This window comes from Anser brachyrhynchus, assembly GCF_964034855.1.
Source record: "Anser brachyrhynchus genome assembly, chromosome: 2".
NCBI lineage: Eukaryota > Metazoa > Chordata > Aves > Anseriformes > Anatidae > Anser > Anser brachyrhynchus.
Window position 1 is genome coordinate 82,672,675 of NC_137695.1, and position 124,649 is coordinate 82,797,323.

The 124,649-nt window shown below is 44.9% G+C and overlaps 1 protein-coding gene across 3 annotated transcripts; it reads right to left on the reverse strand.

Annotated features, from left to right (window-relative positions):
- Positions 1–228: 228 nt before the first annotated feature.
- Positions 229–98,347, reverse strand: SLC22A23 (solute carrier family 22 member 23). 3 transcript variants are annotated; one of them, XM_080582755.1, is made up of 11 exons: positions 97,165–98,336; positions 81,973–82,076; positions 76,849–77,003; positions 28,760–28,928; positions 26,403–26,530; positions 21,065–21,154; positions 15,500–15,602; positions 13,268–13,500; positions 10,721–10,753; positions 9,072–9,195; positions 229–4,530 (listed from the first exon to the last, which is right to left on the reverse strand). In XM_080582755.1, exons 1-11 carry the CDS (start codon positions 97,684–97,686, stop codon positions 4,173–4,175), a joined length of 2,019 nt encoding a protein of 672 aa, XP_080438881.1. In that variant the 5' UTR covers positions 97,687–98,336; the 3' UTR covers positions 229–4,172. The 3 variants fall into 3 exon arrangements, with proteins under 3 accessions (XP_080438881.1, XP_080438882.1, XP_080438883.1); XM_080582756.1 differs by lacking the exon at positions 21,065–21,154 and having other exon boundaries at positions 97,165–98,333; XM_080582757.1 differs by lacking the exons at positions 229–4,530; positions 9,072–9,195; positions 10,721–10,753; positions 13,268–13,500; positions 15,500–15,602 and adding an exon at positions 18,178–18,254 and having other exon boundaries at positions 97,165–98,347.
- Between the last annotated feature and the right edge of the window lie 26,302 nt (positions 98,348–124,649).

Genomic DNA, 124,649 nt, shown 5'->3' on the forward strand with positions numbered 1-124,649 from the left:
TGCAAGTAGTAAAAAGCAGCTGGTGGAGGAGATCTGAATTTATACAGCCCAGGAAGTAGAGTCAACTGTTCTTCCGTAACTGAATGTAAAGGATAATTAGTTGCAAATCAGTGTGTTGATTTAATTAGCCTGATTAAAAATCAGTTCATTCTGTTTTAGAGGAGCGTAGGACTCTGTTGAGGGCTCACCAAAAATCACGGTGAGGGAGACAGACCAAGGAAAACAAACTGATGGGACAACATCCTTTTATTCTGTACATTTACATACAAAGTTTTTCAGTAGGTACAACAGATGTAACATCATGCAGACATTTAGCTTGTAAGACTGTTTTCAGTACTCAATTTAAGCTTGTGCTATGAGGAAGCACCACCAGACTATTCATGTTCAAAACATACAGTAATACGATTCTTTAAAACTTCATCAGAAACCAAAATGGGGAGGGAACTCTCACCCACTAGACATTACACACTGTTACCCCTTTCCCAAAACGTTTTACACAATACATTTAAAATGAGGTTTGTCATTTTTCTTTAAAAAAAACTTACAGTGGGGGAGATCATCCCACACTTAATAGCGTTGTCTTATGTGCCAGCTACAGGCGCAACTTGACTTGACATTCACAGAGTTCATTTAATGGCACTTCTGCTTCCAATTTGGTGACCTTTAGTGTTTGGCTCCAGGAAGTGGCAACAGTTAAGCAAAATACTTCCATGAAAAAAAAAAACAACAAACAAACAAAAAACACAAAACAAACAAACAAAAAGAAACAGAAAAAAAAGCAGGCTCACCAAAACTGCAAGGTAAATCAGACAGAACCCTTTCAGAGTTGCCACAAAACACCCCCAAACAGATGACAGCTTTCCCCACTGTCGTTATCTGTTTGCAGTATGTCTGGCAACAAAAGCATCGCAGAAATCTTAAAAGGAAAGAAAACCAGATCAAGCATAATGTCACTTTCACACTTTTGTTTGAAGCAACAAAGAAGGAAGAAAGCCCTTAAATGCTAAACCAAAAGAGAGAAGAAAAATCCACAGATGGACTTAAGAGGTTACCGAAGGTTCACAGAAAAAGACCGACATGGACAGGACCGCTCTGAGGGCTTCCTCTGCTGTGGTGGCCAGAAACGGCCGTCAGAGGAAAGCAGTTCCCGGTGATGGCTACAGAGGAGAGACGATGGAGGAGCCGACGGCCTGGCTGGCGTGCAGAGCACTGTCCTGACGCAGAGCTCGGTGAACAGCCAGGCATTTAATTTCTGCCCTGCTGCCACACTGAGCCGCCTGTCCCCTCCTCAGAGAGCTCTCCCACACTTAAAAGCTTTTCAGCTGTGCGTGTGTGTGTAGAAACAAAAGAACAAAAACCAAACAGAAGGAAACAGTTGTTCAACTTTTCAGCAAGATAAGCTACCGATTTTGTGTTTTATTGTCATGACAGAGGCGGAGGGCCAGACCAGCACAAGAAGTTGGAGCTCCCCACATTGCAGGAGATCAGTACCTGGTTTCAGACCAAAAAAAAAAAAAAAGCAGCAAATTGAGTCAATTTCATAAGAAATTATTAAAAAAAAAAAAAAGAAAAAAAGCCAAGTGTTCCTGTCACCTAGTGTGTTTATTATATAAACGTTGATATGTTTAAACAACCATTCTCTTCCCTGGGCCCGCCTGTCGTCAGAGAGCAAACACCAGAATAGGAAACGATAAAGCGCTGTGGACAACAGCACACCGGGACCGCTAGCCGTGCTGGAAGCGGCCAGTTCAGTAGGCTTGTGAATGGGTCACTAGAGCCGTACTGCAGCTTGAGTGCACACGCACAGAGACCTTTTCCTCCTCCGTTAAGACCTGTTCTGCTCCGCCGGTTTTCCTTGTGAACCCTCCTTTTTTCCCCCCAATGTGTGTGGCTTGCCACAAGCATCTGATATCGAAGGCAAAAGGTATTGCACGAATTTGGCACGTGGATACTGCGTGGACTTGAAAGGCCTTGTTTGTTTGTTTTTTTAGGTGAGCACGGATCACGGAAGTCTCAGCACAGAACAGAAAGAGGGAAATGGCCGCTCTCAAGCTGGGCAATAAAACCGAAGTGTAACAAGCAAGCCTAGCAAAGGTGAAAAAACAGTAGGGTAACTTTGGGCAAAATTACCATCAACTGGTCCAGTGTTTCTTACCGGGCTCAGGAAGAACCCAAATGTCCACATCCTCTGTACAAAAATTAGCAGCTTTAGGACAACATCGCTATTCCGAACACGACAGTCTCTGTCGCTTCTGCAGGTCTGCCTGTCCTCCTGTGCTTGGCACCGTCTGAGACGTGCTACGTACCTCAGCACCCGCCCAGGAGCATCTCTCTGATTTACTGGGGACTGTAAGAGGACATTGGCAGCCTAACGGAGGATGGAAATTGTTAGGTACAGTAGTTAGTAGACAATATATATATACAGCAAAGGAGCAAGGGGCAGGGCGGGTAGAGGAGGAAAGTGCAAATGAGCGCTTCCCATGCTTGTGAACGAAAGTTTTACATCAAACATAGTGGCAATCATATGGACACGCAATACAACATCGACATCCTGCTGCTCTGTTTGTTCAAATGTCCGCACTACTGAGCAATCACAAATGGATGGCCTGAGTGAAAAAGGAAAAGAGGGAGGGAGAGGAGGGAGGTTAACTACAGTGCAAGAAAGCTGTTCGTTCACAAAGTCCTTGCACTGAACAAGATCCTCACAGTCATCACACGGTGAGAACCGAAAGCCAATGGCCAAAGCAAAGAGTTGGTTTGGGGACTGGAGGAGAGAAGTCAAGTGGCCATTATCAAAGTACCATCTGTACAATACACGAAAAATCGTGTGTTCGTTTTGCTTATCATAGAGTGGGATCGATCCAATTTTACTTTTTTTTTTTTTTAGCTGAAAAAAAATATCCTACAAGAGCAGTTGGGGAAGGAGGGAAATACAGGTGAGTTCACCATGTATTCTTGGGTCAGAACCAGAAACCATCTCTAAAAGACCCAAGACGGCCAACAACAAACCTTAAATCGTTATTCACAGGTTATCAATTCATTCCTTTCTGACAGTCACTTAAAAGTTTTGTCCACTTAAATAGGTAACAAAAACTCTGGTTCTAAAAACAGGCAGGGCAATACCAGGTTGCTCATTTCCCAGGAGAGGGAATCCTAGCTGTGCTGCCTTTGGAAATAAAAAGTACAGACCATAGCCAATGCTCCTTATTTTTTGTCCCTGCTGGTTTATGCTCTTCTCCTGGAGCTGTCAATCACAGATTCTAGACCTCCTGGTAATTAAAGCCACTCTTGACAAAACTAATTTTTGCATCATTGGTCAAATCATTTACATCATCTACATTAGTATTAAACACCAGCAGGAACAGTCTAAAATGTATTAATGGAATCTTAAAATGCATAAGGCTGATTCTCATTGAAAAATCAGCTTGTTTGGGTAGGATTTTCTTCACTGCATTCGATGAGGAAAAGAAAATTAACTTTTAAATGCACATGGGCTATAAAAAGAAACACAACCTGCCTAAAATGCAGTCAGAGTTTGAGTCACAACAGGTTTTGCTTTGATTCTTTTTTTTTTTTTGGTGTATACAAACACAGCAGGCAACCTGGGCGCTTGGACTTTCTAGACAGGCAGAACAACATTGCACAAGTCTAAATATCAGTCAATTCAACTTTGCAGTGATACCTCCTTCCTTTAAAGAAACACAAAAAGGAAACAAAAAAACAACCCCCCCCATGGTTTCTTTCTTGGAATGGCTGCACCTCTTATTATAAGATGGCTTCGTTTTTGTGATCTATGAAAGGAAAAGGAAATAAAGTGCTTCTTGAGAACAAATCAAAATAAATATATGTATTTAATGGCAGGAAAAAAAGAGTTCTGAAGGGCTACCTCCAGCCAGGTCTTTTCTCAGATGAGTTATTTTCCCCCATAATTTTTTTCAAGAGCAATCTGCACAACGGTTGACAATTCCTACAAGTCGCTTTAGCAGCAGAGTTGAATCCTCCCAAGAGTGCGTCTGCTCCGTCACTGGTTTGTAAAACCTGTGCAAAACACCTTTGCCCAAAGGTCTGCTCTTCCTGCACAACAGCATCAAATAAAATACAAAAGAAAGAGGAGAAGGTAAAACAAAAGGGGAAAAGAAAAAAAAAAAAGGAGAAAATCCACCCAGTTACAGTTACATAGACTTCATCCCGTTGGCAGTGGTGTTCTCAGAGATGCCATCGCTCACAGCCGCCGAGTCATGGAGGCCCGAGTAGTCCTTGAGTTCAGAGTTTGTCAGGAGCAGGGGCTGCTCCCCCTTCTTGTGCGGCAGGAGGGGCTGCCGGGTGTAGTGCTCCCCGTCCGGGATGTTCTCGGGCAGGTTCTGGTTCTTGCTCTCCGGCAGCAGCAGGATGCAGATGATGCAGATGAGCGTACAGCAGGCGAAGATGACGTGGTGGAGGAAGTAGCCTTTCTGGTTGTGCAGCTCCATGATGGGGGCGGTCAGGCGGCCGAAGCCCGCGCTGGCCAGCACCAGCCCCAGCCCGCCTCCCCTGCAAACACAACGGAGGTGAGAGCCCGGCCCTGCGCTGGAAAAACACCCAAATGCCTTGGGACCCCAGACTATCCTGTTTGGCAAGTGACTTTGGCACCTGGGCTCTGAAATCTCTGAGGCAAACCTGCTTTGCTCACGGCTTTCATGCTGCGCGATTGCCCCCGGAGGGAGTTGCTTTGCTGTTGTAGATCATCACTGCCCGTGTGCTGCTGTGTGTGTGGAAAATAGCTGCACTCACCCAAGTATCTTTTCACACCCATGTAACTGCACCCACTTAAGGAGAAGTGTCAGGTGTGAATACGTAGACAGCCCTCTAAAATATTCCCATTTCCACGTGTTCTCACATTCAGCAAGGGAAAACCGGATTTTGCTTAGCATCCAGCTTAGACAAGACGCACCAAGAAGCAGTAAGTGCGGAAGTCAATTCTGGCTGCCTGTGAAGTACCTGGCACCAACTGCCAGCAGAGGCATGAGATCAGACTTCACAGACCACTGCCTTGATCTGCTATACCAAACACTGAGCGCTGAAACACTTTCCCTGTAAGACATGTTGAGGCTGGAACCTCCCAACACACTGATGCTGTACCAGCATGCATCATTTTCAGAAAAAAAAGATAACGTAGCTAGTGCTCAGAACAGGAGAACAAGTCAAGAGTTTGAGATTCACTTCTGAGACCTCCTCTTGACTAACTGTAGGAGCTCAGGTAGGTCCCACACTTTGCTCTTGCTTTTCTTGTGTATTTGCATACCACACCAAGGGGCAACTAAAAGGTTAACCCTGGTAAAATGCTTAAGTTGTAAATAGGGAGCTTTATAAAAATATTCTTTATGGTGCAAATTCATTAAATGTAACATTCATTAAATGTAACATGCCAGTATATTGGCATCATAAATACAAGCACACCAAAAAAAGAGAGTGAACACACATTAAAGCTTAAAGAAAAAACCAAGTGTGAGTGACCTCTTCCCCCATCCCATCACAGGAATGGAAATGCTTGCACAAGCTGGATCCTGTGCTCTTTCTTGGCAGTGGGTTACGCAAGCAGCCCCCCTCGCAGTGCCTTCCCTTCTCCTCTGATGCCTTTCCAAGCCCTGAGCATGCAGGACTGTCCCACCCGATGACCCCGCAAACAGTGACAGAGATGTGATTTTGTTAACGATAACCGGGCCTCGCAGAAGACAGCTGCAGAAAGCAAACTGCTTTAAACGAACTGCCTGAGAAACTTTCACCGACTGCTGAGCATACAAGAAATCACCGCACTATGAGCCTGTGACTGACTGATTCTCTCAGCTACCCATCATGTTAAAGCTGATCTTCACTCAATCCTTTTCAAAATACACCATTTCCTACTTGATAAAGTGCAGCAAGTATAATTTTCAAAAAAAAAAAAACCCACATGCTCTTAGGACACTGAGTGGATCAAAAAATCATTTTTGTACCTTTTAATTCCCTGGACTTGGTAAAGCACCTCTCACAGATAACAGCGATTTCCCCCAATATTGCAAACGCCCTCATTAAAACCTTGCCAGCTTTCCGATGGCAATTTGGAAGCCCAGCTGAATGCACCCCTTGTGCGACTGGCCTCCTTGCAGCTTCATTAATATGCTCACACGAGTGATCAGCAGGACTCGCCCCTTAAGCACAGAAGACTGGCTCATTCACATCAGCGCTTGCTACGGCTAAACTGCATCTCAACAACCGAGGGGGACCCGAGGTGAGTTTTAAAAGCAGCTGTGGAAGGATATCAAAGGAACTGGAAGGAAGCAGGGAAAAGGCAACAACAAAGTCAGCTCTGTCATTATGGGGCAAGCAGCTTCACTTTCAGAGGAGAAAAAGAGTTTTTCCACATCATGTCAGTAATTAGAGCAGGCGTTACTTTATCCACTGCCCTCAGAACCTGGCAGGAGAAGGACTGAAAATATATGATGGTGTGCCTCCTAGAAGAGTGTTTTTTTTTTTTTTTTTTTAGTATAATGTTTGACTATACTGCAAATACTAGGAGAAAAAAAAAGCTGGAAACACCCAGAAGAGGGAAGCAGTGCTGCCACTAGGGAGCAGACGGAGCTCACGCTGCCTTCGCAGCAGCCACCAGGCAGCTCGGCAGCCGATGCTCTGTCCTGACGAGGCCTGTGTCCAAAATGCTGTCCTCAGAAAGGCCACCCTGAGCTCCGGGGAAGGCTTCCTCTTGCCGACTGCTGCAGTGTCTTTCACAATAGTGACATCCTCTCTGATGTCCTTCACTTGAGCCAGGCTGAACCTACGAGGAGGGACTCACCCTTCTCAGTGCTGCTTGGAGCAGAGCAATTTTAATGCTATTTTGGGCTGGCCATTTGTCCACCTTGAGCACACAGGTTGGCACGTGGCATGGCTGAGAGTACCACTGAGCCTGAGAACCGCTCGGGTTGGAGGCGGCTTTGGGAGAGGACCTGGTCCATCCCCCTGCACAGAACAGGGTCAATGCTGACCTCAGGACCGGCTGCTTATTGGGGCTTTGTCCTCTCAGCTCGGCCACTTCTTAAAGTCAGTCCCTGAAACCTCCCCACAGTTTTTCCCTGCCTTTTCCTGTGGGAACTTGTGGACCAGATCTCTTTTCCACTTGTCAGTAACCCAGCACGCAGAGGACAGGGAGGACACCATGCTCTCCTCAGCCCGTTCCTACGTTAGCAGCCGTGCAACCCGCAGTGGCGTTCTCATCAAGATTATTAGAGAAGGATTACTAGAGCCATTTGGAGCTCAAATTCCACGTTTGGAAGACCCTGGTCAGGGAAACCTCAGAGGCAGCCCCAGTTTTCTCTACCTGTCTTTTCCTTTTGGCTCCTCAAGATTCAGCCAAAAGCACAGTAGAGCAGTCTGCAACACCAAGAGGCACCAGAGGTGGTATTTTGGAAAAAAGGTGATGAGGTAGTGGCCACAGCCCACCAGAATGAGAGACACAGACAGCTTAGCCACACCTCAGCCCGAGATGTGTTTATGAACTGTCCTGAGAGCCACCTCCTAATTACAGCCCTGAGGGGATGTTACCAAGAGGTTTTGCAGCGGCAGGACAGACCACAAAACGCTGCAGTGTCATCATCCCTATTTATAAATGGGGACCCTGAGGCACACCCAGCTATTGTCACTTGCCTGGTGTCACCCAGCAGACTTGGGGGAAGCAGAACTTCAGTTCCCAGCCAGGATTTTGTCCCCTTCCCTGTAACAACATCAGCGATTTAAGGAAAAAGCCTGCTAAGTTCACACTGCACATCTGACCCTGCTCAGCAGATTCTCTTCTGGTTGACTCTGCCAACTCCTTATCTCTACGCCTTTCAGAGACAAGCAGAAAATTAAAGAGGCATAAAAAGACCAAACTGACTGACACGCATGTAAGTAAATAGCTGTTAGTGTTTTGGGCTGCTGTACAATCTCCACAACGCTCACACTTTCCCTTCCCTGTAGAAATAACGTTATCTGCAAAACACATTCACTAAGTCAGATAACTTTGAAGAAAAGGCCATAGATCAAGGAGTCTGGCTGTTCATCTGACACTTCTGCTGTAATAGCTTTGCAAAGTTATTGAAAAAACATGTAATTGGGGGCGGGGAGCAAAAAATATCCTCTTCCCTCTGCTGTCTCTCCCTCCCACCCCTATGGCCTACATTCCTACGAAATTCAATGGGAGTTAGGGTGGACTCCTGAATCGCTGTGGCATTGCTGAAAGCATAATCCAGAACACACAAGCACAGCCCTCGTGCTGTGAAAGATAACAGTGAATAAATAAAATGGTACAAAAACCAGACAACACAGTTTGTGGAAAGCTCTCCAGAGAAGATCAGCCGCCTGGCTTCTGCTGTTGCCCAGCATGTAAGCGCTGCTCTTCACAAAAACTTTGAGCCTCTGGGTGCAAACAGAAAAATGACGAAGAGGTAGAGTGCAAGTCTGTAGTAAAGGCAAAACACACCGGTGCTGTAAGAGATGTGATCGCAGGTCCTCAGAGCACCTATACACACCAGCAGCATTTAAGACTGCATGTTGCAACACCTCCTGTCCACTGAGGCACTCCTATAGCTGCATTAGCTTACCCTGTGGAGGCAGAGAGCAGACTGCAGCCATGTCCTTCTCTGCACACTGATGTTAATTTATCTTCTAATACCAAGCTGTAGGCTCGCAGGTACAGCTTGTACAAATCCAACAGGGCAAGCGAATTAACAAAATGGTTCAACTACATGATCTGGTTCAGATGAGTACTTTAGACCGTACCTCACTGTGAACAAATGCAATTCACAAGATGACTGGCCTGCCGAAAATCACCATGATGGGATACGAGGTGGCGCCATCTGAAACAAAGCCCCTCTGTCCTCAGCTAGGCACTTACTTATGCAGACTGTCTGCAGTGACACCAGATTAAGAAGTGGCCCAGAAATTGCCGTGTGGTCTCTAATTATGGGAGATCCCCCACCCCACCCCACCCCACCCAATGCATTAAGTTACACAGCCAGTTACCAAGAAAACGAGTTCAATTTATTCTCTGCCCTTTACAAAGGGGAACTCTGATGTCTCACCTTATTACTGTCGGTGTGATTTCAGCACAGAAGAATACGCTGAGACTTCCAACAGCATGCGAAGAAAACATACCCACAATGGAAAATGCAGTAGAGAATTTGTCTTTGACGCTGTCACTCATACCTGTCAAGACAAGCATGTGCACGAAAAGTGAGAATGAGGCAAAATCGACAAGAAAGAAAAGAAGAAAACAGGTCTATGTTACTCATTCTACCTAAACAAGAAAATTTGAGTCACTTTTGTAATACTAATTTAAAACTGGTATTTATAAAATTCTTTCCCAAGCACCCAAGACACAAACATACATGAAAAAAATCATAATGTCATGCCCCAAAATGGCAGCGATCTCTGAATTATTTGTGCCCAGCCACAGCAAAAAAGGTAAAACACAAGGAAAAAAAAAAGAAACTGCACATCTTTGGGCAGCCTTTTAGGCACCAGACACTTCCCTCCCACATTTGACAGACAAGCGGAGGCAGGCGGCGTTCGTCGAGTTGCCAAACGTCTGGTACAGCTTGGTGGCTTGGGCACTGGCGAGGCTTACAGGACAAGCGGGGAGAGAAATAGAAGTGCTCCCATCTCCCTGATAATTTCCTGCAAACGGTGGGTCTGCAAACTCAGCTGCAAGCTTGGCAGCCTTCACCCAACAGCTCTGTGTGAGCAACGGTGGTGCCAAGGAGGGCGAAGCACCCCGTCAGTCCCTGCCTCCAACAAAAGGCTGCTTGCTCAGTAGTTGCACGGCTGAATGGCAGCAAGGCTTCCGTGAGAGAACGGCATCAATCATGCACGGGGAGAAAACCCAGCATGTCTAAACACAGGTAAAGAAAATAGTCTCCTGGCCGTGACAAGGTGATACCCCTCACTCGACTTCTGCTCGCCGTCTTTTGCAGGCCGGGGAGGGAAATCCTATCCAAGCTCATGTGGTCCCTCCTGGCCACATGAAGACCACATAGCTCTGCTTGCAGAGACCACTGGGCCCCAGGAGGGGAGCACATCGTGCTGTGGGCAAGCCCTGGAGCTCAACAGCCAGCACCCACCACCATTCCATCGCAGACAGGGATGTGATCGCAGTGCCTTGCGAACCAGGGGTCTGCGAGGCTCCCTGGTGCTTCTTGCAGCGCTGACCCCACGGGGACTGGGGACTGCTGGGCAGAACAGGCCTCAGAAAAGCCAGGCAAGGACGGTCTGTTCAGTCAGGTACAGAAGGGTAGCACTGTTCCCCTGCAGCCTGTCACTGCATTGCTATGACAGTACTTCAGGCTGGGATGTGGTGCCGGGGGAAATACCTTCTAAAACGCCTAAGTCCCCTTCTCACAAGTGACTTTGGTACCTCAGACTGTTATTGAAAACATCACACTGGGGATGTTTCATCTGAGATATGGGCTTTCTGAGAAAGCACTGCCCCACGTCTAATAACCACCCCTGGGGGACCTCTGCACCCTCTCCTCACATGCTGACACAGCCAGGTTCATGCTGTGTGGAGAGGACGCTACATCGAGAGACTGCATACACAAATACACCTCCTTATGAGTGCGGTCCCGAGGCTCAGCATGGAAGTGAGCTTTCTCCCTGCACCCCTCTGTGGCAGCAGCTACACGCTGGGGCCTTTGGCCACGGTTTCGGATCTACCCGCGTTTGCAAACCATACCTGAGTCTGGAAGCTGACTGTATTTTCCAATCACTGTGTCCAAGACCACGGAAGTTAGAGTAAGACAAAAATAAGAAAGAAAGGGAGAGAAAACAAGAACACACTGTCGTTATTTACCCAAAGGAAAAAGGAAAAGGTAATCCCCACATGCCTCCCCCAGCCCCCATGCACTCCTCCTTTCCATGGCATGACTGGCCCGATGCAACGTGCTGTTTGCAGCCAGAGGACTGAATGCTAATGAGACTGTGATAATAAACGCGAAGGCACGGCATTTTTAAGGGACCCAGAATTACCGCTGGGCTTAACACAAAGGCCTCTTTGTTGTTAATGAAGGGGGAGAAGAGAAACTGCCCTCGTCCCGCAGCCCCAAGGGGATGGCCAACAGAGGCTGCGGTCTGAGAGCAAAACTCTCGGCATCGGCATCGTGGTGGCGGTGGGAGACCTCCGCTGCTCCGTGCTGGAGCACTCCTCTCTCTCTCTCTCTCTCTCTCCCCCTCCTTCTCCAATTCTGATTTCATTAGCATAATTTGGGTGTAATTAGCAAAAGTGAAACACGTACGAGGCTGTAACAGACTTCGTACTCAGCAGGGTCACTGCTTCTCTCCAAACATTGTCTAGCTCTTTTGGGGAAGAAGGGGGGGGTATGGTCTAGAGTAGGAGGAGACAAGCTGCTCTGAATCTAAAGGCTGCCTTTTCCCCTGCTCTTTTCACGCAGGAATGGGGAAAGGAGAGCAGGGACAGCCCACAGGAACAGGGCATTTGGGGATGTCTATGTGCCAAAATAGCAGAAAACACCTAGGGCCATAGCTGTTTTCAGACTGAGCACCTTTGCTCACAAAACCATCTACATCCACCATGGAAAATGTAGCGATTCTTACCTCCTCACCATTTTGTTGTTGAAAAACTGAAAACGAATTTTAGTGGCTCTGGTGTACTCTCTCTCCACTAACCAACTAGATGTTTATTACCTCAGCAACCTCAAACAAACATCTGATGTCCTCAAAAAACCAGGATGAATTTATTATAGAGACCCTGATGGACACCACCACCAGAACCTGGAGTTTTGGGACAACGTGCACACGCAGTGTGCACCTGCATGTGAATTGTTACAGACTTTCAAGGGACTAGGCATGAGATGGGGACAGGGGCACTTCTCCCCTTTCAGCTGGCACTGTTGTACATGGTAAACGTGTTCAAAGGAAATGTAAACATCTGTGCCAAGCTGGGAGCAAACACATGCAACTTTGGAGCTTCTTCAGTGTCATGAAAGAGATTCCCTGTTCCCGCCTCCCACTTCCGCAAGCAGTGCGTACACTAAAGGTTAACTTCGCAAATACGTTCAGGAAACATGGTCTGTAAATATAGGCAACATTTGCTGGCTCAGGGCTACCCCCTCAGCATGCGGGAATGTAAAATTTTTTCCATCCTCAATGCAAAAGGCCTCTCTCATTAAAGCTCTGAAATCATTTCTAAACTTAGAAATGGAAAACAGCAACAACCAGTGTTCTGGTGTTTGTCTCGTATCCAGTTTGTCCAGAAGCACGTCTCTCAATCCCCTTCCCCTTCCCTGGGGTGAGGTTTCACAGGACAGGGATCCGCTGGCTGGCAGCTGCAAGCGTGGCAGGCACATCTCACCTTCCCTCTGCTTCCACGCCTCTCTGACCCATCACACCCCGTTTGCTCCATCAACAGAAAGTTAACTCTTGGAAATACGATTTTAAAAAAAATGGAGAGGGAACATTTCTGTAACAGTTTTAATAGCTGAAGCAGCTCCACGTGCCAGAGAAATGCCACAACCCCTGAAGGAGGGGGTGGGACACTCTTGCTTTTGGCAGGAACAACCTCTCCGAGAAGTTGCGTCACCTCATGAAATCACATCTATACGTGAACATGGACCTTACATACATGCCACAGTAAAAGCAGGGTCTCCCAGCTGTGCGTTTCCCTGCTACCTGCATATTTATTCTAAGTATTGAGATGCTCAGGGCAGGCAGGGGACACATATCCATTGCTTTAACTTCTGCTTGTTTTAGAAGCAATTTGGGAAGCAGACTCAAATGGGAAGGTTTTTCCTTCCCAACCCCTACTCATCTCTTTCCCCAGAGGGTATTTCACTGAAATAAGAGTAGTTTGTTTGTTTGTTTTTACGTGACAGAACTAGAAGCAGCACCAACACTCAGCAAGCTTCGCCACTGGGACTCATCCAGAACACGATGCTTCTTCTTAATGAATCTAAGGCAACAAGTGTTTGGGGAATCCTTCAAATGAATTCAGCTGCTTAAACTACGCAGGTGTACTTGTACTGCATGTCAAACCTGAGAAAGGGAGAGGAATAATATTCCCTGGACCCTTGTCTTCGGTTTTCTTTGTGACCCCTGGAATCAACTGAAGCTGCACATTTTCCATGAATTTCCATGAACATTTTCCGTGAATTCTCCAAACATGTTAAAATCAATTCTCCCCTCCCGTAAGAAAAAAAAAAAAGGGGGAGTGGCAACAAATTTTCTTCCAAAACTTGACTCTCTTTTGACAGTGAATCTCACTTACAGTTGAGAAGGCCCAGCTGCAGAAGCGACGCCAGAGCTGTAAGGATCATGAAGAGCAGGAGTCCTCCTCTCCTCCCCAGAAACCCAACCACGGGGCACATGGCCAGGCAGGATGCCAAGGCGATCCCAGCCATGGTATAGTAGTCCGCATAGAAGTTGTGGGTGATCGTCATCTTTGCCTCGTGCCCCATCATGCTTTTTGCGAAACAGTGGTGTATGCCGTAACCAGTCAGCCTAGGGAAAGAGGAAAGGGAAAGAGGAAACTGCTGAAAAGGTAGCCACATACTGCAACGTCGTTCAAGGTAGAAACAAGTTAATGTGGGAAGCATTTCTGCTGTAGGAATATAACACTTCATGCAAAAAGACACTCATCTCAAATTAGACTTCTAGGTGCTACGGTAAAGATAAGCAATGAATAAAAGAAAAAAAACCAAACTATTCAACCAGAGATTTGCAGTCTAGTGACTTAATTTGCACAGCTTTTGCTCAGGATATGAGCAGCGTTATAAGGACTCCCAGTGTGAGACTGGTTTTCCCAATGCATTTTGGAACTCCTCTTTCTCAACAAGGGCATCGTGCTGCTCCCAATACATCCACTGACGGCAACAACTGACCTGTGTGCTTGGACAGCAAAACACAGCACAATACAAATGCCTCTTCCTGGAAGACCCTCCTGACCATGGCATTTGGTCATACTGAGAATTGAATCTCACTGCCCAAATTAGGCTGTTACAACTGAAAGCCCCTCAGAAATGTGTATTTGAAGCCACATGTCATGCTGCAATGATTAGTACTACTATGAAACAAGAAACCCTAATTCAATCTACATATTTATACCTCACTTCAGAGCAACATCTCCCCTTCTTTTAAATGTTTCTTCATGATGCCTAGCATTTAGACCATACAAACCTGCTACAAGCTCACATCAAGCTAACTGTACCTCACAAAGCTGCAGCTGCAGACTCAGGTCCCCAAAAACGAATGGCAGGTGCATTACACCAATACATCCCCATCCTCCTGAACATCAGGAATTTGAAGCACTTGTCAGTTTAAGCTGGATATTAATGTAAGCACAGGAACAGTTGGGGAATACACAGTCACTGAGTGTATGTATGGCAGCACAGTGCCTGGGGAATTTCTCTGGCAATCTTGTGAATCAATGCCATAGTTCTAGAATATCCTCCCCAATATCAAACACTTCCCCTTGACAAAAAATAGGAGAAAAAAAAAGCAATAGCACAAGTACTTGCTGTTACACGAAAATGTCATTTGCTTTGGATACCTGGATTATAACTGACTCCTCCTCCAAGTAAGAGGAGGACTGAGTGACCAGAGTGCATCTTCTCTTTTGTACATGAAAATAGCTTTGCTGAAGTTATTTAGGCCGTGACCAACAAGCCAAATTAACGTATCATCTGTGCTTGCTCCCCTGCCTGCTTGCCTTTGAACCAGTCAATTATCTTGGTTTTCCTAGCAGGTCAGAACATTTGCTTTTAAAACTAAATACATTTATCTCCCTCCATGCCTCATCACTCCCTGCGAAATGTTCCTTCTCCATGCTCCACAGTGCAAAAATTCAGCACAGCCCCATGCTAGAGGAACAACAAAATTAAATAGTTTTTTTTCCACCCCATAAAGACAAACCCGAAAGCTATTTTCTTCAACACATATCTGCTTCGCACTGTTTGGATGGCAAACAGCCTCCACATGCTATTGCCAGAAGCCACTCCGTGGGCTGCCTAGTGCTGGGTTATGGAATTTCCAAATACGCGTTATTAGAAAGGGTAAGGGAGAAGGGGAGAATTCCCCCATATTTCACAAATAGAGTTAATGCTGGCTGCTAAAGCTGCCAGCTCAGCCCAAGACAAAAACACTGTTTCAGAACAAAGCCGCACACTGCCAGGCCTAGAAGAGGTGTGCCAGCAGCAGGTGTTTGCAAAGGTAAGCACGTAGCAGCACGTGGCCGTGTGAGGCCTGCCAGAGCACCGGTGGTAGCACTGCACTTGCAGCGTGATGCTTGGAAAGACACACGGCGCTGCTGCCTGAAACAGCCAACCATTTCCTCCACGTTCACCGTACGAAACAGCTCCCTGCAACAGCTGGTGCTTTTCCAGTGTCATTTATCAGACACCCTGGAAAATTTATAGTTTTAAGGGTCTCATATTGGGAAAAAGAGGTGGCCCCCATCACTTCCCGTTGTTGCTCTCAGTTCAGAACCCCCCCAGATACTTACGAGTTCACACACAGTACCACAATGTTTTTCCACAGGTTCCTGGTCCCCACCACCTTGACAATGCAGACTTTCTTCGGTCTCCTGGCGATCTCCTTTTCCAGTTCTGAAACAAACCAAAATTAGTCTTTCAGAGGGGACAAGGAGAAGGAACAGCTTAGCCTGTGAACTACAGATATTCTCAGGGATGTTGTGGAGAGCAGGACACTTCTGATTACACTAACACAAGCTATTAAAGGAGCTAAACAACCTGCCTGAAGTCCACTCCAGGTTTCCCTCTTCTTCCAAGCTTCCCGCAGCAACCACCTCCTGAGGGCTGAAGAGCTGCCCAGGAGTTCCCTCAGATATCACACCTTCCTCCAAGCCAAAACATTTATGTAAGGAGGAGGCAGCGGGGAATTTGGTCCCAACAAATGTGATGCAAACGTCCTGAAGAGCTTCAGGGCTCTGCTGGCTTCCAAACCCTCACAGGCAGCACCCTGCTGGTGCAGGACCACTCTCAAGGAGGGTCCCTGAGGTCTGCTCCAAGACCTGTCACATTTCTGCAAATCTGAAAAACCATTGGAAAGGACTGGAAGTCAAACCCAGTGTGTGGGGGAATCATCTGAGGTGTTTTTTTTCCTGAAACCTGGATTTAAACAAGGAGGCTAGAGCCTACTTCCCAAATATCACCAGCTCAGAGGCCAAGCGTGAAGGCACGCTGACTGAACCCCTGTCCCCAAGCTGCAGGATCAGTGGGACAGCCGCAGGGGCATGAAGCCCGCTGCAAGCAGAAGAAGCTGGAGCTATAAAGCAGTACCACAAAACCGATGCCTTCCAGAAGCGCAAACTAGGGCTGTTTTTTAGAGCAAAGACTTCTACTGCTGCTTTCTGGACTGTTCCGAGGTGGCAGCAGGGCTCTGTTTTGCACCCTGCATCCGTTCCCTCTGTGTGCAGGCAATTAGCCCAGTGTCCTCAGTTGCCTGCCCTGGCCTCTGCTTTACTCCACTGATCAGTGATCCCTTTAACAGATGCAAGATGGGAAAAAAAAACAACAAATAAAAGCAAGCCGTTGGGGAAAATTAGATAAATCAGCCCTAATTTACAAACAAAACAAAAACCACATTTGCTGTTATTGGAAAGCAGTATCATAAAAATAATAAACCAAAGAAATACTATTTAGATGCAAATAGTTGTCCTACACTACTCACAGGTCACTCCTGGTCGCCTATCTGGAGTAACTACAGGGAATGTTTTTGAGAAAAGGAATGAAGGGTATTTTATATTAATGATTGTATTTAAGCAGCATGTTACCCAACTAGTCTCCTTGCTACCTAGTAATATCCATTCTCCCTACCATCTGTGCAGCGTGAAGCCCACAAAATCATAAAAGCAGAGCCGCAGCAAAAGAGGAAATTGGTCAAATTAATGTTTGCACTACAGGAGCACTCAGCAGGCTCAGCAACGGATCATGGCTATATTAAAGAAAAAAAGGCAATAAAAATGATGGAACCTAATCTCAAAGAGCAAGGTCAAAATGATTTTTGTAGCAAGATTTTGGAAAGGATTAAGTGGGAACAAACTAATTCAGAAAAACAACAGCAGACAGATAAAACAGAGTTGTAAAGTCTATAATTGAGCCCAAGCCAAGCCTTCTGCAGTGAAAAAGTCACACAAAGCAGTAGGAAAAGCACAAGGTTTTGAAAAGCTTTCCAGAGGATGACTGCTTATTAATTCAGCTCAAGGGAAACAATGAAAATCACTGCCCAAACAACCCACGTTTTATAGACTTCACGTGGACATAAGGTTTCACTCTCAAACTGTTTAAACATGACCAGATCTGGACTTCCATAGGAAAGCACCTCATCAGAAGGCTGTAGCTGATGCCATGTTCTTAGAACTTAGAACTGATGCCAGTTCTTAGAACTTCCTCATTTGCGGCGTTTGTATTTCTCAGAATAATTTTTATTTATTTATTTAGGAGAGGAAAAAGTGGATTTTATTGTCAACGTGCTTTTTTGAGCCACAACTTAGTTAAATGAAATTAAGTGAAGCAACACTTTACTTAGCTACACTTCTTTTAGGAACCGAATGGTACTTTACCCTCCAGTCCTGCTTTGTTCACACATCAGCAGTTGCTACGATCCCTATCTATGGTATTTACCATCACATAACCTTCTGACGTGCACTCAGGCCCCCTTTAAACACTTCTTATAGATCAGTCCTTCCAAACTAATTCCTGTTACTGTTTTTCACCAGCTGCTGTTCTGCCCTCACACAACAGACAGCCCGTGCATCACATGAACCAGCAAACGTGTCCCCTGGTTCAGCAGGATCCTACAGGAGGGAATTGTACCCCTTCCTTCTCCACCCTTCCTCAGGCAGCAGCAGACCCTTGCCTCCAATCTGTCAGGGGTTATACTCTACGAGTACATAGTGTTACGATATAAAGTGTCCCAAAAAAGATTCCAGATGTAGTTGCATTACAAGGATTTATATATATACATATATATAATGTTTTCTATGTATAATATGTATATAAAACATATATATTATACAGCTTCCAACTTTACACCAAAGAAAGGAAATAACACCTGCCTTTACTGAGCGCCTTCTGGCTCTACCAGTTATCTTTCCCCCCTTCTTTAATTTGTTAAAACTCCAAATCTAGGCACAGGTCACTTGCTTCAGATGAAGCACTCCCTAAGTCTCCAAATTCATAAATCTTCCTGATGACCTTCTCCATCCTTTATTTCTATATACACAGCAGTCAGATGTTCTGAAAACAAACAAACAAACCCACACCAAAATCAATCATCTACAGTCAATCATTTACAGTAATCAAAATATTCAGATTGCAACAAATACGGTATGTGACTTGGAAAAAAAAAAAACACCACCTCATCAGCTACAGCCCTGGCTCTTATTTCAGCCGCCTGCTGTCTTTGGGGTAGCTGGCTTTTTGTGTAAGGACCTGCACTGCCTGACTGCAAGGGGCCGTCAGAGCAGCAGCCAAGCCTCGGCAGTTCCTCTGCTATCTGAATGCCACAGGTCAATGTTAAGATCTTAAAAGAGAAGTCAAGCCAATGCCCATCAGAAAATCACGTGGTAGCAAACTCTGTCAGTTACTGGAATAACACCAGGAAAATTCCCCTTCCCCAAACCTATTTGAATTTGCACTGAAGTCACCAGTTCAGAGGGAATTTGCATTAAACATTTCGGTTCTGACTGATTTACCAGAAGGGTGAGTGTGGAAAATAAAAATAAAAATAAAAAAACGCCATTTTTACCCATGTACTCAGAGGCCCATTACGAGTTTTCCCATACTCCAGAGCCCACACACACTCTAGGCTTCCTATTCAGGGACTCAGTAGGAGAACTGTCAACAAGCTAACTCTTCATGTCTCAGTGGAAATTAAAGCTATTCTCTGGGATATTGTGAACGTCTCACAGGGAGGGAAACCCCATCAGCTTCCAGTTCCCAGTGCTGCTGGATTCTCGTGGGATCCTCTCCATTTCAGAACCACGGCTTTCAAAATCATAAAGTACGTCTAAAGTCTTCAGATGAAGCCACCCACCCCTGCATCACTTGGCAAAATAGACAAAGCTCAAATCAAGCCTCCGAAAAAGGATGTCCAAAGTGACAAGTGTCCTGTGGTGATGGACTTCTGCTGGATTTTTCCGGCTGCTGAGCATTACTGCCAGTAGCTCTTTGAACATGAAAAGAGGCACTGTCAGTCCCCAGAGCACAACAGCTCTGCAGCAGGAGACGGACAGGGCTGAAATGCTGAGCTGAAGCAACCTGCTCACAGCCACGCTGAGCTACAGATGCACAGCTCTATTGATAACTTCCAGGATTTCTGTCTCCGTGAATTCCCTTTGTGCTCACTTTTTTTTTTTTATCATCGAGGGCAAATAGCCTTGTATATATACATATATATTTTTTTGAAAAGCTTAATGTTGAAGGAATATTGAAGGCTATCAGCTCACATACAGAAATTGTTGGTAGCTAAAGAGCTGACTGATGGGCAGACAGCAGTAAGAGGTAGAAGAATGGAAATCACAGCAGGATGGCAGGAGGTTCTGGTAGGGTGACTTGTCTAGTTCTCAAAAAGTAAATAAATCTGGTTTAATAACCTCACTAGGGAGTTTGGCACAAAGCTCAGGAATGTGTCAGTGAAGTTTGCTAGTGACACTGAGGCACTACCAGCAGGACAGCACGGAAATGGGACAACAGAGAGAACTGGATGAGCCTGAGATCATATGTGGCAAAAGCAAGTTGAAAATGAAAAACACAACTCAGCAAATCAAGAGAAATGCTTCTGCTGGAAAAAAAAAGCTTTTAACAAAAACTGGGGTGCAGCTGGCCATATGCTACTTGATCACTAACAACTACACGGCACCAGTCTGTTGTGTTCATGAACTATTTTCAGTTCAGACAATGAAATACAGGGGATTTTTTTTTTTTTTTTTTTACAGTTCTGCTCATCACTATTTGAGAAACTAAAGGTATTGAACTAGAGAGATGGAGGAGAACTTCAGTACAGTGAAGAAACAGGGCTGCTACCTGCTAACACAGTATGGGAAAAGAGAATTAAGAGAAAGACAGTTGCAGAACAGGAGCAAGTGGGAAGGAAAAAAAAGACAGAACCTGGACAGCTACAGTACATTTGACCTGAATGGTAAAATGTACCCTAGCACAAGAGTGATTTGGATTAGGTAGTGGCTTTCCAACAAAAACATGGGACAAAAACGCTAACAACACGTAAGATGAAGGTCAGTTCATCAGAACAACTAGGTAACTCAGTGAATACAATCTCAAAGGGCTGATTGCAATAATTTGTTTCAATCCTGTATTTCTAATTACATTCAAAAACAGACGGCAAAAATCCGGTTTGGATTTTTGGAACATACGGTTGCCATTGCAATCGTCAGTTGCTCACATACATTATGATACAGCACGTCATTAGATGATCACGTAAGTTTTCCCTCCCAGAATGCTTGCTGCAGTCAGCAAATGGGCAGCTATTAATGATGTCTCTACCTTTCTCATTCAACATGTGCCCCTCTGCCTTATTACCCAAACCTCACAGTGAATGCAAAAATCATAGGTTTCCTCAGAGACTTTCCTACAGTGCTGTCAGAGTATTCACGTGCTTCATAAATATCAGTGAAATCATCTCCACTGCTTTCTCGCATGATTATTCCTACTTTGCAAGGCAGGGAGATAAAGTAGAGAGGAATTGTGTCCAGAATGAGAAAAAACGTGCAGTGATTTTAGGAGCATAGCCTGAGGAATGTGAGCTCTGGGTTGCCCAGAATCCTCTGCATGTAACGCTCACTGTAGGTGTTGATATAAAAGCTCCACTTTTCTGCAAAGCAAGCCCCAGAATTACATGCTAGAGACAGACACTGAAGAAGCTGTGATTGGTGACAACACTGGAAGAGCCTGATTGCAGGGAATTTTCCATCGTTGTACAAAAACATCCCTGGTGGACACAGGGTACAGCTCTTCTGGAGGTATTCAGCTTCATTTCCCCAAGACTGTCCTCTTTCCTTCTGCAACCCCTTGCCTCATTCACTACACACCTTCCAAATTCTGCAACAAATGAGGAACAGACAACAGCTTCATTTCCACAGCATCGTCCATCCTATGCACTGATTCGTCCATCCTATGCCCTGTGGAAAAAATAGGTTGTAATCATGCTATTAAAGGCTCTACAATCATGCCTTCACACTAGGAGGCCAAGCAAGGGTTCCCCAGGCAACCCGACTTTTTGCATCTCTGAGAGCATTACTTGTCAACATTTATATTTCTCTAACATTACCAACATTCAAAAAAAACCACCAAAGAATACCTCAAATGTCATCGTGTGTTACTGTATCTGGGCCATCACGTTTTAGATACCTACACACGCATTACTGCTATCTGCTGCTATCTAGCTGAAGCCAAAGAGGAAATCTCAGCAGAGAGCAAGCAAGCTGGGCAGCACAGAGAGTCGAGGCACACGTTTTAGAGGTGGATATCACAGGAGAAGGATGCCAAGATTGAATCCTTGGGCGTGACGGCTTGTTCTGAAGGAAGGAGGAAGCAAATGGTCACAGTGCCTTTGGTCTCCATGCTCTACCTCTCCCCTTTCCTTTCTCTACAGCCATTAATCTACCCCGGTCCTTGTTGCCTCTGCCCAAACTATTTTTATGCTTTGTCCCCACAACTCTCTTCATTCTCCTTATTTTGTCTGCTCTCCACCACCAGTCCCTCTTCTTGCTCTCCTCTTCCGCTTGGTTCCCGAGGTCTCCTCTCCTTGCCCCTCACATCCACACCAGGCTCACCCATCCTCGCCCTTCTCTGTGCACGTGGGCTGTGAGAGTGCCAGAAGCACCAGGGTTTCCTCCAGCCCTCCATGTCCAGCTCCTGCTCAAAGTCAGTCAAGCTTAAATAGAAGCTGACCACCACTACTACTTCATTTTTTATTTTATAGTATATTTGGCTTTTCCCAGTGGCACCAAAATGCACATCCTTGGTAGAGTGCTGCTTTCTTTCCCTGTCCCCTCCAAACCCTGCAGCTGTCAGAGGTCACTGCTGTCCTCGCCAGGGATATAGCCAGTGCATGCATGAGCTCCTCTTCCATTTCCGTACATCTAGCCAGCAGAAGAGGACTTACCCTGGCCAGTCTTAGTCTTGATGCTCACTATTAAATGATCAAGAAACGGGATCCTATAAAGGAACACATCCAGCAGGTTTGCACAAAGTAGCATCCCATGGTGCTACTTGTGTTATGGGGCCAGGGAACTTGCTTTCTTTCTTTAGCTAGTACACCTGGCTCTTCACCCATCCCAATCTTTGTTTTGACACAGCAGCATAGTTATAGCTGTGACGATCTAAGGGCATGATCAAAGGTTTGTAGGGAGAGTTAATCTCTCCCATTATGGAAAGAGACTGACTCAGACATAAAGCCTTTTCACCCTTCCTTTTGTTATTTACTTAATGAAAAAAACAGCATGCAAGTGTGTAGATCCAAGCCTCACAATTAGGAAAAATAAAAATATGCAGCAAAACAAAATAGAAAACTAACTTATGTACAAAAATAAAAGTGATGGCAGCACGTTGCTCAGAAGCAAGAAAGGTGAACAATCATATTTTAAAAATTCAAATAAAATCCCCTGAAAACCACAGCTTTCCTAACTGCAACTAAGACATATGCACACACGCAATATTTGTCTCCACAGTACTCCTTCTTTCTCTCCACAAAGGGTTCTGCTCTTTAAAATATTGGCATACATTTGGATGCTTGATCTTTGCTAGCCACTTTTGTAATTATGTCAATATTATTCCTCTGTGCTGTAAAACTATTTTTGTGCCTGCTTCCACTGTCTGGTTCTACCTTGGAAAGCAACGTCTATATATCCTCTGTGTCCACAGGAGTGTTCTGGTTTGTGTTTTCACCTAGAGCTGAGCAAAGAAGCGATTTTGTTATTCTGCCCAGTCAAGCAGTCATTTTTTCTGCCAAGGAACAGCTGAAACATCACTGACCAAAGGTGAAGATGGGGAAAACCACACCAGGATGGGCTTCTATGGAAGCATCAAGGCTGACACCCAGATAATTGCTGCTACGGCTTCCCAAGCTGTGCATTCCCAAACGCAGTGATGGGCTAGATATGGGTACAGCAGAGACCAGCTTGCAGCAGGTGATCTGTCCCAGCCAACAAACCAACCCTGAAAAAGGTGAAGAAAAAACACGCACCCTACCAAAATAACAAAAACCAGCTAATGTACGACACAGCTTTAAAAAGGTGTTGGGACAGTTGGTGCTTGGGGATTTCCAATTCCCCTAAATACTCTGAAGAGTAAACTCTCTGCTTCCTTAGCATTTACTTCACTCAGCTAAAAACAACTGTCCCATAGCTACACGGGAACATGTGTTTGTTCCTTGTTTCACAGGAGAACAGGGAAGAGATGGGGAGGTTTTAGAAGAACCTGGTAGTGAAAAACCTCTACTAAATTAATATTATCAAAATATTTAATTTGCTCATGACTGAAGCTGACTTTTTTGGACAATGGGAATTGAATGTGTTTGACATAATTTGTCAACAAAGCTCACCAAGCCTGTTTTATAAGTGACATTTCAATATGCAGTTGGATAACAATATTTATTTTGTTGTAAAAATGAATTTAAACTTCTGTCGCTAAAGGAGGGCAAAGCGTTGAGCCAGCTAGTAAAATTTTGAGACTTAAGAGTGTTTATAGATGCTTTAACCAGGTCAAATTAGTACACCTACTTTTCTTAAGTGTTAAAGAAGAAAGTGCAACCGCATAAAACCAAAAATCTCACAATGGCAAACTGTTCCTACCAAAAATCAGAAGATCTACCAATTGCCTCAAATGTGTGCATACATCTCCCGTAACGATCTGTTACGTAGCATACACTGATTTGACTGATACACGTGAGTAGAGGTTTCCAGCTGGAAGGGACTCTATCGGAACAGCGTACCGTTCACAGCTTAACACACTGAGTACCTCAGCCACGCAAGGCTGTTATGACTAATATTAGATGGCAACACAATGGGCCTCAACTAAAGCGAAACAGTTTCCAGCCTTCTGAGATGGAAAGCACAGAACAAAACAAATCACAAACAAACAAAACCAAACAACCCTTCACTCGGATAGGAAAGCTCCACAATGGATTCAAGCGGAAATAGGGGATATCTGCATCAGGCTGAATAGCATCCTTTCTCACACAAGAACACCAGCTTTTTGCCCATTCCCCGCTACAGCAATTATGTATATGCAATTATGACACACAAAAGCAGAAATATGTTTTCTTCTGCTTACAGACCCACTGAGACACATACGTCCTGTAGTTTGATCATATTTTTCATTCAGGATTTCTGCTTTTTTCCTGTCCTCACTCAAACAATCAATGCTCCCATGCACCCAGAAGAAGAATGCCCTTCCAAAATCTTTAGTTAAGCTCATTTCATCCATTTGATACTGCTTCATTTTTCTCTCCCTACAAAAATAAAGCAATGCTCCAGAGCTGGGTTAGAAAAGCCTTACCATGTAGGGCTGCAGAGAGAGTTTAAAAAAGACAAAGCCAAAAAGGAAAAAAAAAATACAAAACCAACCCTACCTCACACCACAAAACAAATCCAGCATCAGCAAGGAGGCAGAACTGAGCATGTTCTGTATCATATGTAGAAAGGTTGCAAAAGGTAACGTACAACTGCTATGTCTAAATATATTTGCAGGCAGATAGTCCATAGCATCAAGACGTGTAATAACACTGTTTTCCACATGAAAGGGAGTCCGTCCTTAAACAGGAGTGTGCCCCTTCCACGAAACTACTGGAAAAAGTAATCAGTCACAAGTAATAGTCATAAAACCATTTTGATACTTAGCATTCCTCCATGGACAATATAATTATAAATGGCTTAAGTAAATCCCTCTAGCACCGAGTTACATCTTCACAATTTCCCTTAAAGGAAACTCAGGTAATTATTTTTTTCCCTTAAAAATAAATTTTATTTTGTCTGTAAATTCAATAAACTGACTAGCTAAGAAAGGCCAAATTTAGAGCTGGTTAGACAGCTTGAGCTGTCTCCAAATCCAATGGTGAGACATTTCATTGCCTCAGAAACAAGTTTTTTCCAAGATTGTTCATTTACTCTGGGAAAGATCTGCAAAAAGGAGACAGTGATGGAGATCACTGAATTAACGGCTGCTCCGTACCCTTGAGCTTTTCAGAGCTTTACCAGAAAAAATGTCATTTACATTGCAGAGCCATGCTACGTTAGATGCAGATCCAGGAAACCCCTGACATAAAATTCACATGCAAACATGATAATTAACACAAGTCTGCCAGCTGTACCAGAAATACCATACCATTGGCCTTGGTATCAATACCAAGATGAAACACAGACACAAACTGGACTTTTCCCTAGTCCCATCAGTTTTTAAGCATGTTATTGATAAAGACTGCTTCATTCACGATGAACTGATTTTAACAGTTAAGGTTTTTCCATTCTGGATGCAGTCTACCCCAGGGCTGATTGATACCTTTAGCAAGGACTGACCTGAGCTACTTCAGAGAACCTTTACAGCAAATAACAGCCAAGTTCAGAGAGAGCACAGGTGTGGGGGTGATGTACCCCTCCAGCCCCCAGAATCATGGTAGGTAGGGTATGAAAAACTGCAAAAAACACCCTAAAACATTTCCACTCTTTCCTGACTAGTAGGTAGCCTGATACAGACTGCAGGGGACACTGTAAAAATGGTATCTGTGGGCACTGTCAAGCCTGTGAGGAAGAGGAGGAAGAGGAGGAGGAGGAGGAGGAGGAGGAGGAGGAGGAGCTCTGAACCCAAAACTGCCCTCTACTGCTGTCACCAGCAGGACCCCGAGCCCCCAGGACAGCATCGTTCAGATGCTACAGGAGCAAAAAGCAAAATGCCTCCTGCAGTAAGGGTTTAAAGAGAAACTGGGATGTGATTTAGGTCTGCCACGGGAGTGGTGTTTTAGAAATTGTGGCTTGAGCGCTGTCACTTCTCCCAACCAACAAAACAAGCGCTGCGTGATGGGCAGGATCCCAACCAGAAGCTTCCTGCAAAAAGTTTCCAGAGGCGTGCTGAGCTGATGGCGCGCTCTGCAGCCATCGTAAAATTATTCAAGAGATGTCCCTAAAAGCACACGGCACTGCCAGGTGAGACGGTAATTGCTAAGACTGTTCAACAGGCTGAGCAATGTTAAACACGGTGCTGGAGTTTGGAGCAGTTTTTTGAGAAAAAAAATGAATGAGCGAATGAATAGGATGGTTTTGCAGGCGGTAAATAGATGATTTAATTCTGGACAGCAACGCCATGCGCAGCCTTTAGAGAAGAGCAAGCGATTTCATCCGAGCAGCCAGACTCATGGTTGCCTGTCCTACTCACCGGGCACCACTCCTTTGATGTCGCTTTCCGTGTTCATCCTGTTCTTGCGAGTGAGCTGAAAGATAAGTTCCTTGGACGCCTCAAACTGCTGCGTAGCCATCAGCCACCGGAGGGACTCTGGGAAAATACTTCAGAGATGGAAAACACGTTAGGGTCACTTTCTTTTTAGAAAGCATCTCCCAGTTTGTTGAATTAACAAGGATGACGTTTCTCCTCAGTGCAAAAGATATTGCTTTATTTCATCATCTGGAATCTGACAAATTTGTGCAATTTCTAGGAAGTTTCTAGAAATTTTTTCAAGTTCTGGCAGAGAAAAAAGTGATAGCGATTAGCTGCTCATTTAAATATGTATGAGCAATATTACTATTTTCAAAAAGCAGAAAAAAGACTTGTAAAATTAATAAAAAAAGGCTCAGAATATGGAAACCAGTGACATTCACTTTTACACTGATTGACAAATGATACAGGAACCATCCTATCACCTTGAAATAGGACGTATTAGAATTTTATAACATATTAGAGGAGTTCTGCCTACTAATACCATTGTGAACGAGCAGGGAGAAGGAGGAAGCACTGCATGCAATAGACATTTGCTGCCAGGCAGGGAATAAATGAGTCGTGCAGTTAACGCAGGATAATTCAGGCCACAGTAGGAAAATTTCTGACAGAAGTGATTTGAATTCTCTTGTAAAGATGGAGAGAGGAAAGAATTACTTTCTAGGATTATAATGGAACAGCTTTTTTTTTTTTAAATGTTTAAACATCCAGAATATCTCCCTCATACACAGATTTTAAGGCATTCTTTTATACAGGTCAGTATCGTGTATGCGCCAGACATCATGCGGTTGCTACTACAAAAGTTTCCCCTAGTGAAGACAACATTATGCTAATTGAGTTGCCTTAAAAGCATACACATAAAGAATGTTATAAAATAAAGAAGTTTACTTTTCATCTGCTTGTTTTCTTCCAATGCTGACGTTCACCTGATTCTTCAGTGTAATTAACCATTATTCACTGTTTTTTTCCAGGTAAGTTCATTTTATTTTCATACAAAACCAAAATAAATACGTAGATGTTAAACAAAAAAGCCCCACACTTGCATCAATACAGATACTTTCAGACTTGACTATAAGCATATTTTCTTTGTTATTTAGGCCTCGTTTTCACTCATCTTCTAAGAGACCTTCCTAAGAACAAATTTTAAAACTAACTTTTAACTTCAAATATACAATAAACCGCAATTTTCCTTCACAAAGTGCCAATCCTCGCTGCGGATGCTGCCTCAGTTCTTGTACTTTTAAGCAGTGGTGCAGTCAATTGCACTATTAGGGTGCTACCTTTAAGGGCTGATGCAATTTGGACTTCATCCTTAGCAAGAAATTCATCCTTGACAGAGAAAAAAATATATATACAGTGTGTGTGCACACATATATATTTATACATGCACATATTTATACATGCACACACATATATACATGTAAACAATTATATTAAAAAAGAAGGAAGTCAGGCAGCCTGCAATCCAAATGCTATTTGTCCTGTTATCCAAACTCTGCTCTGGGTATGTGGTGGGTAAGTAGCAAGCAGTGAATTTTTCCAGCTTCTTTGTTCCTTTGCTTATAGCAAGTAAATATTTTAATCTAGCCAGCATTACATTTAAAATTAATTACCTAGCCTGTTCTCAGTCTTACAGTTTTGTACTATCCTGCCCTCGCAAGCCTCTGCTGTGTTGTGCCACCACTGTGTGTCACTATTAAGACAAAAGCGCAAAGAAAGATTTTTGAGAGGTTTATAAAGTTCTGGTGAAGACAGACCCGGCACCACCAAAGTGGGAGCCTCCCGTTTCCCTAGGGTAGGCAGCATTAGGCCTGGAGCCCCATGCTGACAGAAGACCAGAAGAAACCAGGATGGGAGAAGTAACCTGTGGGAACAGTGCCGTCGGCCCAACACACGCTAATTTGGGAGAAACCTAGCGGGGAGGCTCAGGGCTGGCCACCTCACACACATGCGGCGCCCAAGGGTGCTGCTCACGAGCGGATGCGTGTTATATTTAGTATGGCTCAGCCAGGCCAAAGGAACCAACAGTGACAGCCCAGAACCACAGGGCAGGTTTACGGGGAAAATATAGCTGTGCAGCCACAACAGCTAGACTGAGACGCGTCCTTTCAGGAGGCTTTTTCATCTTTAAAGGGGACACAACAGCCAGAAAAATTACAAAATGCAACTTTCAGCTCAATAGTTGAGCCATCTCCCGCATCCCCATCAGGCCTCAGCAGATAAAACCTATGCGAGCACCTCCAAATCCAGTATTAGGGGCTTGTGTCACCTTGGACGTGATGGGAGGAAGCAATACTTACACCCAGTAGAGCAGCATCAGCAGGAAGGGGCAGATGATGACCGCCTGGAGGACCTGCCAGTCCCTGCAGAGGGCAGCCAGCCCCGGCATGAGGAACTGCCCCGCCATTTCGATGAAGCTCGCCACCATGGTGATCATGAACCGGTGCGCGGGAGGACAGAGCTCTATCCCTGAAACACAGAGCACATGAAGCCACGTCAGGCCCACACCAGCAAAGGTGCCCACAGGATTACCTCCCCCGGCCAGGTGCCTAGCTTCACAAAGCTTTCAGGGTCTTAACATCCTTCAAGACCTTCAGCCAGCGTCATGCATGATCATATAAATCTTGCATCCTCATGCACTTAGGCTTCGAATACCCTGTCAGCAATGGAGAAGCTCATTAGCAGCTGGCTGTGGTGCTAATGTTGTGACATCCTGGCACCTACTGCATCTCCTGCAGCCCCACTGCATCCCGATTATCAACTTTCCTTCAGCCTGTGCCCAGGGGAGCATTTTAATAAAACAAATACATACATAACATGCATAGATAGATAGATTTTAAAGGAAAACGGAGGGAAAAAGATAATCCATAGATATGGGGTTGAAACTTTTCATAATACCCAGAGACACTACATGCCTTTCCAATCAATCTGCTGGGAGACAGAGCACCACCGCTGTCAGCAGGATACAGCCTCCTAACTCATATGGGATGCCACCTGTCCACAGCTGAATACGCTATGACTCAGCCAGTTTTAAGCTGGTTTTTGCTGAGTGGGTTGTTCCTGGGATCACTTTTTGCTTTTGCAATACCTAATCTTGATCAACTTTCAAACAAGACAGCCTTCTATCTGTCTTCTCCTGTCCTCCATCCTTTCTTCTGCTGTAGGGCAATTTACCACCATGACTGCTATCAGCAGTTGTCTCAGCTGCTTTGTGACAAGTGAGTTCAGCAGACAAAAACTTCCTTAAACCACGAGTTCCGTCTACCTTTATTCAGTCTTCAGAAAATAAAATGAATTTATCAGAAAGGCAGCTTTTTTTTTTTAATCTCCAGAAGAAATAGCAGTAAAATTGGACTGCCTTCTGCAAATACATTCCAACATAAATAATGTTTTTGCCAGTAGGAATACAATAGAACCCACTATTTCAAATTTCCCACTTGCCCACACTCACTTCTACAGATTAATAATCAAGCACATAAACCTGCCACAAATGTTGTGCAGAACTTATCAGCATGCTGATACAGAAATGCAGGCTCATAAACGCTCATGATATGTTGCTGACAGCACTGGTGTTTTTCCTCGGGATGTTTCCTATGGTTGTTTTAAATTAAAATTTAATGGTTGTTAAAATTGTAATTGAAAAGCCATCAGACAATAGGAAGAGATGACAGCTGCTCATTCATTCACTCTCTCATCTGTAGGTTGTTCAGCATTTATCACTGTAACACAGATTTATATTAGCTGACCAGGAACTAGCTTGCAGATCAAATGTAGGATTAGACACCACACTTCTTTTTTTTCTCCTTTTATTTTGGCCAGTGATAAAAACCACTGATGGATTCTTGCCAATACAAAAAGAAAATGTGTCTGTTGTGAGCAGCCCAAATTTTCATTAGCTTGACCACAAACAGAGCAGCTTTGTTAAACGAAGGGGGGAAAAATCCTCAAAGACTCTCACTTGGTATAAAACGCTTTTACGTTTTAATTAGGAAAATGAGATTAAAACACAGAGCTTCTTATGACATGAATATGGCTTCGTTCTTACTAATGAAGTATCCCAAGCCTAGCAAGGCGATTTTTTAAATTCTATGCAAAGAGGTCACTTCCGTTTTATTTTCTAATCTGCAACTATGAAGCGTTTCTGTTTGTTTTGCTAAACCTTAAAGTTGCAGATACTCATGCTCCAGTGTGCCTTCGTTAAGTACAAGGACCAGTTTTGTTGCCATAGAAACAGGAAGCCTGCATTAGGCAGGTAGGACTGTGGCATTTCAACTGCACTGCTTGGGTTAGTATGAGGTTAAAAAAAATAAAATAACCGAGACAAGAACAACTTCTGGATGAAGTCAGAAAGAGGCATCAAAATAATAGAAGTATGTGGTCTTGAGTCACTGGTGCGTAATACGTATCACTCCATATGCAGCAGTCGTTCATTGTATAGAAAGGAAGTCACTTTGGAGGCAGTTCCGCATCTGTTTTCTTTTCCAGATTATCACAGGCATATAATCACTTTTTGCCCTTTCTTCTAGAAAAGCTGGAGAATGAAAAAAAACAAAACAAAAAACCAACAAACCCTGCCATAGCTGGGTGAGCACAACTTTCAACTGACATCAGCGGGCACTTCATGTATTTGAAATATCACCCCTCTGTGGAAATGTTCTACATATGAGGACAGTCTACTGACTTTCCAAAACCTCTGGCTTCAATTTGATATGATAAAATATTCAGCTCTGCAGTTTTTAGCAAGCATTTAGCAGTCAGGCTTGTTCCACCTCCGCCCCAGGACTAGCAAAGGCTTCCTGCACCCTGCTGATGTTCTCACTGGTGCCTCGATGTGCTTGGCCACCAGACCTCTGTGTCCACACCAGTTTTCACCGAGTTCACACGATCCATTACTGGCTCACGTACAATTGCTGCAAGACAGAAATCAACTTCATCCCTCTGTGGCTAAGCTGGCAAGAAAGCTTCATTTCTTTCTTTCAGCAGAAACGTTTTCACCTCAATTACTTTGCTGAGCAGAGAGAGTCAAGTAAACCCTTGCCATACACACAAATCATGGAAACAACCGTCAGTATCACAAACTCCTGGATATATCCATCTGCTCCACTTGGAAAAATTTGTGTGGGCAAGGAGACAGGCATGGAAAAGACCTTGCTTACTTAGCCAGTGCTTCTCTTCCTGAAGACAATTGCCTAACCCTATGCGTGGTGCAGACGTGATCCTCACGTGCCCCATGGACACGAGACACACACCACAAGTCTCATTGCACAACACGCAATCTGGCTAGGAAATGCAGAAGCTTAAAGTGTAGAAATCCTTGAAATCTATGAGAGAACGAGTGTGGAAATCTTCCCACTCAAAGACTTGGGAAAAAAAATCACTTTGTCCTGAAAGGTCTCTCACTGAGTTATTCAGAAATCCCATAGGAAATCATTTCAAATATCAGCCAAGGGAATAAGAACCACAGCAGCAACACTGGCTGCTCCAATGACAAAGGCCAAGCTCAAGAAAAAGATGTTCAAAACAACATTTTTTTGTATAAGGACAGACTTCAGAGCACTCGGAGCTCCTCTGCCACTTCATACACTGTCCTTTTCCAGCACTGCAGCAATGGCCCTGCCTGGCCCCTAGCAGAGCCACATGCACCCCTGGGGTGTGTTAGACCTTCTGTATAGGGGGGGCTTTTTCCTCAGCACCTGAGAGGGTTCCCACTCGATGCTCCCCACACTTCCCGATGGGAACAACCTTGGAAACGTCCTGGTCTGGCTCCCCTGGCCGGTGCAGAGCCAGCCCTCGGGTCACAGAGGAGCCGAGTTTCACAGAGGATGCCAGTGCGAGAAAGGCACCGATGGACCAACAGGGCAGAGCTTGGTCAGGCTTTCTGACCACCCAGCTTTAACCAGCAGGTTGTCAGGGCATCCTCTTGCACATTAGGTGAACGCAGAGATCAACAGAAGTTTCCAGCCTGCAGCATTTTTGAAACATGTCTAAAAAAACACAGTAAGTAGTATTTAGGACCTGGCAGACCATACACTGAGAGCAACATTGTCATGCACAAGTCCTCATCAGATCCACACTGCATATTATGTGACAACAGTGGCAAGGCTGCAATGAGATTTTCTTGACAGACCAAAATAAAGAAACAACTGGAAATGAGAGCTTTGCTACTGGAAACGAGAGCTTTGCTATTTCTCAGCAGCCACAGCATGCCACTGGAGACAGGCAGATAGGACCTACCAACCAGGTTTTGTAATACCAAAATTACTTTTCTTTAAATGGGATTCATTTTCTCCCTCTCACACACAAAACCCACTGTATTTCACCTGCTATGCAGCCCTTTGGGATCTTTGTTAAAAAGAAGGGAAAAGCAGATTCATTGCACAGACCAAATGAAGTGCTGAGAGGCCCTTCTGCAAATGCATCTGCGGTTTTACCAAGAAGAAGTTCCGTATAAACATCCATGAATTAATTCCCTACAATTGTCCAGTACTTGAACCAATGCATGCTGTTTAAGTCATTTAATCTGGAGACCAGTGCATCTGGAAGAGCTCTGGGAGCGGAGCAGACACTAAGATGTTTCTGGAGTGATGCTGTAGGCAGATGAGGTATGGCACATCTCAGACCTGCCTTTTTCAGAGCGTCTGCAGAGAGCCATTAGTCCTGAAAGCTCTCACTTCTTTTTTCTTTTTAATAGTTTTTGGAAACCTGGAGATAGCTTGCAAAAGGAGCCAGGGCTCTAGCTTGTTCCACACCAAAATTAATTGCCCCCTCCAACAGCTCACCAAAAAGCCTCAGTTTTTTGGAAGAGGACAGTGCTCCACCACACACCCCTGTGTGGCTGATAAGGTTTTACAAAGCTGAGGGGCTGGCAGCTCAGGTTGGGGTGCTGGTGAGAGGAGGGAGCTAACGGGGAGCGTCTGCAGAGGAGACGGACACACGGACGAGTGACTGGGGAGGAAGGACTGTCACCAGGCTGACATCATCTTGTGCTGCCACAAGGCATGGCTCAAAGCCTGCTTAGCCCAGCTCCCTCAGACCCCAATGGGTGGGCTGTCGTTGCTGTGAAGGGATTAAGGGCCAGATCCTGTCCTTTCTTACTTGGTCTTACCCTTATGCGCTGGTAACAGACCGTTTGCCTCAGATTTCAGAAGTCTTCTCATTTGTCCTCAGAGGCTGACATTTATTCTCATAGGATATTTGCACAATGAAGAATAGCAAAGACTTATTTAAAAAAAAAAGTCATTTGCAAATAATATATCGAGAGGGAAAAGAGGTTAAATCCCACTGCCTGAACAACTCTCTAGCATTCACTCACTCATCTCCAGTCCCAAAACACAAAGCAATTCTTGCAATGTGGTCCAAGCACTAGCTACACCAGAAACCACAAGCTAGCTGCTTTCTGTGCCTTTGCAGTTTTCTCTCCCCCCCCCCAGTTTCAGACTATGAGCTGCCAAGACTGTAATTATATAGGATTATCCCCTGGAGAAAACAGCCAGGGCAAAGCACCTGAAGTCTGGGCTGCAGCCTTCCCACTGAGGGGGGGAGGAGACGAACTGACTCTAGATTCATTTTCATGGTTATAGTTTTTAAAATGCTACCAGAAAGAGGAAAAAAAATCACAATTTTTGGCAGTTTCTACCATGTTACTATATACCCAACACTCCCTCCAAGGGCTCTCAGGTTGCAAGTCCTACCCCAAAAAGGGAGGAAAACAATCGCAGTTGCACAAAGCCCTTGCTATCAGCCAGGCAGAGGAAAGCACAGGTAATATGGTATTAGGTGTAAAACGCAGGACACCAGAAATCACTAATGATGGCAGCATCCTAACACACCAGAGCTGCATGTGTCTCTCAGAGCCAGGAGCTGCCCAGCTCGGTCAGGAGTAAAGATGAGGTTTTGCGTTTGGAGCACAAAGCTAGGGCTCTGTGTATCAACAGAGCACAGAAGGAAAGGAAAAAAACACCCCAGAGCACTTAGTTTCCGAGCTGCTCAGCACTTCCAGCACATCCCACCACAGCTCTACTCCCTGAGTAGTTCTTGGTGATCCTAAGAACTACTTGGGGGTGACCCCGTCCTGCTGTTCCTGATTTCCTAATTCCCACCAAGCTCTCTCAAACCTCAGAGACCTCATCCTCCTCCAAGACTCTCCGTGGGGTTTGCCCTCGGCCATAAGCAGATCATCCTGCTGGATATTGCTACAGGGGCACAGTCCCCACGCCCGCGGGAGGCTCAACCACCAGACAGGACTGAGCAGCAGCTGTTAATAACTCCCAGACAAGCCTTTCAGTTTGCAGCTGGCTGCTAGGGGGGAAATAAATAAAATACATAAAATCCAGCAAATACCTGCCTATATATCCAAATTTCCAGGGGGTTACTAGACTCAAACTTGCAAGCTCTGCCAGCCTCAGCCAGGGGCTAAGGCCACTCCTTGCCTCGATCAGCGTGCTCCGAATCCAGCACGGGCTGAAGCGGCACAGGTTAAGCCTGCGTGTGCTCCCGGCTCCGCATAGACACTGCTCTTTTTCTTGATCGTTTCTGCTGTCACCAGAAGCAGCTAAGGAAGCGCTGTGTGTAAATACAGTTTATTAAGGAACAGCAAATAGAGCAGCGCGGGGAAGGAAAGGTTATCACACACCCCGCAATCAGCCAATTCATGTAAACAAATGACAGAGATGGACTGAAAGGAAAGGAAAAATCTAATTTCCTCTCTGGAGAAATCCAATCTGTTGTCAAGCAAGGACAGCAGTAATAGACTAAACCTCCAATGACCAAATAAGAAAAAACGGGGTTATTTTCCCCCAACAGCACGGTAGGACAAAATTTATTCTAAAATACATCTATGAAAGGACATGGGTGCTCCTTCAAAGGTACTTTTCTACACATCATAGGTTTTAGGAGGGTTTCTTTTAAACACACAGTAGCCCACCATTTACACCTAATTAACGTTTTTAATGTGTGTCAAACCAGTCACCCGTGTGCTGACACAGCCCGAGGTGACAGACGCCCCAGTGACACCTCGGCGGGCACACGGCGGCAATCCCTGATCCTGACCAGCACGGGTGCCTGCTGCCTACCAGACCGAGCTATGAGGTAAGTCAATATCTCATCTGAATAGGCGCCTTTTCTCACAAAAACTATACCGTGTGTTCAGCTGGCACATGAGCACCAGGCCTGTGCTACAAGTGCGGGCTCACTGCCAGGCCTCGGCCAGTGCGAGCGCTGCAATGCGCACAGAGATGTGCAGCACCAAACGAGTAAGCACGGCAACACCTCTTGTCCAAAAACCAGCCAAAACCACAAGGCACATTACCCTGCTTTTCCTGACTCTCCCCTGTAAGAGACACAAGGCAACCTGATTTCAGGATGAGCCCCCCTGCCAGCTGCAGCCCACCTTTGGCTGCCCACAGCAGCAGTGATGTTGCTTGCAAGACAAGCTCCCAAAGCAGGCCGCTGGCTGCTAAGGATACCTTCAACACGCCATGCTGCCTTTTACTACACCATGTCATAAAAATCAAAGAAATGTTAAATCACGTTTTTGGCACTGCCAAAACCGTTGCCATCTATCCTGCTTCCAGAGGAATGCAACCCTGCAGCAGCACGCAGCCAACAGCAATTTTTGGTGACAGTTGCTGTGTGTGAACAATGGCATTATGGAATAAAATCCAGAGGATGGTTCCGGAAACCACAACAGCAGTATCATACATATAATATATACAGTATACAATATATAACACAGTAATTTCAGAATACAGGTGACCTAATTTAAATGTGATTGCAACAGTGATGAAAAAAGCTTGGATAGGAGATAGGCCTTCATATACACTAACTACCTATAAAACCAATTGTTTTCCACCTCCAGTCTGTAACTTCCTGTTCTCCCCACCCCAGACTCTCCAAAACCACGTCAATATTGTGTTTTTATTTGTGTGCCAGACTAAGACTGCATGGAAATACGTTGCTTTCTTCCTTGTTCCAAAAAGGTGTCTTGCTCTAAAGGAAACACACAGCTGATCACACGAATATTTTGCAAACCTAACACCTCTGCTGTTCACAACAGCTGGCCCCTTTTCTCTTGGCAGGATCTAAATCACAATTGGCGTCTTTTTGACAGGAATGAATGAGAGCAGCTGAAACAAAAACCACAGTGCAAGAAGCATCAGAGGAGCTCATTTTCTTTTATGCTTCAGATGAAAGGATTCTGCATCTGTATTTGTCAGAAAATTTCAACAATATTGTAGCCACTTAAAGTAAGAAAAGAGAAGAAATTCAATAGATGCAAATCTGCATGGCAATCTCTTAATTAACCAAGTGGCAAATAAGTTGCCAACAGCAGCTATTTCTAAACCTCAGTTCTCAACCTCCAGGCAGATGACAGTCCCCAAAAAGGTGAGCAGGATAAAGTAAACCCAAAACAAAGTGTTAGGCATTTATTAAACGTTTCTGAGCTCACCGAGGCAGTAGGGAAGCAAGGGGCAGTGCCCAGCAGCCCCGCTCGGGAGATGATTCCTGCAGCCCCTCTAGGGGCTAGGCAGCCAATTCAGCCAAAAGCATTTAGTAAGCACGTTTGTGAGAGGCTGTCACACACTGGGCCCCTGGGGCATCCTTGTTTTTAAAGATTTATGCCACCAGGCACTCTGCTCAGTTGTCTCGTAAACACTGAGAAGGAGGAACTCCGGAGATTCAGAGCCGATAAGCCGTTGTATTTCGGGAGCTTTCATCAAGGTGTCCATCTGCTGGAGAGGGAAGTGCTGTTCGGACTAGCAGGTGACTTTCGCATTAGATAGTGCTCTGTCTCTGAGATTTAGCGTGAAAACTGACACAGACCTGGGAAATGCGGAGACGGTTACAGAATGAAAACGCCCATGCGGCGAGCGAGGAACATGGTGAACAATACACAAACCATAGCACCAGGAATCAGTGCAAGCAGGTTGGCCTGTGGTCACACCTCCTCTAATTTCAACCCCATGACAATACAAAAAGCGAAGCAATGAACCTTTGATAGTATAGGTGGCTAGCAAATCCATGTTGATACAGAATTGGCCAATGCATGGTTGGAAGATGTGTGGGTCTTGGTTTTCGTCTTCCATTTTCCAGCTAGCTTCTATCTTCCAAATAACATACCCAAGAGGGAGTAAAACAAACAAAAAAAACAAACATCCCCCCAAAAAAACAAGCCAACAACAACAAAAAAGGAAATGAAACCAAAAAGCCTTTGTAAGGGAAAAAGAAGTTCCTGCATTATATTCTTAGCAGCAGCCTTGAGAGGCCATTTAGTGGACCTTGCCATGGCACAAGCAGACAAACTGCAGCATATTGAGAGCTCTTCCACAGTTGTTTCTAGGATTCCTCTTGAAAGAGGCAAGAGGACAAATTCACATTTTCTTGCATGGCTTCAGCAGAGGGCCACCGGGTTAACTTGGGAGGGCAGCATCTCTTGTTGCACACACAGAGTGTAGTACAGTGGAACATCTCTCACATTCCTACTGTCATGTATAGCATTAAAGACTTCAGATTCTCATCTCAGATTTAGATTCAAATTTCTTCCTTGCTAAATTTACAAACACCACCTGTGAACAGCTTTTTTTCCTGAAGAACCAGAATCCTTCAAAGTGGTAAAATCTGACTTGAGGGTGAAGAACAATGAAAGACCTACTAGCGTTACAATTGCTATGCTAGGTATGCCCACGCAATACCAAAACAGACCATCCAAAACCATCTGCTGGGATTTGAAGTCTTCCCAGGTTGGGATCCCTGAAAAATACGTGAGTTTTTCCAACACTCCAAGCAGACCAATAACCCAAGCAGACTTGCTCTAGAAGGGTAAAATACCAACATAACCTGATAAAACTCTGGTAAGAGCTAAATATTTCTGCTCAACAGATGGCAAAACCCCTCCATTTCCTATTGATTTGCAATAACTTTGAAAATGAGAAAGCTCACATTCCGCAATATCCTCCTTTCATGGAGGTTGGCAAGTATGCTGGGGAAAAAAGCGACCTTCCTGCAGAGGATGCTCGTCCTCACCAGTGAAAGACCTCTTTCAGCAAGAACCTGCCACTTACAGAAGAGTTTGAAAGATGGCAACACTTGCTGATTTGTTCCGAATAAAACCAGAACGAATTGCTTAAGCAATTAATAACACAACATTTATAAGAAACTGAACTCCCTGGGAAGAATCCAACTGCATTTCATAGAAGCGGGTTTCACTTGCTCTGATAACATTACTCAACTTTGTACACATCACAACTGTGGCTAAAACTATGAAGATGCATACCCGCACTGCCTCCGCCCCATGGAGATCAATATTTAACCTCTTCCTTACCGATTCCCAAGCATTTCTCTATGTGACTCGTAGGTTTCAAAGGGCAGGTACAACTGAGTGGTGCTTCTCTACCTGTGCCAGTGCAAAGTCAAAGGCAAAGCAAGACCTGTGGGTAGAGGCATAGAGTCGCCTCCTATGCAGGCAAGGCCAGCAACGCACAGCATGTGGTGCTGGACATCCCCTGCCGAGGGTCCAGTTTCAGGTACATCAGGAAAAACCCCCACACTTACCACCCTTCTGTAGCAACAGAGAAGAGAGGCAGGGGAGATAGAGATATGTTTACAGAAGCAGAGGAAATCTGAACTGCTCCTCCGCCTCGCTGAGCAATGTTTCTAATCAAAAGTTGAAGAAAAAAACAGAAGACATTTGGAAGTGCTGTAAACCCTTCAGCTATGAAAGACATGTGGAGAGTGCTGCCAAAGAGCAGTCGTATTTATTATACTGAACTCCGGTGCTTGCACAACGAAGGGTAAAGCTCAGAGGGCTATATAATTGGGATGCATCTTGAATTCTGAGCCAAGGGCAAAAATAAGTAAGTAAACGACGAGGAGTAACATGAGAGAGTAATAAAAATAAATAAATAAGGAGCAGAACTGTTTAGAACTACGGGTCCTAAACAATAATAAAAAAAATAAATTCTAAGTTGCAAACCAAAAGCTTCTATCAGGTACCTAAGAGGGATAGGCGTGCTATGCTATTTATGAACTAAAGGAAGAAAAACAGCTTTATTGTTTTTCATTTTAGTTCTCACTACTTGAAGCGCAGTCTTAAAAGGAAGAGCTTTTTGCCTGCTTCAGGTCTGACTGAGGGCTTAGAAGAACCTCTTAACCACGACGTCTAGGATCGGAACAGGCGTGGTAAAATTCAATGGCTTAGACTGTGCACACATGGGTTGAAGACTACAGCCTCGATACCTCTGAGCCTGCCACTCAGCGTGATCAAAAGAAACCACGTGCCAAAAGCGCGAGGCCTGTGGGTCCCACCGGGAGAGCAGGGATGGGGGTGACCACCAGCGTGCTGAGGTCTGCCCACCCTTCCCAGCAGGGACTGGCTGGATCCCCCCCAAAAGCCCTTGCATGAGGCTGTAGGGAAAGGTAAAAGCAAGTGAAAGTCTCTTTACACTTCCCTCCTCATTTGCACAATGCTTCCAGATGTTCTGCAGTACTGCAGGCCTCCCGGCCAGGTACTGGCCTTTTACCAGGGCAATTTTAAGCTCAGGTTTCTAAGAACAGAAGCTTCTGTTGCTGTCACCGCTTCCTTATTTTAAAGGATCTTCCTATAAGGTTAAGCCACAATAAAACACTGAAATTCTACAAAACCATCCAATAAACAACACTTCAGTCAAACTGCTTCTTCAGTCACTTCCTCGCATTTATAGTTTCACCAGATGTTCCATATGGAAAAAGGAAGGCCATTTCTACCAAGAGCAAGAATAGATGGAAATAAACAACAAGAAAAAAGTTTCTAAATAAAACTACTTCATTTTCTGCTTTTGTCCAAAGGAGAGGAAATGCCCGGTGTTCCTAAATGCTGGATGACAGAACATCCTGAGTCACAGGTGAGCACAAGGTGCCAGGCATCAGCTTTGCAGCACACAGCCTGCCAGAGCCTGAAAGGGAGCTGGCTTTCAAAGGGTTACTTGGTGCTACACTGTTCCAACAGTGTTTCAATAACCCTAAAGACCTCAAAACCCCACTCCCTACAATCTAATTTAAGGGGAAAAACTTCTGCTTGGGGTGAGTGTGTGCTGCATTCACCTAGCACACACAAAATCGTGGCACACCACGACTCTGCCATGTCCATGTGCTAGCAAAATGCATCACTAATTATTTACCCTGTAAAACAATATATATATATACATATATATATACATGTATATATATATATATATATATATATAATTTACAACCATGCCTGAATAGGCCTGTGAAAGAAACTCAGGACTCCACAGCACTCATTTCAGTGCAGAAAAAGATGTCCATCAGTCTGGGTATACAGGTAATATCTGTAAGCAAAGAACAAGCTCCACAAGCTTCTCTTGTCTTGAAATTTCATCTGGTTTAATCTGAGTTGATATCAAGTGCCCTGATGCTCACAGGCCTAAGGCTATAGAGCTATACCAAAACCCAGCAGCCTCCTACATCTGAGGAGGCTGAGCTACAGGCTAGCAACATCATCTAACTCTGGACAGTACAGATAGTTGCATCTTCCAGTATTCACTGTGTGATGGTAAATTGCCAGTAAACACCCAGGCAAACAACCTGCAAAAGTTTCGCTATCCTTAATGGATTCCCCTTACCCTCAAATACAGACAACACACTCCTGTGCCTTTACCCCTATGGAGTTAAATGGCAGGTACAGACTTCTCCGTGAGCTGGATTTTCCTTTAACCTGTCCAGAAGCTGTTGCTCAGATCATTTTGCATCTGGCATTGCGCACCTATAAATAACATGGCCACAACACAGCCATGTACTCACGTGCATTTGATCAAAATAAACTCATCTAAGAGGGAGGCCACCTTTGAAATGGAAACAAATGGACACAGGAAAGCTGAGGATTTACAAGCCTGAAAATTGCAGAGCTAGTTACCGCTGGAGTGCCACTGCCATTGCTGTGCTGCTGTCACCAGCAACTCTTTGCATAACCACAAAAATCAAAGCAGAAGCAACTGTGATGAGTTGTTTTTTTTTTTTTCTTTGGGTGGGCTGGTGGAATTGAGGGAAGGATTGAGAACCACACAAAAAGAAAATAAATAAAAATCAAACCATCACCCAGGTACGAGCCTAACCACATCAATACATTTATTATTACAGCTATGCCTGACAAAAAGCAATATGCAAGCTCCTAAAAGGAGAAGGCAAACATAGGTAGCACAGGAATTGAACAAGGCAAATTGTTCATTGAAAAAAGAAATGCCTACAGCATAGATATCAAGATAACGATGCAACTGGTTTCCAACACTACTGAGCTCCTCAGAAGCAACACAGCTTGGCGTCGAGTGACGACACAAGCCTACTGCTTTTCTCCACTGTGCTCCTGTGCTTGGGGCTGCTTCCCAATTACAGCCAATTTCTGAACTCCAGATATGAGAAAATTGGAAATGCTGATACAGACAGGCCCACAGGGTTTTCGGCAGTTTTAATATTGACCTGGCTGGCTGGTGGAGAATCATCTGCAAACAGTGGCGCAGATTAAGATCTGAAGCGTGGTAGCAACTTCATTTCACAATCCTCCTTCAGAACAGGAAAACTCCCCATGCAGTCCACCACACAAAGGAGGGGAGGCAGCAAAATATATCCAAGTTCTGTGCAAAGAAGGAAAAGTGCAGGCACACGAGCCTTGCACTGATTTATTATTGGCTTGTCAGTAGCTAGCATACAAAACCAACTGTACAAGCAACAGCTGTATTTTTCATTTCAACAATCATTGCACATCTTTCCTAAAGATACAAAGATTCAAAGCTGATTTTTCCATTTTAGCTAATGCCTGCACAAGCATAACAAAAAAGGAAACAGATGTTGAGGGGTTAAGGAAAAAAAACAAATGCTTTTTGTATCCTCTCCCTCACCAAAACATGAATAATGTAACAGAGGTCAACGTATTCAGGCACAGGTCCTAAATGCATCAACTGTAAACTTAGTTGTTTGGAAAAACAGATTAAAGTTATTTAGAGATACACACAGAATAAATAACAATGCTTGGAACTGGTACTTCTAAGAACTTCTTCATGCCTAGATACTGTATATCCACACTGAACTATTTATAACAGATTTAAAGCTCTAGATCTAACCATTAATTTTCATACATCATATCTGATTCACTTGCCTATTAAAAGGATTTTCCCTTCTCCTCAGCAGTCAGTTATTCATTAACCTCCTAGAAACATTTGTAGAAGGCACAGTTTATTTCAGGAAAGAATAGGAAATCATTATTACAATGAAATTTGAATTTATTATTTAAGACAAACAGAACAGTAGGTAATGGGACATAACAGGTCAACATCAGAAGAAATATCAGAATAACTGTTCTGGACATTCTTGACAAGGAAAATGGGTACTAAGTTGAAAGAATATGATCACAGCAGCAGAAAACCAAAATTTTCAACCAAAAAAAAAAATGTATTTCAAGAAGGAAGCCTTACACTGAAAACACTCCCATAGTCCAAGAAACAAGTTCTCTTAGATCTGATGCTTCAGTTTGGTTTCCACTTTGTGGCTGACCACCTACTTCCACTTCAACAAAACACGTTGCATTCTGAAGTGGCCCAATAGATACTTGTGCTACCAGAAACACTGCCATGTACAACAGACGAGGCTTCATCAAAACAAGAGCACAACAAGTAGCTAACCCAAAGAACATGTTTCTCTTGATTACCACCTTGCACCAACAGGTATTGCCACCAAAGAGAAAAAGAAAGTTGCTCTGTCCCAGCCTCTTCCTCCCATGGTTTCACACACAAACAACTCAGTGACTCTGGGCTGCAGCATGTACAGTTGGTTAATATTTACCCCTATTTATACCACATAGCTCTTATCGCCAAAGGATCCTAACACAAAACGTACTGCCTCTCAAAATATGCAGGAATTGTTCCACCTCTGCTCACAGGCTGATGGTTTCTGGTATAGGTTTAAACAGCTCTGTAGAAATCCATGCAATACTTTACTCCAGCTCAAGAAAGCAGCAAAACTAATTCTTGCTCTGAAATGCGATGGGGAATTTGCCTAGGTAGGAATGTGGTATCTGCACATCGGCAACGCTCTTTCACCATGAAGTGATCTGGGTTTCTCTTCCATGCCTTGGCAGAACATGGGTGGGTTGGAGGGAAAGAGTAGTTCATCTTCATCTCCTGACCTTTGTCTCAAAAGCAGGGCAACTAAAACTGGCCCTTGAATTTTGGAAATAACTTGTAATGTTTCAGAATAAAGAGAAGCTGCATTTGCTTCAGAACCTGGTATCATAACATAGTCAACATGCATTGCTGTCACTCTCCAAAAACCTGGCTAATTAAGAATATCACGTATTTGAAAGATTCATAAGCTGGGTCTTACAACACCCTCAAGCACTCTTTCTGCAGTTGGAATGGTTACGAACTGATTTAAAAAAAAAAAAAAGACTATTTGAGACATTATTTAATTCTGAACCCGACAGAATGAAAATATCATGTTGATTAAAAACACGGCTGAAAACAGCTGGCTGCAAAATTATCTGAAGCATGGTCAACACCTTGCTCTCACCAGTGCTATTTGCTGCTGGAAAACCAACACCAGTTGATCATCATGGAGGTCATTTCTTCCACTTCAATAAACTCCCCCTCATTGAGATTTTTTTTTTTCAGGGAAAATAGAAAAATAGTGTGTGGCATTTAGGATTATAAATATATTTTTTCGTTAAACAAAATAAAATCAGACGTGAAACTACAAGGTATGCCAGGTAACGAAATAAGACCAGAAGTTGGCGGTCGCTGGTTCCCAGCACGCTCCCACAGCTGGCTGTGTAGCCCCAAGGATGATGTTTGTCACCAGCAGGCATAGCAGGGGGGCAGTGGCCACTGTCAGAGGCCTCTCTGAGAGACCACAGGGCCTCCTTTGAACTGGGACAGCTGTTTGAAAGAATAAGGTCCTCCTAGGTCTCATAAGCAAACAGAGGCACGTGACAAAAGAAAGAGAGCTTGAAGAGTAATTTTTTTTTTCCTCGGGAAGCAGACAGAGCATGTCTTCTGCATGGGAAATCAGGGAACGTAAGTTGGTACCACGTGAGAATTCAGACATTTCTCTTCCTAACGAGCTTCCTCGGAGACACTAACCAACACAGACGTTTTGCCTATTTCTTTGCTGCAGCGGTACTTACTTTTAAAGGCAGGCAGCGTGCCAGGCTTCTGTACCAAGCAGCGATGCAGAGTGAGCAAAGGGAAGCATCCTCATTCAGGGACCACAGTCCTCCCTCCCAAAGGAGCTGCATCCCAAGCAGCCTGGCACCCATCTTCTCGTGGCCAAACCCACCCACCCCAGACATTTCTGGCTTTCTACTTATTCATCACCACTCTTGCAAACCATGAGGATTGTTCTTCCTTTCACTATGATAGCAATCAGCCCAGAAGTCCTCCGTGCCCAACAGCAAAATGTTGTGCCTTGGCTGCTGCCCCGTGGAAAAACCTATGTTTTTCCTACTTACAGCTACATTTAAGCTTACCTACCACCCTCTGCATCATCTTTTACAGCTATGGCTAAGTTGTTTCCAGAACTTGAGAACATTTGGGTCTCCCCTGTGTCTGCAAGGTAGCCATGCCCTCAGACGACAGAGCTGCTCTCAAACGTCAGCTAAAGCCTACTGAAGTCTTAAAACACTGAAGTAAGCTGATAGTGCTACAGTGTGCCTTGACTGCACAATTTCATTCGGATGGGGGGGGGGGGGGGGGGGGGGGAATAAATAAATAAATAAATAAATCAAGGAACTGTTAAAGAAGAAATAGGAACAACACCTGTGTCTGATGCTACCTGCTTGTTTTCATAGAAATTCAACTTGTAAAAAAAATCTTAAAAAATCCTTATTTTCAGACATACCCCCAGATACTAAGGTTTTTGGTTTTTGTTTTTTTTTTAAACCTCCAAGGCTTATCCTTGAATGATCCTCCATTATAGGATCAGTCTGCCTTCCTAGAAAGCCTATTCAGATATGTTGGTTTTCATCTGGGGATAACTCAGGTGTGCTGGTTACCCAATCTTAAAAATCAGGTTACCAGCAAAAGCAAAATCTGCTGGAGTGGGTGGTGGTTTAGGAGTGAGGAATCCTTCCACTCCAAATCACATTTTTGTGCACTTCTACAGCTGGATTTAAATCAGACCTATTTGAATTTCTCAATCAAATCTTTTTAATTACAATTAATTTTAATTACAATTAAAATCACAGTTACAATCACAATTATGCTTACCATAATTAAAACTAATTATAAAAAAATGAAACAAAATTTTACAAATTAATTCAGAATACTCTTCAAGTGAAACACGGAACTGCTGTCAAAGTGTTAAAGAAAGCCAGACACTGAACTTGCAGAAGCCATTGACTAATGTCCTGAAATGAGAGTTTGCAGAAGGTGTTGCTCAGCTTTTGACAGCTATACTTTCCCCCAGATGCGCAAAGAATATTTTGTTAATTTCAGTTTGTTTAAATTAAACTTCTACTACAGGCTTCGAACTTGACACTGAAAGATATCTATGGGAGTGGGGAAGTTTCAGGACACCAAAAGCTTGTTCTTCTCTTTCCTCCAGCATCTGCTGTGTTATCTACTATAATATCAAACTTCTTGAAGGACGTGGTGACCAGAAACAAAAAGCCACAATGCTCCCTTTGTTTTACGAGATTGGTTTGCAATAAAGGACAGAAACATGTTTTTATAAACTCCCATTTTGCTTAAGCAAAAGAGCTTGCGAACAAGCTTTTATTTCACTAATAATTAATTTATAAACAATATTTGTGCTTTTTAATTCCATTTTCCATCCAAGTGCAGCTTGGCACAAACCACAAGGAAAAAACTATCTATTAATCAGGGATCTGAGCAAGCGTGAGCTGAGTCCTACAAGTGCTTCGGTAAGCATGTCTACAGACATACAGTGTGCACCCACCCAGTTTTCCAGGAGCACTGCCAAATGAATGTGAAAACTATATTTAATTACGAGTCAACATATTTGACTTACTACCAGCCAGTGATCAGTTACTTCCTTTTTGAAAAGCATCTTAAATAATTTAGCTCTGATTTTAAGCTAGGGTTTTAGCCTGAAGGCTGGAATAGAAGATCCGTAGCCAACTCTTGGTGTTCCCCACACCACCTCTTGAAATGATTAGCAGAACCACTGCAATTTTGTGGATTGCGTTAAGCAGCATACGACCCTGCTGCAGACCCTGACCTAGCTGAATGGGGCTATTTCTGCAAGTACAAGTTGAGCAGCTTATAAACAAACCCTTATGACCTGACCCTGAACACACAAATGCTCCCGCATCCCAAAAGGTACTTTGTAATGATTTCAGTGCTTATAGGGCACAAACGTCTAAAGACATTGAATTATGGTTCTTTTATACTGATTGTGGTTGATGAGGAAGAGTGCTGAGACCAAGGTGTCCTTGCCCTAGACCTTGCAGGTGCAAAACAGCTCTGCAAAGCTCTACTTTTCTCACTTCTCCTGCCTTCCCTATACAACCCTACAAAGCCTCTGCCTCCTTCAGTTTCCATCGCTCCCCCCCTTTTCCATCAACTGAAAACAAATGCTGTCGGAAGGATGGGCTGAGCAAAGTTTCTTGTTCTTCTGGCTGACAGACAAAATGTTGAAGGCTTTTGCATTCTACAACTGCTCTGTCCATCGTGTTTTCTGGATCAAAGATGTCAACGGTTGTCACTGTCCAATACTGCCCCACATTAGCCACCATAAAGAGAAGCTTTAGACCTTGCTTCATTCAGCCAGTCTTCGTGCTATTATGGAAGGAGGAAAAAAATAAACAAACCCAGCACCAGAAAAAGCATCAGCAACCTAGGCAGGTATGTGGAAAGTCACAGTTTTCAGAGGAGCCAGTCAAGTTCAGTGCCAGTGGCAGGACAGTAATATCTGACCTGTGCAGTTATACTGGCAGACAGACAATAATCGACTGAGATCTGCTGGAAGGGGGTGGAGAAAAGCCTTCATACATACGATTTTGTGCATGCAAAGAAGAACTGTGAGGGTGAATCTATACTGAATAAACCTGTCATGCCACATGGGTGTAGAGTGCATCTGATCCCACAAAAACGATCTTAAAACCACATTTACTGCATCATAAAACCACAATCTCAATATTCTGGCACACTATAACAATGTTTTGCTGATGGCACTTTGGTTGAGACAGAGCTGTGCAGCTATGGGGTGGGGGAGACCAGATCATTGCTGTTGCTTTCCAAATTTTCTAACATTTGAGTATTTTGCAATAACAGAATTTTAGATGTTCCTTTCAATAACACTTCTTTTGGGGAAAAAAAAGAAGTAGGCAGCAGAGGTGGCTTTGATTTGAAAAGCTCTTCCTCAATTAAGCTGTGGGGAAGAACACTCTACAAACTGCTTTAACACTAAATGTTTGACACAGAAAAGGCAATGCTCAGAAACAACAACTCTATATGACACTCTTAACCCAGATTAAAGTAAAAGCATTCTTAAATGTCAGAACCAAGAATAAATAGCACACAACTAGAGGGGAAAAAAAGCAACAGGCCAGCACATAAATGCGTTTACAGAGCAAATGATACTTTGGTCTGGGAGATTAGACAAGTGAATTCAAATCCACTTAATTGAATTTGAATTCACTTTTGTGTAGGTTCACTACAGTTCCACCCTTTAAATATATTCCTATGGTTTCTTTCCATTTCCCAGAACAGTTTTACCGCCAGGCACGTAAATCCAGCTGGGTTGAATGATCACAACACATTCTTCTCATCCAAGCATTTAAGGAGCCGGTCAAAGCACTATAAGCAAGGAATGCATATCCTTATAAACAGCCTCTTTCCAGCCTTTTCCAATGAACAAATAAAAGGGAACCAATGTGTTTACATTCAAGTGGGTTTGGTTTTGACCTTCAAACAAGTGATAATTTCAGACAAACGAATACACCAAATGCGCACCAGTAAAAAACTGAAATGCAAGACAATTCTAGAAACTACCCAGCTTCCCTTCCAGAAGGAGCCGTACCCCAAAAATGTCATCAGGTGTCATAAGAAATGCAATGCATGTACAGGGATTTCCTTGTTCTGCTAGTCTGTGCATTGAGACTTAACTAAAACTTCTTGCTCTGACTGCAAATGCATCTTGGTTTGAATCAACAAACCAGAAAAGCAATAGCCCAAACTCCCCTAGTGCCTGCTGGTCTGGATATCTCCAATACAAACTGACACAATGTCTTTGTGCACACATCAAGTCCATCACTTTTCTTCGATTGTTTCTGTTCCAGATAACTTCAGAGAACTGAAGCAAGGTCAAGAAATCCTGGTCCTCCCACACAAGGCCTTTCTGTGATCGAATCTTCCCTGCTAATGACTGGATGGAAGATTTTTTTCTTATTTTTTAACAGTCTACACCATCCCCTCTCTCTGACTGCCTCTCCCTACTCCTCAGCAGGAAACGCATCTTCCACAGTACGCATCTATTTTAAACACTGATATATTACACATCATTTTGAGGACACCACAAAGACTTTGTCTACAAAACGCTGAGACTTTTGGACTACAGAAATAGGTATATAATCAGTACGAGAAAAAACACTCTTCAACAGCAGGAAACAGAAGACTCTCCTCCTCTCTTTGTAAGGAGTTATGTATTAAGTATAAAGCACCTAGCTCAAAGACCCTCATCCCCCTCAGGAAACAGGTTTGGAAACAACACTGGCACCCAAGAGGCCACTGCCTTCACTCAGAGGGTGAGGACACCCTGAGACAACTGCCCTACCACCCCTGGCTGAACTCTCCTGCCATACCAATATGTATTTTATCGTCAGGCACCAAACAACACCCAGCCAGCAAGGTACCTGCACCTGCATTGGTGACTAAACCTTAGTCAGACCTCAAACAACCCAAGTGCCACAAGCCCTGCCTGGCACAGGTTTCGGTAAAGTCTCCTGTGAACAAAGTCTGAGCAACCAGTCTCGGAGCTTCCCACCTACTTATTTAACCTAAAAGGAGAGGCCACTTCCTTTCATCTCCAGGCTGTGCTGCTTTTCCTTTTATTCAGCTGCTTTTAGGGGACAACTCTGCTCCAGGAGCTGAAAATAATTTTACACTACAGCCATTTGTCCAGGAAGCTCCACGACACACAAGCATTTCCTAGGCCTGTTAGCCATATAATGAGACTGGAAAGTTGGAGTTTAGTCGGCAGAGTCATTAGGTCAGTCATTACCACGGCTGCACAAAGGCATGCACAGGGTTTTAATGAAACTTCCACGGCCACCTACACAGGAGGAGGATGTGGGCTGAGGTCTTGTTTACAGAAGCACTTGATGTTATAAACACGTGGAAACTTGGCGATGGCTAGCAAAGCTAAAACACTGTATGAGCTTTTACCTATTTTGCTAGCTACTCCAAAACCCTTGCAGAAGAGTTCTCCTGCCCTTCCACGGAAGCTCAGCACCCTCTGAAGGTACTGAATAATGAACATTTTAACGCTGTTGGGACAACACACGCAGCAGCTGCCACGTCCCCTGCCCACCTCCCCAGCTCCAGATGCTCCTCTCCACTCTGACTCCCCTTTAACGTCACAAGCTGTCCCTACACAGAGCCACGACCACAGGGTGACACACGGCCAGCTCCTTCCTGCACATCCCCTCCGCCCAGAGGAGCAAGTTAGCACCTTCAAGGATTTCAGTGTGCTTTTGTGGGGCTGAAACTAGTCAACGGGCTCAAAAAGCTACGAGGGGGAAGAGGAAAAAGGAGTAAGAACTGGCAAGAGGAAGAGGATACACAGTGACCTAATGAGCTGAAATAGTTTATTTTCAAAGGAAAACAGGCTTAAAAGAAAAAATCAGTTAATGGAATGACAAGCATCTAGGCTCAGAGACACAGGAAATTCAAGGCAAAGTTGGGAAATGTGGAGTGCTGATTCCAAATGCGGTCCATGCTAGAGCCACTTAACAATACTTCACTTGGGTTGTTTCCTCACAAGTATGGGGACAAGCTACAGGGTTGCTTTTTCAGCTGCAAAGCCAGGGAAAGGACTTCTAAAGGAAATATTAACTGCTCTCATAGGAGCAGTTGCACCTTCAAAACTAAAAACTCTCATCTTCTTGGCAGACCAATGAGGCCTGCAAGCATGTTTAAAGTGGTTTGATTCCCCCCCCCGCACATCACACTGATTTACACTATCACTGACTTGAGTAAGCCACAAGACCTGCTTGAAAGTAACACATCCAAAAAGTTCAGTTTAGATCTGCACTCTCAAAATTAGCTACTGACCCATTAAAAAAAAAACAAACACATAATTTAGCTCTGGTGCAGCAAAGACCTCTTCTCCTGTGACATCCACCCAGTCCTTCAGCTTCTCATGAGTTGTCCCTCACACTCCCAAGTTAGCTACTTATTTTCTACCATCAGATTTGCTCTTAGCGGTGTAAGATCAGTTAAAATAGGAAATGTATGGAAAGCAGTAATAACCCAACAAGAAAAGTTTTCTTCTTTTACACCAGGTTGGTTTGTTACTCCAGAAAAAAATCTGCAGTTAGTATGTACAATATCACAAGTACTACAGAAAAGGGAGAATGTGTTGGCAGCATGGAGCGTTAAATGACACAGGCAATTTGGCTGCCAGCAGCAAAGAATGTTTGGATTAAATAAAAAGTGTTAAATGCTTGCCTGTGCCAAGAAAGCTTGACCCCTGCTTTTGAGAAAGATATATAAATTGGTTCAACAAATTAACAAAGTTTCAATTACGCGGTAGTTAGTGCCTGGAAAAAAAAAAAACACCACTTTATACTTACTCCTTATAAACTCTGCTGAAACCATACAAGAAAATTGGCTTGACACTATTAGCACTGCAAATGCAACACTGAGGTTTCCCCCCCTGCTTCTGCCAGGTTCATTCAGTATGGTCACAGACAGTAAGTTCAGTCTGGTGCAGGGCAAAATGAAAGGCAATCAAGACATTCTCCCCATTCTTGCTGAAAGCTTAGCGATAGAGATGAATTAGCAAACTAGAATTCAATTCAGCGCCTCAGAAGCTCAAAGTAAACACCTTAAAATAACACCCTAAAGAAGCTGCGCTCTTTGCAGCAACAATTCTGTGCCACAAAACCCAGAGTATGGAGAATGTATGGCATGTGGCAAATCCAGCTTGATACCTGTATTTCTGCATCAATCCTGCCAGTATCAGTCCTTCTATTTATAAAAGTGGCTATAAGCATTCATCTTGAAGAAATGAGTACTGCCTTACATAAATAATATACATTTCTGAGCCCAACCAGGGAATCAAAATTGAAAACAAGTAAAAAAGAAAAGAAAAACACAAGTGAACTAATGCGCTTTGTCATGTTGGCAGCTAATCAAGCTGTCTCCCCTACGCTCCCCCCTTACTGTCAATCATCTGATTTCATTTCAGCTGCTTTTACTTCACATATTACAATATGTCACCCCTCTGCTCACAGATACTTGATGATTACTAATAAAAGACACATGGGAAATTAAGTTAAAGAAAACAGGCTCAGGACAAAGTGGCTTGTGTAACTTGGTATGTAAGATGCCGGTTTTTCACAATGCCAACTATATGGTAACAAACATGGAGATAAATATATCCCAGCTACAAGCAAAAATCCCACAAACCCATAGCCAACCCACACGCAGCGTTTTGCTTGGGAACATTCCTCCCTCCCTCTCCCCCCCCAATCTCATTTGCAATCAAATGAACACAAAGATCACTTTGCCGATGCCTCTCAGTTATGATCCAGGGCTGCTTGTTCTCCCTATACATAAAAAATTCCCAGCACGCATGGAAACACACCCCGAACATGATGCAATTGCAGTTTTTGTGCACCTCATCTCTATCTGAAGCAATCTGCCAATTTGCATTCATTTAGCTCGGATGACTTGCGTACTTGCCAAAGAGCATACAAGCTGCTGGGAGCAATGAAGTTCATTACCTACATCAGTTTGGACCGTTGCTCTCAGGCCAGCACGTGAACTGTAGTATAGTAACACTATGTTTTCAAGTGACAAAAACGGAAATGCTAATTGTTCCCCCAGTGGACCTGCCAGCCTCAAGTTGGGCTATACCTTGGACTGAGGGGAAAAAAAAAGGTTTTATAGACTGCCATTAAGAAAAGAAGCGAAGAACACAGTTTAAGGGAAGGCTTCACGTCTGAGAGGACATGCTCTTCCTTCAGAAGCAGTTTCCAATTTTCACAAAAGGATAGTGGAGCAACCCCAAAGAGCAGGGAGAAGCGATGCAGAACTATGACAATTTGGTCAACACCTATCAGTAGATTCTTGCAGCATTGCTCAGACCTTTCAAAAGACAAGAACACTGTCCTCTTACAACAAGAGGACAACATAAATGATTTAAATCTTCACAGAAGGCACAGCTCTTCCAAATAGTTTTGCCACAGCCCTACACTCATGCTCTGAGGGCTCTGGCCCTGCTGGAAGCAGTTACTAATGTTGAGGAATGTTTTAGACACTTCTTTCATCGGTTCCTTTGGGACACATGAATAGTAATGGACCCCTACGCGGAGCTAAAAGCAACATAAGACTAGAGCCTTGCCAAATCAGCTGGAACACTAAATAAGAGCAAGAAGCCTAAAATATACCAGACGAGGAAGTGCCTGAACTCAACAGATGTTGAAGAGAGCTAAATGGAGGGTGTTACGATTCGAAAGACTACAAGCAATGAGCCAAGCTAGGTTTGTCCCATGACACAAGAACATTTGAAAACGCAGAAGGGACCAGAAAGACACCTAAATGACACAAACAAAATTATCCAGCCCAAAACTGAGCACTCCAGAGCTGCAGCAACAGGAGAGGACATGAACTGCTCAGTTCTTCACAGGGTCATGCACATACAACCAAATTTTCTCCCAGGTGAAGAAGGCAGTAACAACCCTACCCCCCTAATCATTTCAGAGAACAACAGATGTGCTTACTTTCAAAATCTCACACCTGATCTTTACAATGTCTCAAGTGCTATCCATAATAATGAGAAAGACCTGGGGTTTCCATTGTGGACCCCACATGATGGTCTCCTCTTTGCAGAAAGCCATTTCAATCTTATCTGCACACCTACTTACGTGCCTCTGTTCTCCCTCCTCTGCTGGTATTTCTCAGGCTGAGGCTCAGACTCTTGCAGTGTGGAAATGAAGATACTGCCAAGAAGCACGACTGAATATAAATGGATTCATCAAAAATGAAGGAAGCCTAAAATACTATCGGAACCTGAATGCTCCAAATATAAAGTCCTTATCCCTGAATCAGCACATTTTGCAGTTCTCTGTATAGCTTTCTTTTCCTGTTGTTGCTTCAGATGACCTCTGCATTGCATGAGATATCAGCACCAAGAACAGACAGAAAAACTTCTCAGGAAGAGACTTCTTTGCACCTCCCTCAACCTTTCTGAGGTATATCTAATAGAGATGCCTGCCTGAACTTTTCAGGTTTTCATTCAAGGCTGAAATTGATTTTGATTCTTCAATGAGAAGTTCCTCCCATCTTCTTTTTAGCTGCTGCTCAATTTTTTTTTGATCATTATTTAAAAATAGATCAAGCAACTTCTAGATTTAGAGGGTTTGCTCAGCTGATTATCCAAAAATATTCACATACCTTTTTTTTTAATCCATGTCTCCATCAAAGTTACTTGGAAAATAATTAGCAGGATCTTCTTTGTTGTGGCTGTCCAGGAGCTATACACACACATTCAGAACGGCGGAAGTTCCTGGGTCATTTCTAGTTCATTACACTTCTGGGTCTACAAATCCCCACCCACACCAAGATTATTATTAATTAATATACAAGGGAGAGAGAAAGAGAGAAGAAGGGGAGGGTTGGAAACAAGCACAGAAAATTATCTTCATCACAGGAAATGCTTAAGACCTCTTCCAAGACAGCCAGCTTCAAGCATATTAACTACCACCCTGAATGCAGACCGACTTCCATTCGTGCCCTAATGCTTTTCAGAATCAAATCCCACTGCTTAACACCTGAGCTTGTCATCACGATTAAGGCAAGACCTTCAAGTTCATGAAGAGAAAGACATTGCCTGAAGCACTGCTAGTGACAAACAGAGAAAACAGACTTAGCAGCATTAAAAAACCTGGAAGATCTGGTTCTACAATCCAGGATTTCCACAAGAGAGTTAAGACAGACCAAAAGAAGACAGAAACCTCTTAATCACTCACTTAATCTAAAGCTCTCAATGCTTTAGAGTTAGACCGCATTCTGAAATGCACAGTGGGTGTGTGCAAGTGATCATGCCCTAGCAAGAGAAGCAAGACTCTCACCTCCTTTAAAAAAAGTCAGGAAACAGACTGCTAAACCTGAGATGGTTAAAAACGATCTGTGAACTAAAGGAGGAAGCAATCAATTTTTAAAACGCTGATGGAGACATATTCAAGCACACAAGCACTCAACAACTGAGAATAGAGCTGATGCAAGAAGGGGACACAGAACAGGCAGACATCTCAAAAATGCAAGTTACAAGCATTCACAGGACAAACAGCAAGGAGAAAAAAAAAGAGAAAACCTTGGGAAGTTACAAAATAGGAGCAAAAAGCTTACAATTGCTGTTGCTTATTCACAAGATTTATAGCATTCTTTATCAACTGGCCCTGCTATAATCTATTGTTAATACACAGTAAACCCTATTTTATATAAGCCACCCAAAATTGAGTACGATGGGGACAAATGCCTGGCATCAGCCTCGTACTGATATGTGCTCTGGCAGTGCTGAGCTAATTGCAATTCTCTGATTTTTCCCTGAGACCTGTGCCTGCCTTTTAGCTCGTTACAGCCTGCAGAGGGCTGTGCTCCTTATACTTTTTTTTTTTTTTTGCATACTCTTCTTTTAATATCCCAATGAATAATTTAGTCCAGATGATAAATCCTTTTGTGTACTTCGGGCATTCTCTCCCCAAGACCGTCGATGCAGTCCCAAAGTATTGAACTGAGGGCACTTAAGCGGGGCTATCGACCGCTCCTACCTCCTCTGCTCGTATTTGGCCTGTTTCATCAAAAGTACAGTTCAGAACACGGGTCAGCCCACAACCTGCAGCGAGATGCATCTCCCAAAGAAAATTGGAAGGATGCATCAGATCACATTGGTTTCGGTCACTGTCGAGCTACAAAACAAGGGAAAGGCAAAGTGCTTTTGCCTCATTAAAAAGCACGCTTGCATTATTCAGCTTGCTGGAAACCCTGCGCACATGAGAAAGCGGGCACAAGGTACATAGGGTCATAAAGGTTGGGAAAGACCTCCAAGATCATCTGTTCCAAGCGTAGCCCAGCCACCAATATCACCCCCTAAGGTCTGAGGGGTTCAGCGCTGCAAGGAGCAGAGCAGCAGCTCTGCTGGGAGCAGCCCTGTGCCACCATTAGCCGCTGGCCAAGAGCACTGCGGGGGCTTGCCACTGGTTTCCTGCCATGTACTGTGCACAGGATCATCTCATCAGCATCTACTTTGCCATCTCTGGTGTTCAAAAAAAAAAAAAAACAAAAAAAAGCACCCTTCCTTGCTTTGCCCAGCAGCAGGACCAGGAGGAAGCTCTGCTGAGGTCCTTCAAACACAGCATGCGCGGTCTCTGCAACACAAAAACTGTGCCACGTTTCCAAATAGCATCTCAGGTTGTTTACAGAGACAAGCTGACTAAAGATATTTTTATCCTCATCTCCCAAGACCAATTTATAATTAGTACAGCCTTTGAACAACACACGCTTGCAGCATAGCGTCAACACGCTGACTCAAAAGAGGGCTTTCTGCAGTGCCAGTGGCCTCCCCAGGACAGCTTTTCTCAATGACTGCTGGTGTAGCAGAGTGCCGGGCCACTGTAACACAGACACAGGGTGGCTGCTGGGCGCGGAGCAGACTGGGAGCTACGCAGAGAAGGAAGGCACCTCGTGGGTAGAGCTAGGAAGCCTCCAAGAATCAGTATTCCTTCTCCAAGTGGATTTTGCTCTCTACAGCCTCTGTACCACTAGCCTGAAGTCAAAGTTTCTTTCCTTTTACAGCATCCCTCCTGCTGCCTGAAGCCTCCCCCCAGCTCTGCGCTCAGCTCAGGGGGTGCCGGCCACCCAGCTCACGTCTGAAGTGGCCCGAAGTGCACGGAGCCTCAGATACAGGCAGCTGCCAGTGCTTTCCACAACACACAAACACCACACTCTGCCTACAACAAAGGCTCTCTTGTGTGACAGCACAGCCCGAGAGGGGATCGCAAGAGCATGCCATGGGATACGGCTGCCAGAAGGGCAGTAAGGGGGTAGGAACGCAGGGAAGCCGAGAGCAACAGGAAGTCTGGATCCTGCTGCCTCCTCCTCCCCCTGCCTGATTACAGGGAAATGCCAGGTCACCCAAGATTCGCAGTGTTTTTCTCACCTTGACCACACTTCTGAAAAGGAGAGATGAAGGGACAGAAGGGAAATGAGCAAGGAAAGCCCCGGGGTCCCGCTGCCCCCAGGTGCTGGGGTGCTGCTCCCACGGGGTCCCCCCCACGTCCCCGGGAGCCCTCCAGCTGGCAGCAAGCACTTGAAAGGCACCATCTGGAGGACAAGGGAAGCCAAGGTCAGATGAACACCTCGTTTCTCATTCCTAGGACAGGGTAATTATAAACCCTCCATTTGCCCAGCACTGTTGATTGCCAAGGCAGGTAGCTTCACCCAGCAATTTGTCTGTCCAAATAAAACCACACAGAAGCCAGCACCAAAGCAAAAGCGCGGAGTAAAGTCCATAAACTACAGCAACATCTACCCTGAATTCTTCTCTTCTTAAAAAGGAAAGTCTGTGGGCTTAAATGCGAGCAGAAATATTTATGACAAACCAAGCAACCCTCCTGAACATAATTAGCAGTCTCATTTTGTTCAGTCATGAGGTCACCAAGACTCCTTTCCCTACTCTGCCAGCTTTCACTATTAAAAAATAAACACCAGAAACCTCATAGATGAAGCCCACACTAAATTAACTTGGCTTCCTCTCCTCCCCTGGCCTCAAATAAGCAAAGCCATTACCTCAGGAGAAACAAAATTTGCTACCTGCACCAATGGCACTCTAGGACGTTTCAATATAAATGAGAAATGTAATCAAAACAGTCACTGCAGCGAGCTGAGAAGCAAACACTGTCCACCGAGACCCGCTTAATTAGATGTGCCCGTGCTGCTCCTGACAAAATGTTGTCCCATTTGCATCAGATCCTTTGCCATTTCCAGGCTGCCTAGGCTCTTCCTCCTATGCTAGTTTTAACCCTTCCACCTGGCAAAACCTTGTTTTGCTCTGTTCTGCTGGCGGTTAACCAAAAAGAAGCAAGACCATCTCCTACAGCAGGTTCTGTTATCACAAAACAGCACTGATCTTTGCTAACGACAGCTCTCACATTTTCAAGGATGGCAAAACATTAGGTGCATATATGCAAGAGACAGCGCTTTCTAGCTCCCATACATCGGCGTGTCTCTGGGCTGTAAATCAAAGGTTTCTGAGTCTTGAATTGGCCTTTGGTGCCTAAAACCCAACGGTTTCATTGCTTGCCTAAACCATGCTGACTATAACAACTTCAGCAAAAAGAAATACTCCCATGGAAAACACTGGCCACTTTCCAAGACAAATAAATAGCTATAAGCCAAGAACAGCTCAAATTGTAATTACAGACAATAGTTGGTTGGGTGTTGCGTGTGGAGTAGCCAGGGAAAATGGATATAAATTGATCCTCTCAAATGCAAAAGAAATCAGGAGAGGCAGCTTGTTACCTGTACGGTGTGGATAGGCTACAGCTGGGATGGTACACGGAAAAAAAAGGGAAACCCGAAACAAATCGCTTGTAAATGTGTGTGCATGTCAGAGCCCTCCATACAGAACTGGCTTCCTGTGAGAAGCTGAGTCTATAATGCTGGCACTCAGCTACGCTCTTCAGTTCCTGGAAAGATGAATACTCAAATTTGTGGTATCCAACTCTCAGTTTTTCACATCACTGACAAAACTAAATGGCAAGCTACTAGGATTTTTTTGTTGTTGTTTTGTATGACTACCCCTTACAAGAAGATAAATTTTTGAAAACAGAATTAGTAATTAATTTGCTTCTAAAGTAAAATCCATACAGCTTTACAACGAACTGGCAGTACTTCTGATGACTCGAAGCACCACTGCTCTAGTAGCATTCCAAGCTAAACTGCAGACCTCAGCAATCCTAGCAGAGCGTGTGCTCAAACCCTGCTGAAGTAAAATGAAGAGCTGTGCATTTCTGTGATCACAGTGGGAAGCGCATACTTTGTTCTGATGCTACAACACTGCCTTATTGTTGGATGTCCTGCTGGAAACTGACACAAATGACCAAAAAAGCACTAAATTGGAAAATAATACTGATTTTTTTTTCCTACTAGCCATCAATTCTAGCCAGTACTCACGATTTCTGCAGTTACCCACAGCATTTCAGGAAGCCAAGGAGCACAGATTTGGCTTTAACCAATTTTCTAGGCTGATTCAGAAACATCCTCCTGTCAGAGGCACCAGGCAGCAGCCATACAGTTAAGTTGCTCTAGGAAACTTGCACAAGCTTGTTTGGAGACTGAAAAGTGCCCCAGAAGAATTAAAAACAGTTAGATGAGGAGGAAAAAAATGTTGCAATAGCCTTTTGCCTCTAGAAACCTGGGTTACAATCTGGGTTTACCCATAAAGGCAACACTGTGTCGTCACTGTGTTATCTTAACTACATGGGCTGCTACAAAAAAAAGTTATTGAAAAACAAACCCAAAACACAAACTGAGGAAGTCTTCTATTTCCATGTCATTGACTGCACTGCAGAGACCTTCAGAATTTAAGCTCTGTATACATGAAAAAATAAATATATAAACAATGCAGGGAGGGGATAGATTCAAAGGGTTTACACTGGCCATTAGCACTCAATGTACAAGCTGGAAACAAGTAGGGCTCCCCACTTTTTTCCTCCCTCTTTTTCCACTCCTTGGGCTTCAGAAACAAAGTCAGAGCCCCATTATTACTCCTTTCTTCTCAAACTTCCTTGTCCTTCCCCCTCCTCAGTGTACTTTTTCCAGCCCCATTTTCATGCCTTTCCTTTCATTTCCTCAACACTGGAGGATCCCTCCACCCGTTTAAGGAGGGCTTGCATTAACTGGCTGCCCCAAAGCCATCATCTTCGGCACGACATCTCCTCCAAGGGACGAGCTACACTTCCAGAGACAAGCATGTGCCTCTGCCAACCTCCTAGTCTCGCTTCCCTTCAATACAGGGGTCAGAAATCCACCATCAAAACGTGCCCTCAAGGATAAAAGACTCTTGCCCTTGCCTCATACTGCCCAGCATGGTGTGCAGTGGATGGATGGAGACTCTTCCTCGCCCATCACGCCTTGGTGTCTGACGGTGTGATGTGCAATCTGTGGTGGGCATTGACCGTATTTAATGGGACGTGGACGGGTGACCGGGGCAAAGCCCAGCACACAATTCCTCCTGGCAAAAGCAGGAGTGAGCTGCTCAGTCCAGAAGACAACGCCAGGAAACCAAAGGGGATCTCAGAAGCAGACGGGAGCTGGCACAGGCAGACAGCAGCAAGCACGCAGCCCTCCCGCTTCATACCACTCATGCTGTGGCAGACGTGATCTGCTAATTCGTCACCAACCCGCGCCAACAAGCCAGAACAGGGGCGGCACAACACACACACGGCAGACAGGCACGCAACAACCTTCCTCGTTCGGGGGAAGCTGCCACTTACTGCCGGTGGTTGCTAACAGACTTGTCCGCTGAGCTAACATGGGAGAGCCCTGCAGCACAGAAGTGAAGGTTTCACCTCTAAGGGGACTACAGACACTTCTGACGGAGATACAGGATCATACAGTCAAAGACTGGGACAAGCCCCCTGTAGCAGATTCTTGTGCCAACCCCTTTCAGGATGAGGTGATAGACATGGGGATGTTAAGAATACATTAACTCTAGACAAAAAGCCTGCAGCCTCCAAAGGGTGGATTAATTATTAAAGCAGCAGCAATAAAATTATTCAATAGCTCAGAGACATGCACCTATACTATACACAGATAAGTGCTCCAATAACCTTGTACTTTAATTTGTAGGTTCACTTCAGTTCTTACCCCCGTAGGCAGCATCGCAGCCATTTGAAACTCCACCATTTTCATTAACTTCCCTTTGAAAGAATGAATTGAACTACAAAATATAAGTAATAGGTACCCTGTACACAACAATAACAGCTTCCTCCCTCCTTCCACCTTTTCCCTAACTCAACACCCAAAAGACTAGAGCATGTTTGCTTCACCCACCACCAAACCAACAGAGGTGATTAAGAACTCTTAAATACATCTATTTTTCCTTTAAAATGATCAAGATGACAAACACCAGGAGATTACAGACAAGACTTGTCAGACTTTGAACAGACACTTCTTAACACCACTGCCTTTCAGAAGTCAGGTTAGTCACTAATACACCCTAAATTCAGATATCCAGAATAGGAATAAGATACATGCCCTCAAACCATCATAACTTTGGGGCAAAGGGTCCATCAAAACTTTTGGGGCTAGCAGTATCTAACTTGGTTAAATGCAAAAGTTGGTAGGGATACTGGAATCTCAGCAGTTTCTCAACAGATTAATTTTACTGTATTGTCTCTCGAGGGGAGAAGTTTTAAGCCTCTGACGTGTATATCAATGTACACAGCTAGCTTTAAGGAGGAGATGACAAACAATTGCTAAGTTGGCTGTCCTCCAGTTAATCAGCCTGCTTTGACTCTGATTCATCTGTGAACTGCTGTTGAAAACCAATTGCTTGTTTAATGGGGCAGAAAGATGAAATCAATTTCAATATGCATCTCTGAAGTGTCCCTCTTATGTAAAAGCGCTGCCTGAGGGAGCAGGGGACACGCACATTTCCTTCTGGTTGAGCTTGTTTCACTTGCAATTTGCCATCCCTACAGGTACTGGACTATAAAATTATACTATCTTTTTGGCTTACAGAATCCTCCTCACTCTTGTCTGGCCTTCAGGGAGACGACAGCCATGCACCCAAGGGAGACGGGTTCACACTGACTCATCAGGTGTTTCATTAAGAAGCTGTGCCAACAAGGAAACTAAACCCGGTAAGCAATGGGAACACCAGCTGCTCTGCCACCGACACCCACGGTGCTGCGAGGAGCGGTGGGGATGGGTCAGGTGGAGGATGTTTCAGGGACAGACCATGCTGGCCTGTCTTAGGAATTCAGCTGAAGCCTCTCTCCACAAGCCATTAAGTGCCACTGCCAGGAAATCACGGTCAATAGCAAGGCAGGCAGGCAGGGTGTTATATGCCCTCACTCAGGTGAAGACTGTTTCCCTCAGATCAAAAGTGGATGCAATGCAGTCAGCAAATCCATAACCTTTTTCCACAGCAAGACACTTAAAGGCAACAGCACCATTTTGGATTTATTCCTCTTTTCTTCCTTGAACACACGAAGCTTCCTACGTTAAGATATAAACTAATTTTACATTCTAATTTAGGAATTACAGATCTGCACTAACAAAGAAATAGGGAGTTTTGATTGCTCTGTTCTGCTTTTTATTACAATTTTATGCCAGAGTCTGCAAACACAAAATTTATATGAGCCTTTGCTAACAAACCAGAAGACCAAAACCCATACTACTTGAAGAAAGCACGAGGCAGACCACAGCTTGGACCAATGGTCAGAACACCACCTCCAAAACACACCCAAAGCCCTACGTGGTGCTTTCTAGACACGTTTCATTATTTGGTGAAATAATAACACTTCTTATTACCTGTCAGCTGTTACATGAGCTACAGCAAGAGCACGGCAACCGCACGTTCCCTCACCATGCCTTTGCATGAGATATCCACGTGTATTGCCTAAAATACTGGGAAAACAGCAGGGAAAGGGAGGCCGGAGGAGAGAGGGAAGAGTGGCAGGGAAGTCTGGGACAGTGCAGGCTGGGAGAATGAAACAGGATCACACACATATGCAGAAATGCTTTCTCCTTCTGTGTTACATGAGGACACTGCCAAAAGAGTCAAGCACACCAGCATTAAGAAGCCTGTTTTATCCCCTTGCAGACCTAGAGCCTGATCTCATACCATTTTACCATCACACAGATAACTAAATTCACAATTTGTATCTGCCAAGTTTTCATTATGCTCCTTTGACATATTATCTTTGGAGGATGAGGCACACAGACAGGCTACATGTTTCCAAGCCCCACAAAAAGAAATGAAATGAAATAAAATAAAATAGAAATAGTACTATGGAACCTATTCCCTCTGAACAGAGAGCTCCAGCAGAGCCCAGGACAGCAGGAGCAGGGCAGCCTCGCAGCTCTCACCTTTGCCTCCACCGTTCAGAGGCTTTCCAGAGGATTCCCAAGAAAGGCTCTGACTTCACATCCAAAAGCTTTGGATTACTGCCTTCAGTAATCCCCATTTAAATAAAAGGGGAAGAGAATACTCACTTGGTTATCGGGTGCAAACAAACACTGTGACACTGATGCCTGCAGGTTTGGGGAGCAACTGCCTCTCCCAACCCCATGCCCACACAGCACACAAGTACCTCCAAACATTTCAGGCCACTTGGAATTATGCTCAGTCAACATTTTCTGTAAGCCAGCCTCAGTACATTACTAAGAACTTCATGCAGAAGAAAAGAAAAAAGGTATTGCAGAGGAGACTATGCCGACAGTAGGTTATATACATTGTGTGCGTGGGATGGGGAGTTTCTATCCCACAAAGCATTTTAATATTTTGACATCTGTTTTCACCTAAGCCTGTCCTTGTTGCTTAGGGATTCCCATGATACAACAGACTAGTTCAGCGACAAAAGAGACTGCAGTGAAAATGTACTATCCAGGAATCCAGGCACGAGGAATAAAATAAACATAGCATTCAAAAGCACCGCATTATCTCTAGAGACTCCAGAAATGAAATTTGACTCAGAACAAGAAATTTACAGTTTCCCCAGCACAGGGAAATGCCACGGAAGTCAAGCATCTTCTGTGGAAAGTCTACATCTTGACACAATGCAGTTTCAAAAGAAGAAGCATGCACATACTTTTAGGCAGCCTTCCCCTCCTGTAAGTCATATGTCATGATTTCCATTTAGTGCTTTATCAGGCACCTTTTACACGTTTGTCTCCACACACTCATACATCCATCTTTGCTAGGTCTGCTGCTAATATTTCAGAACTCCAAATGAAAACAAACACACAAACAAAAGACTGTGACTTTTCATCATAAACAGGTGAGCTGTTTCTTCCCCTCCCTGACTTCCCCTCGAGAACAGCCAACTCAGCCCACATGCACACCATTCATCGCTCGTCATTTCTTTCATTTCCTTTACTGGGGTCCGGAGATTGTAGCTGTTTCCTCAGAGCACGATGCTCTGATTTCTTTTCTTTTGGTTTCACTCCACCTGAAGTGTACTCTGCAGCTCATCTACCTTCGGTTCACTCTGAATGCACGCAGACAACAGGCAGGTGGGAGGGAAAGGCTGCGGCTCCCTCAGCTGCACCAACTCAACCGCTGATGCAACCACACAGAAATCCTAAAATGGATCTGTTAAAATACAGAGGATAATATTTCAAGTGGTACTTTTGAACATTTTTAAGCCTTATCACCTTGCACACCTGGTTTCAAGAACAGAATTGGCTAAATCAGCAAAATTCAGGACGTGGGAACAGGTAGCAGGAACTTCTGAAACCTGCTGTGCCGTTCGAGGGCTGTAATGCAGAGCCACACCTTCGCTCTGTTTTCACATTCAGTTTCACAAGACAGTGCTGGCCAGGACGCATTTTGCCAGCCCATCAGCCACGTCCACCTTCCCGCGATTCTCGCTTCCCCTGACGTTTACCTCTGGCCTCACAAATACAGCCCTCCCGCACGGTGACCGCAGACTGGAATGGGGGAACACTATATCTGCGACCGCTGAACACCAGCATCTCGCTTGGGTCGTGCTTGCAGCACAGTTCGCGTGCAGTAAAACCTTTCCCTAAGGACCACCAGGAAAACACCAGTCCCCTGGGGAACAGGTATTAGAGACTCGGGAAGCAGTCCTGTGCCAGGCTGGAAACACCTCTCAGCAGGGGCGAGCAGGTTTCTGGGGAGAATGTGCCGCTGCCCTCCACGTGCAGACAGGATGGGAAGGCTTTGCCAGCCACAACTTAGTCCTGTACAATTCCTCAGTCAACAGGAAAAAACGATGTCTGATGATACACCAGCTTACAGAACAAATGGGAAAGTAACGGCAGATTGTACACACAGGGTTTCCAAATGCGTAACTACCCAGTGTGTAGATTTTTAGTGGAATTCAATCTAATGCATTTTACACCAAACGCTTGACTTAAAATCGTATGAAGGTTTTACATCACAGCAGTACTGTTCCATACCAATTACACATTGCACAAGCATAACTGCATTGCAGTATAAAAAACAGTGATTGTTTGGTTTAGCATTTAACCTTGTTACAGTAACAGCTTAAATTTAAGCTACTAAAATTCTATTATTTGAAATTCGAATTATGCCTATTTTGCAGGCCAATATTCACAATTCAGAATCACCAGGACAAATATATTTTTGTATAAATCTTAGTGAATTCCCTTCATGTGTTATAACAAGTAGTATACCTTTCTCATTGGCCTTTTCCAAAGAATAAGCACTATTCCCTTCTAGTGCTGAGAAAGAGAAACTCATTCTTTTCAGTACTGTTTATAACAAAACAAATGGGAGATATAGCTGAAGCCTAAATAAATGATTCCAGAAACTTCCCTTTGTGTTTTCCTTCTTTTAAAATATTTTGTGATATTGTGTAAAATAGAGATGTACACACTGTAGTCAGACACTGTCAGACAGCCACTTAAGTGGCAATCAAAAATTAATTAAAAACAGAGATAAACTAAAACAAACAAAAACAAAAAAAAACCAACACACTGTGACAATCCCAAAGGCTTTGCAAATACCAAAGGTAGAAGACCAAGGTCCTACGAGCTGATCAGTTCAGTGCAGAGAACATCTTTCAGCATCTTTATACTAGATGCAAACAACATTATCTCTGCCCCGCAGTTCAAGTCCTAACACCATACCCTCCCCACCCTCAAAACCAAAAATAAAATCTAGTCTTCTCCTTAGAGGATATAATTTACTGAAGCAAAACCAAAGGGACAGCAACAAAGTGACCTTTTCAAAGAAACTAGGTCTTTCCAGCATTGCAGCATCAGATTGATGGCCTGCATTTCTGCTCCTGAAGGTTTAGGGCTGCCAAGTCCACAATCAAGATGTTTTACTATGAATCACGGATTATTTGTTCTCATCGTCAGACTGGAGGCTTCTATTTATTCACTAATTTGGATGTTGCTAAGAAAAGCCAGCCAGAAAATTGGAAGTCTCATAACCAAGACCTGATCATATTTGGTTCTCCAACCGCGTTTTAGGAATTTTACATAAATCCAAAGCCAGTGTCTTCACTCCAAGCGCTGAAGTAAACATAGTTAAACAAAGCCATACAGATCCCTATTATTATTATTATTTTTTTTAGGAATCATTTTCTCTGCTGTTTATCCACTCTTTTCCAATGCACATTAGTCAGTGCCCAGAAGACATGAAAGGACTTCCATCTGCTACTACTGCAAGCAGACAGCTATCTTGGGAGGAAACGTCAACCTGTCCGAGGCATACGTCTCTAAACACATTAAACCTGCTGTCTCTGCCAAGTTGCAATTAAACACAGTCTAATCTCTAAAAAGCCTGTAAGAAAAGCATTTTAAATCCCATGTTCCAGAATGACCCATGCTGAGTAAAGGCACGGTGACTTGTAACTTCACAGTGACTTATAACAGCCTAATCTGTTTTCACCAGGAGAATTTCCTGACCTCAGGTTTCTGCAATAAGCTTGTGGGAATCAATTCATTTACAAGCCACAAGTCAGAGCTACGAAACTGCATCTACAGCAGGCTGAATCTGTATCTCCCTCCAAAAGCACGGCGAAAGCTTCAACCCGTTTCTGCAGTGTTATTTTGATATTTTAGTTAATTCCAGGAATCAGAGCAGGAAGGAGATATGTCTATCTTCTATTTAAAAAGCCCCCCCAGCCCCACTTTGGTAGGCAAGTGGGTTATTTCTTCAGAAAAACCCACTTCTGTGAAGTATGGCATCTGCCCTGTACTGCTTTGTGCAGAGACGTGGTGCAGCTGGGGGCTTGCAGCCGAGTGGCACTGCGCAGGCAGGTCACACATCCATGGCCAGGAGGAGGCATGAACACTATGAATAAATAGATGCCTCTTCATCAGAACAGACTTTGTATACAAAGTTTTCCTAGCAGGAAAAAGGCACTAGTCCCATGCAAGTCCCACAAGGCACTAAAAGCCCCAAGGCTGGATCCGAGCAGGGTACAGCACCAGCAGGGCAGTGCTACCCAGATCTGCACAGACCAGCACAACACACTGCTTCGCCTGGCTGCGTTTTTGTTTCTGAAATGGCTAGGATACAAAATCTGTAATCGTTGCTATTACTCTTGGTTGGAAGGGAGCAGAAAAGTATGTCACATTCCCTCTTATCAAGAGGAAGAGAGAAGAAGCAGCTGCTGCACATGCTATGTATTCCTTTTACTTTATTTTTCCTCTTTGGGTCATGCATTGGCTATTCCTGTTCTCTGCTGTTCCACACTGTCCCCAGGCCCTTAAGAAGCACCTAACCTCAGCCAGAGAAGACGACTGAAAGGTCAGGAAGGAAAGAAAAGCAGCTGCAAGTATACATATTTTATTGAAATGCAATACTGAGTCAAGAAGGGTGAAGTTTGTCTCCTTGAAAAGTCAAATCCATCAGGTTAAACGTTTACAAGATGCAAATTGAACTTTGCATCTTTTCTGCCAGACATATCACAGACACTAACAAGAAAGTAAGCAAGGATGGGACAATGCTTCAGGGTGATTCACAGCTCTAAACTCACATTGACATCTGAAAAGACTAACATGGGTAGAGTTAAGGTTCATATAATCAAAGCTTCCCCTGTCCAAATTCCAAAGCATTCGAGTGCAGTAATTGGGTTTCCCTACTGTACATACACATGAGAAGCCATTTTTTCCAACAGATGACTAACACTGGCAGCTTTATTTATTTCTTTGACTTTCAAAGCAGAGTTAATTTTAATGGGTCTATAAATCAAAAGCTCTTTAATTAATTTTCCTCAAGCTTCCTAGAAATACAGATTTGGTTTTGTCTTGAAAAACAAGTCAGTCAAGTTCTAGACAAAACCCCCTTTCCAACGTCAGAGCTATAAGGGAAACCAAAATGGGATTTTATTAAGAACACTGGTTGCAATTTCAACAGACAAGCTACTTCTACCATTATACAACCCTTTTAAGTTGCTCTTGTTTTTCCTCCCTGCCTTCAGTCCATAATAAAAAAAATTCTTCTCATATGTTGCTCCCCCCACCAACATTGCTTCTGCTTCCTGTATATTTTTGTTGTTTTTCTTCCTTCTGCCTTCTCTTATAAAGCTGCAAACCAAGTGCTCTGAGGACGAATGGCTGCGTACCCAGGAGATGGCTACGCTGCCTGCCAGCACAGCGCTGAAACCTGGGTGCAAAAGCAGCACCGCGACTTGAAGAGGCCCTTGCCAAGGAGCTGAGAGAGCAGCGCTGTGCTCCTTCTGGACAGCGGCTCCCCATCAAGCAGAATACTCGAGGGATTTATTAATCTGTTTATTTTAAACAACGATCCCTGGTCCATGAGATTAAGCATCTATTGAACTGAATGCCTCGCAGAGAAAACAGCCTCCTCATTTCTGCGCACAATCGGCCTGAATGTTTGGACAGCAGACGACACACAAAGCAACCTACCCGTGCCTCAGTGCTGGGGCACACAGGCCTCCCAGCCTGCATTTCTAACAGGTGATCATCAATCACAGCACTCGGGCAGAGTTTGCCTTCTTCCACGATACCAAGGCCCTCGGCTGCTAGGGCACGCACGAACCCCTGTGCTCTGCTGCTGCTTCTGCCAGCGAGTGCCCTCCTCAGATGCTACACAGCAGCAAAATGAAATGCACATCCATAACCGAATATATTGATTACGTGAGGTAAGCCACTAATGGAGATATATTTGCACTCCAGTGCCTGACTGTGGAGGAGAGGACTGGGGCTTCACTGTACAAGCTAAGCGTGCCCTGCAGAAGGTGATCTCTGCCACACAGCAATCGGACAGAAAGCCGGAGCAGGGAAGCTGCAAGAATAGTTTATCTGCTCTGAATTCCTGCAAACACAAGCTGGACAGAGATGCTTGGGATATCACCTGCAGAGGCTGGAGAACGCGGATCCAGAACTTCTGAAGCAAGCACTGGACCATGTTCCCTCCCCCAGTTCAGCACAGAGACCCTTCAAAAAGGAGACAGACATTTCCAAGCCCAGTCACCTTCTTCAAACACCCCTTTTCTCCAGGAGACCACCTGCTTTATATCACCCAACTAAGACTAAGCTTATCTACGGCTCAAAGATTCCAAACTGGGTGCATAAAGACAGGACATACAGTTCGGGTATGTGAAGCTGAAAGGTGCGCTCGCAGAGATTTGTGCATCACTCATTAGATTCCAGTGAACCAATTTCTCCTCTCAATTCATACCATAACCAGAATTCAAGGAATGTGAACAAACAAGTTTTCAAGCTAATAACAAGCACTTGTGCCTAAACTTATCTCTAAAAAACACACAACTGTATGTACAATTCATTTAAGAAGGGATCAGATGTTCTCGAAAGACAAAAACATAGCTCGTACTTTCAGGTCCATCAGTAATTGCAGCATATAATTTACAAACAAATTCACTGCAGTGCAACGTTGAGTAGTTGTCTTTAAAGAAGAAAAGTGAGCGATACGAGCATTGGTACATTGTGTTGCCAGCCTACAGAATTTAATCATACAAATAAAGCCAAGAATTAAAACAAAAAGTAAGTTTTTATTATATCTGACTAAATAATATGCATTTTTAGAAATACCACAATGAGCACTGCCTACAATTTTCATGCTTTGAGTGAAATTTAATTAAGTCAAACTAGTAAAAAAAATCCCGAGGGGTAATGTTATTCATAAGTGAGAAGACAGGAGTCACATCTACATGGCTGGGGATGGAAATTTGGCTAGCCTTGTTAAATCATGGTTCCTCTTGAAAGGTACATAAATATTTATTTGAATTTGTGTGCTGACATTTGTTGCTGGACTTCAATATTCAAGTCACTACAGGTAACTTTTAAATCCACCTTTCGCATACATGTGTTTTTCCCTCTGTGCACATCCTGTTGCCACTGCAATTTGGCTTGCTAAGTCCGTAAGAACAGGCAGAAAAGGGAAGCGAAGCACGATTCCTTCATTCACAGGTGATTTGTGAACCTATACGTCCCTCTTTTTGCAGCAGAAAGTAACTAAGAAATGTGCACGTGCCCATGCCTCACTGGAAGAAGCAGCTGCGGGGAAAAAAAAAAAAAACAAGCCTGTACGCTGACTACCTCAAGGGCAGCTCCTGAGCTCGTTGCTGCCCGTCTCTTTTCCAGCTCTACCTCGGCCAGCTTACAAGTTCTGCAGGGTGCAAGGACGCTGGTCTCAGCCAAGGGAATGGGATAGCTAAAACTCAGTGAGCCAACAGCCTTAGCAGAATATGTATGGCTTCAGCCAGAGATGCTCTCTGTAGTGGATTCAGTTTCCTGCCAGGAAAAAGAATAAATAAATACAAATCACGGCTGACAAAACTTTCATACCCGTCTGTGATCCACTTGCATTTCCCAGAGAAGAAATATAACTTCTCGGATCACAGAAGGACAGCCACGACAAACCACAAAGCCACGACAACATCGGACATACAGCAGTATCGCTGTGCTACCAACCACCTGAAACTGGACATCGCCGTGTCCCAGCTGACACAAGCAGAGCAGCTGGAGCCCAGGCAGTGGTCAGAGCCCGGTGGACGTGCTCTCCTCCTGCTGGGCTGCCTCCCTGCCAGCTGAGCCTGGCTCTCCAGGGGCTGCAGAGCCGCAGCAGGGCGCTGCACGATGCAGGCCACCCACAGCTGGATGGCTGCAGCAGCCTCCTTGGACAGGGCTTGCAAAGACGCACGCACGTGCAGTATCAGAAGCTTTTGTTACCAGCAACCCTCTGCAGCTCACGCCAGTAGCTTCAATCAATGCAGCAAGGAAAAGCCCTTTAGCAGCTGCCTTACACCACCAAGAAAAGGCAGGTGGGAACAGACATGTTAACAGTTTGCACTCTAACACCACTTCAGCCAAGTAAGAGAACTGCAAGTAAAAGGCAACTTTCTGGATTTAACTACACATCCATCCTAAACACCCCCTCTTAATCTAAAACTATAGTTGCATGAGACAATGCAAAGGAATTTGGAAGGGGAGGAGAGCAGCCACCTCCATTTTCCCCCAGTGGCAGCAAGTTCTTAGGTCTGCTCATCCTTCTGGCAAAGCTTTAAGTCTACTTGCCATTACTCAAAAAATAAAAACAAACAAAAAAAATCCCTAGAAGCATCATTACAAGCATGAAAAGTGACAGTTACAAGCATTTGCATGACAGAAGGTAGGATTTCTCATAGAGAGCATACCCAACTGCTGAAGCCCGTTTGGAACAATTAAAAGGCAGACACGCTTTATACTGTAAATGTAAGCTGTATTTTGAGCTGGGGAAATAGTAAGTGTGCTCTAATCTCATCTGATTGCCATCATCACAAGTATTTTAACAGCCGCGTTGCATCTTAATTGCATTCCCAATTGACCAATCACACAAGAAGTACCTCAAATAAAAATTAATTCCTTGGGCTTTTTGGTCACATTCATAACACACAGGATTTTCAGCAACTGAAATGGAAAAACTGATTAAAATCAGATCCTGTTGCAATCTCTGCATTAACTGAACACCTTCTAACCTCCCAAAGAGCTTTAGAAGGATCCTGGTTTTATTCCCCTTCGGCATACTTGAAGGCTGTACAAATTTATTTCGAATTGGCTGCCTCAAATTGCATGTTTTTTTTCCCTGTGATCTGGGACAACATATTTACAATGCTCCAAGGGCACCTCTGCCCTGGAAAACAGTCTGTAGGGGTTAAAATAAACATGCCAGCCAGTGCTCCAAGGGTAGACACTGTCTCTCTAGAAGAGCTCTGACCAGCAGAAAAGGGAAGGAAACGTGGAGAAAAGGAGGCCAACAAATTACTTGAGGAGTCACAGTTTGCTTCCTTTGGTAGGATCAACGTGGGAGGAAGCAAGGAAGATATTTATATGGGGAGTACTGCAGTTCTAACAACCTTTTCCACTCCTGCATAAATGAACCCCACAGGCATTTGATAAAAGGCATGCACAGACCTTTTTCTGAGCAGCTGTAGTGTTCCTCCTTCGCGTTGTTTTGTTTAACAGTTCTTGCACAAAGCTAGTAAAAACAGAGAGGTGCACTTTCCAGAAACTCGCATCCCACCTCGTATCAGAACAACCCCTAGCTGCTCTTCAGACAAAGAGCCCCGTATCTTTGATTCCGTGATTTAGCAATTAATGGCCACTTTAGAGGGATTCAGAAAGATTTTCGTGCGCTTGATCTGTCTGCGATCGCTCCTCCCAGACCTGCATCGGATGACTCAGAGCAGGAGAAGGCTGGTTACATAAACAGAAGGTAGGTGGCTTAACAACCTTGATCTTGTCACCCAAGTGTCAGCCGAGAGAACTGCATGTTACTGCGGAACGAAAGCACATGTCAAGGCACTGGAACGCAGTCAGATGCCTTCCGCGTCCTCCGATTTGAGGAAGGCATTACAGCGTTATTTATTTAGCTGGTTCAGGTTGCACCGAACAGATTCGGAGCGCGCGGTTTGCAGGACTTCACCTGCCTTGCCTGGCCAAGGCCACGTCGGCTGCTGAAGACTCAGGAGGGGAAACTGGAGAATTAAATGGAGCAACTCTATTGCCTACACTCCTCTAGCTCCATGGGACGTGGGGGCTACACACCTGGGAGGCTCCAGGATACCAGTGCCTATATGCTTCTGGGTGGGCGAAGGTAGGAAAAAAGAAAAACAAGAAGGCAACTCTCACCCTCTGACAGCTCATTAGAAGCACAATTATTTTACAAATCTGACATTGCCACAATCCAATGTGCCTGGGCTTCCTTGCTCACTCTTCAGCATTAGCAAGCTTTCTATAGCATGCTGCTTTAGCTTTACAGAATAAACATTAAAAAAAAAAGGCTTAAGAAATCACACTGAGCCTCTCTCAGGTCAGTGCCTGTGTAATTTACAGGAGTAACAGGTTAGGTCGACCTAGCTAGAAACGAGAAAGATACATCACAGCTGGACATCTTAACCAGTCTGGAAACCTTTGCCAGAGTTCTCCAACCTTTCAAAACACAAGCTATTATTTTCCACAGCATTCCTACCTTTTTTCTTCTAGCAGTGAAATGGGAGAAAACAGCACGCCAACTCATTCTGCTGCTACGTGCTGGAGGGACACCCCTGCTTCCTTGCTCCAACCTGAGATGCTGTCTCCCTTTCCGCGCAGCTATTCTCAGAGCCTATTTATTGCTCCATTCAAGTCTAGACTTCGCGATTTTGCAGCCTAATCTGCAGCCCAGTCACCCGTGAAACAGCCAAACAGCTCGCGATTGTATGCAAACCCGCGCTGCGGCTTGTGCCGTCATCCCGGCCTCTGCTCCAGGAAGCGACAAGTCCTGCTCCCCCCCCAGGCCCCGGCGGCACGAGGGACAGCAGGAACCCAGCCCAGGGGAGGCGAGAGGAGACCGGAGGGCGCATCCTGCTGACAGTAGCACCCTTTGCCCCCCGCAGGGACGGCTTCCCCGGACTAATGCTCATGCCAGCACAGCCTCGGCAGCAGCGCTGGAGCGGCGTGGGTGGGGGGAAGTCCTGCCTGCAGCCCCGCCGGGTTGTGAAACCCAGCCCGAGGGAAGGCACAGCATCTGGCCAAGGCAGCGATTTCCACATCTGCCGAGCGTACTTTGTCCCACAGGGCTCGATGCCAGTGAGCGGGGCTATTCGCGGGAAGCGGCACTCCTTTACCTGCTGCTAAAGCTCCCAGGTGCCTGCCGAGGCATTGCTCAGGCACACGTGGCACTGCTCAGGAAAAGGACCACCTCCCTTTCATTCTCACAGAGAGAGGATTCAATGACCACAGCACCGGGAAGAGGTTCCCAGGGTTCATTTCCCACCTGCTTCCCCCCTTCACAGCAAATGTCACCACCTCTGCAAAGCCTGGCTCTTCCTGCAAGTTCACCAGAAAAACTTGTCCCAGCAAAAGCTTTTCCCTAAACTAAAACAGCTGCAGAAAAACTTCTCAGCTTAAGGAATCAGCATCAAAAGCGGTTTCTTTAGCCAAGTCCCAAGCAGCTCCAGCTCTCCGTACAGAATCACAGAACCATTTAGGTTGGAGAAGACCCTTAAGGTCATCAAATCCAACCATCACCTAACACTACCAAGCCCACCACTAAACCACGTCCCTAAGCATCCCATCCACACATCTCTTAAACACCTCCACGGATGGGAATGCCAACGTTTCCCTGGGTGTCCCATCCCAATGCCTGACCACCCGCTCCATGAAGAAATTCTTCCTCACACCCAACCTAAACCTCCCACTGCACAACTTGAGGCCATTTCTTCATGTCCTAACACTTGTTGCCTGAGAAAAGAGGCCAACACCCTCCTCGCTACAGCCTCCACAAGAAGGCAGCTCATGGCAACCCTGAAACCAGCCTGCAGAGGGGCACCAAAAGCAATGCTTGTCTCAGGGCTCGCCCTGCATCTTGGCATACACCCATAGGAAAACCACGTTAGGATGTTGAGAAGAGCACGGTGTGAGCGGTGAGGGCAACTCGAGCTCAGCAGCTCTGTGTTTGAAAGGCAGCACTTTGGTGCTATTCCCACTCCCAAAGCATCCAGGACGGTTATTTACAATTTCCCTGAGGCAGGCTATAAATCCAAGCATAACTAGCAAGCCTGACATGGTGTAAGAGGATCCCTGTGGCACGCTTATTACCTTTGCAGGCTATACAGGCCTACAGAGTTTGATTCTGCACAGTAGCTTTGCAAACTTCAGCTAATGACTCTTTCTAGCCGATCAAACTTTCCATTTTGTATTGTTCTGCTTGGGGCAGCCAAGTGGGAATTCTGGGGACACGAAGCTCCGGCGGAAGAAATCAAGACCATTAACAGAAAGGAAATAGGGGCCATGAAATAGAAGATGACTCCACAGAGGAGTGCAATGGAGTGGTATGGGCTCTGGCAGAAACAGAAGAAAATAATCTAAAATTCAGAGAAAGCCTAACAAATTACGAATACTAATGAGTAAAAAAAGAAAACCGAAGAAAAAGTAACAAAAACAACAAAAAAATCATGTTCCTCCCATTCTCTTAAGGCTCTAGGGATTAATTCTTTCCCAATACTCTACACCAAGATGACAACACTTTTTATTTTTTTAATGATAATATTTAATACAGAAATTCCCACTTCCCTCACCTCCCTAGCCAAAAGATCTCCCAGGGGTGCAGGGACATTTTTTTTTCTTACTTCTATAAAATTGCACTGATGTTCATACTGCAGCTAATTTCACACATCTCTCCTAACACCTACTAGCTCTATTCGAACACTGCCTATGCAGACAGATGCCCGCTTGCAATGGACATACACATGCAGCGGATACAGCAAACATTTCAATTACAGGGGGGAAATCAGATTCAAGTCCTTGATCTGAATGAAGCAGAGCATGGACTAACCAGCATCTCCCATTTGCTGAACAAAAGCCTAGGCTGGCAAACTACTGTTGGGCTACTCTTCAGTGACACATGCACTCTCTCTCAGGTCTCCAAAGGTCCATAACGAACCTTTTGCTTAGATGGCTTAAAAATAACAAGAAAAAACAACCAACTGACCAACCAACCAGGACAAACATACTCCATTGGGAAGTAGAATATCCCAACTAGCTTAAGTTCCAGCTGAATATCCACACGTAATGGCTGCCCTAGCACGGGAAGATCTTTCTTCATGGCCAAGACCATGATCAGCATTAGAAGTAGACTATGCAGCAGGACAGCAGGGAGGAGGTTTGATGCTAGTTCTGCTTCAACAACCACCTGGTCTGCTTCAGTTTCTTCCACCCTACTAAGATCTCTAGGGCCACTAAGTGAAATGGATAAGCAAGTTTCGCTACCACTTTCTACAGTGGGGAAAAAAAATAAAAAAGAGGAGAAAAAAAAAAAGATGTCTTCAGTAGTAGTCTTACTTTTTGATGAAAAATTCTTGCTAGAGGTTACATGACCAAAGACAAGGTGTAAGAAAAAAAAGTAAACCTATCTACTATGAAGAAGTACAATACAGAGCAAGCCCTTGTGTATTCTAGTCAGGCTGGTTTCCCCTCAGTGCCGTCTAAAACCAAAACAAATACAAATATTAAGCTCTACAAGAGCTTAATAGTAGAAAGCACTCCATACAGAGCAAGGATACAGTGCTAAATCTTGATGGGCTAGACACCAGATACAGTAGGAAGTGAATAAAATTTTATGAAGATCTGTACAGCAAGTCCCAGGATATATTTAGGTAATACTTCTCCAGAGCCATAATAAAGAGGGGGAAATGTTGTATTTTCCTCAGCTGGTGTACTACCTGTTAATCACAAACAGCAAAGGAAGCGCAAGCGGACAGAGCTCCCTGGAGCACATCCAAGTGACACAGACGGGGCTGGTGGCACTGCACACGGACCCTCTGAGGGCAAGGCCTCCAGAAGGGGCTTCCAACTGTTTTGGCGACAAGTTTACCAGGCATCTCCCCCAAAATACTATGATCACGAAGACATTTCTCATAAGATTTCCTTCAAGTTTATCTGAGTTGTTCCCCCCTCAACCCCCCACCTTGAAACAATCAAAAAAAAGAACAACAAAGAAACAAGGAGCCTTGATAAAATGACTTCAGCCTCCTCTTCTCACGTATTTTTGATGTACTTTATGATCAAAGGCAGGGACAAGGGGTTTCTTGGCCACAGTTAACAGGAGAATTTCTGAAACAGTGCCAGAATATGTATGGCTAGAGACAGGGAAAGCAGGGAGTTTCCTACTGAGCTCAGTACTGCATAGTGAAATCCACAACCGTTACAGCCATGACTCAGATGTTTTCTAGGTTTACGTAACAGCAAACAATACCCCAAACATTTTATAATTTTCTTTTTAAACAGGCCCTCAAACCACTTCACAGACTGCTCTGTAGCAAGAGATAGCTGCAAAAATCCCTACTTGGTCACTGAAACTCAGGCTAAAGTTTTTTCAGTGCAAACAATTCTGCTTTTGTTTGCTTGGAGGAAAGCAGGAAGCCCCAGAACAGCAAGCAACATACTCAGTAAATACACATTTGGATGGGTGATGAAGGCATACTCACGCAGTGCGTACAGGGAGAGGACTATTCCAGCCAGGCAAAACCCCTCAAAAAACCTGAGTGTGCTGAACATTGTCACGTTCACTGAGAGTGCCACAGTCAGTCCAAATATCAAAATGAATATGACAGAGAAGAGCAGTACAGGCCGTCGACCAACCCTAAAAATAAGGAAGTAAGGAGAAACGGTGTTAAAAGTCAGAACGGACATAATGCTCCAGCATTACAAAGAGGGGCACAAGTCATGCAATCCCTTCCAAGTATTGCCACCCATTTTTAAAGCTTGTTCTTTTTTTTGATTTTTTTTTTTTTTTAACTAAAAATCAATTAATTCCTCAGTCAACTTTGCATTGACAAGTTCATTTCAGGTGGAATTAAGCAGGGCCAGCATATGATTTATTACTGTTTGACTTCAATTTCTATTATGGCTTGACATCAACTGCAAAACACCAATAGTGAACAAGGAAACTTCTAAGAACTACAGTAGGGTCATAAACAAGTTTCTTGAAGATTAAAAACAACTTCTCAGAGCTTTCTGTAGCAGCGGAGATAGGTGTATGATATGTTAGATGATATCGTATATTATTATTTCTCCACAGCCTACAACCACAGAGCTTACTGCAGGTCTCCTCTTCCCAATAGATGTGTGCTTACCAACTTCATCTGCAAGAGAAGCAAGCTCAAAAAACCACTTTTCTTTGCCTTGTTATTAAGGACAAGCCTAACAAACAGGGACCAAGTGTAAAACAGGGTTTGTGCCACTTCCCTGAGCCTCATAGAGCTGACAGCAATGCTTGTAGGAAAGTAGTGAATTCCCCTCACATCCCCACAGCAGCTGCAGAGACCCATAAAACGAGCCTGACTGGAGGAGGAAAACAACAACAAAATCAAAAAACACTCTGCAGCAAACAGTGGCAGCGTGGGCACGAGGATCTGCAGCCCTCCTTGGCAGGAAGGATTTTCAGCTGCAAGCCATAGCTGCACATGCTGGTGTGGCATTGATGAGAAGAGGAATTACACTGCCCCTGAACACGGGGCACCTGCTGCACAGTTCGGCTCTTATGTAAAAGGAATATGAGGCTTTTGCATATCTCACATGCTCGGTGTTTATAATTCCCCTTTCCCCACCCCCTCCTCTTCCTGTGCAACGCAGATGATCTGAAGCACCAGAGCACGCTGCTATTTTTAAGCAAGAATTGGATCGTTATGTGGAGATTTCCAAAATTTTTCAACTTGTCAACTCCCACAAGATTTCCAGTGGAACCAAGGATTCCTTTCAGCCAGCTCCATATGCCACTTCCACAAAGAATATATGAACTTGCTTTTCGTAGGCAGCTTTCACAGACCCATTCAAAGCAGTCTGTCAGCTGCAAGCCAGCCATCAGGTTGAATGTCAGCACAATAAAGAGCATTTAAACCTCACAACCTAATCCAGTTCCACATACCGCAGCATTTCTATTCAATTATTTCAGCAGACTGTCACCAGCAGCTGTAAAATGTATTATATATATGCATTCACAATTAAAAATTTGGATTTGAAAAATTTGGAACAATGAATTAGGAAGCAAACGGCTGGAAAGGAGACATCATTTTTGATGCTTTTGGGAACTGGAAAAACACACCAGTATGTGTAGCATCACCTACACTTAAAGTCACACCTCAGATGATGATGCTGGGGGCTCCTTTGGATGAGGACATGTTTTTCCAGCTGCAGCATCAGCTGTGGGGCACCTCACCAAGACTTAACTCACTGGCATCAAGCATTGGATGGTTTTAAAACAGCAAGTACTAAGTGGCAAGCTGGAGGCAGCGAGGTCAGGGCAGAAGGTTCTTCACAAACCCAGCTCGCAGGGGATGAGCCTTGCTCGCTGCACCACTCGGGGTGGGAACACAGTGTTACTTCCTCAGCGATATGCAACGTGCCAGGAACATGCTGGACACTGAGGTAGCTACTGCTGCCTGGGCTTCGCATGGTGTATTTATAGGGTGCACGGCACTTGGACACGGAGGGGAATTACCTCATACCAAACCTTAAATACAAAAACTGCAAGCTCTTATCAGGGATCTGCGCAGACTTTCACATCCCTATTTTCATAGCAGTCAAGCTGTAATTCATACTAATTAGTATTTGTGGAAGCATTTTGTGGATGAAAGGCATTAATGCAAGCACTCAGAATTAGGAACTTAATTCTCTTCACAAGCCTGACCTGCCATTTCCTGATGTTGATTAAAAAAGGCCCCACTGCTTTGCAGCCATCAGCTCCCTTCCTCCCCCTCTCTTTACTCGAGGTTATGCATCATTAGGACTTGGAATTTCTTCTGCATTATACAAATTATGCAAATTAATGTTTGCTGCTAACGAAGAATCAGGAGATCCTCCTGGGCTTGTGAAAGCCCTCTCAGGCCAGGCAAGCCCCCCAGTTCCTCCTCATAGAGACAAACCTAGCATCCCTCCTCACCCAGAGATGGTTTTCCTCAGAAATCAAAACTCCAGGGCAGCTATCAGCTGCATTGTTGGTGATCCGGCAGTGTTTTGACAGGATGTTGTCTTAGAATATCTAAAATCCTTTTATGTGTAGACAGAGTTATCTGACTAACACTACATGGCAATGCTTGTGAGAAATTAAAACATACACAATCTCCCTTGTAAAACAGCCCCAGGATACTATCTGCTGCCATCCATGCTATTCCAGAGGGAGATTTCTATGCCACAACAGTCTCAGCCTACGCTGCATACTATTAGCTGTATCAGATGCAGAATTTTGCCTGCACAGGTAAATAACGAGGGATACAAGCATCCACAGGCTTCTGAAGAACCTGTAACCCACACAGCACTATGTGCAGATGCATCAAGCAGATACTCCCAGCATCACCAGAGATGCAGGGGAAAGGCAAATGCTTCGAGGACAAGACCCACACGTATGCACCTTGCCACCCTGAGAAGACTAAGTTCTGCTCCTTCAGTTGATCAAATTGTTCTTCCTGTGCTATTCTTTGCAGGTTTTCTGTCAGTTTTGGGACTTGAATTGGCACAAAGGCTCCAAGGAGTACCAGGGCGGGTGCAAAGCAGCACTGGACCAGGCAGTGCGAGGCAGAGGTTTCCTCAGCAGGATGCCACATGGCCACCAAGACCCTTCCACAGACCTCTCAGCTACCCATGTTGAGAGCAGGCAAAAGTGCCAGCAGTGCTCTGCCTGTCAAACAAATAACTTACACAGGCTTTGAGTAAAAAAAAAAAATAAAATAAATAATTTGCAGACCTCCTTCTTCCTATAGATTTGCCACAGAGCTACCTAAGTATATACACCTACCATATTTTGAACAGACCACAGACCAGTTTGCATAAGCAAATTGTCTTAATGCACATTACATCTTGATAACATGCAGCTTTAAAAACCTTTCAAAAAGGAAAAATAAAGCCCCAAACCCTACTGGCTCAAAAATGAAAAATAAAAATACCCCAAAGCCTCTTCTGATTACCTACACTGGATAGTGGTATGAAAATAAATGAAAACAGATTTTTTAAAGATTATAACACTTTAATATATAAATCTGCCCAATCTTGCCTGCTCTTGTTTTGGACTGACATAGTTTTTATTTTTATTTTAATTTTACAAGCACAATCCCCTTTGTACCTGTTTCTCCACACCACCCTCCATCCTAGAGGAAACTCAAACTGTGATTAAATTGTAAAGTAAATCCTTGTTTAGGTCCTCTTTTAGCAGCCCCAAATACACCTAGCAGCCTGTGAGAGGGTCCAACAAGCACACGTGGTAGAGCAAGCTACAAAATTGGGAAAGATGGATGGGAGCACAGGATGCTCCTCCTTTTAGTGGCAGAGAGCTATTAAACCGCTTACTGCATCTCTCTCTTGAAGACAGTGCCTTGGGCAACAAGATGTTCACTTATTTGTGACTTATTTGTCAATTACAGCAGCATTTCCCTAACTTGGCAATAAGTCTGCTTTCTCCACATGGATTCCTTTTTAGGAAAACTAAGAGATCCCTCATTCAGTTCCCTGCTACACTTTCTACACACTGTTAGAGCCCTGTTTTACCGCAGTGCTTTAATCAATTTCAATTGTGTTTCGTCACGCATGTTCCCTACTTCACCGAAAAGTTGTGATTCCTCACTTGCCTGAAAACTTTTAATGACTGCTCAAGAACTGAGATGTAATTTTGCTACAAAAGTTTGAGACGTATTACTGCATAGCTGCAGGGGGCCTCTTCTCTGCCCACTGACTGACAGGTTGCCTATTACGGAAATCTGAAAAAGCGCCAGTGACTCCTTCCTTTCCTGGTTTAGTGAATGGTGAAAGAGTTAACTTGGGGCTACTTAAAGCAACAACTTTGGCAACTGTACTGGAAGCCACATCACAGAGCTATTGTTTCAGATGCTGCAAGTTTCCATTGAAATCACTTGAGCCAGGCATTAATTTTTTTCCCCTTTTTCTGCACTACAAGGCGCTCTCCTGAAATAAAAATTGAACTCTCAGAACAACCAGGGCATCTGATAACGTTTTTACTACTGTAATTTAAGGAACTGCACTCTGTGCTTTTAAATCTAATACCCCAATATTAGTGGCACGTAAGTCAGCGATTCCTTAACACTACAATCAACACATTTGCTTAACAAGAAGTTTAAAAATAGAACAAAGGAAAAGTTTACAAAAAAAAAACAACAGCATTCTACCACCTCTAGAAGAGACTGTGTAAGCACAAGGTTGACACTACACTGGTCTCCTTTATTCAATCAATGCCACTTTCAATTTCTTTTGGCCTCATCTCCCGACTTAAAAACCAAAAATAAACACTAACCAAAGGCATCACTTACATAATTAGAAAATACTTAATTCTGTATGAGCACTACAGCTGTAATAAATTGTGTCAGCAGGAAATAACTAAGTCAACTATCAAATAGCTTATTTTCCTGTTACTTACCTTGGTGCAAATTACTTGGTTCAAGCAATTAACATACAGTTCTAAACCGTTTGTTCATCACGCTCCTTTCAGAACATGAAAATCATTACGCAAAGGTTCTTTATGAATATGAAGTAGATAAAAATCTAAAAAATATTTAATAGTGGCATTCACTTACAGTTATACTAGCATTAAAAGATTTTTCACTTACCAGTCTGCTATACATCCTGTTATTAAGTGGCCGAAGATTAATCCTACCAGTAGGGAGAATTTCGCAATGTGGACTTTCCAAGCCGAGTCACAAACAAGATCCCACTGGAAGAAAGACAGATAAACCAAAATAAATCAAGCTATCCTCAGATGCATTTAAACATACTATCACAGGTGCAGACCTCCTTGCAAGCTTCAGTCCTAGAACAAGTGCATGGGAATGGCAGAGAAAAAGTTTTCCCTCTTGAGTCAAGCCCCGATCCCACAAAGTATGTGAAAAGACTCATTTATCAGGCCCTTATTAACAGAAAGGGAATACTCAACGCTTAAGTCTCCTCCCTCTTCAGGCCACCCGAGTTTAGATGCTTCGGGGAGCATCTCCAGCTTTGGTATTGCTGATGTAACTGTGGTATATCACTGTAATGCCCCAGATATCTGCTGCCAGACAGCTTGCGAGGACATTCTGCTATTGGCCTACTTGGCACCACTTGAAGACACCAGGAAAAGCAGCTGCTTTACCACAGACACCAGTGGCTGCTAGTTTCAGGCTCCCATCAGCAAAGCATCAAGATGCTTTTGCTTTCAGAAAAGCATCCGAAGGTGGTGGAAGGTGATGAAGACTAATGGCATGACTTGTCAGGCCAGGTCTGAAAAGCCAGGTCCTGGTATCAAGCTAGAGAGCCTCAGGACAGCAGCCCCCATCACAGCTTGCAGATCAGTCAGGGCCTGAACACCAAGACTATCCCTGACAATGAAACCACCCTTTGTGTCCAAAGGAACAATGGATGGACCATTCCAGGAAGCCCACCCTTCCCAAGAGAAGGGCAGGAACAACAAGGTCTCTAGCAAGGCTTCCCTAACCTCCAAGACGTTTTCCTCCTAGACATCAGACCGAGCCTCAGGGGAGCCAGGCTGCATTCCTGGCTTAAGCCTAACACCCTCATTGCCCTCAGACATATAACTTAGTCTCTCTTGTGTGTGAAGCGTGGATAGTCCCATCATACCCTTGAATAAATGTAGAAGATGTGTTTGCTCATGGTTTGTGAAGTGTTCAAATATTGATGGCAACAGGAGCCATACACGTTTTATGAACAAGTAAGTGCAGCTAACTTTGGAGAGTCAACTACTCCAGAACTGAAACTTCACAGAATAAATGGCTGTGCATGTAAGGTAATAGTAGTGGCTGTCCCAACAGCAGTCACTGAAGTTTCATGGCCAAAGATGCAAAATTAAAACATGCAATTTGTTTTAAAAAGTCAGGTGCAACTTCAAAAGAAAGCTTCCCTCAAAGAGCTTAATTAGGTGCACTGCAGTGTTAGGTATTTTCATGACATACAGCCCTTCCATAAATAAGGCAGCTCTGACTCATCCATCTGGTTCAACATCACGGAAGACATCTTCCTCAGAATACACCATCTCACCAAGAAGTGTAGCACTACTGCGGCCAAAAGAAACGTGCTGACTTTCGGCAAACATTCAGGCTCAGGCTTTTAGTTTTAATTAAATGTATTTTTGAGTTCTTTGCTGTTCTGACTTGTAGAAGTTGGGACATACACTTCTGATCCTCTACACCATTCTGCAAGCCACAGATTAATGATACTAAGGAACAAGAAGCAAGTGGTATGAGTGTTTTTCCCACTGAGTAGCTATGAACTATTTGCAACAAGCAGCTCAGCAAGGCAATGAGAATTGCTCTCCGAAGCTCTTGACTTCTCGGAAGTATTTAGTGAGTGGGAGAAATGCAATTCCTAATATTTACAATTATAGAACCAACCTCTAGCTCACAAGGAAAATACCTGTCCAGGCTAGCCATAATCAAAACAAAATTCAGGAGGCACCTCTGAGCTCCAGGCAGGCTTTCAAATGCTCTGGGCTTTTTTTCACAATCCAGAAGGTCTGTACAGTGATTAGAAATGAGAAATCACTTTTGAACGTAGAGTAGAAATTAAGCATATTAAAAATAGTCAGATTTATACACAAACACTTTTTAAAAGGCAAGCACTGCAAGTTGCTCATTGTTACGTTATTGCAGTCAGAGGAGCTGTAATGCCATCCAAGTACAAGGAAAACAAATAAAGCAGATATATCCTGGTGTCTGTCCATCTGCACAGCCAGCCGCTGCTGGCCCTCGTGCGGAGCCTGGGCAGGGAACGTGCAGTGCTGGGTCACGCTCAGGTGAAGGTTCATGGCTGGAGGAGCCTGAGCCTCATGTTGTGAAATTTCAGGCCGGGACAACATGGCAGACACCGAGCTGTCCACTTTGGCACACAGAGCAAGAGTTTGAAAGCAGAAGAAAAGTTTAACTCCCAGCAGGCCCTTCAGCAGTGCCCCGAGCAGGCCCACTCCCTCCGATAAGCTATCTGGGAACCACACGTCTGTTTGTTTTCAAGGCTCTTGCCCAACCCCTCAGCCCCTCTGAAAACAAAACCATCCATTTCTGTGCAAATCCTGTGTCTGACCACTTGCTGCCTTCAGCTGAAGGCTTATTCTGCAGTCCAGCATAAACCTACCAGGTATACAAAACAGGCACCAAACACAGGTTTGAGGTTTTAGCCTCAGCTTTCAGAGCTGCACGATGGGGTTGTCAAGTAGGAACTGCTATACGGCGCTGATACTGCCTTGCGGGGCAGAGCGGGCCCGCTCAATGTCCACCCAGGTGGCACGGCCATGCCCAGCACCGCAGCAGCTCCTGCTGTGAGCACCAGGAGTTTTGTTCCACAAACAGGACGACCAGGTTTGCTCCACAGAGAAAACCCTCACAGGTTCCCATCTTGCAGCACGCTGGGACAGGCAGTGCTGCTGACAGTTCAAGTGGCGCTCCAAGTAAATCTGCACCAGGAGATTGTTTTGGCCAGAGTCTAGACAGTAATCCCTATCACCTCTTACAAAAGGTAGATTAACGCGTTACGAGCAGTGAGACCAGAAAATCCTGTAGCTGCTCTGGCAGAATCCCCCGGCGTCCCATTTGGGAGTTATCAGCTCCCAGCCTGAAGGAAGGGTGCTGCTAAATTTACAGTGACCCCTGGGTCTTCTCTTTCTTTCTGTCCTCTCTCCAGCCTCCTAATGCAAGAGATCTGATAAAGTGATGTACAGAGGCGATAGGTTATGCTTAAAAATATAATCCACTATGCAAAACATGGAGAGGGATCTCAAAAAAAGCTTTTTCTGTACCAGTACAGCAATGTGGAGAATTTGCCACCTATGCAGATGTGCAATACATTGCAAGTGTTTTTTTCATGTTGTGACAACGCTTTTTGTCAAAGCCTAAGAAGTCACACCTTCAGGATCCTAATGTTTAATTGATCTCAGTGAGTCACCACCCGTGCTGTGAGTCATTGTGCTTCAAACCAGAAGTCAAGCTGGGGGACTATTTGAAACATGCTTCAGAAGACATATGGCGAAAATTAATGCACTCGAAATGTAACCATCCTGTGCCTTCCTCGCAAGAGATGGAAATCTGGGCAGGGCTCATGCAGCGAGTCAGGATTCGTAGTGAAGTTAAGGCAAAAGTTTTACCTAAAATGCAAATTTAAAGTCTGCTGCATGTCAGTTTATCTTGACCCTTAGAGAAAAGATTCCACTTTGAGATCCCTGGCCTCTAAAGGGCATGTATGCCTGACAGGGCAGCCCCAAATCTCTCCTGGGGAGAAGCCCCATGTTCCCCTGAGTGTTGCATGTTAGTTTTGAAACCTGTAAGTGGCAATAAGAATCGATCACTTGTCACACATATGATGGTCCACATATGATGGGTCTCTTTCTTTGCTCTTCTCCTTCCCGATTCATCATTTCATAACCAGACCCTGGCGGTTTTCCCTGCACAGCACTAGAATCCATCTTTTCTCTCCGTTTCTATGTAAGTACCTTGTATGGCCAGAGTTTAAATTTATGATGCCTTCACATTCTCAGAGTATTTTTCAAAAAAAAGAAAAAACCCACAAAGTTATTAAAAAAAACGCACAAAAAAAAACCCACAAGCTACATATAAAAAGAAAAACAAGAATAAAAAAAATAGAATCAAGTGATGTTTTTCATACAATATATATTACAAAAAAGCAAAACCATCTCCAGGTCCTTATTCCTTGAAGAAAAGCTCCAAGTGAGCAGACCAAGCACTACCAGAAAACCAGTGCGTGCACAGAAAAAATAAAAATAAAAAACAAAATACAGAGAAGTAGGATAGTCAGTTCTACCATAAGATACCTATCTCTAATGCCTTTCCCAGTACTCAACAACCAGAGCAATGCTCACAGTCACAGCCACTGGAAGGAACCATGACAAGACTTCCCTCCAGGCTGCTGTAGGACAGTGCTCCTCTCCTCCCCATCTCAGCCCCTGGCCAGAAATGACAACCTGGCTGTGTTTATCACGTTAAAGAAAACGTACAAGTCCCAGAAAATGACACAATGCTCAGCTCTACAGAAAATAACTGTGCAGTTATGCCACGCTAAAGAGGCTGCAGGAGAAGCATCCCAGAGAGACACACCAACCCATCTGCAACACAAAATTGGGGTGGTTTTACTGACAGACATTCCTGGAAAACAAAACAAAAACCCATGGGGCCAGCCCCAGCACACTTTCAGCATCTCTCCTTCCTGCCAGCAGTGGCAACGACAGAGCATTTAATCTACTTAATCTTCAAGGCTCAGGGTAGCAATGCTTCTCAGCTGAGCTCACAGCTGGGCAAAGCACTCCCCAGTCCCAAATGCATTGTAGGCATCAATAAAGTGTTCATGTAAACACCTGGCATTTTTGACCAGTACAGGCAGCTGGGTGGAAGTATCAAGAATTTCAAAATGGCAATGCTGGGTACAAAAAATAAACCAAATAATCCTGGAAGACTTCAGAAGAAGAGGCAAAAATAAATAAATTTCTCTTTCTTTGGCCAGCCACACTCAGAAGCAATCGTCTTCCAAAATACATCTTTCCCACTCTTGGGAGGAAATCCCTGCAAAAGCCCTACATTCTTATCAGGCACAACTGGACTTACCTGGAAAAGGTAAGAGCCACTGAAAGCAAACAAAAGAAACAACAAAAAACAAATACGCAGGGAAAAGGAGAACAAAAAAGCCAACAAACCAGCTACTGAGAGGTTTTTGTTATATGTTTTCTTTAAGCACCCGCCCAAAGAAACCAACACCACCTGTGCTGGAATGCCCAAACCCAAGACACAGCAAACAGCTGACTCCCAAGCCATTTTGTTGCTGCATGACACTAGACCTCCAAGCACAAAATACATCTGACTTTCTTCAACTTCACCATAGGTGGATGCTTTTGTTGAAAATCCTCCAACTAATGCCCGAGTGCTTTGGACTTCGTAAAGATAAATCCTCCCGCTAAAATTTCTACTAAGCAAACACACACTGGTATTTTGAGGGGTTTACAGCTGCCCAAGTTTGCAGGAACTTTTACGTGGGTAGCAGGAAATATATTACTGGTACCACAGCAGCACTTTTTGCACGATTTGAAGAAGAATGCAACTACTTCTGACTGCTGCCACAAAGCCAAGGGTTTTGGGGACACGGAGAGGGGGGCAGAGGGGACAGAGAAAGAGGAGAGGGCGCGTGAGCCAGAGGACACATGCTCAGCAGGCTTCCCAGAAAGATATAATTAGACCATGTGCTGTTGTAGGACAGCAGTTTCGTATACCTATGAAAACAGTTTCCATCCCTGCAAAACAGTACACAACTGCAGACCTCATGGGTTTACCTAACAGTTTCTGAAGTTTAACACAGCTGAAGTTGCTGAAATACATCCTTTGGATAAGCACAACTTAGCTGTGATATTTCCATGTTAAGCTTTGAAGCGTATCTTTTTAAAGCCTGGTATTTCAACCCTAAAACTAAAGCACATGGGACTGGTGCCACGCTATCACGCATCACTATGTGAACACTGATACATAAAACAGCGCTTCCACCTGCTTTGCAAACTTCAGCTCCATCATGAAGAAGGAAACCTAGGGCACAGGCTACGTCAAGCTACTCTCAGTCATCGCCCTGTATAATGATTACCCCAGGGTAAACAGGCTGGCCCCGCTACGCCCTGCAAGGTGATAGCAATGACGGGTGCATTCCTGCAGTATCCCCTTGCTCCCCAAACCTTTTGGTCACAGCTCACCTGGGACAGCCATCTCCACACCGTGGTGACACGGCTCCAGCAGCAGCATAATTAAGTTAATCTGGAAATGGCTTTTGGTTACATTTGATTGTTCCGCACTAAAACATGCCTTGCTTCATGCCATAGGCAGAAAAGACTCTCCGAGCTACCCAGCCAGCACATCAGCAGAACCCCAAGATGATAGGATGCCATCTGAAAGAACGCAAAACTAGACCAGTTTCATCTATCCTGCAGTTTCACGTTTTAATCAGAAGCAATTAGCTTCTTCTGATCCCAACCTTGCTCTCATCACAGATCTGCTTCTTTTCCCCACTGGGACAGGGAAGAAGGAAGTTTGCTAAGTAAATAATCATCACTAATACGCTAACAATTAAAATATGATTTGTTAATCATATGACAGTCTTGTGAATACTCAACACGATTAAGTCAATTTTCGTAGCTTCCATATACCACCCACTTCTCCACCACTTCTTTTATTTTCAGTAGCAGTTCTCTTTATTCTGAGACATTTTGATCTTCTCCAGCCTTCACCCTACCAAGATTAGTCAACTAACTTGTTTCCCAGCTGATGAGATCTGCTTCACTTTTTCCAACTCCATAACGCCATCCAACATCAAAGCGCCGGGAGATACAACATCCTGCTTGCAGCTTTCATGGATGCTACATTCATATTCAGAATATTTCCATCTCTCTTCTAGATCTCTGCGCTGTGATTAAGTGTCTTTTCTACACGTGTTCTGACATCACTGGGAAGTCACTGTCGCAAAAACGACTAACTTAAAACCTACTCCTTGCTTTAACCCTTTGGACACACTAACTTCAAACCTACCCCTTTGGACACATGAGAAGTCGAGGCAACATCACCCCCCACTAGCAGTTGCCCAAGTCATACATGGAAAAATGTTTTTCCAGTGCCACCCCTCAGTTTTCAGCTGACGACCACCCTTACGCTGAACAAGGCACCTTCTGGTGGGCCTGGCTTCATGGCCCAGCTAAATAAGAAGTAGAATGAGCTGCCAAATTGGTGTTTTGAACTGGCCTAAACGCTGTAAATAGAAGCCATATGTTTAAAAAACCATACCCGCCCCGCCCCCCCCCCCCAAAAAAAAAAAAAAAACCCACAACATTTTAGTTAAATATTAACATTCGCTATCATCTGATAATCAAAAACACGTTAACGCTTTGAAGACCAGCATTTTCCAGGACAACACATGCTTAAAACAAACTGCACATAAACAACTTCAAAAGGGCTGGTGTGGCAAAATCCAATTCACACTCTTATTAGGCCTTCTTTTGAAGTGGGGGAAAAGCCTCAAAAATGCCAAGCTTGGGATACAATTCCAAAATGGAGACGAGAACAGGAGATAAGGAGAGGAAGCCTTTCCTCATGAGAAATACTTGCTCAAAGTCACCGTAGATAAAAATTAATTTTGACATGCAGTTATCACCGCTGTAACCCTGCCCGCTCATCATTCGAGGTCTACAGTCACTATAACCCGGGCAAACGGAAAAGAAGAGGGAGAGGAAAAAAGGGTCTGGTATTAATTCAGACTTAACTAAATGTTAGGGGGAAGGAAGAAGGGATAAAAATATGCAGCTTGCTTCACAAATGAAGAGAAGAAACTGGTCTGTCAAGCTTGTATTGTTCATGCAGACAGCATTTTACACAGCCCTGGGAGAGAGAGGGGAGGAAAAGGTCTTACACTGTAATTTACATTCCCTATCCTTAATAATATTTGTAGCTGGGACATTGCGACATTGTAGACACGCTCATGGACTTCGGTCCAGAGGCCGAGAGGAGACTGGGCAGCACCAGAGCATTAACACAGAGACAGCGCTTGAGCCGAAAACGAATTCCTCCAGCCCCATCCAAAACCCCTTTCATGGAACCAGACCACCTGGTGCTGTGAAAACAGTGCACAAGAGTAACTATAAACCACATGCTGCTGGATAACGTGAACGTGCTGTTTTCTAGACCTTACAAGTAATGTTCCTGATTCTCCCAACCTCGTTACTTGTGTACCTGAACACACGCCCCAGAAACTAGTATCAGAAAACATTCGTTTATCTGGTCTTTTGTTCTCACGTTTCAGTAGGACAACCTGCATTTGGGGCTCTCTCCTAGCTGTAAATTAAAGACAGAATAAAAATCCTAACAAAGCTCTACACTACGTATTGAATTTTCCTCCCGGGGATAAGATGAGAGATTAAAAAAGAAAAGAACTTTCCTTGGCAGTACGGACCTTCACTTATATCATTTAACACACTAGCGAGAAGGCTTTCAGGCACTACCACAGTGAGGACAGCATTACATACAGAACGATGGCGTGAATGGTAAAGATGTCCGTGATGCTGGCAGCCAGACAGAGAAGTACACGCCTTGCACCAGCCTTCTCCATGGGACCCTTGCCCCCAAAAAACCTTCGCCCTTGCCTCTCGTTACCAGCTCGCCAGCACAGGCTGCGGCCCCAAGGGCAGCGCTTGCACCACGCTCGCAGGGGAATTCAAACAAGGTCACCTGCTGGCAAAAGCCAACAGAAAATAATCACATTTTTAGAGCCAAGCACACATTTTGGAGTTGAAGAGACGGGAGCCCAAGAGACACCACGCTGAGGGAATTCAGCACGGAAACCTCAGCACGGCTGCAAAGTTGCAGGATCTCCTTCCTCAGACAGGATTCTCCCATCTCCTACACGTCACCTACAGCACAGATGATTGCTGCCTTCTCCAGCAAGGCTTCAGCCTCATCTCATTGACCCTACAGTTTCTCAAGGATAACCCTGAGTCAGGAGCACGAGGGGAGGAAGGCATACCAGAGGGCGCGTGCGGTTGTTCCAAGCAGGGATGCCAGGTAGCGTGGAGGAGAAAACGAATGGAAAGAAGCGGGCTGATGGCGAAAACAGAAGACAAAGTACATAAAAGCTTAAATATTTCAGCTTCTTCTAAATTTAGCAGCTCTCTAGAATTCATCTGGAAAGCTCTAATTTAAGGCTTTGCACCACTGATATGGCCAAAGGTTTCTAAGCGAAGGAAAACCACCAGTCTCATGCTATTCCAGGTGTTCATTGAAAACGAACACCTTCACAACTGGCTGGCCTGTAATCCTCATCTCAGCGTTACCATGACAAACAGCGGGACTGGCTCCAAATTAAATGCTTTTCTAAATGCCAGTTCCTCCTCTTTGGAGATTACTTTAAGGAAACCATGATGGTATCTTTCACAATTGCACTCTCGTAGTCAGAGTAAGAAGTAAAACTGCTAGAGCACGTTAGATATTTGGGTTCAAACTGCCTGAACAGTTGGTAAATACACACTGAAGCTTGCAATTCCTGCCACAGCACAGGCAGGGTTAGTATATGTAAACTGAATGACTGAGATACAGGATCTGCTGGGGAGCGGAAACAAAAACAAACAAAACCCCAACCATTTCAAACATCACGTCCATCCCAAATAATAATAATGAAAATAAAAAAAAAAGCAGTGCTTTCACACGCACACTAAAAATGAGGAATAGGAAAGGCTCAATACCAAGTCTTGGAAAGCTGAGAATGACTTAAAGATACTGTAAGATGGAGCTACCTTCCTAGAGGATTATTATTATTTCCACAAACACCACAAACTATTTACAGTAGGCTGAAATCAGATTCCTGTATCCACGACACTTTATCGTAAAGCTGGTAATAAACATTAACTCTATGTAGGTTCCCTCTAGCGCATAAAATCCATACCAAACAGAAAACCAAGACGACCTCAGACCTGGTGGCAGTATTGGCCTCAACGCAGTCGCTGTTTTCCAGACCAACTGCTTAGAAGTACTTTGGCGTCTACATAACGCCCCCTCAAAAATAAATGAAAGAACGTCTAAGCTCACAAGACACATTTGTTTTCTGGCGAGATCACAGCTGGTTATCTCGCACGCTGGCGTAAGGTAATGTAATGTTTGCAGGTAGACAGAAAACAACTCTGCGCAGCTGCACTGCACCTGGGAACAGGGGTGTTGTCACCGAAACACCCGCCACGTCCTGCACGCTGCTCGGCCAGGAACGCACCTTGTTTTAGGGTGGTGTTCATCAGCGCCCCGATAACCAGAACGCTCCATCGCCATGCCGTGTGTGAGCAGGCAGGTCCCAGAGCAGCTTCACCAGGATGCATAGGCAGCCCTCCTTGCCCTTTAGCAAGCAGATCCCTCATGCCTGCGAGCACTCAGATTGGCAACCTGTAACTCACTATCAGGTAACTTGTTGAGGGAAGGAAAAAAACTTTGGGAATCTCTCCCATAGTAGAGGAAGCCATAAAAAAACAGTTGTAGAAATTTGCCCTGGACCGCCAATGTTTTTGTCTATGTTTGATCATGTGGATTTGTTGACCTCTTCAGTACCTGTTTGGAACAGAGGTGGTCATTTCAAAGCCTTGTCTGAAAGAAATTTACATCAGTCCTCCTGCTTGATGCAAGAATCTGCTTTGCAGGTCCCTTCACCCCCTTGAACCTGTAAAACGGAAGCAAGAGCATGGGCGATACGCTAGTTTTGATCTTGCTGCTTCTGACCCAACTACTGCACTGGGTACGATAACTCTGGGGTTTAATTATCTGGGACCAACTAGAAGCTAGTCAGCCATGAACCAACACTGACAAGAAAAATCCTGGTGGTTGCAGGAAAACAAGAGAAGCATCAGCATTTCTGAAGTCTTTTCTGATGCCAGCCAGCTATGGGATACACAGAAGAGAACAAAGACTTCCTCCCATTTGTGCCTGGAAAGGGTGGCACAGCTCTGATTTTCATAGAAGGGCCGGGGTTGGAAGGGACCTCTGGAGGTCACCTGGTCCAACCCCCTGCTCAGACAGGAACACCTGGAGGAGGTTGCCCAGGACCATGCCCACATGGCTTTTGAACAGCCTCAAGAAGGGAGAGTCCACAATCTCTCTGGGCAACCTATGCCAGTGCTTTGTCACCCTTCCTTTTGGGAAGGACCTCGTCAGTGATCCCTCTGAATTAATAACTGCATTCCGAAAGTGCACTTGAAATGCACACCTACCCCCTTCTCCAAGAAATACCACCCTATAAGCAGTGCCAAATTCATCTCTGCTGTTATCACACAGATTTTTGTGTTGTAATGTTCCTGGTTACTGGCAGGTACCTGCAATAATCCCGTGCGACACCATCACAGCCCAGGGCAGGTGTCACCATGCAGAGCCATTTTACTTCATTAATCCAACAGAAAACCCAGGGAAAAAAAAGACAGTATTTAAAAATCTGCCAGGTTAGCAAGCTATATGAGCTGAAGACCAGTCCAGAAAAATGCCAGAACTGCCAAAAATGGAAGAGAAGCTGGTAGGACAAAGACATACCTTTGCAGGGGCAAATAGCATCATGTCGCTGCCTGAACCGATCCATGTCCACACCAAGACAGCACTGCTCCATGCTCACTGCTGGGCAGCATCACCCCTGGGCCACAAGGGAGGAGGGGAGGTCTCCTGAATTATGCTCCCCTTGTTATTTTTCGGTGGGTATCTGTGTATACAATTAGCTGGAGGCTCAGCCAAACTGGAACGAGAAAGATCGAACCAGCGGCAGATAGGTAAAATCACGGCATGTTACTTGGGAAAGAAGATGACTCAACCCAAATCAAGTGGGAAGTTAAGAGCCAAGAGGAACAGCATTGCAGCAAAACAAGGCATCTGGAGCAGAGAAGCAGCCACAACAGGAATTCCCGTGTGACCAGACATGAAGTATTATTACATAATTGTTCTGGGTGATTAAAAAGCAGCCTCCAACTAACCACTTCTCCCTACACCGCTGCCGAGAGCTGGGGTGATCTGGAACGGCACAAGCGTGTGCGGAAGGGATGATGTGCTACCATCCTCTGCGATTTAATCAAGCCTCAGCTGCTGCCCATTGCCAGCTCTCGGTGTCCATTATACAGATCCACGTTCAGAAGAACAAACCATACCACCACGTAATGCTGTTCAACGCAGCAGAGAAGTCACCCTAGCAATGGAGGGGAAAAACAACCACTGCCAGCCCCATAACTAAGAGCTTCCATGAAAACTTTGCCCCAAGATTACAGCCGGCTTTGCAGACAGAAGATTCGGACATTAAAGAGGTTGACAAGAGAGTTAGAGAAGACCCTGCTGAACACACCCCAACTTCCTGCTATGTTCTACAACCATATATGCTTTGTTGTGATTATGTTGCTTTTTACATTCATGCTAGTAATTCGTCTGGACCGTCATTCTGCAAATAAGTAAAAGGAGACCTCAAAAAAAAGAAAAAGTAAGGGGGAATATTTCTCAGCATCCATCCTCTGGACAGTGGTGAGACACACAGCCCATTTAAATGATTTTCTTTAACTAGCTTTTTGCCCCAAGGCTAGTTCAGGATATGCATCTCACAAGTGATGGAGGTGCACTCTTTTTAGAGTGATGTGATAACGGTGATGATGTGACAAAGAATAGATGAAAACCCTCACAGAAACGCTTAGCGGTGAAAAAGCCTTACAAGTGAATTCTCCTGGAGAACATATCCTCGAGATATTTATGTACGAACCACGCTCAGGTCCAAGATTTATGCACCAAGCCAGGCCACGAGCTCAGATCTGTGATTTACCACGGCCACCGGAATTCCTGTGGTTGCGTTACACATCTGACCTCTTCGCTGTATGTATTTCGACAGCATTAAATAATGAGCAGCACGTCTTTTATTACCGTTCCCGGTCCCAGTGAGTGGCAGCACTATAAAAAGCAACGCTCCCCGTGACTCAGCCCAGGAGGGCAGGGCCGCTCGCCGAGGCGCACGCGAGGCCACCTCCGGCCCTGGCCACCAGCCCGGCAGGAGAAGGGCTGGAGGTGGCCAGGTCTCGACTCAATGAACCCCAAGTGTGACGCAGGAACGGGTGCTGGGAAAGGGATAGCTGAAAAAACGGGGATGGAGAGACGGCATCTGAGGAAGCCTCCATCAGATGGGTCAAGGAGGCTGTGGAGACAGCGAAACCCGTCGTAGTTTAGGGCCTGCTCCCGAGGTACGTGAAATGCCGCTGTCCCCGGTTCATTGACAGAAGGCGGAGCAGGAAATACACTTCGCGCTAAATAACCGCACTCATTTCATTGTTTTTGAAGAAAAGCATTCATCGGAGATTAGCTTGGGCCGCTGAGGATGAGAACACGGGGACTGACCGGCCAAACAGAAGTGCATTTTTTTTAATATACTTTTGGCTCTCTTTACGATATTTCAATATAACCGCTGGCTACCACACAGATGACTGTATATTAGACTAAGGCAGATTTAATAAAACTCTATTTAGAAAGATGAGAACATTGCATAATCCATTACAGAACCAAATGTATTTTTGAGGGGAGTTAAGGGAGGTCTGAACATCCAGGCTCCTGAATCCATCAACGCGGCCCTTCTGCACAAAGGGCGGTGAGATGCACCCAAGAAGAGGCAGCGGCTACAAGAACTGCTCCCACACTATCGGAGCTCCTGGTGGTTTATGAGAGAGCCTGAATTCGGCTACACTGATGTTCTGTTTGGGTTTTTCCTCCCTTTCTTCTCTAGGATAAAAACAGACAGCACACCCACCCAGAAAACCCCAAAAGAGAACAAAAACACAAGCTAAGGAGGAATCCTGACCCCGTGAAAACAACCTAATTATAATTATAAGGGATTACAAATCAAAGAGAAAAAGCTGCCAAGTTTCTGGAAGCAAACATACAACAAAAGCTCCACACTGAAAAAAAAAAAACGTAGCCTCCAAAGATGATTATTATTCTTTCTAGTAGAAAACAAGACAGCAGGGACCACAGCTGTTTATTTATCCATTAAAATTGATCTGCCCTTTACTGTGAGTTCTTCCAAAGAACACTTCTTTATTATTATTATTAAGGAAGTATGCAAGATAGCAAACCAACTCTGCCTTGACCTTCTGTGGTCAACTTGATGACGACCTTCACAAGACTCCCAGCATTTCAAAAAAAAAAAAAAGATTTTTTTTTTAAAACAGCTTGCACTCAAAAGAAATATTTCAAGATGATTTTTTCATGCTCAAGCATCAGTGTTAAGCCCTGCACCATATGAATAGCTCTGTCTCTGGTTATAAACAGAAAAAAATCTGCTTCTCTTAAATGTCAAATTTCATTATGCACTTCTACATCACACACCATTCACATCTACCATGTGCCTGTGTTTTTCTCATGGAAGGAGTGCAGCAGGCTCATGTTGTTTTTTTTGTTGTTGTTTTTTTTTTTTTTCCTAAAACCATTCTGGGTTTGAGCTTTTGGGGGATTTACCCTGCTTGCTTTTCCAGTGGTGCGCACGCTTTCGAGGGACACAAAGATAAACCAAAATGATTTTCAGTGATTAATACAAGTGTGTGCTGGCTGACCAAGACACAACCACACCAGTCATCTGATTACTGCCGTGCTCCTCGCGCCCAACTAGATAAGCACAGTCACACCACAACACTTTCACGCAGGAAGTAATTTCTGCTGAGCCGGGGGGATTTCAGCCAAAGGGAACTACTTTCCTGATCTAACAGTTTCATTTTACGTTTCCAAGAACTACAGCTGTCTGTCAGCACCGAGGAGGCCCATTCACAGGTGGCAGAGCTTCCGCGCGGCCGGAAGGATAAGCGAGCTAAGCCTCGCAGGTGAAAAAGCGAGGCGGGCTTTTCGCACGCGCTACTCGGGAATACGAAGCAGGGGCAGAAAGCAGCGTGGCCCCCTCACCGGGGATTTTCCCCTTTAGCCATTCCAGTGGGAGAACCACGAAACAGAGCAGCACGCACCTTGTGCCTCGGGAGGCGTACACCTCGCATGAGGCATTTCTCCCTTTTTTCTATGGAAAGAGTTATTGAGACAGTGACTATGAAGCGGGAGAGATTCAGCAGAACTTTCTCCACCACCAGCATCACCACCTCTGCCCAAAAGCAGCCCGGCCGTCGGGTCAGGCTCACGCAGGGAGGAGCGGTGACACGATGGGAGCCCTCCCTGCATCCCTGGCTAGCAGCACCCACACACAACACCTCTCCCACGGGTGGCAGCCCCACGGGGGGCGAGCAGCCCCCGGGCAGCCCCTCTCCTCACCTTGCTCACGACGTTTTGGACCAGGCCGGCCCTGATCCGGTAGTGCCACTCGTGGCAGTCGCACTCGCTGGCGTTGCTGGGGCTGGGCAGCGCGGTGGCCGGGGGGAAGATGCCGCTGTGGTTGGCGTGGCTGGGGGGGACCAGGGAGCCGTTCCAGTCGCCCTGCTGCCCGTCCGCCTGCCGGCACCAGAAGCCCGGCTGGTCCAGCAGGAAGGAGTCCGAGAACTTGCTGAAGCCGATGAAGAGGGCCGGCACCCAGGTGAGCAGCACCAGGGTGCGCTGGTACCCGCCGCCCAGCCCCCCGAGGAAGGGCAGCACGGAGCCGTCGTAGTCGAGGAGCAGCGGGCTGCAGGCGGCGGACGACGACGAGGGGGGCGGCGGAGGCGGCGGCACCGCCTGGATCTCGGCCCCGACCCCCAGCCCGGCCCCGGGGGGCGGCCCCGGGGGGGCGGCGGCGGCCCCCGGCACCGAGCCGTTCTCCTCCGGCAGCGGCCGGCCCTCGCGGCGCCGCTCTATCGCCATGCAGCCGCCCGGGGGGGGGGCTCACATAGGGGGGGCTCCGCGGCAAGCCCCGGCGCCTCCCGGCGAGTCAAAGCGGCCCTCCTCCTCCTCGTCGTCGTCCTCCTCTTCCTCGCACGCACGCCTCGCCGGGGCCAAGGGGAGAGGAAAGGGGGGAGGCGGCGGCGAGCGAGCCCCTCGCCCTGCGGCCCCCAGCGGGCTGCGGCTGCCGGCGGGGCCCCCCCTCGCCGTGCCTGCGCGTCAGGCGGCACTCATCCCAGCTCTCCCTGCCCCCCCCGAGCGGCACCGCCGAAAAGAAAAAGGAAGGAGCCGGCCGGATCCGAGCATGCGATGGGCCGAGGGAGGGGAGGAAAGAAAGAAAAGGAAGAGGGGGAAAAAAAAAAAAAAAAGGCACGAGCAAACAAATAATGAAAAAGAAAAAAAAAAAAAAAAAATCGCCCGGCCACCCCGCGAAGCAAAGCCGGCGACAGCGAGCCGTGCAAAACCGGTGCAGCAAGGCTGTAGGAACACGCCTCCTCTCCCGGTTTGGGTGAGGAGGAGGGAGGGGAGGCAAGGCGAAGGAAGGAGGGGAAGAAAACACCAGCTCCCGCTGCGGCTTCCCCGCTCCCAGCTCAGCTAAAGGTCCCCCCGCGGCCGCGGCGGGGACGGCAGCAGCGGCACCCCCCGGCCCCCCCCCGCGGGCGGCTCGCAGCCCCCCATCCCGCACACCTGGCCCCGCACCTCCGCCGGGGGGGACACCCCCGAGCCCTCTCCCCGCGGCCCGGCGCTGCGGGCAGCCCCCACCTGCCGGCTCGGCACGGCACAGCACGCCCCCCCCCCCCTCGCTCCGCCCTACGCCTCCCCGGGCGGCCGCACCTGCTCCCGGCCCGGCACGGCCCGGCTCGGCTCGGCCCGGCCCCCCGCAGGGAGCCGCCGCCGGGGGCGGGACCGGGAGGGAGCGGGGGCGGCCCCGGGGGGCTCCGCGCCGCCCCCCGGCGGGCCCAGGGCCGGCGGAGCGGGGCGCGCATGGGTGCCGGGGGCGGTGCGCCGTGCCCAGTGCACTGCGGCTGCGGCTGGGGCGCTGCGAGGGGGGGGAGGAGGAGGAGGAGCGGCCCGGGGGGATGAAGAAGGGGCATGGAGAAGGCTGAGGGGAGAAGGGGGCGTCCCTGAGAGCCGCGGCTGTCCCCCCCCGCCTCCCCTAGCCAGGCCGACTACGCGGTGCAACGCTGGGAAAAATATATATATATATGCATATATATAAATGCTAGCACCTCGCCTTAGCTGCAGCGGAGTCGTTTCTGAGGTGTGAAGGTTACTTTCGTGTTAAGCTAAATTCGCTTCAGCACGTAAGTGCCTCAGACTATTTTCATCGCGGAGCACAGCCCGTGCATTACTGAACAGTTATTTATTTAATTTTTATTTTTTTTTTTAGATAACAGATCAATATGCACTTGTACATATGAACATGGTTAGCGAGCAGAAAATACTTGTGTGCATTAGTAGAGGGTTGGCATCGTTACTGAATATAAATGGAAGAGCAAGTCGGTGGTGGACAGCCATTTACCCGATCCAGTCTCTGCAAGCCAGTTACTGTACACCATTAACTCCTTGTCTGTCCTTCCCTTCAGCTCATTTTCTTGCACAGGACACCAGAAAGGCCACCCCACTGCCACTGGTTCCGGATCCCTTCCATATGGCTTCCCTCAGCCCCGCTCTGCCAGACGCCGGTACCCACAGCCCACCCAGGGGTGTCTCTCACACTTATTTGACCGCTCCTTGCTGAAACAGCCCTGTTACTCTTTCCCAGGGAAGTCTCCTCCTTTCTCCCCCCAGCAACTAGCCAGCTGGACGTGCTAGCACGTCCTCACACCACGCTTTCTTCACGCCGACCAGCTGCAGTGCCCCCGGTTGCCCTCTGTTCTCCTCACGCAGCCGAGGCCTTGCCTCGGACCCCCAGCCTGTGTGTGTGCAGGGCCTAACCCTGCCTGCACCACCCCTGCTGCCTCTCGTCGCCTTCCAGTCACGTTTCTGTGGGGTATTTTAAATTCTTATTTCATCCCCGATTAGCGCTGCCAATGGAGGCCACTCAGGATCTCTCCAGGACAGACCCCTTTGGAAACACATCCGTAAGCACCTGTATGTCAGTAAACCAGCGAGAATTGCTGTTTTGGCCATTTTATACCCACTACTCAACATTTTTGCATAAACCGAACTCCTTCATTCATGACCAACTTGAGGTCACTCCTTTCTTCCGTAACAGGGTCCGTTCGTCTGTTGCCAAAGGAAATTTGGTCAGCTTGACCCAATTTCTTCTTGGCAAGTGTGTGTTAATGGTTACTTATCTCTTTGTGTCCTTCTGCCTGTTTGCCAGCGATTTGCCTGTTTACACTAGGTCCTTTCTGGAAAGAAAATGGCTGTCTGGGCTACTTTTTTTTTTTTTTTTTTTTTTTTATACTCTCTTCAAAGAGAGGCCCCGCTCTTGCTCTTTTCCATCAACACGTTCCTTGGTTGTCCTCCCTGAGCTCAACAGCATCGTTTGAGCCACTTCTCTCAGCTCCCTTGCCTGAAGCCCAGCCAGCCGGTTGATTTGAGCACCTCTAAATTACCCAAATGCTCTCGCACCTTGTTCTTTCCTAGTCAGGGCTGAAATCCTTTTCCTTTGTCATTGATGTGCGCTATGGCAATCACCTGATAACGAGCAACATCTTTTAGCAAAGACTGGTGCTAAAAAGGCATCATCAGGCAACCCAGAGCCTTCTCAGCGTTAGTCAGTAGCTTTCTCTCTCTGATGACTAATCTACTTTCCTTTGACTTCCTCTTACCACTGATGTACTTACTGAACGATTTCTCATGGCTTGCCATGCTCTTGTTGTATTTCTTCCGTCGTCTTTTCTCTGTTTGTCCCTGCATGCTCTTGCTCTCCAGTACTTCTGCACTTATCCTGTAGAAACCTGACCTAGTTTCCCCATGCTTCCTTTTGGGAACTCGTGATTTACCCGGATCGGTTGCTTACTACCCGTCCTAGATCTCTTCTGCAATGGGACAGCTCTTCCAGCACTTCCCTGGTACCACTAACTCTCTTCCCACAAAGGGCGAGGCCTGCAGTTGGCAGGGAGAAATGGAAGGGGACTTGGGGAACAGAGGTCAAATTATAGCTTTGAGAAATTCGACTAAAAGCAAAGAACAGAAAACATTTGAAAGAGATAGGAGGGAAAAGAAAAGGCCTCAGAGGAAGAGGTAGGAGTAACATGAATGAGCAGAAACAGAACCTATAGAAACAAAATAAAATCACCCAGTGCAATGAAAAGCACATAATGAACGGTGACAGCCATTACTCAAGCTGACCAAACATCTTCATCCCAAACACCTCTTCTGGGCTACTCCCATGTCCTGTGATTTTGTTTGGAACTGAAAATTTCAGAGGTGGTATATTCCTGGGAGTTACGTGTTTTTACACGGTAGAAGTTTTCCCACCCTTGAAATAGTGATCTTCAAGAGACTCTTCCTGGGTACAAGAGGGTTGAGGACAAACAAAGGAAAGAAAATACATTTCTAGTAGCTAAGAAATGTGTTTTTGATGAAAAAGTAGTACTGAGGTAGTATTTCACTGAAAAAAATATCTTTCAAATAACAAAAAGGTCATTACGTATTCTGGTGAAAATTGATTTTGATTTGAATAGGAAAATGAAAACATTTTGAAATGAATATCCACATTTTGAAAGGAATGCTCCACTGCGTGGTGGAGCCTACACATGAATAAATGCTGAAGTTGAGATTACAGAGCCAGGCCTTTCCTTCCTGTGCAGGGCTTTTTGAGACACTACCTCTCACGATCGAGCATGGCTTCTTAACCAGTGCCTCTCTGACCCCCAATGGTAGATGTAGCATCTTTGGGGTGCCTCTTTGTTAGAAGACGATGCAGATAGCCACGATGCAGAGCAGCCTCAGCACCGGGGCAGTGTGTCCCAGCGCTGGAAAATGGGGAGCGCTGCCCCAACCAGAGCAAGGCTCCTGTCGCACAGCTAACATCCTGCCTCTCGGCACCCTGCCACGGCTCGGAGGATTTAGAGCCAGGATCCAGACAAATATCATCGTGTTCACAGAGAGGAGGAAAAAAACAAGGTTCCTTAGCCTTGGCGATGACATTTCCAGATTCTTGGAAGGCCAGCCATGGCACTTTGAAGAGCTCCTGGCACAAATTCCCATTTTATATAGAATTTGCAACAACCTTATCCCACATAATAACAACCCTGGCTATATTTTACCGTTTTATGGGATGTATGCTTGGTTGCCTTTTTTATCTAAAGGAATCCTGTACTGTAGAGGTGAAGTTATGACAATGCAATAAATCAAAGCTACTTGGTACAAAGACTGATTAATAAAATAGTCTATTGGAATGCAGACTATTTATATAATGGAGAAAAACACAATGAGTTCATAGGATCATTGGATAATTCAGGTTGTAAGGGATCAGGAAGCCTCTGTTCTTACTTCCTCTTGAAGGAGGGATTGGCTATGGGATCAGATCAGGGCGCACAGGGCTTTATCCAGGAATTTTTCAGTTCAGGAGGTCAAGGTAGTACTGCGAGGGCTGTGTGTGGGGCAAGATTATCAGAAGGACAGACGAATGAATTGAAAATGGTAGAAGGGACTAAGACATTTGGAGAACACGCACACAAGCCGCCGATCCTGGGACTGAACCAAAGACACCCAACTTTCACCGTTCTTCCAGCGTCAGCAAATATTAGTGAAACTCACTGGCAAAGCGTCCTGTCCCTCCCTGCTGATGATTCAAACAGGAGATGACAACCCATTACTTGCACCATTCACGCGGCTGGCAGAGGTCTGTACCCCTGTGCAGGAAAGTGTGCAGCAAGGGAAGGCTTCCCATCTCATGTGCATTGGGGATGCTTGTTATCATAAAACCAGAGAAAGTTACCCATACACTAACCATTGGAAAAGATCATGGAAGTTGAAAAGTCAAGCAACCTGGCGTTGCTAAATGCTGCAACTAAGATTGCTTGGGCAATGTTAATTTGTGTCCCAAATCTCGTGCATATGCATTCTGATGAAACATTTAATTACATGTGCATTATGATGCAACCTATAATTAGGTGATCATTTTTCTTGCAGGTCCCCTGATTTTTTCAGTCATACACACACACACACACACACACAAAAAAAAAAAAAGGATGACCACTTAAGAAGGCTTGACTCTCAGCAAGAATTAGGCACTTAAAATCCCTTTGAGACTCTGGGTCTTAATGAGGAGCAATTCAATATTTTGTTTTCTCTTCGTAGAGTATAGAGGCCCATGACTTATTTAATGCACTATCTTCAAACCCTGCTCTCAAGAACTAATGATTAGTGTCCTCATGGGCTTTTTTATAACTTTCCCTATGAAGTATCCAAGTGGTTCACAAATATTAATGCATTTATTTTCACTGTATCTCCATAAGATGAAGATTATTATTACCTTCCTTTCTTCTTGGGAAGCCCAGAGACAGAATTGTTAAGGTGAGAACCATGAAGTTTTGCGTGCCTAACTCACAGCTCGCAGCAGTTTAGCATTCTTGAGCATGGTGCAGCATTTTGTATTTTCAAAGCACAACTCCTCTTGGCAACCGTGAATATGCAGTGCTTTTGTAAATCAGATTCCAGAGTCTCAATGCACGCACTCATAAAATGAGACAAAAGCAACTGGAATAACATCAAATGGGGCTTGGAGGAAGAGAGAGAAACCTGACATCACTTCTGGGCAAAATGATGGAGCAGCCAATGCAGCACTTGATTAATAAAGAATTAAAACTGGGTAAGATAATTAGAGACAGTTAACCTGGATTTAAGAAAAAGAAACCTTGCCATGCTACCATTTTTTTAATGAGTTTGTAAATTTGGTTAATGAAGATGGTCCTGATGTACAATATTAGCGACTGCAGAGTAAGAAAGATAAACCCAAGGCAGCTCTACCCTACTTGATCCAAGTTGCTCTCTTCTGGACACAGCGGTGCCACCAGAAAAGCTGACCTCCATCGGCTTCTTGTAACCATTTCCTTGCTAGAAATTAGTTCCCCTTCCAGTCTGCCTGCAGAACAGCTCCTGCTTTCACCCCCTACTTCACAGTAGGGTAAAAAAGCTAAGTTCACACTAACCAGCAATTTAAACTGTGTAAGCTTGTCAGGAGAATTTTCCTCGAGGGGAGCTGAGGAGCTAGCTCAGATACTTCTACACCTGTCAGCAGTCATCCAGCTGACTTTCTAAATGATGAATTTAATTCTCCGGAGAAGCAGTGACACACCTCGACTCTCCTTGCAGCCTCCCACCCAATTTGTGATTCACCTCTGCAATAAATGAGGCAGGGTCGCATGGGGAACAGCCTCCTTCACGGTAAAGTGACCCACATGCAAAGCAGGTCTGTCCTGTTCGCTGAACGAGGCAAGCGCTCTCTGCAAAAAGCAGCAGGTAGTCAAGTAATTAAAGGCTTTCATCCCTGCAAGAACACAAATATTATACACATTATATATATATATATATGTAACATAGACAGTATGTGAACACAGACACACAGAGGCCAAATTAGCTCTACACAAGCTGTTTTACCCTATGTAGTTCCTGAATTTCAAGTGATTGATTTTGCATTCTTCACGGTGTTTTAATGTGGGGCTTTTTCTCTGTGTGTATATGTTAAAACAATGCAAAAAACAATGAGTGCTTACACAAGACAAGTTACACAGTGTGTATAATTTTTAGACATGAATGCTTTAATGGAATGTAGGGAAATTGAGTAGGAATGAAGTTAGTCCAGTGGCTTTTTTATTTTAAACAGATCTTCAAATACTAGAACTAAATAAATTAAATGAAATGAACAATTAAATTAAATGAAATTAAACACAGGCTTCAAGACGGATTCCTGCTTTGAAGGACCAAAGTCTCAAACAGCATTAATCCTACATTCCCTTGGTCATGTTTGACTGTAGTCAAACATCTGACGTTGAAAATCACCAAGTGCAAATATATTGTATATATTTTCTGCATCCTCCTCTAAGGCTGCTGACAGATCCTTAACAGAAATACCGAGACTGGAATAGTAATCCTTAGTTCAGGAGCAGGATGGGTGCATTTTCACCTATAAAGGGAATCGCAGCCTGCTACGTGCAGATGGTTACTGCCACTTTTACAGTGTAACTCGATTTTTAAAGGGAATGCAAAAAACAAGCAGCACCTAGGATACTCCTTGAGGACTTCCAGAGGAGAGGAATCAGTATACCCCAAGGGAACTCAGTGACTCAAAGCGCGGCCCTCAGACAGACAAATTACACCTTGCATGCAGGCTAACTGTGCAAGTGTGTGTATGTGCTACAGAAAATAACCAAACAAATGTAAGGACGGCAGCTCAAAGCCTAATTGCCTCAAATGTATTAATCACTAGGATCCAACCTTGCAGGACTAAACCAGAATATTTAATAAGAATAGAACATATAATCAAGAAACTCATTTGCACATGAAATATTTCCCTTTGATTTTTTTTTTTATTATACCTGAATAAGAGAGACGCTCCATGGAGAGTGTTTCTTTCCACGCCTGCTACCGTAGTGTACATGCAAGCTCCAACTCACCTGTTGTCCAAACAGATTCGCCGTGCATCCCTGGGTGGTGAGTGAGCTCCAAGGTACAGCAGCAAGACCGGAGCCTATTCTGCCCTTCAATGCTGGCCCAAACAGGGTGTCATTCACACTGTGGAGGGACTGAGAAGGGTAAAAACAAATTATTTTTACCTTAATTAAACAGTCACTGAGACATGTGATGTTGAGCAGAGAGCTTGTCCATAAGTTTGTGCCCATGGTGGGCCCTGTGTTGCACACAGCTGCTGCCTTGTGGGATGGGAAAGGATGCTGCCTGAGATGAGAGTGCCCTGAGAACAGTGAGGGCTCGTGATACCGAAGGTACAGTTGTCCTAAATCTGTGTTTCTTGATCCCACCTGTTCTTGGATCCATGCTTTGCTAAACAATGTGGGACTATATCTCCAAATCTGCTGTTAATCACAATCTCATCTGACAGGGAAGGAAAATCCACTTTCAAGAACTGTGACCATCAAAGCAGGATAATTGAGTAACTAATACCTGACCCTAGAAAGCATTTCTGGTATGACTAGCCATTGCTGCAGAACCAGGCTTTGAACAAGTGGTAGCAAGAGGCAATTCCTGTCCTCTACAACACTGGTTATCTTGGAATAAAAGCCAACATTCCTTGCTACAACAGGGACAAAAAGCAAGATCCTTGATCCTATCCATCCATCTATTTATGCATTATTTGGCATTCACCACTGCTGTACCCTAAATCACAGGCAGGAATTACTGGGATACCAAGTGCAGACCTTGCTAAATTTGACCTCCCCAAGTGGGATACTCTCATTGCCCACCCACAGAGGACACCTGCACCAGTGGCCCACAGCTCAGCTCGTGGTTTGGGTTCTCCTCAATAAAGCCTTTCAAAAACTTCCAGAGCAGCATATTCTCTTTTCTCCGCGTACAAACCAAGCATGACTGTGCACATATGGTTTAAGAGGGAAATAAGAGCATTAATTAGTTCAAGTCAGAGAAAGAGCATGTTGATTTTGCTCAAGAAAATTGTTATGAAATAAAATAGCTGCCATAAGAACAAAGGGGAAAGAAAGGTGGGGAAAAAAATCGTAACACGATATTTAATATTTTTGTTATATTTTCTATCAACATTTGAAGATTCAAGAGAAAAGAGGCTTGCACTGCTACTTAGAATCCAGACCACCTTGTGCAAATACAGCTCTGCAGCGTGGTCAGCCCAGCAGACTTTGTCTTTCCAGGCCTAACCACCGATTTATTTATTTATTTTTGGCCTGAGCATACACAGCCTAAAGTCGAGGAGCCTGTGAGCTTCTGAAATTAATAAAACAGAAGGGAGGAGGGTTCATCCAAAGTGCTCTGCGTTTTACACCACTGGAGCCCTAGAGCCCGCTGCGCCTGAAGCAAAGGGTGAAGTTGCAACCAGCTTTGCTCAGGACCAGCTTGGATGCGGCCAGCACATGCAGCTCACGGGGATGTTTGCTCACCCAGTGTACCCACGCAAGGTGAGAGCCCTCAGCCTTACCAAGTGTGTTGCACCAAATGGCCCACTGCAGACTTACCCCAGCCTTTTCTGCTCCCCGCTGATGCTGCTGTGCCTGGGGAGCCTGAAAATACAGCAGCCAGCCAGAAAAAGGCAAATTCTTCTGCAGCTGGAGGCATCTAGTTAGAAACACATAGCTAGGAGGGAACAGCTGCCAGCAGCAGCCAGAGGAGAATGAGAGGTTACACCTGGAGAGACTAAAAATGCTACCGGGGGGAGTCAGCTGGGTAACAATTTCTGGCTTGGGGAGGTTTGGCTTAAAAAATAAATAAATAAAGGAAGCAGCAAATTGTAAGCACTACTGTGAAGAAACAGACTCGGTATAAGATGACAGGGGAAAGGAAAATTAAACTTTCATTCCCACCAGGTTCCTGTTTGCGGGTAAGAGACGAAAGAACAGAGGACAAGAAGTGAGTGCTGCAGCTCTTGCTGCGGCCTTTCCTTGCTTCTCCATTGTACCCATTCGGCTGGTCCACTGATGGACGAGCAGAACAGGCAACATCAGTGGCCTCGATCAGCAGCGAGGAGTCTGGTTTTTGCTAGGAAACCTGCATTTCTCTTTGGACAAGCCAGGGTTTCTGCCATCTTTCTCAGGAAGAAATGAACTGGGCAACAGGTTAAAAGTAACTAGCATTTAAAATACAGTCTGTACTGGTGACTGCAGATGTTGTCAATTGTTCCCACTTGTGACCTTGCTGTGGGAGAACATGAAAGGCCTCCCTCCACCAGTGTCGTGGCTGTTTGGAATGAGATAGGAAGTAAGCCAAACCTATCTTGGCAGCAGCCACGTGCATCTCTCAGCTTAGCTGCCCTGCCAAAATACCTCAGGCAGGACGTTGCTGATGTCCAGTTCCCTTCCATAGGGATCAAGTGTTCCTGGCCAGAGGGATTTTGACAAGAGACTTGTATGTTTATTAGCTTTAATACTATTTCTGGTCTTCAGGCAGGAGGGATGCTGTTAGGCTGTCTTCACAGTGGTGTTGACCTATCTGTGATCTCCTAACTCGGTGTCAAGTGATTATTCTCACTATTCACATCACTGGCTCCTCGTTATCTTTGTAACCTTACCTGTAGCAGGTGACTAACTGGTGACCAGTTCAGCTTCTCCTCTGCAGCACTCTTAGTTGTGTTCCCCATGCGTGTGGCCCCCCTACAACGCCCCCATTTCTGGCATTAACAACCCACTGACACGGGATGAGGATGGATCTGTATAATTATGCAGCAATTCTCTGTTAACCTCTCTCAATTATTTTTAAAAGCATGTTGCTATGGGAAAACGCTCCTGGAGTCAGTTATTTTAATTTTTAATTCTTAGCTGCTTAAGCCCATCCTTCCACTATTTTCCGCTTAGGGGACAAACTTTTATCCAGTTAGTTATTAGCTTTAGTCCAATAACTAGTCCAGCTAGTTATTAGCTTTATCCAGCTAATTATGTTGTTCACTTTGCCAGGAATGAACTGCCCTATCCACAACTCAGACATGCAAATCAGTGCAGCGCTCATCGAGTGGTTACTGACACTAAAAAAGGAAGAAGTTTACATGTAGCAAGTTTTAAAGCTTGGGACCAAGCTTCTTTTCCTTGTTTTATTACAGGTGGACAAAGTAAGCATGGTACAAAGCTCATCACTATTTCTTTTAAAAACACAAATAGAAGAGCAGAGTCCAAGCTGGATAAAGTTCAGAGGCTACTGTTTTCTTTAAGTGAAATTACCTAAAACTCCTGTGAACCATAAATCAGACTTCTCTGCTGCCTTTTTCTTTTCATTGCACGAGGTTCAGACTCCTGAGCTGTGACAGATATTAGGCATCTATATTCCTCTCATTTTTTGGGTTGGCTGCTACTATCATGGAAAACATTAGTATCAGCTTCACCTTTTTGCAAAACAGGCAGCATTTGGTTTGGCTGAACAAAAAATATTTTGGAATGGACCCCAGTGACCTTCTGCAAATTGATAGCTAGCTTGCAACAGGCAAAGCTGAGTCATCAGTTGCACGAGGTTGAGATCCAACCCATATATCTGTAGCGTATGCTTGCATTTCCAGTGCAATTGGCTCTGTGACATTCTCAGGTTTTAAAACAGCTTTGAAGAGCCTTTGATCAGATTTAGATTGGGTAGTTTACATTACACGTGATACCTGGGAGGGGGTGAATTTAGACACCTACTCTGCAGCATTTGGGTTCTCCTGTTCTATATGCAGGGAAATACTCAGTTCCTCAGAGGGAGGGAAATGCTGATGCCATCCAGATTCACACTCTTCTGTGGATTTGATCCATCAGGGCACTGGAGCGAACAAGCGATTCACCTTCTTTTGTTAACATGCCCATTCCTTGCAGGGTTTGTGACAAAATTGTGATGAAGTCCACGATGCTTGCAACTTCCTTTTTAAAATCTAATCCAATATCACAGGGAAATTTAAGCCTTTCTGGTCTGGAAGGAATGTATCATCAATTTTGCTGTACATTTTAGGGTCTTTGCTGAACTTCTGAACCTCCTTCAACCTCTCCCATCAAGCACAGTGCAACAAAACTCTGAGAAAGTCAACGGTTTCATTGCTGGCAGGTTATTTAACTGGGAAGAAGGTTGCAAGATATGTAATGGTTCGTGTCCCAAAATGTTACCTCTCCTTTAAACATGTAATTAAGTTCTGTTTTCAGATTTTATCAACATAGTCAAGAGTATCCCCTGTGTCAGTATCTTCTGTAAGAGTTTTCTAGTGTGTCAAGTTTCCGGCTTATAGCCTTCTCTGACAGCCTGATTGCAAAGCCTGCTGCATGCTGCCATTTCACAAGATGCATCATAATATTATTCTCAGTAATTGGTAAGTCTTAGCTTTAGCAGGAATAATACAGATCCTGTAACTGTTTTCTATAATCCGGGGAATGCTACGTGAGCATTCATGCTGTTACCCACTACAGCAGGCACAGAACCACTTGTACTTTATTAGAAAGTGCTGCAATTTTGCCAACCACAGTTCTTTTTTTCTCTTTCTTTCTCTTTTTTGTTTTCACTTTTTTTATTTTTTTGAAACTTTTCTTGTGGCTTTAAGATTTGTGGCTTCCATTATCTCATTCTAAACAAATGAGGTTGAGTATTTGTTGCTATTGTTTGAAACACCGGTGTCACAGTCTGCTTGTACACAAAGCAGCTGAATAGAGTTCCAAGTCTACATCTCCACTTGAAGATGTATTTTCAGCATAATGACTTTGCAGTGCAAAGTTTGTTTGTTTGTTTTAGTGAGATAAAGTGTAGTGCTTAATATATCAGGACTTTGCCATTTTCCTTTTTCTCCCTGAAACTCTGAAAACTTAACGTATCCCTGACTTTCTTTGTTCTCTTCAAAGAACCTCCTTTGTTTTGTGGGGTCATGCAAAAGCCCAGCACCTCCAGAATTTCTCTTTGAACATGCGAGCATTCTTTGTCCCCCAAAGAAGGAAAATAGCAGTGCGAAAGCCTTTTCTGGGCACTTAGCTACAAGTAATTTGCACCTGAAATCTGTACAGTTAGAGAAACAAAATTTGCTGTAACCCTTTTCTAAGTAATGGAATCACTGCTGAAAAAAAAAAAAGTCCAACCAGGGCAAGCAGAGACAAAAGCCATGTTTTCCAGAACTATAGGTGTAGCAAGGCATAAATTATGGCTGATGAAGTACCTCAAAAACCCAAACAGGCAATTGGCGTTTGATTCTAATTGTCGGTGGCGGGAAGCATTGCAAGCAATATCCAGTCTCCCTTGCCTTTTCAGCATCTAGTTTAACTGCCATATAGATGCCTGAAGCTAGGAGCCTAATGTACCGGAGCTGGACATCTCCGGAGAGCACTGCATAGCACACCAGCCTATGTGCCTAACATTAGTTGTTGCATATCTGTCCATAGGAACCCCTTTCAATCAGCCACGTCAGCATAGCTAACCTTAAAATACAAGCCTTTCTTTTTTAAACAGGAGAGCTGGGCAGATGACGGGTCTTTTCTCCTCACCTTGGACCTGTGGGGAGAAAATTGGCCATGGCTGCTCACCCAGAGATGTGCTGCAGGAGGAGAGGAAGCAGCGCATTGAGAAAAGCCTTGCCTGAGTGTGGAGCCCAGGTTCACAGAGCCAATTTTTAGGGAGGGATGAAAGGCATCAGAGCATACTCTAGGGATCTTCAGCTTGGTCTATGCTGCTTATAGCCAGCTGATACCCCGGGGAGGATCTGCCCACAATCCCTCTGAGGCTATCAGAAGACATACTCCTCAGGGACTGAAGAGAACAAGTTTTTAAGAGCCTCTGGAGAGGATGTGAAAAGTAACATTCAACTATTTAACCATATGCTCTTCCAGATAACAACACAAGAGGATATACTGGATATGCTATACAAGTGAATTTTCAGTCCCCATACACTGTGTGACAAGAGGCAATGTGCTGAATGACCTCACCTCTCTGCTGGAGAGCCCACATACAGGAAAAAATGGGATGCTCTTACTTCTAGGTAACTAATATATGTTAATTAACGGGATCCATCTGTGAAATCCTGCTTGTGACTCCATGTGAAAATGATTCAGTAATGCCAGATATTGTGCTGGGGGTACATGTCATGCAGATATTCAAGACCTTGGTTGTTTTCCAGGCGATTGTAACCGTTATTTATTTATTTTTGAGAGGGTAAAACGTGTCAATTGACTAAATTCTCCATCATAATTTTAACTTTCAATCCCCAGGGCCGGAGCAATTACTTTTCCTTTTCCTTTGATATCCAATGCCCTCCAGCTGGGTGGTAGATTAGCAGACACGGGTGCTAAATTTAGTAGAATTAGTGTGCATAAGCACTAATTAAACTAGTCACAGCAGCCACTGCCTTCACCAGGAATGCCTTCCAGGCATCCCCTTAAAAGAAAACATGAGAATTTACAGGCTTCCCAAGGAGCTGTGCTAGGAACAGGGGCCTGCTGACTGTAATCCTCAATTTAGCTACACGGTGTGGAGCAGCACTTCCCCTGTATTATCTCATCCAGGAGGGTCAGGGCCAGCCTGGAGATGACTACTGCATTCACAGCCTGGCAACAGAGATGCCCTCAGCTGTCCTGAGGTAGAGGTAGCACGGCACTTGGGTTTTGAGCTACTTGGATATAAGACCTGGACCACCTTGCATCTGAAAGCATCATTCTGTGCTGCAGCTGAAAGAGCAGCAGCATGGCACAGTCCGGCAGCCCCTGCCTCTTTCTTTTCCAATCACTCAGTATGCAAACTGAAAAGACAATTTCTCTGACTGCTACTGCTGCAGATGTAGGTGGGGGTCACTGCGTTTGAGTGAAGCCATCTTTATTTTTTTATTTCCCATAAAACATGGTAAAAATGAAAATCCTGTGAGTAATTTCCTCCTTGACTTGCACAAAAGCAATGACATTCGCTTCAAATGATGCCTTTTAGTGACACCATGGAAACCTCAGTTTTTTTAAAGTATTTGAAAAGCATAATTCACTGGGAATCACTGAACAACTCCACTGGAGTGCCAGGGAAGAGAATTCAGCTTGTTCTCCTTGAACATGAAAATAAAGACCTTAAAACAAATACCTCTAACAAACAAAATCCCTTAGTCTGAAGTTGTACTCCCTTGAAGTGAAATTCATGCCTGGTAATGATCTACAAAATGTACCAATTAAGTCCTGGTTGAGTCCTCAAAATAGGTCTTCAAGATGCACATGTTTTGTGCTGATCCTCTCCACAGGAGCGAACCGCACTTCAAGCTCTGTTTGTCTGCTGAAACAAAGAGAAAGCCAGCAAGGCTTCCTGCAGGTCCCAGGCTTACACTCTCACAGCTCACTCAAGCTGTTGGCATTTTGTTGAATCTTTAAGGAATGGGTATAAACGCATTTTGGAGTTTCCATTTAAAAGCTTTATCAGGGTTTTAATGTACTAAGTAGCTGTGTGCAGCTGTGTGTTTTAATTGTATGGTTGTGTTAAGCATTCTGGTTTATCGTGTGCCTTTGCCACACGCAAAGAAAGGCAGCACAACCATTTTGACCTTTTAAGACCACTGAGCCTAAGCAGCCAGCAAGAGCAGAAAAGAACTTTTAAGCTGCTGGTGTCACCAGCCAACTGCAATACAACAGAGATACCATTGAAACAGATGAGATGAAAACAAGGCGAGTAGACAGAGCAGAGTGTCCCCACAGATGCAGTAGTATTTCATGCAAACATATGAGTAAGCTGGTGCTGTTTGCCTGAAACTTTGGAAGTTAGCTTAAATGATAAGCACAGCTTACTAGTTCTGTGCAAGTTAACTGATAACTTGAGCTCAATAGATTAGACTTTGAATATCACTGTCATCTTCCTTTGCCTTTGGGGAGATGGAGAAAATCTTGAAACAAGAGGGAAAAGAACCCCACATAACGCTTCGGAGTTGTCATTTAAAACAAATCTTGTCTATTTTGTCCCATGATGCAGACCCCACTGTAGCAGACCCCTTGACTTCTGGCTGAACTATGGATGGTTTTACCATCCCCACATATTACTGGGCTTCAGTTTCATGAGAGCTGTCATCTGAGCTAATTAGTGCGTGGCAGGGAGCTGGGGAACATTTAGGTGACATCCATTTTCTGACACAGATAGCAATTAAAGGTGTGAAATTTCAACAGCAAGGTTAAAAACGTGGATTACCACAATTATAAAAATTACCACAAGCCAAAACACATGCTAATTATGTATTTCTCTATTATGCCACGCACACAGCTACCAAAGAAGCCTCCCTGCACCACTCTAGTTACTATTACCATGTTACCTGGGCTGAAAGCATTCATGCAAAGGAAATAAATCTGCATTAAAGACTAACTGTCCCACCATTTTGTGCCATACACCCCCCCAGGTCTGTTTTGTGAAGAGAGTAACAGGAAGTGGCCCAGTGAGCAATGATTTGCAAAAGTCCCACACCATGGTGGTGCTACGTCTGGGACAAGGATCCAGGGCTCCGGGACTGTCAGTATCAGGGGACAGCAGGCAAGTCTCTCCTCAGGCACTTGTTTTCCTAAAGTTTCCCTCTGAAAGTCAAAAGCTGCCAAAGTCAAGAGTTGTAGTTGAGCGAAACATTCTTCCAGGCCCCTTTAGGGGGAAGTCACCACTCGTGGAGACTCTGTAATAGGTACAGTGGTTGCAAAGTATGTAGGCGCATGAAACTCCAGTAAAACACCCTGGGTATACATGTACTGTGCTGTACTGCCCATTTTTATAAACCCAGTAACGAGTGTCTCAGAGGCAGCCAATAAAGCCCAATTACCCCACCCAAACAGCCCAAATCTCAAAGGTCATCTAGTCTGATCACTAGTGGGATGCAGAAATGACACAGCTAAAAATGAACTAGGGTCCAAAAATGTTACTATTAAAAATCAAATTTGATTAGTTTGCTCATGCTATTTATTCTGTGAGTTTTCATGTTCCCTGCTGGAGGCCTAAAACGCATCCCCTTCCTCCTGCCCTCCCAATTCTAGAATTAAAATGTTTGGTCAGAGTTGGGCAAAGGAAAGCTGGACAACGTTTATTTTTCAAGATACAATATAGTGATCACTCAGGAACAATACAGTTTGCTTCCTCCTCTGTTACAGACTGCTACCTCTGCAGTATTTTCCATCAGGCCAAGAGCCACTCCCCTTGCTCATGTCGAATAGATGATTTGGAGTGAGCTATGTAGTAATGAACTGACATCGTAAGGTGGGATCAGGGACTTAGGGTGGGAATGGAAATACCAGCCCTTCTGTAAGGTAGCAAAGGGCCCTACCCATTAACTACCTAAGCAGCCTTCAATTTTAGATTTAAAATACATCCTGCCACCAGTGGGTTTAATAGCCTTGTTATTCACAGAAAAATGGTGTAGGGCAGGTGCATTACTCTGCCAAAAAAGCTCTCTTAGACCACAAGACATCTACTCCTGTTCTTTCATTAATTTCAACAGTGTGATATTTCACCTAAGCCAGGTGCATCCTGTTGCTGTTACATTTTCCCCCCATCACAGCCACATGCACTTGAGACCTGCCATTTGCATGTACCGTGGCAGATGTTCCCCTGCTTCTGTCATTTCTCTGCAGGCCACTTGCTCTCAGCTGGCAGGAGTTTCACCATAAATGTTACTCACAGGCATCTGGTGTATTAAGAACACTTTTTTAAAAGATAAAATTACTTAACCTTTTAACTCCAGCTATCTAACCTGAACTGTCACAAAATGGAGCATGCAATAGCTCATTCTGCTATAGAAACAATCTGTAACATCTGACTGCAAGTCCACGATAAATGAACGCAGAGGAGCTTCCTGGCCCATATGTCAACTTCCAGGAGCTGCTACACCCCAGAGCAAGTAACTCTCTGATATTTAAAGGATCATCAATATCACTGAATCCAAAGAGATGGAGTGTCTAACTTCCCTTGACAGTATGCAACCTAAGTGTAGTTAAAAATATGGACAGTGGGTTTTCAAGCGCGGGGTAATGCAGTGCCAGCAATTTAAGTGCTGTTGCACACAGAAGCTGCACACTGGGCAGTTTTTGGTTTTAGTCCTGAAGGTACAACTATGAGATTTATAGGAGATGACAGAAGTGATTTTGACCCGCTGTCCTTTCTGCAACTAGTGCTCTTGCCCTTCATGCTGTTGATCTTGATGAACGTTTGCAACACGAGGAGGCTGGGAATAGCACAGATGCTGCAGTGGCACCACCCTCACCAGAGCAGCTCACTTTCAAATAAGAGAACTCTTGTCCATTGAAGCAGCTGCATTGTTACCTTTCCTCCAAAGCATACCCTCCATGCACCCACTTGTATATGTAATTTAGCATTAGACACATCCTAACAATAAACTATTTACTTTGTATGTCCCTTGGCATGTAAGAGCTTTTTTTACTAAAATAAGTAGCTCCACAGATGGTGGAATTACAGGCATCTATTTTTTCCACACGGATTCTGTGATGCAAAGGGCCAGTTTATTAGCTGGTCCCACAGCAAGGGTGCTAATGCAATCATTCTTGCTTATATATCATAATTTCCTTAAAACTTACAGAAATCTAGCATCACTGACATCTCAAGTGCCTCTATAAAATTAGAATGAAATTTGCCAATAAATCCAAGAATAATTGTGTAGGGAGACAAACAGATGACTTGTCTGTGTAAGCTTTGCTTATCTTAAGAAACCAGGCTACAAAAATGACAAACGAATCTAACAAAGACAGCGGAGGCAGCCTCCCTCTCCCCCAGGTCTGTAAGCAACTACATCCTTCCTTCTGATAAAGAGAGGTTGTGTTTGTCCCAAAGGAAAGGAAGAAAACACAATGTGAAAACCAGCCTGCATAGGAAGTACTCCTAGCGGGCTTTAAAAAAAATCATAGCAATTCCAAGTTCTTTCTCTCACCCTTTGAAAACACTTTTTCCTCTGAGGAATAACTCACCGTGCTGAATAAAAGCCCTCAGGCCAGTGTGCTCACACACTGCTGGATGCCATCAGACAGCAGCAAGAGGCAGCATTGACCCCAGAGCCTCACAGCCACTACGGGGCTGCTGGCTGGAGGGCTTTGCACACTGGAGCCCTTTGGCCAATGCAAAAGCAAGCGGGATCCGTGGAGGTGCATGAGTTTCAACGTGGAGCCGTTTGGCCTTTCAGAGCCTGTGAATTACTCCTCAGGGGCAGGAGGAGCAGCCAAGGGGCAGCGTGAAAGCCTGCTGGAGCAGGAAGCTCAATACCAGAGCCTCTGGCCAGGCTGGGCTGCAGCAGGTGACAATTATTTTTTGTAAATGAGGCGCTCTCTCTCTCCCCCTCTCCCTCTCTCTCATTGGCAAACCAGCAAACAAACAATTCAACAGCAGTAAAGGTGTAGAAACCAGTTTAACAGCAGTGAAATCCATCCTTCACGGGAAACTCGTACGTACCAGAGAAGAGGAGAGTAAAAATAAAAGCAACTACTGGAGGAATGCAGGTTTTGTTTGGTTTTTGATTACTGATTTGCATCGTAACTACTTATCTTGCTGGTATTTTCTCCTGCTATGCCCTCCTTGCTCGCATTCCAGGGGCAGAACTGATGCTGCTTTCTCTGTCCCAGCCCTCGGCACTGTCCCAATGGCTGTGACTGTCGTGCTCTGCCCTGCGGCCACCTGCGAGCACCAGACCCCAGCTCGGCAGCTTGCCACCGTGCCCTGAAGCAGGCTTTGCCCAGCTGCAGGGCTCTGGCTGTGCTCAGTACCTCCAGTCAGAATAAAGCAAGGGAGCTGGTAAAAAGCTGACAGTTCAGGTTGACAAGGCTGAAGCAGAATTGGACCCCATACTCATACTAGCCCTTACATTGTGACAGGGATAACTCTGGGGTGCGCGTTTCCCCACCGCCAAGAAGCTGCTCCACTGCCTTCTAGCAGTGGAGCACTGTGTGCTGTGTGTTACACCACTAGTGTGCTGTAAAAGTTTTGAAGTCCCTTAAAACCACTCTGGAATCAAATTCCTGCTCCTTTTACAGGCTGAGCTTTGCTTTTTCTTTCCCACTTCTAACATTCTTCATTTGTAGTTGGGAGAAGACTGAAAAAAAGCTGCAACGGGAAAAAAATGGCTGTGCGGAGATGAACCTCAGCAATGTAATCTTTCTGTGTCAGTGAAAACTTACCCTCCTCTTTTGTTATTTGGATAATAAACCCTTCACAAGGCTTACGCTACCTGGCAACCAGCAACGAAACAAGAGTTTCTGCTGGCTCTGGCCAACGCTCTGCTTTGTGCTGGTCTGTAGACCAGTATGAGCTCAGCATCCTAATCTGGTTTAGGTGAGGGCTCCACTACCCCTTCTTCTCGCCTGCCTTATTAAATCCCATGTCAGGCATGGCTCTCGTGAGCTGAGCCCCACTGTGCAGATCTCAGGCAGGCTGCTGAGCCAGCCATGCATGTAATTTCTCACCTGCACTGGGTCCTGAAAAGAGGCACAAACCTGCCTCTTTTCTCTGGCAGGCTTTAGTCTGCAAGTAGGGCACAGTAAACTGAGAAGCTACTGAGAATCGGTATTGCTTTCACGTTCCTGTTCCATCCTGTGGTTAATCAATGTTAATCTTGCTGACACTGCAATGCAGCATCCAGGCCCTGGATGATCACAGAATCACAGAAGGGTTGAGGTGGGAAGGGACCTCTGGAGGTCACCTGCTCCAACCTCCTGCTCCAGCAGGGCCACTAAGAGCAGGCTGCCCAGGACCACATCCACGCAGCTTTTGAACATCTCCAAGGAGGAAGACTCCACGACCTCTCAGGGTAACCTATTCCAGGTTGCTGCAATAAGCTGTAAGCATTGATAAGCTGTAAGTATTTATACTGGCACAGACAAAGTCATAGTCGTAAGTCCCATCATCCAAAAGCAGCAGTCTACATGCAAAAGCCTGGAACTACAATTATCCACTAGAACTTAATGGGGCTAAAGGTTAATAATACCCCGATGTGAAATGTTTCCACAAATTTTCAATTTATACCCTATGTTTGCTCATAGTTTAACTCAAGCTCCGTGATTTCCCTATTTACAGCAGTATTGCCAAGTTACGGAAACTAAAGTCCATGAAGAAATGCCATAAGAGGAGAGAAAATGAGCTTAACATTTTGGGAACTCCCTTTACGCTGAAGCAGATTTTTTTCAAAAAAAAAAACAAAAAAACAAAAAAAAAACAGTAAGTCTTCTAAAGATCTGCTTCGTCTCCCAATTACCCCAAGCATACAGCCCAGTTAAATCTAGACCACGCATTTCTAAGTTGAGTCCCTTAAAACTTAGCACGGAGCAGTAAAGAAAGCTCTGAACTTTCTGCTGCAAGAGCAAAATTCACAGAGCAATTGCACAAGAGTGTCAGCTCCATCACGGTGCTGTCAGCGAGTCTACTGAACCGCCAGTGAGAGCACAGAGCAAATTTTCCAGGCTTTTAGCAACTGATGGATCTCACAGGGCATGGGGGCAGCAGAACATGAGGCTGGGTGGGCAGGGCAGAAGTGAAATCTGCATTCTTCCCCTCCCTCAGGATTTTCTTTACTCCTAAACATACAGATAAAATAGGGGGGAGAGACACATTTTTCAAGCCTAGGCAGCTCGGTGGAGATTTATGCTCAATCTCCGACTCCAGTCAAAAGGAAACAAAAAAGATTTATACGGAACAAGATGAAGATAAATGCAAAAAACATGTCATAATACTGTTAAGATGAATGAATGGGCTGGCCTCTTGGAACAGCGTGCTCAGTATGGCTTATCTAAAAAAACGGCTATTGAATAACCAAAAGTTTTTAAGAAGGCAGTAACAGAGGAAAGGCTTAGAGAGGCTCCGGTTAAAGTGATTAAAACCCCGAAGTTTCTTGCTCTAAGGACAAGCTAGAAATAGGAGATGAAAATAAATAAATAAATAAATAAATAAATAATAAATAAATAAAGAATGACTCAAAGTGTAGAAATTTTGTTCTCCTTAACTAGCAGCAGCGGCAAGGGGACCACTGATGGCTCTGGAAGATAATGGCCCCCAAACTATGAGAGAGGATGAACACGAAGGGCAAGGAGCTCCCTGCCCTGGGGTGCTGGCAAGCACAGCAGAATGCAGAGATGGGACAACTTACGAGGCTACTGAGAGTCAAGGCACAAGTAATTAGGCAAATTTAAGAAAAGAGATTGAGGTTTATACCTCAGGCCAGCCTGCAGTCACTGGGGATTGGGTAGGACTGGGAGTGGATCACAGAACAGTGCTCTCATGCATCCTTTGGCACAGGTGCTCTTGCGGAGAGGGTGCTGGAGAGCACAGGTGCTCTATCCATCTCAGGTGAGAGTCTCTGTAACGAGAGAGCCCTCGTAGTTCACATATACACTAGTGGGACTCTTACAGGCTTGCTTCAGAGACCAGACCATTTATTAAGGTAGCTGGCCTAGAAAGCCTGGTTTCTATTAATATTTGAGCGACAATATCCTAGAAGAAATTCAAGACCCTGGCCATTTCCTTCCCACTTCTTCTGTGGACGTTAATTTGATTTATGGGATTCGGCTTCTGAATACAAGCTAGTGCTTTAGGATTCAATTCTCATTCACCGACAGCATCAGGACACAGCAGCCACAGCCTCCAGCACAAGGAGCAGGCGTTAGCTTCGCCCCGGTCTCCTAAGAGCATTGTGGTTTTCTTCACAAAGGAACAATAATCAGCTCCTGGATGCCTTCTGCAAGAGGCCTGGCAGCACACTGCAGAGCTGCTCTGCATGGACCACTCCTCACGTGGGCACGCTCGGCTTGGCTTCACCCAAATCTCTGCAAATGGCACGCCAAGCTCCTCGGTTAATGCAGCCGTGGTTTGTGTATCAGCTGTCTCCATTAGAAAACAATTAGGCCCTGATCTTTTTTTATCTTTATGATCTCTGATGGGGGAAAATTATCCTGTCAATTAGCTAGTGATGCTGCACCATCAGCTTTTTACTTGAAGTCCCAGATAGGCAAGTCAGGCCTGTTTTGGTCATTGTTAATCAATAAGTCTTGGAGTACAATGTCAGAGAAACCCACGTTCTCTCAAAAGTAGCATTAATAACATCGGCTGAGCTAAAATAAGATTTCCAATAGATTTAATGAGACACCTTGAAATTAATTGTAGTATATTCCAAATGTTATTTCAAGCTTCACCACGAAAGAGGGACCCTTAACCAAACACATACCGAGGATAACAGTAATCAGCGAAAAGCTGATTAAGGCCACCATGTTTTGAAAGATTGTAAGACCACTGTTTATTTTACAAAGCAGCAACTCTAAGGACAGTGACAAATTGCTATAATTACAGTACCTCAACCACTCACTAGATGCAATGTGTTCTGTTGAAAAAAAATAAAATATGGATTTTTCCATCTGCAACTGGGCAGGGTGCTCTGCAGTGCACGCATTAGCAGCATCGGTAAAGATTGGCCAGGAGTGACCTGGTGTCCTTGGCTGCAGCTGAGCCAGGCCACCAGGAAGGAATGTGTATGCACTGGGGTAAGTGAGGGCAGAAATCGACTGGAATGAGAATTTCAGCTTTCTCTTTGCCACTGCTCTATTAGTGGTTTTTGTTATTGAAGCCAGGAATTCCCAAGTGTGCGCAGAAAGAAGATTCTATTCATTTTAAGCATCTCTCATCTGACTAACTCACTTTGTAATCTAAAATTAGGGACTCCCAGAGGAACATAATCTCTTCTGGTCTTCTTTTCTGCTGATGTAATACCATTTGATCATAAGAAGTCACACAAAGGCATCAAGCCCATTATAGCAATTATTTGCTTCAGGTTCACCTTTGGCTTCTCTTGACTCTTCCTCGTTAGTCAGCTGTGAGATCAGTTCAATGTGTCAATGGCCTCAGGTGCTGCATCATTTGCTTAAGAGGGACAGCAAGAAGGAATGAAAAATGGTTTACTAGAGTTAGCATTTTTATATATATCTTTTTAAGAGGTAGAACAAAGGCTAGCTACAACCAGACAGAAGGCTCTGTGTATACCCTCTTGTTGTATGTATATACCCTGCATCATCTGTGTCCACATGGATACCCATATATTGCTCTCTGTCCATTGCGCAGTTCATTTCATTTTGGAAACCACAGCATTTCTCAAATGGTGTTGCAATACATGGCATTTTACATTATCCCAGAATACGTCTTGCAAAATAAAAACATGCGAATTTTTGGAGACAACAAGATGTTGGAACAAAGAACAAAGCATGCCAGGCTCTCCCCTGTAGGATATACAACTCACAGGAGCACTGTTAAGATACTCACCTTATTTCCTGAATTTCAGTCACTAGACTGAAGGTGTCTGAAGTGACTGAAGTCACTAGCCCCTAGCAGGGGCTAGGTGTGAGACATGGCTCTAGGCAGGGAAAGTGCCGAGGGGTGCATGAGGCAGTGGGGAGGGAGGGAGACGGGTTGATACAACTCAGCTCTGCATCCCTCTGTGCTTGGGACCTGGGGAAGAATGCCTAAAGCTCTAGACATGGGAGGCTTTCCTTCAGCTCTACCTGGAGCTCCTGGGTTGGCCCAAACAGCTTTTGTAGGGGAAGATGAGGAACCTTCAGGTCTCTCTGTCATATTAGAGCAGACCCCCACCCTCCAAATCCAACACTCCACGAGACAAATTTCCTGTACACTCTTTCAAGATCACTCCTAGCCCACAGGGCCACAACATCACCTTGTCCAACACACTCTCTGCTTAACATGCCAAAGGCTAGAGAAGTTTGAACAGAGATGTATTAGCTCTTAGTGGCGTAAAAAATACCCAAATAAACGAGCTCTCAGGCATGTGGGTTTATCTTCAGGTCCTAACATTTGCCATTTTTTTCCCCCAGCTCTATCAAGTCATTACAATAACTGATTTTAAATCTTCCTACAGCTTCGGGCCATTGCTGCCAGTAACAACACAACTACAGAGTACTGCAGACAGAGCTGCCATACATAAGCTGCCCAACACCTCGCACACAAAAGCACAATTGTTGGGCCATTTCTGCAGGGTGAGGGTGACAGAAGCTGCTTGTTTAATTTTCTGTGTAAAATGATCCAACACTTTTATTTTTAAAGCAGTCCCAGGACCCTCCTCTCTGTAAAATAGGAATGTCCCATTCATTAGCGGAAAAGCCTTTCTGCCAAAAGATGCACGTTTGGCACTTTCTGAAAATGCACTGTCCTTGGCCAAACTACGCTGCACATGCACCAACCCTGCAGAACAGCTCTGCCAAGCAGCAATGGGAAGGCCCCGTGTGGGACTCCCCTTGCAGCTGCTGTGAGCCAGGGGCTGGACATGGCACACATCTGCCTGTCTTTCTGCATCTAGCTGCTTTCTTCTCCTCTAACAGTCCAGGGGAAAAATGAATTTCACGTGAAAAAAATAATAAAAAATAAAAACAAGGCCAAAGGACCATGAACAGAATTTGGTTCATTTAATCAGCAGCCATTCAATATTTTGTTTTCGTCTTGTCAAAGCTCAGCACGTAGCCCTTGGCCTTCACGCACTGTCCAGCCCCTGTGGCGGGGACAGAATTCATCTTTTCCTCGTGGCCTCATCCACACCATGTGCCACTACAGCATCCGAGCGCTTTGGGAGAATTAATAAACTCATGCAATTCCCCCCAAAATGCTGTATTGCCCTCATTTTACAGAAAGGCAACTGGTGCACAGGAAGACATAGCTTTCCAGAAGGGTCAAAATTACGTATTCAGAGCACATTCTGCTAATTTCTATTTAAATTTTGTGGGTTGAGTGTTTCAAATGAGACTGCAGGTTGGCACACATAGACCTTCAAATGGGAACAACTGATGGCTGCAGGACCATCTGCGGCACCTCACAGGAGCTCCATGGGCTAGGCTGAGAAGGGATCCCCTTTCTCTCAGACCATATTCAGCTGCCAAAGACTCCGTTTTCCATTCTACCAATGCCTGCCTCACTCACCACGTGCCTCCTAGCTTCTGCTGTTAGTGAAGAAGAGGTAGAAAACAGACCCAGGGCAAATGAGAATGAATGGAAGGGATCTGGAAGGCACCTAGTCCACTCCCTTTGATACAGAAATAGCTGGCCCTTCCTTATCCCATATGCCAGTATCACTCTCTGAGAACTGGCGATTTCTCCATCTTTCCAAATAATATTTTGCAGAACTGTTTGCAATATCTTCATGTAGCCTAACCTATGTCTCCTTCACATAGCTTCAACCTTTTGTCCTACCCACTTGTGGGAATAGAGAGCAGGTAACGTCCCTCTCCTTTGGAGGTCCCACCAGAGTAGACCCGCTTTGTGCATTCATGGTCTTGCCAGAAATGCAGTGTGTGATCACACAAATAATTGTGCCCACAGTGTATGGGGCTGGGATGAAAGTAGAAGCAAATTAAGATTCAGCAGGCATCCTTGACACTTGTGTCACCTAACCATGCCTTTGTCACCCACCATTACAGTGCTCTTTTAGCATCATTCTTCGTAAGTCTGTTTACATAGATACATATTTTAGTAAACACTGCACAAGTAAAGAAACTGATGCAACAGGTATAACTAGAGCAGCCAAACAGCACGGATCTGGTGACAGCCCTTCCCAAAAATGTAACCAGAGTATTGTTTGAAGTTCTAAAACCCAGTCTTTGATGCTTCAAGCACATACTTCCTGCAGTACTTTTAAACAAACACCCAATTAAATTTATCAGCCACTGACATTCATGTGTTTGATGTTGATTAGCAACTCTGCATTAAATTAAAATTTCTGTCCAAAGTATTCCACCACGTGACTGACCACAAAACAACCGCCCAGAGGCAATTACGCTCTTCTAATCCTGCCTCATTTCTCAGAACAGGGCAGAGGATGGTGGGAGGCTCTCTCTGGGGGAGAGCATTTACTGCTGGGGTTAGCAGGGTTCCTCAGAAAGGAGGGAAGAAGATCTTAACTGATGAGGGATAAAGGTGCTACTTCTTGGATCCAGCATGGCTGGTACCATCTGGTGCTGCTCGAGAGATGGCCTGGAGACGTTCAGCCAGCACGGTGCTCCTCTGGCAGGAGTTTTAGAGTTCAGCAGAAAAATAACAATTACTCAAGGTGAATTTTATGAATGCCAGATAGTAAGGAACAGCTTGCAAAACTGATCCTTAACTCAGCTGCCCCAAGGCTCCCTGCCACTACTGTATGTTTCTTCAGCTGCAGAATGAAATAGCAACAAGTTCCCCTCCGTGAGGCTCTGCTCAGTGGATGTTGATTGCTTCATCCTGCTGGGGATGGGGCTCGCTGCAAGGGCTCTGCTTCTGCCTGGAGAGCCATGCTCGTTTGTGGGAGGGTGTACTCTCAGGTTATTGAGAGCACCTATCAGGCCAGAGCGTACATGTGTTAGGGATGAGAGGATAATTATTTTTTTCAAGTTTAATTGTATAGAAAGAGA

Coding starts and splice junctions, on each gene's coding strand:
- SLC22A23 (XM_080582755.1), bottom strand. CDS start 97,686: ATGGCGATAGAGCGGCGCCGCGAGGGCCGGCCGCTGCCGGAGGAGAAC. Junction 26,531..28,759: donor CTGATGCTGCTCTACTGGGT/GTAAGTATTGCT, acceptor CCATCTCTGAAG/TATTTTCCCAGAGTCCCTCC. Junction 15,603..21,064: donor TTTGTTGCAGAATTTGGAAG/GTGTGTAGTGAA, acceptor GGTTTGTTTCAG/AACTGGAAAAGGAGATCGCC.